Below are 144,179 nucleotides of genomic sequence, written 5' to 3' on the forward strand. Positions count from 1 at the left end.
TGTATCTAGCAGATAGCAATTAGGCTGCTTTAGCTTAGCTTTATATAATCCAACATAACAGAGACTATATTAGGATAAAGAACTTTATGATTTTGTCATGACCACTGCAGTCATTATCCACACCTCATTGTCTTTCTATTTCAGTTCATCATTATAGCAAAGGAGAACAGAGGAAACACAGTTTGAGGTTTCTCATGACAATCTGAAAACGTGGAGTCATGAGTTTAGCATAATGGTGGTGTGATGAGCGACCGGGGGCTTAGTGTTGTGGTGATTCGGCTGTGACTCACTCTGTGGTAAAAAACAGGTTGTTTGTGAGAGAAACCAGCAGAGACTGATGTGAGTACAGGATACAGTCAGTCAAGCAACTTCTAGTCATGGTTTCAGTGTAGATGTATTGCATCTGTTTGTGGCCTCTTAGGCACAATATAGCGAAATGAACATTATATTGCATCTAACAGGCCACAATTGTATTTTGTTTATTACCTTATACTACTGTTATTTATAATCACTACCATCTTTTCCCACATTCTAATCCATTTGAAGAGATGGTTTAGGTCAAGTGAGTACATCTATGGAATTTAAAGCAGAAATGCATTTTACACGTTTCTGTGGTTTCTCTTACATTATAAATAAATGTACTCTGCTGAAAGTATTCTCTAGCTTCTATGCTATAGTTTCTAACATTATGCTACTTATAGTCTTTTCTTGTATATAAGGTTGCATAATCAATGTCTTGTACTTAATGCGGTTTACAGCACTTTTTTGAACATTTATTTGATTCACTACGCTTTGTTACACTGCTACTGTAAATATGTATGAATTCAACTAAATGTATGTATAATGGCAAACTGTGATTGATCTGAACTTAGTCTCTCAGCCCAGCAAATTCCCAAATTCACCCCACATAAAGCCAGATTTATTACATGTAACTTTCTGACAATCAGAAAGTCAGTCTCTGGAAGCCCTGAGCTCAGCACTTGATGGAAAGGTCTTTGGGGTGCTGAGTGCAGATTTCTAGCACGTTCGCAGCTGCAGCTGAGGAAAAGAAACAGAGAAGAGATCACCAGTCCCACATGGGGTTCCGGTATGCGGAGTGGTACTCGGTCACATATTAGAGAGAGAGAGAGAGAGAAAGAGAGAGAGAGAGAGAGAGAGAGAGAGAGAGAGAGAGAGAGAGAGAGAGAGAGAGAGTGAGAGACAGTGAGTGAAAGTGCTAGAAAGAGCTAGAGAGTGAGAATGGAGAGTGAGTGAGAAACAGAGACAGAGAGAGAGAAAGAGAAAGTTTTGTGAGTAAAAGAGAAAGAGGGAGTGTTTTGTGTGTGTGTGTGTGGGAGAGAGAAAGAGAGAGAGAGATAGTGAGTGGGGGACAGAGAGAGAGTGAGTGGGGGACAGAGAGAGAGTGAGTGGGGGAGAGAGACACTGTGGTGCAGAAGAGAAAGAGAGAAACAGAGAAGGAGAGAAGGAGAGACAGAGAAACAGAGAGAGAATGAAAGGGAGAGAAAGTAAGAAAGAGAGGGAGTATTGTATGAGAAAGAGAGAGATAGAAGAAGAGAGAGGCAGTGTTGTGTAAGCCAGAAGAGGAATGGGGAAGGAAAGAGAGAGAGGCAGAGTAAGTGGGTAAAAGAGAACGAGAGACGAGGGGCAGACAAGAAAATCTCATCACCTACATGTGAAATTCTATGAGCAGTAAATGAAAGGCTTCCGTGTGGAGTAGTACTTGGCACAGAACTACATATATGGTAGGTATGTTGGGTAGTACATATCCAGAAGGTGTAGAACGTTGAGGCAACGTTGCCCAGAGACTGTATAAGTGCCCTCTTAGTTGGTGTGTATAATAACCCTTTTTAAATTGCCTCTGTCATTGTTAAGATCTGTTTCAGTATAGGTAGTATAGGTTAGGCTCAGCATTGCCCCGGAAATAGAGTTTGTGGGTCTGCTTTGGTTCTACAAGATTCATTGTTTTGTGCAGAACCGACCACCCCTGGTGATTTTACCTCTAATCTGTCGTAGACATGCCACTCATGAAACACTGATCATTTCTAAGAGTGTGTAATGTTTCATAAAGTGGTTATTCTGAATAATAACCAAACACACAGCAGTAAGGAGTTTTAATTGCTACACCAAAAAACGCAGATGTATACAAGGATCCTTTGAGCTCTTAAATAGAGTTATAATCAAACATATGTAGTGATCAAATAGCATAGTGAGTAACACTGTGGCTTCACATGCTGGCAACCAGGGTTCAAATCTACTCACAGACTGTAACATTAGTATTTTTGTCGGCCTTTGGAAAAACTCTTCACACTATGTTTGGTTTGAAACATGATCACACTGTGTCTTGATAAGAGTGATTGCCATATGCGGTAAATTAAATTAAGACCATGTTTTCTTTTTCCTTTAGAGCCCCTTCCTCAAAAATGTCTACGCATGGGCGTGGAGTTACGAGTATTTCCCAAAATGGCCTAAAGCATTGGCGCTTCTGGTAAAGTGGGCAACTGAACCCTGGTCTGCTGTGTATATAGCTATGGCATTAATCAACCAGCAACCAACAAACACTACCCAACTATTTGACATATTGGTTTTATTAGCGTTCTTTTCTGTCAACATTGCTTGGCTGTTGTTCAAAACCACATTATGCAATGTGATGCCTTCTTAAAGATACATTATTGGGTATTTTTGGCAGGATTTCCAACACTGTGGTTATCCGTGCGAGTGTGACAAGTCAGAGTTGACTGAAAATCTAGACAGCTCCAAGAGCAATGAAACCCACTAGCTCTAGTCCCAGGGCAAAGCTGAGTTCACTATGCCTCACAGCAATGGATCTTGAACAATAGCAGAGGCAACATAAAATACACACTGACCAATAGAGCACTTCTACAGTCTGACGGGAAAAGCCCCCTTGGGTCTATCTGTGCATGGACACAGATACACAGCAAACGGCCATAGTGCCACATTCAAACCTACAGTATTAACACTCATAGTGTTGTATGAACATCTACAGTTAAAGTAAAGCATCTAGAGTTTTACATTAACACCAACAGTGTTAAATTAGCACCTGCAGTGATCATTTAAACCCAGCTGGAAGTCAACACTGAAGAAGTTAAAATATGACACACAAAAGCTAAGGGTAGGAAGATGGTTTTAAGGCTAAAAACAAAAAAATCTCACAGAAAATTGTGATCCAATGAAAAACACATTAATTAACCCTTTAAACTACAAGAACGTTGGGGGGGGCATAGATATCTATTGTATATAGTTTATAGTACAACTAGTACTACAGTTATTTAGTTGCTTATAGTATCTTCAAATATGAACAGTATTTATTAAGCTTAAAGCTACACCATATAAAATTTGGGGATTTGGAGACCACTCTGGTGGAAATAGCACATTTTGTAACAAAACTTGAGCTTCAGACCCCTTCCCCGATCAAATGAATGTGACGATTGCAAGCACTACTTTTATATCTTCATCAGTGTAATGTTGATTTTACATTTGAGATGTAAATGGATGCGTACAGGCGCATGACGAGATATGATAAACTCCCACGGAATCTGATCCAACACCTCTGGCTTTCAAAAATACTATTTCAGGCTTTACATTGTGACCTGCAACAGCACTCACATTCCATATTTTAGTTTGTTTTTTTACTCTGACTACTTCTTTCAATTCTACCAAAAAAACTTACATAGCGAAGTTTTGAACTGAATAATGTGCCCAGTGTTTAATGGGGTAAATGCTACAGCAGTAGATCCAAGACTGATTCAGGTGCTGCTGAAAATGAAGCCTATATCTTCATCCACTTACCTTCTACAGAGCGGCCTATGCTGTGCAGATGCGTGAAGCTGGAGTAGTTCCTGCTGACCTCTCTCAGGTACTGCTCCACCTCAGCTGAGTTGTGATAACGAAACTCTAAACCAAAGCCAGCCGGTGTGAGCCAGAAACAGCAAAGCACAAGAAACAGCATGGTGTCTGCTGGGGTACGAACTTGCTCAAGGCCTGTGTCTCTTTCTGTGAAACAGAGTAGAAGAACATACATGGACATACAGGAACCTTAAAAGAAACAAGCCTAACTGTGGACAAAAAACCTTCATAACTTCAGGATCTATCTATCTATCTATCTATCTATCTATCTATCTATCTAAACTGAAACCAAACTCTAGCATGTAACTTTCATACATAATCTTCAACTGTCAATCTCAATAAGCTAACATTTTCTTCCAGAGCTCCCAGAGTTCACCTAGTTCACAGAGGGTAAGAGGAAAAAAAATTAGCCACCCCCCTTGTGGTCACAGCTGGCATGATATCTGTCTGGCACAAATCAGTGGTTGAAAAAAAATAGTGAGATTTTTTTTTACGTTTTTGATGGCAGAAATTGCAGAAATAGTTTTTGGCAGTTTTTGGTGTGTTATACAGGCAGAAAAAATAAATAAAATGGAACATACTCAGGAACACACTTCAAATTTTTTTTCACATTTTACCCTTTAGGGCTTTAATAGGTATAACAATTTTTAGCCCCTTAAGATCAATCATAGTGATGCAATTTGGGTTCTATAATGGAGGCAACTTACAAAATGTCTGAAAAGCTTAGCACGAGGGAAAAATTTGCATATCTTATCATGTAAACTTTTGACAGACAACACGTTCTTATTTACATAGTGACAAGTTACATAGTTCCTGTACAACTTCAGTTATATCAGTTTAATACAGTGCAATATAAGCCCTAAGTGGATAATTTAAGACTTGTGTTTTGATATAACTGAGAAACTGGAAAGAAATCAAGGTTTTAATATGGTGCAGTGAAGCTGAACTTTGTATTGGAAAAACAAGTTGTTTGTCTTCTGATATGTATCGTGCAAAAGTTTTGGCACATGTGAAAATTAGATTAAAAAAACTTTATTTAACTGCTTACTTGCTTAGAAAAACACTAATAATAGAACAAATATAAATAACTTTAATAAATTAAGTAATGATTTTAGATATGTCAGTGTGTTTAACCATTTCCAGATGTCTCCTCGAGGCAGCAGTATTTTTTATAGTAACATACTTGGTTTGGCTAATCCATACTTCTTTCAGTTAAATTAAGTGTGCTAATAACTTAAGAATTTAACAAACCCATGTCATTCCTGGGGGAGAAATCTCAACAAGATATCAACTACTTTTTTCAAAGCGAGCAATTCTTTTTACTTTTCACTATATTTATGTTCATTGTATCAATTCAGATATATGGTGGTTTTACATGCAAAACCACTCTTATTGCCCTGATCAATGTGCTTAGGTGCCTAAGACTTTTGCACAGTCAGTATTTCACAGTTGTGACCTTCACTGTAGCAGTTTATTTACATTTTCTGTTATCATCACTTTGCTCCACTTAGATTTGCCAGTGTTCTTCATGTACTGTGGCAAACTGGGAAGATGTTGCTGCTCACTTCCTATTGAAGTTTCAGTGAAACCACTGAACATATCTTAAGGCAACATTTCAAGCTTCTAGGTAGAACAGCTAAATCAATTGTTTACAGGGTAAATGTAGATAGTCATGATGATGTCACTGGAGTCAAGCCCAAACATGCAGGCCAATGGCGTAAACCATGAATAAATTACAACTGCCCAGACCACAGCTCTGGGAAAATTACTAGGTTAAGCTCCTCTGACAACAGTGTGTCATAAAGTCATCTGATCATCCACAATGCTGAGCTATAGCTATCTAAAACATCTAAGATAAAATGTTGCATAACACATTTAACATGTTGACCACCTGTCTACCTGCCCAACTTGTTTCATGGCAAATAAAATGTTACTGCTCTTATAACCAGGACTACTGCTAAAGCAACAAACAATGTTATTAAGACTTTTAATCCTATCCATGCTAGTAATATTACTGCTACTATCACAGACACTGCTTTAAATACTACTAATACTGCTATTACTATTATTGTTACTACTAATAATGTTAATACAACTATTATTACTACTAATACTAATGCTGTTGCTACTTCTGTTATTGCTACATCAGTTGTTACTTCTGCTAGTAATACTATATACTAATATGTGATCACTTATTACTACACTGTAAAACTGATTTGGAGTGTTAACTTCAAATAATGAATGAACAGAATAAAATATACACAATTATTGTTCTGTTTAGATACTTTTTGGTATTCAATTAGCTTGAAATGTTACAACAGCCAGTTTAATTACATTTGTAAGTTAAACTGATTAGCATTTTTAAAGTCACTTATATCTGTTGATATGAAGACTATGACTACTACAACTGTCACTTAATCTCTCTTATACTACTACGCTTACAATTTATTCTCCTATTTACTAGCACTACTACAAGTAATACTGTTAGTACTATTGCTACTACCGTTTTTACTATTACTATCAATGTTATTACTACTGTTACTAATAATACCACAAGCATTACAATTGATATTGATGAAACTGATACTATTTGAATAATACTACCATAACTAACACTACTAAAACTATTACTACTACAAAATACACAGTTAAAAATACTAATAATATTACATGGTAAAAATGGTTCAATGCTTTAACTTTTAAAAAGTTAGTAAACTGGTTGTCTTAAGTCTTTAAGTTCATTGAACATCTTATAGTAACAAAACAATGATCTGTAATAAATCATTTAAAGTTCAAAACAAATTTTAATTCAGCCAGTTTGTGTACTATTTACTAAGTTGAAACACTGAATCATTTTTTACAGTGTACTAATGCTCTACTCTTACTATTACTACTTCTACTAACTCTATTTGAGGTGATATTGATATATAAATACTAGGAATACTAGTACAGTGTCTAATATCACTACTGCTATTACTCCCACCTTTACAGCTGATACTATTACTAACGCTCCTAGTGCAACTAGTGTTATCAGTGCTACTCCAGCTATTGCTACTCACTTTCTTTTCCCAGCTAAACTCCAGCTGTCTCCTGTGTTATCTTTCCTCTCTCTTGTCTTGTCTCTGGTTCTGTAGAAGTCTGTGGACGTGCTGTTTCCCTGCGGTGTGAGCTGCTCTCTGCTCCACGTGTGTGTGACTGAGTGCGAGTCTGTGTGTGTTTCTGCCAGTCTCTCTTTGCAGCTCGTCCTGCTCAGCTGAGGCGGAGCTTCAGAGCTAGTGCACTCATATAAAGGCACAGAGATGCACTTTAAACAGCCAGCGGAAAAAGCCTGCTGTGTGTATATAAACAGACACTGGCCGCTTTATTAGAAACACCTACCTTCTACATCCACTCACTGGCCATTTTATTAGAAATTCCTACCTTGTACATACACTCACTGGCCACTTTATTAGAAACACCTATCTTCTACATCCACTAACTGGCCACTTTAGTGGAAACACCAACTTTCTACATCCATCCACTGGCCACTTCGTTAGAAACACCTACCTCGTAGTTCCACTCACTGGCCACTTTATTGGAAACATGTATCTACTATTTCCACTCACTGGTCACTTTACTGAAAACACCTGCCTTATACTTCCACTGACTGGCCACTTTATTAGAAACATCTACCTTATAGGTCCATTATGTAGGTGTACAAGTACAGAGAGTTGCCCATCTGTTGCGACACAATTAATCAGCCTCTCTACCCCATTTATCATTGATAAGTTTCTGACCACAGAAGAAATTATCTACTGTGTAATATCATTATGAAGATATTAAATTTCAAGGCAAGAGTCAAAACAGTCTGAAACCAGGAAAGTGGCAAAATAGAAATCCAAGGCTTGTTACACACTAAGGCGTATTATTCAGTAACTACAGGGACTTCAATGCAAACTGGCTGAGCTATTAATAGGTTATAGAAATGTGTAATAAAACTTTGGGTCTGCTAGTGAGCCCTGGCTATTTCTTTACAGTGGTGGTGATAGGAACCAGGAGTCTTGACATGTACAACAGAAGCAGAACCATTTTACATACCATTTTCTATAGTATCCAAAACCACCAGTGAACCTACATGTGTCTTTTTGGAATTAATGTTGATGAGGGTAAAATAGTGATAAATCTAAAAAAAAGTTTTGGGGGGACTATTTTGCCTTACAGCGCCTTACAATGAATGAATAAAAAATAGAAACTATCGTAAAACAGTGTCTCAGGCATCAGGCAGTGTTTTCATAACTATTTAATGTAATAACTTTCTGTGAGAAAGCTTTTAGAGGAATTAAACTTCAGACATCTGGTGCCTATCACCACCACTGTGAACAATTATGACTTGGTAAGTTTCTCTAGAACAGAGCATTTCACACCAAACCACTCTGAATGACTTTGTTTATATCTTCACCATTTAGTTATGCAGACATTTAGAAAACTGAGCGGTGTGTTCATTATATATTTCCATGCCATTATTTACACCACCTATTCTCTCTTGTCTTTCCTGAAATTATTATCCCTCTTAATCTTTCCTCCTTGGTCCTTGTCTGTACCATCTGCATTATTTTTCCTTCTTCTTTTTCCTGACAAAGCACAACAGAGGTGTTGTAGTTGCTGAAATATGAGTGTAAGGCTCCTCCAAGACCCTGAGGGAGACACACACACACACACACACACACACGCACACAGGCCTGTCCATGCAGGCTCATGCATGTGCACAGTGTGTCCTTCAAGTCTTCATTATGAGTCTTTACCACACTGCTTTATGTTCAAGTACCTACGTGCAGTAGCCTGTTAGCTAAGCTACTTGTGATGGATGCTTGTGAAAGAAGAAGGAAAGAAGGAAAGAACAAATTCTCATGAGATTTCTATCAGCGGTGAGCAGAGATATAAATCTTCGCAGATGCAGAAATTCACGTTGTTTACACAAGTGTGCATTCAAAGCGTGACTCTGAGAGAGTAAACTACTGCACAATGATAGAGAATGTGTATTTTTAAAACAGGCACAAGAAATATACAATGAAATAAAATAAAAAATACAGTCAATTTCACTTTGTTGTTCCTCTTTCATTTCATCACTTTTGGAACACGAGCCTTGCATCTCTAATTTTATCATTTTTGATTTTTCTTTACAGAATTTGAAAATGCCAGTCTTTTACATCATGTTAACGTTCTTTGACAAATGACTAATAGAAATGGTTCAAAATAACTTGTATATAAAATATTATTCCATTAACCTCGATTCAAATATAAGAAAGTTTTTCCTTTATATTAATATTAATGGGCCTCGTTCACCAACTGAAATTTCTTCCTAAAACCCATTTCATGAAGATTCTGATATTCATCAATGTTTTCTTATTTGGGATTTGTTTCAAGGACAGAATTTATGCACGCTCAGTCAAAAGCATAAAGGAGTGATTTAAGGATGCTGTGGTGTAAGAGTGTTATTGAAATTGAATACTTGTACTTTTACTCAGTTACATTTCCAAGAGAACAGTTTTTTATTCCTTACATTTTCATTCAGACCTCCAAAACTCTCGTTACAAATCTCAAAGACTGGGAGATTTTTCTCTGTTTCTCTCACCGATCAGTCAACTTCCTTTAAATTTGAATTCATTGTTTTTAATAAATCATCCAACCAACTGCCCACCATTCTGCTAATTCATCTATGTGTGAGGACTGGGACCACCCATTAGTTTCCACATGACACTTGTTGATACCATGTATGCATGCTAAGTTTGAATTTTTTATGTCAATTTTATGACTTTGTTGAAAAGGTTAAGACAAGGGTGAATGACCAGCCTGTGCCCAGCCAAGTTGCTGTAATTTTAAAAAAGCATCTTTATTTTATCTGTTCAAATATTTACTTTTTTACTTTTACATACTTGAGTATATTTAAATGTAGAGTTTTTACTTTCTCTCAAGTTTATCTTTGGCTCCACTTCCACTTTTAATTGAGATTTTGACACAACTTTTCATTTAAGTTCCATTTCTCTGTACCATTTCCACCCCTGCAGTAGAGTAGAAACAAAAATTACAGTGTTATTTATTTATTTGCTCACTCACTCTCCTCTCCTTCAGGAGTCCTTTCTTTTTTTGTCTTACTGAAGAAATCACAGAGATGAATGAGTCTGTACTCATGTATGTGGACTTCAGAGCCCTAACCTTACACCGCCTGCAATTTCAGACAGAAACTCTAATTACAGCAGTGTAAGCACAGCAGAGGCTTCTTGAATTGTGGTTTTACTCACTATAGTTTTATTTGCTTTTCTAGCTTGTAAAGTTCTGTCTGAGTCAGTTAATGTACACCAAAATGAAAGTTTAACCTTCAGACCATTAAATGAGTAACGTAGGTCTTGAAGTGGTTTTGCTGTGCAGCTGGCTCGACAGAAACACTGAAAAAAACAGACTGATTCAGGAGGGGCTTTTTCGTGTGTAAGCCAGTCTTTGAACAGGAATGAGGACTGATGTGTTTGTGCTGACACATTACTTTACACACTCTACAGAGTGATCATAGCATTTCTTAGCTTAGCATTATGCTAGTTCTTGGCTTCTGTTCATTCTTTTAAGCACTTGACCTTTGACCTTTGCTCCATGTTTCTGTCATTATGTTAAAGTTTAAGTCCCCCTTGGTCGAACTACATGTTTTGTTGGTGTTCTAAATGTAAATAATTAAACACGTTCTTCACAGGAAACAAACTTAAATATGGTATTTTTCTCCAAATTTTACTCTATTTCTGTTTGTTTACTGAGTTTAATCATATTGGGAAACAAATAAAATGTAAACTATAAAATGTGCCACAACTTTTGCACAGGCCACATTGTTATTCTTCCCAGTATGTTAAATTCAGGCTGTAAACAGCAACTGTGTGTTAAAATGTGTGTTTGTTCTCTATACAGGATGTGTTAACTTATTTTCACTTTGCATACAACGGTATGCGTGTGTGTTTTGAAAGCTTGTGAGATTAATTTGATGTTTGGCATGCGACTGTGTGCATTAGCATGGCTTAGAGGTTTGTGTGTGTGTGTGTGTGTGTGTGTGTGTAAACGAGTGGTTTATTACTGTTTTATTTATTCATTCATTAATTTATTCAGTTGCAATTGCAGCAAAAATGCACCAAAAAAGGCACCAGCCTCCCACTATTCAGAAAGAACAGCTGAGAAATTCCTACGTCACATGTTTGCATTTTCTCTACTTTTAAGGCCCAGTCACATTAGCAGTATTTCACTGTAATTCGCTGCATTGATTGATTTTGCATCCCAAACCTCTGTGGCGAATACATGTCTTTGATGAGTGAATCTTCAACCATTAGTGCTGCTTCTTTGGCTGTGTAGATCTTTGAGTGGTTGGCCTTCATATATCAGCACTGAACCTCCAAAATGCAATGAATGCTAGTTTTAGAAGTGCTTAAGCACAAACCTTTAAACATTTCTTCTCCACTGGCTATAAATAAACCTATGAAAAGGAGACTGCAGGGTACACAGTTAGTCAGGAGACTGCATTATTATTTTTACTTTTGTGGTTTTATTTGTTTGTGGTAAACAAGTTGGCCAGCTTGCTAACTACAATGTTAGCTCATTGGCTAACCACAGCTGCAAAGAAGTCACGCTACCACCACCAACCCTGCCAGTTATCTCTACTTTTTTGATACAGATCAATGTGCGGCACAATACTTCCATGAGTACAATTACCTGATATAATTATGTTCACCTTTGTGTTTTTCCTGTTTAAGGTAGGTGACTAAGCCCACTTGCTGACTGCATTGTTAGCTCGTTGGTTAACCACAACTGCACAATCACCCCACTGCTGCCAGTTATCTATTTTTTGCTACAGATCAGTGGGCAGCACTTTACTCCCACAAGTATAAGTATCTGATTAATTACTTTTCATTTTGTGTTTTTCAGGGTTGGAATGTAGCTAAATACAAATATTGGGAACATGTATTCAGAATACAGACATGAAGTATCTGTATTTAGTCCAAGTTACATTTTGAAAAAGTAGTTACCTTTTATATTTTAAGAGAATAGTTTTAGAATACTTACAGAGTAAGTAAAAAAAAAAAAACTACGATCTTCAAAAGAAAAACCATCAATGCTTGTTTATTACCTATTTTAAAATCAGTGCATGGCATGTTTCAAACATGCTCATTAGATGAACTCTAAAGAGGACCTTGATTAATCTCAGTGTTACTGAGCTCTGTTAAAGCCTGAGTAGACTGATAAATCAGTGTGATGATCAGTTATTAATCTCAGTGTTACTGAGCTCTGCTAAAGCCTAAGTAGACTGATAAATCAGTGTGATGATCAGTTATTAATCTCAGCATTACCGAGCTCTGCTAAAGCCTGAGTAGACTGATAAATCAATGTGATCAGTTATTAATCTCAGTGTTACTGAGCTCTGCTAAAGCCTGAGTAGACTGATAAATCAATGTGATGATCAGTTATTAATCTCAGTGTTACTGAGCTCTGCTAAAGCCTGAGTAGACTGATAAATCAATGTGATCAGTTATTAATCTCAGTGTTACTGAGCTCTGCTAAAGCCTGAGTAGACTGATAAATCAATGTGTTGATCAGTTATTAATCTCAGTGTTACTGAGCTCTGCTAAAGCCTGAGTAGACTGATAAATCAATGTGATGATCAGTTATTAATCTCAGTGTTACTGAGCTCTGCTAAAGCCTGAGTAGACTGATAAATCAATGTGTTGATCAGTTATTAATCTCAGTGTTACTGAGCTCTGCTAAAGCCTGAGTGGACTGATAAATCAATGTGATGATCAGTTATTAATCTCAGTGTTACTGAGCTCTGCTAAAGCCTGAGTAGACTGATAAATCACTGAGCTCTTTTGAGGGATGATCAAACTAATAATCTCCTCAGTAGTGGATATGTTTGCAAGCGATACGCTTAGCATCGGTGTGCTACTGGACTGCCAAACTGCCAATCAGTAACAGTGAGGAACAGTATAAAGAAAAAAAAGGTTTTCCAATATGTCTTCCCAAAATAAATTAAAAATGTATTCTGCATGTATTCTGAATATGTAATTTTTATGTAACAGAGTATGTTACTGAATACATGTAGGAAAGTGTACTCAGTATTCAGCCCTCACTACTTTTCCAAAGCATTCTGTCAAATCTTGGTGGTTTTACTGTTTATGGTAGGTGACTTAGCTTGCTAAGCTTGTTAGCTTGTTGGCTAACAGCAGCTGCACACAAGACACCTCACTGTTGCCAACCACAGCAGTTATCTTTTTTCTACAGATCAATGTTCAACATAATACTCCCATTGTAATTATGTTCATTTTTATGTTGTTACTGTTTATAGTTAGCAAGTTAGCAAGGTTGCTAACTGAACCATCATGAGCATAAAGCCCATTTCACTATGTGACAGAACTGCATAAATCTCAACTGACTGCTGCTAAACACACTTCATTCAACTCAACAGGTCATTAGCAATCCTTTCTTGAGCCACGTCTGTTTTGGTACAGCAGCAAAAACACCGAACACATGGTGATAGAAGCTAAACTGTAGACTACACTGAGACACGGCACTCATGGACTCTGATCAGAGACTCTGTCCCAATTAGCACACTTGCAGTGTAGCGGTGTGTGGATTGTTCATGTGCTAATATAAAACTTTTTGTCATGATAATTGCCTAATCTTTTATAAAGGTTTCCAACATTTTCACAATATTTATTTATTTAAAAAAAAAACCCAAACAAACTACAAATTGGAACATGAAACATACTACTGATACCTGCAATGTACAGCCATAAATAACAACACATCCTGAGCTTTATCATGTAATCATGTCACATCTACAGTTATGTGCAAATGTTTAAACACCCCAGTCAAATTTCATTTTGTTACACATTCTCTGCAGCGAACAAACATAAATATGGCAATTTTCTGTAAATGTTAGTGCATCATTTCTATTTATTTGCTGAGTTTAACACAACGGAAACAACATAAAATATAAAATATGACTTTTGCACAGGGCCACATTTTATTGTTTATTATTTATTTCAATGTGTTAAAATCAGCAAATAAACAGTAATTGTGCATTAAGGTGTGCCAAAGCTTTGTTCTCCGTAGAGGATGTTAACCTATTTTCACTTAGAAAATCAACAAACATGTAATTCGACCAGGGGTGCTGGCTTCACAGTCAGTGAGAGCATCATGTGTCAAACTAACAGTGGTGAGTTTTTGTCCACGTAGTCATCAATACTTTATGGCTCAAGCCTACATGTGGACATTTGACAAAGAAAGCTTGTTACAAACATTCAGGTAACATTTTTACTTTGTATGTTGCTACTTTACAGTGAATATATCAATAAATATTTCAACTTAACCCTCTGTGGTCTAAAGGCATTTTCTAGATTTTTGCACATCTTCTTAAATTCACCTTTAAAGACACTTGCATTTAAGATAAAACCCAAATGTTCCATATCAAAATGCTCCATTATCTTTGTCGCTACTTTCCAAAACTGCTGCAGCAACTTCGACATCAGTAAACTCTTTTTCACGCCGTTTCACGTCTCCGATGTCAACTGAATGAAGAATGAAGGATTTTCAACGTAATGGGTAAATCCTTAGTGATTTCCCGAGTGTCCATTGGTCAGTTTCTCACAAAATGTAGGTGGGCACATGAATCCACCAATTACACACTGTGAGAGGCAGATGATGTGTTTCTCAACCCCTCTTCACAGCCTCATAATTCCAGATCTGAGTCACGTATGATCTTGCGATAGGATGAAATTGAAGTGTTTGCTTAATTTCTATCCTACTTCCATACTACCTAGCTAGTGTGGTAGTTGGTAGGGCCAGCTTGCATGCACTGCATGTTTAAGATCCACCCACAGAGGTTAAGGGATTGTGAGGGCCATCCCAAAAAGTTCAGTTTGTTTTTCCTGAAGTGGTTCATGGTGGATTTTAAGGTATGTTTTGGATTATTGTCCTTTTGTATAAGCCAGCCTCCTTTCAGCTTCTGCTTCTAGACTGTGTTACATTCATTTACAACATTTGCTGAAATCTATTCTTTTATCTTTCAGTGGAATATGTTTCCTATGCCACTGGCTGCAGCACACACAACCCCAAAGCAAAACAAATCCAACTCCATACTTAACAGTTAGCAAGGTGCTCTTTTCATTAAAAGCTGCTACTATTTTTTTTCTCCAAACATACCTTTAGTGATTGTGGCCAAAGAGTTCTGTTTTACATAACTCCACAGCACTTGCTTCCAAAAAAGCTCTTATCTGGTTTTGCATATTTCAGGTGTTGACCTTTGTGATGAGCTCACAGGTAGTTTCCTTCTGATGACTCTTACATGCAGATCACGATTGTGCAAGCAACATCATACAAAGCAATTTGTGTTTACATTTTCAGACATTATTTTTTAAAATAGTTTGTTGCAAAGGTCGTGTTCGCTATATGTAATTTGGCCAGGGGTGCCCAAACATTTGCATTCAATCATAACTGATAGGGCTTATAAAAACCTGCACTAGAAACTGGACTTTAGGTCCGGATTTGAAGACTTTTAAAGACTTCTCATTTCGGAATTTCTCAATTATTTTAGAAACATCTACAGCTCTGTTTATCACTGTTCATATGTTTTGGTGTATCATTATTAAGGTAATCCAGACTTGAATGGCAGTGTATGTACATTATTATAAAGTCCGCTTCTGCTCCCAGGTCGGTGTCTGGCCAATGTTTTCATTGCAAATGAGCTGGATGACGAAATGTACAAACTCAGGCTCTTATTTTCCACTGCGCCGGCCCACTCCGAACAGAAATAGAGAGGAGAATGAAACAATGGCCTGTTTCATCTCAATCCAGTTCTTTATTTTTCAAATGCTAAACTAGGACCACACCACATCTTCACAGTGGATGGGGTAGGTTATGTGTAAACTCAGAGACCACCCTTCACCTTTAATTTCCAGTCACAAGAGCCATTAAGTACAAGATATTTATTTATCAGAAGGTATTTCTGAGGAGATTAGATATAAAACTGTCCACCTACATAAGGAAGGAGGAAATAAGTGTGAAAACAGCAATCTCCAAAACTGGAGCTCATAAATGCAAAAAGTCTTCTCCCCATTATTTTTATTTTATTGTTACTGTTTATGAGGTAATGAACAGGTACACATACATACCTTTTTCCTAAGAAAAACCTATTTCTGGTACACAGTTGGACCTCAAAACCATTGTTATACCTTTGAAGGTACACTAACATGGAATCCACAGGTGTTTCTGTCCATCCAAGTCAACGCAATGAGTCTGAAAGGATGTGTAGCTGAGAAAATGAAAAAAAGAAGATCAGAAAAAAAGAAATTTTGCAAATTAAACAAAAAGCTGCTGGTATTATCAGAATAATGGACTGACCAGCCCAGAGTCCAGATCTCAACATCACTGTGTCAAGGACTACTTGGCTTGTGAGAAGTAGAAAACGCAACCCACTTCTAAGACTGAACTTTGGAGGTGTGGAAAAATATACCTGCAGATTTCTTTGAAAGCTGAAATCCTCCCAAAAAGACTGGAAGCTGTACTTAACTGAAAGGAACAGAAGCAGTCACTAATATCAGTACATAATAGGTGTTCTATGCTGCCATCTTGTGGCTGAAACACGACATTGGCAGCAGCTTCACACTACTACACACATCCTTTAGTTTATTATATTAAAAGAACACAAAACTGACACAAACGCAAACACGACACACACAAAAATTACCATTTTTATTCATCACCACCCGGGGGTTTCATTTTATTAGAGAAAGTCATTTTTGATCGTCAAGTTTGCATTTAGTAGTTTAACTAAAATTAAAGAAACAAAAAATCCTCCTGTTAAAATAATCACAACTGAAACTCTGTATCAAAATGCACTATTCTTTAACAATATATACAGATACAGGCCTGTAGTAGCTCTCTTCAACTCATGATCATTGTGATTATAAATACGCAGAGGGTGGGGATATAATAACTCAGCCTGAGAGTTGTGCGTGTGCTTAGGAGAATGCACATGAAGAGTGCATAAGAAATGAGGAATATTATGTATTTTCATGTGTTTACGTTTGTGTGGAACTCAAAAATGTCATATGCAATGGAAAAGTGATATATATTATACAAAATGCAAAAAGAAAACGTTATAGTAGTCTTTTTTATGAATGACAGTCCTGAAATACTGGGAGTGCACAGCGGATATGATAAATTAAGATTACATAACCGAGCCATACACACAGAGCAAAGATACTGAGGAATGATGGATAGGCAATACAGCACCAGCATGGGCTCTGTCCCAATCCAAAGCAAAGTACAGCCTTTCATACTTCAGCTTAGTGAATCCACGTTTCAAAAAGGTCCACTTTCTAACTGAATGTTGTTATTTGATCTAATCAATCTCACACTTTTTCTTAGTCATTTATGTAGTGCATTAAAACAATAACACAGGCTTTACAAGCAAACAGCAGCCTGTCAGCAGTTCCAGACTATAGGGCAGCATCCAGGCAGACTCCTACCTGGAATTGTAATGTTGAGCTGTAGCGCGTATGGAAGGAATATATTCCCTAGTACTTTTTAGTACTTAAATGATTAGAGTACTTGAGTACTGATTTGAATAGTGTTGGCTGGTACAGCTGTATATGTGGGCATGTATATGTATATGAATATGTATACATATATACACATACATACAGGGCACACAATGAACACAATAAGCTATTAACAAATTCTTAACGTTAACACATTTTCCTACCGCTCCAACCATCCATAGTAAAGGGAAAAAAAAATCTTTCTTTACAGAGTGTGTGTGTGTGTATATGTGTATATATATATATATATATATATATATATAAAATTTATTTAGTTGTATGCAAAAGTTTGGCCATCTTATGAGTTGTGTTGGTTTTCTAATTGAAAATAAGTGAACACTTATGCACATTTTGATGCACAATTACTGTTTATTTGCTTATTTACTTTTAACATCTTGGGAAAAAATATTAAATGTGGCCTGTGCAAAAGTTAGGACACATTTTATTCTGTATGTTTGATTTTTTTCCCCAATATGCTAAGCAAATAAATAGAAATTGTGCATTCAAATTTTCAGAAAAATGCAGAAATCAATATTTAAGCATGTTGTAACAAAACATTTTCCAGTTACTTTTCAGTTAAATGAGAGCAAAGCAGTTCTGTGCTAAGGCTTTGTGCATATTTATCTTCAACACTCAGCTTCATGTTCATCGATATGAAGAGCAGTTTTGCTTAAATACTGATTTGACTGTTTCTTCTGACTGCTTTCTTTTCCAAACCACATACTGAAACTCTTTTGGTTTGAGTGCTGACATCACAACAAGGGAATTTAATTTATTCATATTTAATATTATATTATATAATTATATAATATTAATATTATTAATATTATACAATATATTTATTCTTATTTAAATAAATAATTTATTTATTCCCAAGCTGGGACTTTTGTCATCTGTTTATAAAGTTTTGCAGTTTTTGCAAAGAAAAATGGTCAAATCTCTCTATTCAGCATGCTAAGTTATTTTAAACCAACAAAACTCATTTGTAGTACAATTCTGCAAGGCTAGATGTTCCCAAACTTTTGATGGACAGTGTGTTTGTATGAAAAGAACAGAACAATATGCTTTGACAATCGCAAAAACATGAAATACACAAATACTGCATTATGAGCAGGCAATAATAGTGTAATAGTGCTATGAATCTGTTCTTATAGACGGCTTCTTTATGTAAGCAGCTTTCATCACAAAAACAAGCTCTAACCTGAGTGTGCTGTGTGATTGTATCAGCGCTCACCAACCGTGGACACCATAACTCAGTCCACGCGTGAGCCAATTAACCAATCAGAAGACTGGGATCAGTGCGTTTTGGGACTGGAATGGGTGTAATTTGGGCTGGAGCCTGTGTGATTGTAACGTCAGTGAGATTAAAGGGTAATTCTACTGTTTTTTCAAAATGTATGCATAATTACAGGGTTAAGATGTAAGCAAAGTCATTCAGAGCGGCTTGCTCTGTTTTACAGAAACTTGCCGAGTCAGACTTGTTCACAGTGGTGGTGATAGGAACCAGACAGCTGAAGATTTTAATGCCTCTAAAAGCTCCCTCAAAGAAAGTTATTGCATGAAATGAACACACTGCTTGATGCCTGAGACATTGTTTTACAATAGTTTTTAGTAGTAATTCATGGTGGAGATATACATGCAGGAGGTTGTAAGGCAAAATAGTATCCAAAGAAAACAATGTTTTAGATTTAGAACTATTTTATCATCATTAACATTACATATAAAACCTCAGAAGAAACGTATGGTTCACCAGTGTCATTGAATAGTAAATAAAATAGCTGTATTTGTGTTGTAGACAATGCAACCGCTGGCTCCCATCACCACCACTTGAAAAGAAATTCAAATCTGTACAATGAAACATTGCATGTCAAATCACGCTGAATGACAGTTTACATCTTAATAGTTGATTTATGCAGAACTTTTTGTAAAATTGGGTGAATTACCCTTTAAATAAGGAATGAAGTTGGAAACCTGCTACCAGAACAGAGATCAAGCTTTGAGTACAAATGCACCTTCTGATCACATTTATCTCTTTAACTGCATATGCCCTGGAGAGAAAAAAAATCCCCTATTGGGTGTAGGGGGGGGCTAAACTTAATTTTGGTGACGCATTATTAACAAAATGCTTTTAACAGGGATATTTTCCACTGTTACCATTTTTTGTTCCTAACTGTAGATACATTAATTAATTCTCATTGAAAAATATGATATTCACAAGCATATCGAATAACCTGAAATCTAAAGTAATCTAAAGCATGTATACAGTATATACACATATAGTATATCTTGTGTATAGAAAACTAAATCATTTAAAAAAAAAACAAAAAAAAAAGATGAAAAAAAATTAATTGGACGCTCTCCCCCCCCCAGTTCATGCTATCGATAAGGACATTTAAAGTCACTTAAATAAGTGGAAAACAACAATCTCTCTGTACATGTCTAAACTCTAAAAGGGTCTGTTGTTAAGACTTGCTGTTAAGGATTAGGCTATTCCACCATCCAAACAAATAAAAAATAAAAATCTTTAGTAAGTCCTTGAAGGTTGATCAGTACAAATGTCTCAAGTTGGTGGGTCCCGCCGCATTGGTTTAGTAAGAATTCGGGGGCAGGAAGTCTGCCAAAAACACAACAAACAAATACAAACAAAACAAAGTAAACAAGCAAACAATCGTGTTTATTTCACAAAAGACGGATTTCTCAGTCAGTCAGATAACTTAAGCCAAAAGTCTAGAGCTAATGGACATTTCTGTTGGACGAAATGATGCAACTAACTGAGAAATTCTGTTTTGTGAAGTAACACCCAACACACACTCTTCTAAACATGGTAACTCTTCTAGATAACCTTCAGATGTACATTACACACCTCATCTTCTCTCCTCTCTCTCTTTCTTTTTCACTTCTTCTACCTTTCTGTCTGCCTCACTCTCTTGCTGTGTCCCAATTGTATGATAAACTCTAATTCACTTAACACTAAAACTATTTTTTTGAGTATGCACTTGTAAGCAAAAGTTTCAACACCCCCATATTACGTTTAGTTCTTTTGCTAAGTGGAAGTTAACATATCCTCTATAAGCAAACAAGCTTATATATGAAAATTTTCTGCAAAGTTTTTGTGCACATTTTCTATTTTTTTGCTGAGTTGAACATATTTGGAAAAAAATTAAAATAGAAAATGTGTCATAACTTGTTTTATTTTTTTCCCCAATATGTTAAATTCAGGAAGTAAACAGTAATTGTACATTATAAAGATGTGTATTTAGTTCACTTAGAAAATCAACAAAAAGTAATTCAACAAGGGGTGCCCAAACTTTTGCACATGGCTGTATATTATGCAGTATATTCACAAGTGACAAAAATTCAACAATCAGGCTACTACCACATTCTGGCAGTAAACAAACGACAGCAAACTGGACACAACTGTTTCAACTGAGCTGAGACGGCAGCGCACCGCAGTGGTCAGCAGAACGTTCTGTCAAGATCAATATTCCCGACTTCTTCCATCAGCTGCAGCAGTGAAATACATGGAATGTTGAAATTTTGGGAAACACAGATGCTCATAGTTGAAGTCCTGGAGCCGTATTACAGAAACTTCCTATCTTAGTCTTAAGCTAAGATCTAACAAGATCAAGATAAGATTTTTTTTGCAAATTCATATTACAGAAGGAAATCCTTAATTTAGGAGTAATATCTTACCTCCAATTATCTTATCTCAAGCTAAGCAAGCTAATCCACTCAACAAAGGTCGATAATCGATTGTTATGTCTGTTACCAAGCAACCCATAATATAAACAAAAATCATTAAACTAACATAAACAAAAATGAATGTTTAGTATAGACAGCTACTACTGTGTCTAATCAATGGGAAAACAAAACTAAAGTGCACTGAACTGGATGTTTTAGTAGTCTTGATCGAAAAAGTTAAAAGAAAAGAATATTGTGATTGCACCCCCTGCTGTTCAACAATGGCAATGTTTCAGTTTCAGTTTCTATATAAGGCTTTCATCACCCTGCGCGCTCTGCTATTTTTGAAAGAAACAAACAAACAAACAAACAAAAGACACTGTACACTGTGTTTTGAAAATATTATCTAGTAAGGATGCTTCTGTTATACTGTTTACTTATCTAAAGTTAGGATAAGATTATGAATTTAGGAACCATTAATCTGTAAAAGCTACTGTCTTAGATTCAGTCCTAACTGAAGTTGTCATGATGACTGAAGTCGATTTCAGAGGTAGGATGTTTCTGTAATACGGCCTCACCTGATATCATTTATGTACAACAAACTCAAACGTCAATGAAAGCACACCAGTAGAAACAAAACACTTTTTTGGATAAAATAGTGGCTAACACCATTACCCCATACATGAGCAGGAATGCCACTGTTATTCCAGTAATGCTATCACCATGACAATGTTTGCATGGCTGCATGATGCTACTGGCCACATACTGTTGCTGATTACACCAATTCTGTTCTAAGGAACTGAACAAAGTTTTTTTCAATGCCAAACGTAAGTGCAACATCAGAGTATGTCAAGTTCTGAGTACTGTGGTTTAAAAATTTGAAAACCTTTATGAAAGCTATCTAGCTAATAGGCTCAGGCTGAAACTTGAGATAAAAGAGGTCAGTAAATAAAGCTGCACTTTTTTTCCTCTGGCTTCTCAGAAAAGTACAAAAAAAGAGCATAACTGTCGACGAATTTGGTGACAAGGTTGTAGCTTGATATAATATATGTTTGTATAGCGACATCACTCCATCACTTTCCGTTTGCACAGCCACATCAAGTCATCTCCATTAATACAAAACAGTACAGTATGTTTAGGTCCTGTGTACTAACCCTAGTCTTAGAACACAATATATATCTTACAGTATTAATGCTTAGAATACAATTGGGACACAGCATCTGTCTCACTTTCTCTCAGAGCAGCATGGACTCCTGCATGGCAAAGGCTTCTTGCGCGTGTCTGTAGTGAGATCCTCCAAACAGCGTGGGCCGCGGGACGGCCGCAGGCGGGAAGGCGAACTCCTGGACTGGGTGGACGGGTGACAGCTGGGCTTTCTGGAAACTGGGTGAACGAGGTAACCCACCTGAAGTGCGCAGGGGCGGCACCATCACTCCCTCCATCTTTTCTCCATACCACCCTTCACCTCGCCGCTGCCTTTCGTAGCGCTGTTCTGTTGGCGTAAAAGCGGGCGACCCTAAAAGGCGCGTTGGCTGTCTTGGGTAGTGTCCGATATCGCTGGTACTGTCCATTCTGGCTCCAATATTGTCCATTCGGGGTTCAAAGTTGTCCACCCGGGGTCCAACACTGTCCATACGGCCTCCGAAATTGTCCATTCTGGCCCCACTATTTTCCAGCTGGGCTCTAAAATCAGCAGGTGCCACCTGGAGAGGGGTGCGTCTGTAGGTAGTGTAGCTGTTGTTCATGGGCACTTTTTCGGGTGAGCGGTTCATAAACTCAGGTGAAATGCGCAAATTTGGACCATACGCCCTCCCGTCATTCCATATTCCATAACCTCTGTCCTCCTGTGGCCGAATTTTGGACGTATATGGGGTGTAGACTGGTGTCAAGCTGGGTGTGTATACTGGTGGGCGGATTTCAGAGCTAGATGGGATCGGGGTGTGTTTAGGGACTCTGAAAGGTGGGGCAGAAATTCCCATCCCACCACTGGGGGGCCTGGTGGGACTTCCCTGTCTTGCCCCGTATGGGCGAGAAGGTGGACGTTCAAGCTCCACCTCCGGAATTTCTGTGAAATCTCCATCAGGTCCAGGGACATTGTCGTATTGTGATGCATTGGAGGCTCGGTTGGAGCCTGGGACGAAGCCCCTGGACCTGGGACGGCGCTGTTGTTGTTGCTGCTGCTGTTGTTGTTCTTCAGATATTTGAATGCTGGGTGATGGAGGGACTCCAACACTCAGATTCTGCTGGCTTTCCCTCAAGGCTGCAGCTTTGGCCTCCTCTAACTTGCTCTCAGAAGGTTTGACCCAACGAGGTGTGATGTCTTTACGCCCGCTTGAGCCTGCGTTTGAGTTTTGATTGGCTCCGGCATGGTTCGGCCCATGCTTCTCAGGAGTTCGGGCCGTTCCCGGGGTTCCCGGGGTAACCAAAGTTGCTTTCCGCCCATCTCGTCTGTCCCCCTTTCCTTGGCGGTTTATTTTGTCCACCGTGTCTTTCTCTTTCCCAGCACGGCTCGCTGGTCGACTCTGTCTGTGCTGATCCGGTGAGCCATTTGCAGTGTCATCTGTTTCTGTGGTGACGTTCAAACCAGGAGGACCGTCCATCATCTGCCCGGCTAGCATCTGCCCATTAGCAACATGATTGGCTGCTTCGGCCGGATCCGGCGGTAACTGACCCAATGGCTTACTGGGAAACTCCTCGTCTTTACCTGCACAGGTAAGAGCAGTACAGTTCATCAGAGTGCAAAACATTAGCGGATATCACACATAGGTTGATTGACTTATTCGTGCTCTGTACATAAATGAGTTCTTTTGTAGCTTTTGGTGCAAGACTGGACAAGCTTACATAATGAGAAATTGCAGCGTGCAAGTTTTTATTAAAATATATATTTTACAGACCGTTATTGTTTATTTTAAATGTGACCAAGTGTGTTTTTTTGAGAAATCTTAGGGATAAATTCTGCAGGTTAAACATTTTTTCTCACTCATGGAGTATCTGGACATTACTGATATAGCTTAGTCAATGTTCTGTAAAATTAATTCAGAATACTTTACTTTGGACCTGCTACATAACACTGACATAACCATGCCATAAACATGTCATGGAAGATGTCTTATACCATACACCATACACATATCCCACAACGTTTGATGTCATGACAGCTAATAAGAGCACACTTACCAAAAATTAGCATGTGACATAGGCTGTAATAACTTCAAACATTATCTGTCATGACAATTACCGGTAATGGTAACAAGAGACTGATAAAATTACTGAACAAAATCTGTCATAAAACTCATGAGAGCATATGACATCCCCCATGACATGTTTACTGCATGGTTATATCAGTGTTATGCTGCAGGGTTCAAGTTACCATTTATCCAACCTGTCAACATTAGCTATGAAAGAAGGCACTGGGTTGAGCATGGATATGTCAATCAGGCACTGATACATTAAAAAAGAAACACTAAAACTGTACCACTGCGAGAGAACAAATAAAGTGTAAGCAATCATGCGGCTGGATATCCTTCAGTGGGAAGAAATACAAACAGCTGCTGTCCATATTCAACGTGTGAAAATACGGTTGGTGCCAAATAAAACACGTGACTAGATACGGTGAACACGCAAATAATTTTAAAATATGGTCAAAAAATCATTACACACAGCACTTGCAGTTCACGTCCACTTAAAACACAAAACATCGTGTTAAGAAAGTGCTTCTTGTGAGCACAGATGTGACGCAGAACAGATAGGGGGGGTTTTACAGTGTGTGCACGGTGGAGGAAAGTGAACAGAACAATGAAAGGAGATTGGTAATACGGCATACACTCACTTACAAACACACACGTTCACAGATGGTCATGTTAAAAGAAACCTCATACAAATCATAGTACATGATCAGGACTTTTTTCAAAGATACATACATTCTCATTTATGCTACACTATATCTAAGCTATATACTGTATATAATATAATAGTGCTGTGAAAAAGTCAGAGACCACCCTTCTTTCATATCAACAGACATTAAGTACACATTATTTATTTTTGAGGAGATATTTCTGAGGAGATTAGTGGAAAGTCAAAGAAACATGAGCGGAGAAACAGGAGTTTCCAGAACCACAGGAACCAGAGGCCATAAAAATGACTGAAAGGTATAGAGAAAATGGGACTCCTAACAACTGTGTAAGACATGGTAGACCACCAAAACCATCACCATCAGATAAACAGCACTTAAAGCTTTCATCTTTGAGAGAGAGGAGAACATCAAGCTCCAATTAAGCTTCAGATCTGAAAAATCCACAGATATTTCTATCCATCCTTCCACTGTGAGAAGACAACTGAACACTATGAGGGTGAGGGGGCGGGTCTTTGGGAAAGGATGAAAGCTGTGATAAAGTATGGACACAATAAATACTAAAACATTTTGAATTATATTTAATTGTTGAGGCTTCTGTGTAATTCCAATTTGTATTTACTGCTTTTTGTCATCACACTGAAAAATGAATAACTAGTATTTATTAACCATTTTGACTGGAAATCGAACAATGGAAAGGTGGTGTCTGACTTTTGCACCGTACTGTACATTACATACACTCTTCATTCAGAGAATAAAAAGATATCTCTTTAAAAATTAGAGTACATTAGAAATGCTTATATATATACATGTTACAGCAATTCTTTAAACAGTTTAATTTTTATAACACTAAAGATTGAATAACTCTCTACAGAGCAGCAGAGAGACCATTATATCAGCCCAAAATGTAGACTAAAATAGTGCATACACGCATACATGCGCGCACACACACACACACACACACACACACATACACACACATACACACACATACACACACATACACACACACACACACACACTCATTTCCTGTCCTCATCTTGTTATACTGATAGAATACTAATTGCTGTGAGAATTTCTGCTTCATAATTAGCAGACAAACACTCTCCCAACACTAGCATTCAGGAAACATTTCCAGGGTGTTAAGGTGGACACAAATGTCATGGAAAATAATAAGATATATTGCGCACAACAGGCCAGGCTTGTGAAAGACAGCAGACAAAAAAGATAGAGGCAAGACGTGTGTGTGTGTGTGTGTGTGTGTGTGTGTGTGTAGGGCTGCAACGATTAGTTTAGTCGTCAACTACATTGGTTTTATGAAAAAAGTCACCATTTGCTTAAAAACAAAAGTGTTTTGTAATCCTCCTTAATGTTCATATGATCCTTGAGGTCATTCTGACAGATTGTAATACGCTACAGCAGGGGTGTCCAATCTTATCTGCAAAGGGCTGGTGTGGCTGCAGGTTTTAACTCCAAACAAGCTGAAGCACACCTGATTCAAACATTTCATCAGGTGACCTCCTGCTTTGCTGGAGTGAAAACCTGCAGCCACGCCAGCCCTCTCGGATAAGACTGGACACCCCTGAGCTACAGGAAGTCTAAGTGACAACATAGTTCAGTTTAGATGATTTGTAGCATCACGTTTTGTCATACAGACAGAACTGGGCGATGGTAGCACTATGATGGGTCAAAAGGAAGGGGCAACGACACAAGACACTGTGGTTCGATAAATTGAATAAGAGATAACAGATTAAATGATGACGGAAGTAAAAACATTTTTCAAAGTTAATGCGATAGATTAATAAATGATAGACAACTGTAAGACACAGCTCTAAAGATGAGAGATTAATCAATAATGTGCAACAATTAGATGCACTCCTACAGTATACAGATTTATCAAAAAAAAATCATTAGTTGCATTGCCATAGTTGGTAGATTAATAAAGTGTGGAAATATTTGCTAGATGCATTTCCATTGTCAATAGGTTAACTGATGAGAGAAATAATTGTTAGCTGCTTTCCTGTGCTTGATAGATTAATTATTAACAGAAATAACTGTTAGCCGTATTCTTATAGCTTATAGATTCATTATAAAATCATTGGGCCTCATTCACTAATATCTTCCTGTTTTTTCTTTTTTAATTTGTTCTTGAGAAAGGTCATAAGAAAAAGTCTACGTCAGATTCATGATGTGTTCTTAAATTGCAGAACTCTTCACATCTCAGCGCTCTTGACGTTGCGTAGATTCTGTTCTTACCTAAGAACAAATACCACGTAAGAAAACACTGGTAAATGTCAGAATCTTCATTAAAAACGGCGTAAAGTGGGTTTTAAGAAAAAAAGTTGGTGAATGAGGCCCAATGTTAGCTGTATTCCTATAGTTAATACCTGATTAAAAAAATCATTGTTAGTTGCACTCAAATACTTGATAGATTGTGTAGAGAAATAACAGTTGCATTCCAATTGTTGAAAGGTTAACTGATTACAACTACAACTGAAAGACTAATCTATTGTGGAGATAATCATTTACAGTATTTCTCTGATGCATAGATTAATCGATTATAAAATAATCATTACTTGCATGGCTGATGATACTACAGTAATTGTTACTTGCTTTGCATGCAGGTGGTGGATTAATAAACTGTAGACGTAGTCATTATTCCGCTGGGAATAGATTAACAGTCGTTAGACGAATCCTTAAAATCGATTAATGTATTGTGGAAATAACTGTTGGCTGAAAGATGAAATGATTATAAAAACAACCATTACTGGCATTCCTGTAGTTGATCAATTCATTTCAAAACTAACTGCTAGTTGCAGCCCTTGTGTGTTTATGTTCTTCAAGGTGGGGTGTGGGGTACACGGACAGATGATGGACAGATAGATAGATATGTGGTAGCCAGTTGTCGTTGCCCACCGGTTGTGTTTGAAGGAAGGGGGGTTGTCCCCTTTAACTCCCCCACTAGAGGAGGCTGGAGCCAAGATCAGCCGAAAGGGAGAGAACGCACAGTCAGCAAAAAAGATTACACACAAACAAAGCAGAGTAGCAGCCATCAGCAGTCTGTGAGGTGTGTGTGTGGTATATATGTGCGTGTATGTGTGTGTGAACCTGCAAGTGAAAATGTCAGAGGCTTTGAGTGTGCAATTAAAACTGAGCACACTGGGCCTGATATACTAAGCTTTTTGCAGCAGTTTCAGGTGCAAATCGGACGTGTTCTGTACAGTTTATGGGCCGTGTGCATGGAAAAACACGAAATGGGCTTCTGTCTCACGCATATTTGCATTGATTTTCTTTTAAAACTAAACTTAAATTAGCTCGTTGTCTCTAAAGCATGTTTCTTTTATGGGGAGGGACTTATTTTTCAAAATGTCTGCATAATTCATTCATTGAGAAACCTACCAGTTTGGATTTCTTTACAGTTGTGTTAAAAGGAACAAAGGGTCTTGATGTCCACAATGCAAATACAGGCACTTTATTTACTAATCAAAACCACCAGTGATGTGTCTTCTGAGTTTTATATGTAATATGGATCATGCTAAAGTAGTTATGAATCAGAAAAAAAATAGGTTTTCAGATTTATAACTATGGGGACAGCACTGCCTTACACCCTTGAATGTACCTCTCCACTATGAACTATGAGTTTTAGGCCAAAACTTTCTGTCAAATCTACTGTAAAACAACGTCTCAGGCAACAGGAAATATATTCATAACCACTTCATATAATAACTTTCCATGAGGGAGCTTTTAAAGGCACTAACTTCTTCAGATATCTGGTTCCTATCACCACCACTGTGAACAATTCTGACTGGTAAGTTTCTGGAGAACGGTATTTCACATCAAACCACTCTGAATTGCATTGATGATTTATATCTTAGCCATTTAATTATAGAGAAAATTGGTGGAACTCCCCTTTAAAGCTGCTAGTCTGATGTTCAAGCCTTGAACATGAATATTTATGAAAATAATAACAGTATTTTAACTCTCGGGATCAGATGTATGTGTCTGAGAAGACGCAGTGAAAAATGTGCCTTGACTGTAACCTGTGTTATTGATTCTCAAGTATGGGAAAAAAAAAAAATAATTTCCTTCAGAAGAATTCCACCCCTGTAGATTGTTTCGGTTGGAAACTTCATCACTGAACTTTCAATTTTCTCTTTTGTCCCAGACTTGCTGACTTTTCCACTATTTCACTGTGCCTTTTAAACCCTGCTTCTGATGAATGTGCAGTTAGTAGGTAATCGGTGTGCAGGCTGCGTGATTAGCAGCAACCTTAGTAAATCGAATCGTTAATTTCAGACCCATTGTAAGCGCATCATGGCACATTTTGCCTGAACCTGTGTGTATATCTGGCCCAGAGCAAGTTACGGAAATGAATGTAAGTATGTCTGTCCACTCCTATTAGTAAAGGTATGTACAGCAGGGGACATCAATTCCAGTTCTAGTGCTGCAGCCCAGCTCAATTAGTGACTTCCCTGGTCAAACACATCTACTAAATCTGTTAAGCAATTGCAAAGTTGAATCCATTGTGTTTGAGCAGGGAAATCACCAAACTGTGCTCAACTCACGCCAATCCAACCCTCAAGGACCAATACTGATGCTACTGAGTGTAGAGAGTGGCAGTGTGTGAGATGCTTCAGAAATGTGAAGCACCTACATTTTGGCAAATGAAAGTTTCACTTAGTCACGCATCATTGCCTGACTAGGCTAAGGGTCTGTCTCACAAAGTGGGATTTCTTGCTTAGCCAGCTAACTGCAAGCCTACTTTGATCTAGTAGTGGGCGGAATAGCGGCATATCCTGGATACTGGTTTAAATTCTTCTTCAAGTGAGAGTTTTAATATAACCGGTATGCCACAAATAGGATACTGCAAGATACAAACAATGCAAACCATGCAAGCATTAGCCTGTTTAGATGCATGATTGAGCCAGGGATGTTTCAGTCACATTTCATGTGAAAATGAAAATGCAACAGTCCCTCAATTCTGATGTAGCCCATTTTGGAAGACCCACAGCTTTCGGGACAGGTTCTATATCTCGAAACAAATGAAATGACCACAATTAACCTTGTGGTGGTACTACGGTGCATAAATCTTAATCTTAAATTAAATCTTAAAATTGAGTCTTACTACGTTTTGCATATAAAAGTGAAACTTGAGATTTGCCAAAAGGTAGGAGACCTTAATGTTAAATAACACTTTATTTGAAGACTACCAAAACAGGGTCTTCATGACACATGCATAAGCATTGAATAACATATCTAATAAGCAATACATGCATTTTCATGAACAGCTCATGCCGATATTTGCTAAATGATATGATATGTTCTGTGAAGTAAATGACACTGTACTGACTCAAGTGACAGACACAATTGACTGTTATGAAGAACTTACACCACAGGTTCCACCATAACACCATATTCTGTACTGGTTCTATGAAACATGCCCTCAGACTAAAGAGATACATACAATTTTACAGGTAAAACACATATGAAAATTATTTTGAGGACAACAATATTTTCCATAGAAATTATACATGGTGTTCTTAACTAGGCGTCTGCCTTACAAGTTAAATTACAAGGGAATGATTCATTAACACTTCATACCAGTGTCATAAATTGAACAAATGTCCAACACTTATAAAGGCCTGTATGTATATCATTTATTTCATAAAAACATCTTATTTCATCTTGAGTCCCATTACGAAGCATCATTCCCAAGAAATGGGACACAAGTAGAAATACACAGAACTGATACATGCTTTGTAAGTTAAATTATATGGGAATGATGCTTCATAGCAGTGTTATTAATGGAACAAATGTCTGTCACTGTAGTGAAACTTTGGTAAGACTGATAAATTAACAAATTAATACATTAATAATAAAAAAAACAATGTTTGTTGATAGATTAACTGTTTAAAGCAACTAAGGTTAGAAGTAGTCCTGTGATAATCACTAAATCTATAAGTTACAGGAGTATAATTAAATAACTAAGACTGATATAAGCTGTTTATATAAACACTCAAATATTCCTTTTGAAATAAGATATTTAATGCTTATGCATTGTTATAATGTCCCTATGTAGACAACCTTCAAATAAAGTATTACTGTTAATTTGTGTGTGTGTGTGTGTGTTACATAAATGTGCATATATGCACTGTATACATGTACATTACCTGCTGGAGGAAGTTCTAGTTTGGAGCGTCTGAGTTCAGCCATGTTGTTCTGGAGCTGCTCGATTACAAAGTCGTCATCAAAAAAGAAATCCTTCGAAAGAGTCACCTGCAGGAACTCCACCAGATCCTCCATGGACAGCTTCATCAGGCTTTCTGGACACACACACACAGCATTATGATTAATACAGTCCGAGCTCAGGGTCTTTTGAAGGTGAAAATATAATTTCTCTCTCTTTCTCACACATACAGTGCTGTGCAAAAGTCTTACACCTCTGAGAAAATGATATGTGAAGCCATTTATCTAGGTAGCAAGAATTAACAAGAATTAACATTAGAATAAATACAAGTAAATAAACAATACATCATGATTTGATGTGTGTCTTAGCTTAAACGTTTCCAAAGCTCATCTTGAGAAAGTCCAGTATTTACAGTTACCATCTAATACCTAGTTTATCTAATCAATCCTTCACTAAATTAAATCAGGTGCTGCTGGTGGAATGTAACAATGCATAGTGTTGCACTGGCAAAAACACAATTACCAAAATAGTTTTTAACATTTTATGGCTGCTTAAGACTTTTGCACAGTACTGCACATACTTTGATTCCACGTATGGAAAAAATGTAAGCATGAAACTGAATATGATCGGTTTTGGATAGTATCTAAAAATAATTAACATAATATTTTCATTATGTTCTTTTCAACGGACATGCAAATATGTGTTTTAAACTTTTCTTTAAATTTGAGGAGAAACCTCAGATAGCCACACGGGCGCAAATAAATGATGGAGCTCCAAAGTCACATTGACGAGCATTGCGTATTAAAAAACAAGGTGTCTTCCATTGTTATAGTAAAGGAGCTCTGGAATTCAGCTGTAGATGCTTGTGGGAAACGATAAAGTATTATATATTTTTGTTTAATATTATTTAGCAAGCTGTTCAGTTAAATTAGTCCTCTTTAGATCAGTTTTCTAACACAACAACTATTGCCTTTGCATTTCTTATTTGGTGGTCAATCATCAACAATATCTTATTACATCTTACTTATCATATTTATTTTACAGTAAAATACTGGTACACTATTTTACAGGATCATACTGTAAAAGATTGAGCATTTAGAGCGGTGCATTGGTTTACAGTAACCAGACAAATGCAATTTACAGTAATTTACTGGCAGCAGATCTGCCAGCAAAGTACTGTTCTTTACAGTAAATTATTGTAAATGGAACACACAGTAAAATGCAGAAAAATATTTACAGTGAATACACATTACTGTGAATTTTACAATTTTTTTTTTATAGCATCACACAGGGTGCCATTACTTTTGTGCAGTTTGAGGATAGTGTAGGACATGGCAGGCAGAACTCTCTCTCCCTCCAGGATGTAAATGTCCCATATCCTCAGGGTTAATGTGAACGGGGTCTGCCAGACAGAACACACACACACCCACACACCCACACACACCACACACACACGCCGCACACACACGCGCACACACACGCGCACACACACACACACACGCACACACACACACACACACACACACACACACACACACACCCAGAGAGAGATGATTGAGGAATGCAGTTAGCACCATGTTAATTGCTGGAGTATAAACTTCTATTACTTTTTAGCTACATTAGCCTTGTAACTCCAGTGCTACATGAAAGAAGCAAACTTCAGATACTGAACAGGTCCTGGCTGGCTACATGAGTAAGGAGGAAAAATGTGTAAATCTGAATTTTTGTGAAACGGTCATTTCCATGACACATATGCTACTCTTAGCTAGAAAATCCACCCACTAATTTTAACAAAATATCATTTGCAAAATTATCTGCGAATGGGTTTAAAAAACAAAGAATAATAATGAAGAAGTGCAAATGAAAAAGTGTAAGTAAACAGGGTTTCTTACACGGTCCAGAAAGCACTGGAAGAACCACTTCATGGTGTACAGGCTGGTGAAAACCTCCTGACCGTCCTGCAGAGGGCAGCAAGAAAACACATTTCAAAACACATTTCAACTTGTGGTCTGTCTCAGAACTGTGGACTCCACAGCACTGATGGAGCTGGATTAGTGTTCCTACAGCATGTCTGGAATGTAATTTGTTGAGATTTGATTGGTTGACTGGGTCAGAATGAAGTATGTGTGTAACTGTAAAAACTCCACATTTACCGCAGATTTATATTAGATTAAAATCGGTCCACAATTATTACTTTTAGACTGTAAAAACTACACACGGTGCAGCTGCATACCGAACTAAAGTAACTGATCTTGTGATTTAATCACAAATTATACAACCTCCCCAGGTAAAACTAATCCAGGTCCAAAAAAGTCTTATGAATTGCATATTCCTAAACTCGTAAAGGGGTTGATGATATTGATGATGAACTGCATCAGATGTGTTAGAGGTTTTTCAAACAAAACCATAAGTGCACAAACACACACATGAATGAGTTTGTCTCACTGACAACAGTGCTCACTCTTTCAGTCCCTTTAACTCACCCACACGAAACACACGCACTAAGGTGCTCTGAAACTGCTGATCTCTGATTTACTAATTAATATGGCCTTTCATCTGCTTAGTAATTAATCATTTAGTGGCCTTAATTGGTATTAACTGACATTTCATCTGCTCTTGTTTAACTGAAAAGTGTTTCTCAGATATATACAGGTATCTGTTCTGCTTGTGAGAGGAAATCATAGAGGTGGCTAGAAAAGAAAATAATAAATGAAAATCATTTCTGATTTTCCCATGGACAAGTGTTGAAATGAACACAAACAGAAACTTCATATGAATGCTGATCATGCCAGAAAACTGAGGAAGTGAAAAATCCATATTCTGAAAGCAAGGAGAGGTTTTACCATCTCACTACACACTACAGAGTCTGTCTTTGTTAAAAACAAAACAGTAAAATGCAGCGGCCCTCCGGGGTTTGGGCTTGAAAAACTGCCTCGTGGGCAGTTAACAGTAAAATAAAATAACCAGCGGCTTCAGAAATAGCCCTGTTTTCAGGTTCTGACGGATGATGAATAATTCATTTTTATATAGTTCAAGGATCTACACTAATGCTAGCCACAAACAGCGCAGCTTACAATATTACTAAACAACTTTTTATATGAGCAAGTGCTTCATAAACTTTGTAATAGCCTTCTATACACTGCAAATTACATTTTAATAATAAAGGTTACATTTAACATCAGATGGACTTCAATGACATTATGTGTATCTTACTAGATGTTGTTTAAGTTTGGGCATCATCTTCTTCAGGATGCGATCATGGTGTTCCTGGAAGCGCATCAACTTTGGAAAACCCGGCACAAAGAATCCTGAACACACACACACACACACACACACACACACACACACACATTTTTAGTGCATTCCATTTTATATGGACTTCATATGTAAGTGAAAAATCCTACAGCTGTGATTTGGTTGCAGCCATGTGCCAAAAGATGTGATGTTATTCATGACAGCAGCACCAGTCTAAGCATTTGATACAACAGCTTTGCAAAGTAATGAAGTTCAAACATTGTTTCAATTATATGCTTTTAACATATAAAGCAGCTGCTTTTTCCAAAAAAACAAAAAAAACAAAAAAAAGTTCCAGCAGCATAGAGTAAAGTAACCACTGCGTGTGTAGCGGTGTGTGTTTACCGTGCATTGCATGTTTCTGTCCAGACAGTAGTTTGACCAGTGCCCAGAAGGCGTCCTCTTCATTCATATAAATCAGGAGGAGAGCAGTGATCTGACTCATTCCTTGACAATATCCCACCTCCTACACAGACACACACAACACAAACACACACACACTTCATTTCAAGGGAAACCTCCTGAAGCATGCATTTAGCTTGATGCTAACCAGTGGTGTCTATCTGTTAGCAGTAGAAAACAATGACTACTAGAGCTAGGCAGTGTGCAAAATACCCCCTGGTATTCTGGGGTCCCATGTTTGCTGGCTACTCTAGTGTTGGCTGGCTGCTAACCCATTCACCATAGCGGTGCTTTAATGGCATCAAAATGTTTGGTCCAACAATTCTTCTTCTGGAAATGCTCTTTCCTAGTTTGGTAATGCACTCCTTCTCACATTCATTAATCTTACATATCTCCTCTTTTGTCTTTGGTTTGAGAAATGAGTAACAGTTCACTCTTTCCACCAGTCTCTTGGGAAACTGGGCAAGCTTTCAGATTTACAAATATGCTATGGCACATTGTAAAGTTTTTCAGTTACAGTTGCTTGGCTGTGAAGGACCAACTGGGTGAAGCAACCAGCCACAGTCCACCCTGAGGCAGACCTGTGATGCAGCTCTAGTTGGTTAAGAGTACCAAAGACAGAAGCTTGCCGTTTGCGGATGAAGCAGCTCAACAAAGACCTTTCCCAGAATTTGTATTTGAGCGTCTGTTTTTATCCTAATTTGACAGCATAGCATCATAAGTTCATTTTCATTGATTTTGAGACATTCAGGGAGTCCAAGAGGTTATTTTGGAAGTCCCAACCCCCCCAGAGCCCCCTGCTTTTCGCATCTTGCAGCTAGGCCTTCATTTCAAGCCATAAATGGTGGGGAGAGAGAGAGAGAGAGAGAGAGAGAGAGAGAGAGAGAGAGAGAGAGAGAAACATTTTCTGCCATTATAGATTAAACACAGACATTTTAAGTTTGTAAAAGGAATTCTATGTATTATTTAAAGCTTGTAACCAGCATTATCATTTTAGCAGTTTTACAGTGATTTTTTTCTCTGGCATAGAGCTGCCGTCACTGTTTTTCATTTGTAAAACTGACTGAAACCCACTGGTTCGGCAAGCGCTCCTATTCTCAGTGACATATCTAGGACTTCCAGAAGTGACTTAATTCTCACAAAATTGGTCCCACCCTTTGGAAATCAAAACACAATTGGGTTGATGATTGCATGATTACACTGTTATTTCTGATTATATTAGTGGTTAAACTGACATGTCTTTGCTGGGCATAGAAGGCCCTGGGAGCTCAATACTGCCTGCTAGCTACATTAGCCTCTTAGCTCCAGTGTAAAAATAAGGAATTAGACTTCAGACACTAAACATGCCTTTGCTGATCGACTACATTTGCGGTATGGAGGGAAACTGTAAATTTGACTGTTCACCAAATTATCCTTAATAATAGTGTCTGCATGCCATATTTATAGTAATGCTCATATTTTTTTTTGCACCTGGCACAGCTCCATCACAGACACTGATTGCTTCCTAGCACTTAGGTCTGCATTCTTATTCATACAATGTGCCATTTAATTAATTCTTTTTTATGAAAAACACAAACCCTGACAAAGAGCTTGGTCTGGAATATTGCACCAGTGAGTGTACCACATATTGCAACAAACAGCCAGATGCAGGATTTTTTTTCCACTTGCTAAAAACAAGCTAATGAACGAGCTTCATTTGGGATGTGCTCTTCACTAAGCATGGGAAACACATTTTCAGTAGAACATTTACAAACCCGCCAAGGATCAAGATCAACTATAAACCTTTTTTTCCTCACAGACTATGCTTAACTGGTTTTACTGTCATATTGAAGAGCTGGGACTCACCTTTAAAATCAACTTGCAACTGCCTTTTTTATTTGGTTTTATGACTAAGAATGTATAAAACAGCAATCAACAAACCTCTAACTCTGAAATTTGATCAGCAGCATTGATTGACATGTCTCTCAGCCAAACACAATCATCTCTAAATGTTCTTTCCTCCAAGTGAAAAAAAAACTTTGACAGAACTTCTCAACACAAACCTGCAGTGAGAATGGCGGTAGCAGTAAATCATTAGAATTATTAGACTAAGAAATGGTGGAAACGCGTTGCTAAGTAGCATATGACGCTATCCTGCTCATCTGGAGGGCGGTGCGGTTTTTATTTCATTCCTGAAGTTGTAAAGTTTTGTACAAAACTAAGTGGAAGACCACACTAACCACACCATGTAAAAATGAACAGGTATACTTCTGCTGGCTCTAAAGTAAGCTTAATTTTTTTTCTGGGTTACTGTATTTGCTATCTGTATTTGTTAACAATAAATAACATCACAGAAGAATGTTTACCTTAGCTAGATCTGTTAGCTGTTCTTAACTTAGCTTGATAGATCAGTCACATTAAACAGGACTGTACAACGCTCACATTTGTGGTTAAAACACTGTGCGTAAAGCCAAGTATTAATGCAGTCATAGACATGCTATTCTTTGAAGTGTTTCATTAAAGTTTGTTGAAAGACCTCATATATAAATCCTCCTCAGCATCTGCTGTTGCTCTGACTAGTTCTAGTGTTAGCTTTAGCAGCAGCTCATTCAAAGGGTCAGCTTCTGTCATCAAAACCTCCTTTCTACCAGACATGAAAACCTACTGCTTATTTTCATGATCATTTATCATTTTATTTGTCACCATAAGTTTTTAGCTTTAGTTTCAGTAAGTTAATTTCATTTTATTGATGCAGGCAGAGTTGAGCTTAGTCATATCAGAGATACAGAGAATAGAGCAGTAGATTGAGTAGCTTCTGGAGCTGCAGGCTCGTCTCAACGTGAAGAGGACGACCCTTGAAACAGCTTGGCAGGTTCCCCGCTCATCTGGCGCAGCCGGTTCTCCTGGATCACGGAACGAGCTCAGAAGACACAGGCTGCAAGGTAGTGGGACAGCCGAACCCATGATCACTTTCACCCTGTGGAACACAGCCTACAGGGTCTACGGCCACAGTGACTACAGACTCCTGTGCCAGGGAGCAACCACAAACGTTCTCCTCCTCATACAGTGCCAGAACTCACCACAACAAAAAAGGTTGCCCTCAAAAGAGCCTAGCAGTACTTGGATAAGTATCACTATACTTACTTATATATTTGATATGATTCATCAAACTTGTGCCTCCTTGGTAAACCAACCTCATCACAAATTACGCACTGAGCATTTTGGTGTATCGCACACTGAGGTGAGGTGAAGTGGACGCCTGGCATGCACTGGCATGAAGCAGCTGTAACTGATATCTGTAACTGATATACTGTTTTTTTTCCTTCCATTATTTACCACATCCATCTTAGCTTATTAAAACTGTTGTCATTTGGGCTACAATAAAGATGGAGCTTCTGAATACTAAACAAAGAATTAAATACCAACATAATGAACAGTTTCCAAATTTAGGCCAGCCCCGGACGACACCTGTCTGTGTTTGAACTTTTACACTTAGACTGTTTAGGGGATGAGTTTTGTTTCATTAGTAAAATGCAATTTTTAGACAAATGATGACAATTTTTGGAACATGACACTATACTAATTGAGAGTATTTTTAAACGTAAATTTGTTGCAACTTATTAAAACTTTAAAAGTAAATATCATGGTCTGTATTGTAAGAATGTCTTCAAGTATCATGACGTAATTTATTTGCCATAACGCCCACTCCTTCGCCAGATGAGAATGATACTAATACAATCAGAGATGTTGCAGTGACTCACCCTGTTGTACATGGAGTAGGCTGTGAGGACGTGGAACAGGTCCTGCTGCCTGAAAACACACACACACACACACACACACACACACACACACACACACACACACACACACATACACATACACATACACATACTTCAGTATTTGACTATAAACCACAACCTCAATTTTTCCTTTCTACAATGAAATGACGACAGCAGGACAGTACACTTGGCTCCTTCGGTAAAGATGAGTAAAAAAGACCATGAAAAAAAAGTGTGTTCGACTAGCCTAAAGACTAACCTTCATTTGAGGTTAATTTAGTCTAAATTACCTTATGTCCTTATGGTTATCCTTATCCTTATGAAAACACATTTTTAACAAAACCATATCCCACGGTTATTGACATCCCTAGAAATGCTGAGGAACAAAACATGCTCCCATTCTTATTTCACTTTTTTCCCCATCTGTGTGTACAGGAACTTTTAAGTACTCATCCCTGACTTCCTCTTTCACTGAGGTATAAACATGAAGTGACAAAAAGGCCAAATTCCCTTCATACATCAACATGGGGAAGATTATAGAAAAGAAAAATGAAATGAGACAAAAGTGTGTTGACCTTTAGAAATCAGGCAATCGTCATAAAAAAAAAACAAAAAAAAACAGTTACACAACTGAAAATGCCCATCTCCAGTGTTAGGCTAATAATTAAGAAGTTTAAAATAACCGGATCTGTAGCGAACCTGCCTGGAAGAAGATGCAGGCATATTCTGCCCCCACACATAACGAGAAGGATGTTTTTGTTTTGTTTTTTTTTTGTGTAAGACAGTAGCCACCAAGGCTTGGGTCGATCGGTCTCCAAAACTACAACATTATCTCCATTCCAACAAACTATTTGGATGGTATGCCAAAATAAAGCTTCTCCTTTTATCTAACCACTAAAATAAGCACTTGTAGCATGCTAGACGCTACAGGAACTTAAACTGGAACCGGGTCCGTTGGTCAGATAGAAAAAAGAGCTCAAGGTGGGTTATAAGATGGCCACCAAAGACTACCTCAAAGACTTTTACACAGACAATAACACCACCCCCACTGTTAACTTTGCTGGAGGATCTTTGATGTTTTTGGAGCTGTTGTTCTTCCAAGCCCCCTGTTAGGATACATGACATCATGAATTCCATGCAGAACCAGGACATTTTAAATCTTGCTGCCAAGAAGCTAAACCCAGGTCTTGGTTGGATCTTCCATCAGAAAAATTATCTAAAAATGTGCCCAGATCCACACAAAAATGTTTATTCACCACATATTTAAGCTTTTGGCATGGTCATCCCAGTTCCCTGACCTAAACCCCACTGAAAACCCATGAGCTGAACTGAAGGAGAGAGTCTGAAAGAGAAGACCTATGATCCTGGAGGATTTGAAGAGGTTCTGTATTAAGGAGTGGTCTCAAATTCCTTGCTCTGTAGTTACTGTCAAGCATAATAAGAGACTCATTGCTGTTTTATTGGCAAAAGAAGGTTGCAGAAAGTACTGCAGGAGTGCCAATAATTGTGACCCACGGTTTTGTTAAAGGCTTTTTGATAATGTTTTTATTTCCTCAGACTAAATTTACTAACAGGTTAGATTTTTATCATATGTTCAAAGTGAAGCTGAGCTAATTAACCACAAATCTTCTCATGACTGTTTATTTACACATCTTTACAAAGGGTACCAACAATTATGGAACTGACAATAAATAAACTACCTATTTTGTTTTCCTGTGCAAAAGAAGCATGTAGAAAAAGAAGCATTTATATTCACCTTTCTACATTAGATACACAAATGAAACTATATCTGACCCATCTCCTGCCTCATCTCTCACAGTCATTCTCTGTAGTGCCCACCTAAATACAAACTGTCAAGACCAGGCGAAATTTTGCACTTCTGCATTTACTACATGTCAAATTAATCACACAGAGAGGCTTTGGACATTTCACTGTTCTTCAAAGCATGAGGACCTGACACTGGGATTAAAATGTGGAGCAGAAAAGCAGGAGGGCACGTTCTTCACTGACAGAGCACAAGAACAATGTGTGTGCTGTACAAGACTGCTTTTGATCTCAAGTGTTCTGTTTGGATCCAAAGATCAGTGTACAAGTGTGTGTGTGTGTGTGTGTGTGTGTGTGTGTGTGTTCAGGACTGAGTGTCAGTGTGCTTTGGGAGGATTAGGGTGTGTCTGTGTGTTAAAGCTTCACTATATATCATTTATTAAAAAATATTGCGATGTTAGCTTTTCCAATACTAATCTCAAAGATATACAAATGAGCCCTCTAACCAATCACTAATTTTTTTTACTGTGTGCTGTGAACATCCTGACAAATCACACTTCCAGATGAGATTCTGTGGGTGTTTTAACAACTGAATCACATTCACAAAAAACTATTTGTAGTTCGCAAGTATGTGCATGTGGACATTCAGCAAAGAAAAGCTTGCAGAAGCTGGTGAAAGAACACATTTATTATTGATTTGATTCTATTTAGTTGATCGAAATGATCAAACATTCAGTTAATACCAAGAGAAAGCTTTGGCTATAAGAACTATGGAATAACATGTTAACACATGTTGGTGTGCATTAACATTTTCTGACTGTTCTAGATTAAACAAGGATATTAGAGGCTTGTAAGTGACATTCCATATGTTTTATCTGAATCTTGTAACATACACTGAGACACATTTTACCTTGTATGTATCAGTTTTACAGTGACTCTTGCAGTAAAGAGCCCTGGCATAGAGCCACTGCCACATTGGTAACATCTGACTAAAAACTGGTGAGACTACATCTTGTATTCACAGACAGTGACATATCTAGAACTTCCAGAAGGCCAAGAGTGACATTTTTTTCCTCACAAAATTGGTCCCGCCTTTTGTAAGTCAAAACATGATTGGCTGATTCCATCATACATCTTAATTATACTCTGTAAGGCCTTCGGTCCAGCTCCTGAAGTCCTGCCCAAAGAGAAAGCTACCTAGATATTACAGAAAAAAAAATCCTGCTTGGACAATGTGTGTGTGTGTGTGTGTGTGTGTGTGTGTGTGTGTGTGTGTGTGTGTGTGTGTGTGTGTAATACCCACTTTACGTCATAGCGCCGCATGAACATGATGTGGTCTCTGTAGGTTCGGTTCACATCCAGATCTATCTGACGGACATCAGGAGATAATGCTTTAGCCCTATCCTTCAGTTTCTGCAGAGAGAGAGACAGAGAGAGAGAGAGAGAGAGAGACAGAGACATAAACAGAGACATAGACATAGACATAGACAGAGAAAGAGAAAGAGAGAGAAAGAGGAGAGATAGGAAAGAAGGAGGAAAAAAGAGAGACAGACAGAAAATGAGAGAGAGAGAGAGAAAAGAGCAAGAGAGTAACAGAGAGAGGGGGAGGGAGCAGAGGAGAGAGAGAGAGAGAGGAGAGAGAGAGAGGGCTTTCTGTAATAATGAACTTCAGCCAAATTAAATCAACACTGCAGCATATGAATCTTACAGCCAGTCTGCAGTGCAGATTTAGTGCAGCACACACACACACACACACACACACACACACACACACTACATGGTATGAGCAAAATACCAATAAATATTCTGCCTACAATACACCTTACAATATATTTAAAACACATTTATTTAAATTATTTATTGTATTTAAATATAGAAAATCCTTTATATCCTTTATATGATGGCCTAAATTATCATGACCAAAATAGTATGTTTTATTACATGAATGATTTAATTCATCAAAACACCCACAGAAACATTTATTTTTAATTAAAAAAACATTTTCTTTTACTTTATTCTATTAAAAAGCTACAATAAGCACATTTTGCTTAACCTTTTCCAAACTTCTTCTTGTGCCAACCCAGCGTTACTTTGTCTAATTAATACTTTATTAATTTAAATCAGGAATGCTGGATATGAATTTGTTTTTATTTATTCTAACATTATTATGTGGCAAAACTCTCTTACTGCCTACATAAATGGGTTTAAAAAGTTTACTTATATATGTAGCAAGCACTGAAAGTCAGGATGGCAGGATGATGAAGTGAAATGTTGGCAGCGATTCATGACCAACTGCACTGTGTATTTTTTGGAAAGTGCTTGTTGCTCTGCTGGAGAGAAAGTTCTCTCTGTGGCAGCACAGAACCACATAACTACTGCATACTAAACCACCGGAGAAAAGAATGAGGAGGCTATTTCTGAACGCGGTATTTGTGCAATATGTGTGTGTGTGTTCTGCACATACTAAAGGCCATGAGATCTGCTATCTGAGGGAGATCATAGTTTGATATCAGAAATACTGTCTTTACTAGTGATGCACTGAAATTAAAATTTATGAAGACAGATAGCGAAAGAAGGGCACAGTTCCCTAAAAACTGGAAGAAATAATAATATAATAATAATTTGTTTTTGTTTTTATTTATGCTTTTGAATTAATGGAATAATGCTGACGATTATAGTGCACAAACATGCCCAAATAATAAATAAAGTAATTAATTAATTTGCAACTTAAAACTGTACATAAAGAATTTTTCATTTATTCATGCATCTACGTAATTCTATGATAATTTACTTATTTCCAGATTTGATTTATTTCTATATTTCTTCCTCCAGTATGCTGATAAGACTACAAGAGCTAAGAGCTACATGCTATTGGTTCATCGTAGTTTTTGAAACACTGCTAATACTTCAGTGAGAGTGGAACAGTCGAATTTCTATGCACTTGTAGGTCGTTTGTTAATTAAAAGTAAATTATACGATTAGGCTGTATAAGTGTGTTACCTGACATTTAACAGAAACAAATGAACACAAGAAGCCAACGTTTGTAGAGTTGGTCTGCAATATCTCACAGAACCTGACACAGTCTTCATTCACTGTACTGGAAATTTCTTTGATTTCATAATTATTCTATCAATCTGCCGTTTAGTAACACTTGGTCTATTATGTAAGCAAACCTTGTTAGAACTACAGTAGTGTTGCCCATGTCATTAGCATACAGGAAGAAAAAATACAGAAATAAAAAAATGGAGAAATAAAAGCAAAAACAAATGTTGATTCATTTATTGCAGTATTTCTTCCCATGTGTATATACCTGTTCATTTACTTATGCATAACCTAATTTTATATATTAATACATTTATTTACAGATGATGTGTCTCAGGTATATTTATTTATTTACTTACTTACTAACATTTGTTTGATTTATTAATTTATTATTCAGTTAGTTTGATTGATTTCCTTCCTTCTTTCCTTATTTATTTATACCTTATTTATTTATTATACTTTTTTTTTATATATTATATCTTTTCTCACTCAAACTCAAATAGTAGAACCACTATATATATATATATATATATATATATATATATATATATACACACACATACACACACACACACACACACAGCACGTTACACATTAACAAACTTAACAAACAGTTCGATCCAAGTTCAAAACCTAACATAACACAAATGTGTGTGTGTGTGTGTGTGTGCATGTGTCTACCTGATAGAAGTCCTTCTTCTCCTCCCTGATTTTCGGAATGTCGAGGAGTAGACACCACGCCTGGCCCCGGAGCTGTAGCGGAATTCCCTTGTAGATCCTCCTTACCAGCTATACGAACACACACACACACACACACACACACAAATATCTTTTATTCATAATGGATAAGCATGGCTCACATTGTGTTTTTCTGGATGCTAAAAAAAAATGCAAGGTGTGTTGTCCCGTAAGCTACTTGCTATCTGAGCATGCTGTGCAGAAAGAATGCTGCCCCTAGGTCGCATAAAAACGGAGACACCATGTGCGCAAAATAAGTTCTCACTGAAAACAAATCTTAATATATTTCTGCTGGACAGATACCATTTGTGATTTTTACATCTCTTGTTACTGCCAACCATCCTGCTGCCTCTCACCGTGTTTTCTGTTTCCTTATCATCTGAGCTGTCCTCGTCCTCCCATACAGCCTCCCATCCAGTTTTTCAATTTATTTTCCGTCACTGTCTCATCTGTCGAACTCTCTTTCCCTACTTTTGACAATTACTTTCCTTCTGGTCATTGGAGTTTGAAGCAGAATTACTGGCTAACTCAAAGAGGAAAACTGTGACTGAGTGAAAGGAAAGCTGAGTTAAAATGAGCTCTGTCCTGTAATTTTCTCTATAGCGATTTCTTGTGTATATCCTTTCTTTCTAACCTCTCATGTGTAGCTCCACCTTGCTAGTGTACAGTTAGAGACTGCAGCTCATCTGTTGATGCACGGTTTGCATTAGCCGTCACATAGCCCTTCATCAGTGGCAATTTTCTGACCATACTCAATCTGTTCTTGGGTGGATATGTTTGGGTGGCGGACCACTCTGACTTGTGTAAAAACATAAGCAGTCAACAATAGCAGTCGCCAATGATGGTAGGGGTAGAGCAGTTGATGAACTGTGCAGCAACAAATGGGTTTCAATCTGTAACAGTACACCTACACAGTGGACCTAATGTAGGCATATCTCATAAATATACCATAATTTTGTGTGTGTGTGAGAATTCAAAATAAGATTAGAACTTAAAGTGAAATTGCTGAAAGTACTAAGTTAATCACTGCCAGAAATTCTCTCTCCTGTGTCATTAAGATCATCTGGCGGGAACAAGGGATGATGGAGAGATACAGGGACGTGACAGAAATCGGGACATGCATTCCTCCTTTTTCTGTCCTCATTCATCTACATTACTAGCACTTTAGTGATTTCCTGCGTGTCTTTCTGCAAGGGTAGGTGTGTCTGTGTGTGTGTGTGTGTGTTATTGATGACTACCGATGTGCTCGTTCCTCTGGATGATGATAATGATACTGATTACGCTGACAGAATCTATCATAGTTCCAGATCAGCTGTATCACCAAGCTGAGAGTTATGGATTATAAGCCACATACAGAGAGGCTCTGCATGTGTGTGTGTGTGTGTGTGTGTGTGTGTGTGTGTGTGTGTCTCTTTGACAAAGATCACAAGATCACTCCACAGATGTACAGTCATGCAAAATTTTAAGACCGCTGGTCAAATTTCATGTCTTCTTGCTTTTATAAGTGAAAGTAAGTTAACACATTTTTGTCTGCAAATTTTAGTGCACAATTTTCAAGTATTTGCTGTGTTTAACATATTGAAAAAAGTGAAAAAGAAAAGCAAAAAATGCTAAGAAAAACTAAAATAAAAGCTAAAAAAAATAGTTTTTCCTCATGGAGCGGTCATTGTTAAACAAAATACACACTTTGTCACTGTTCTTGTACTTGTCCCAGCTTTTCAGCATCTTCAACCACTTTTCTGTCCTCTCCAATTCCAGATGCTTTTGCTAAACAAAGAAAGCACACACACCAAAATACATCATTAAAACACACACCATTAAACACTGTCACAAAAATAACAGGTAATAAAAATGACTTTTATGTCTAATTCAACTAAATAATATTTTCAGTAATGAGAACATTAAGTCCTTAAAGCATTTATATAAATAGGCTTTCATGTGTATAGATTTTTCTTTTATGTTCTATGTCTTTCATGTTTTATGTCTTTTTCTGGATCTTTTAAAAACTATAAAAGAAAACATGTACAGTTTCACTAGCAGTGCAACTATGAATATGACATACTGCTTAAAAATGAGTATGATAGATTTATTAGCCAGGTAGGACAGGTCATGCTGGTTACAAACCACAGCCGTTTAGACCTGCATATACTTGCATCACTTGTCACCCTTATTAAATTAATAGGAAAACAGCAGTTTGGATGTTTGCTGGCTTTCCAGTTATAAACGTGTGCTTCTTTGTCCAGATTCAGAAGGGATAAAACAACTAAAACTGCGATAAACTGGGACATGTAAGGACATCTTAGCTAGCTAAGTTAAGCCTTGGAGATTTATGAGTTCATTAATAATATTTTTGATAGGCTATTATGATGTATGAGAAATGACACGCTGCACAATATTTTCAGTTACTTTACTATTTAAAAGAACAGTTTACAGGTTTGTACCAGTCCGTTATCATATTATTTTTCTACAGTATTTAATCTGTTGATGGTCATACCATCTTCACTTGGCAATGTAAGAAAATGGGTTTTCCAAGATGCTGGTGCAGTGCTGTAAATGAAGTCAAACCGACGCATCTGCTGTTACTCGTCTCACAAAACCTTTGTTTTTTTTTATTTTACACATTGCGACTTTTTTAAAAAATGGGCAAGTGATAGAACACGTTAAAGATAAGCGACAGGACCGTGTTATATTAAGTTCTCAAAACAGCAGTTTGTTTAGGGCAATTAGGTATTTCCTCCATTAACTCCTGCTCAGTGAGTTGAGCTGCTGGTCTCCCTGCTCTCACTCTGTTATGTTTTTAGACCAAGGATTGCCTTCTGGGGGAGGGTCTCTGCTTTTAGTCAAAAATCTGGCATTTTTGACCATGACTACAACTATGACTATGTTACTTCTAGTTGAAAATTTGGCTTTATTGACTACAGCTACTTTACTTTTAGGGCCTTTTGGCTTTGGTTTACTTTGAAGACCAAGCTCTTTGACTATGACTACTTTGCTTTTGGTTTAAAAATAAACTCTTTTCGGCTGCAACTACTTTACTCTTAGGCGATAATCAATCCTTTCTCCTCAAGAATCAGATTAAATCACAGCTCAGGTTTGGCAGGATTACAATGATCTTCTGCTCACCTTTTCCTCCACGGAGTTATAGGCCGGAAGTTCATTCTCACTGCAAAAAAAAACAAAAAAACACAAACACGCACACACACAGATGTAAATCCAGTGAAATTGCAGCATCTCAGTGTCTCATTATTTCATCATTTTCCCAACAGGAAAAAAAACAACCTCAGACGAATTGTTTTTTCCTTCTTTTCTCACACAGATATCACTAAGTTTAAAAAAAAATCACAACTAGTAGCTGAAATGTTTGGAAATATGTTTTTGTTTGAAGGTTTTATGTAACATATGAGAACAAAGACCTTATACTGGAATGGAAGTGCTGAAGAGGAACTAGAACAAACCCATAAGCCATAAAATCTCCCTGATGCTGATGTCAAATGCGAACTCCCTCGGCACTTGAGGACTGAAAAAAAGGGAATTTATCTGTTCCACAGGAAGTGGACGCACTAGATAAATAAACATCGCTATGGCAACTCGCCCATGACGCCACCCCTGCCGACGGGGTTAAAGTGAGAAATCATCGTCAATGACACAAACAGGAAACGCTTTGGATCAGAGAAGGACGACTTTCAGTCTCGCACATGAAGCTGGATGCTACGGCATACAGATACACACAAAGCCCAAATGTTTAGAGAAGGGCTGCAATGATTTTTCAAAGTCAATCAATAATTCATTAATTATGAAAAAAGCTGACATGTCATTTACTTAAAAACAAAAGTGCTCTAAAATGCACTACATGGTTAATTGATATCATAATACTGGCTCTTCCAATACTGACACGTAGACGCAGGAGCATCGCCTGGCTGGGCTTCTGGGACTGAATATTTTTTAACCAGCCCCGAACACTCTTACATTACATAAGGACAAGTTCACTCACTCCTCAAACTCAGAGACAGAGAGAGCACGGAGCAACAGAGAGAGAAAAAGACAGAGAGCACGCATGTGAGAGAGATAGGGAGAGCGCAACGAGTTAGAGAGAGAGAAATACAGAGAGAGAAATACAGAGAGAAAGAGAGAAAGAAAGAGACTGAGAGAGAAAGCACATGATAAGAGTGCAAGAGAGAAAAAGTGTGCATGCCTGACATTTCTGTAAAACTGGCAAAGCTACTACACTGCAAAAAAAAATAAAATACTAATAAAAGTGAGTAAACTGACTGTTTTAAATATTCAGGTTCATTAAACATTGAATAGTAAGTTAAGAGAACAGTATGTCTTACATTCTGTTAACTCACTATGTGAAGTACAATGAAATTTGAGGCAGCTAAATTTTGAAATCACTCATTTGAAAACAACCCCGACCTGAGCTGGTTTTCAAATGAGTGATTTTAAATGTACACTGCAAAAACTAATTTGGACTTTCAAAGTCAGAAACCTAAAACTTCATGCCACAGCTCAAACAACATCGTGCCACTTTACCTGAAACTATGAACATACATCATCTAGAAGATGAAGAGCATTTAAATCCTTCATTTAGTCAAGAATGTATTTGATTTGAGCATTGCTCCAAAAGTGATTTGCTGCAATGCTGCTTGCTTATTCCAGTACAACAGTCTGTTCCACACATGCGCAGACTGAGAAATCTGAAAGAAATACGGGTAAGAGTATACATGCCCTGAGAAATCTGATTACTGAGCTCTGATTACTCCAGCTCTCTTTATCAGATTTCTTAATCGGAGTATGTGTTTACATGAATAATCTGATAACTGCAGAAATACAATTATGATTGGATTAAGCGCATGTAAACGCACTCAATATTTATCAGACCACAAATTTTTTTGTTAATGTTCATGTTTTGTTTTAGCATACTTTTTCTAAACAAATGATAGTTTTTTGTTTGGCTTTAGGGAAGACGAGTTGAACTACTATTTAAAAAATACTACAAACAAAAAAACAAAAAACCAAACCTACAGATATAATTTACTCCATTATATTTCTCTGTACAGAACAGTACAGAGAAATATAATGGAGTAAAAAGCAATATAGAGAAGCACAGTGCAGTAAATTGTAAGAGGAAACAAAAAAACATTGGTGAGATTAGTGGAGAGACTGATTGATTGTAGTAATAATTGTTAGTTGCTGCTCTGGCCTAAAACAAATAGGCACAGATAATGCAACAACGGGACACTGCTCACTAACTAGATTCTAGCATAGAGGCGTATAAAAGATATAGAGCAGTATAGATGTGCACAGAGCAGTACAGAGGAGTACAGGGCAACCAGATACAGTAGGAGCTCTGAAAGTGTTCAAGAATTTTTCTCTCTCTCTCTCTCTCTCCATATGTTGTTATCTCACTTCCTGTATCCAGTGCAACAAATGGTTGGCACTGTGAGGTCACTTCCTGTCTTGTTCTGTTGTTTAGTCAGATGATAATCTCTCACGTCCCTCCTACGTCCCTCATCCCTCATTCCCTCTCACTGCTGGGACCTTTGAAACTACCCCCCTCAGACTTCTCCCTCTCTCCCTCTCCATCAGATTTTCTCCTTCCTTTTCTCTTATGTTCAATGTCAAATCTTTGCTCTTTCTGACCATTTAAAATCAGTTTCTCTCTCTCTTCTGGCCAGAACACACTACGTGTCTGTCTCTGTCTCTCTCTCTGTCTCTCTCTGTCTCTCTCTCTCTCTCTCACACACACCCTATGATTGTGGCTTCCTCCTCTGCCAGCCACACGTAGCACCCTCTAAGTATCCCAGAATGCACTGCTGTTTAAGAGGCCTGGGAAAACCACAGACCTCCCCGCCAGGAGAAAGAGTGGACAAGATAGGAGGGAAGGAGGGCGAGGGAGGTAAGGGAAGAGCACAGGCTATACAGGGGTAGAGAGGAGAAGAGTTAAGAGCAGACATACAATAATACAGAGGAACACAGAGGTCTATGGGGAAGTATAGAAGAGTACCGATGAGTGCAAAGGAGTTTAAAGAAGAACAGAGGAGTATGGATGAGAAAAAAGAAATGCAAAGGAGTACGAAGAGTATAGATGGAAGGATTGATCGGCTATGTTCTCTAACTTAGTTGATCCTAAGAGCTCAGAACTGAAGTATACTACATATTTGGCTCCTATTTCGCCGTAAACTCGCTGTATGGATGTGTATAACTGTGACTAACGCAGTTTGTTGTCAAAGCTTTAAGCATTTGTTTCTGTTAGCATGTTAGCATCCGAGCGCTAACCTTTGCTTAACTTAGACTGCACTAGCTTCATGACCTACGGCTTTGGCAAGGATTGAAAATAAAAAAAAGATGCAGAACTACAAAAGCGATCACATATCAGCCCTTCAAGCCTTTTCAGTACATTTAAAAACCCATCTGTAAAGCAGGAAGATGTTTTGTCCTGTTAGCTGCGCCTGTTGTGTAGGCTCCGGTTATTTCAATGGTTATGCCAGCCTGAGGTACCAGAAGGTAACAGATGCACAATTTAAGACTGAATGGGACAATTCCAAAAAGAAGCTGACTTTAGCTTTATCGAGAGTTGAAAGGCATGAAAAGGATGAGGACGTTTCTCTGTTTCTTCTTGATATGGGGTTAGCATTAACTTTTTCACTGTTTCACAGAATCAATAGGTCGGTATTATTTTGTCTCGTTTACTAATGCTTATGGTAAGCTTAGTAGTAGCAACTGTAGCGACAGTTTGCTAACCAACAACCTAGTTAACGTTAGCTACATTACTTGCTGTGTTGCTGTTCGTTTTAACATTATATCATTACATTTTTCTGTACAATTTTTGTGAAGAGTTTTATGGCGAAAAAGATCTAAAAAAGCCTCATTTGCCTCGGCAATGTGCTTCCATAAATTTGGAGGAAGAGTTTCTGAAGGAGTACTGAAGGGAGGGATGTATTTGTTTTGTTGTTGAGAATCACTTTTGTACTTTTGAACATGGCATCCAGCCCAGTCCCAGATCTGTGCTGGCTACTGGCAGATCGTACTGAAAGTTGAACAGTGATTTGGCCGCAAAAACATGGTCCATATCTAGTGGACAGACATCTATACATGAGTACAGAGTATTATAAAGGAATACAGGGGGGTGTATAAAGGAAGAACAGAGGAATACACAGAGGTAAAAAATATTAGTATAGAAGAGTACATTATTACAGGATTAAAAATGAGTAGAGAGGAGCGCAGAGGAGTACAGATCAGTAAAAAAGAGTACAGAGTATAGAGAGGGTATAAAGGATATACCGCAGTATAGAGAAGTACAGGGTAGTTTAGTAATTATGAGTACAGAAGAGTATAGATGAGTACAAAGCAGTACAGATGAGCATAGAGGAGCATAGATGAGAAGAGAACAGTACAGGGAAGCACAGAGAAGCATAGAAGAGTATAGAGCACTGTAGAGATGCCCAGAGCAGTATAAAGGAATGTAGAGCAGTATACAGCTTTATACAGGATATACAGGAGTACACAGGAGTGTAAACGAACTTAGACGAGAAGAGAACAGTACAAAGAAGCACAGAGAAGCATAGAACAGTATAGAGTACTACAGAGAAGTACAGGGCAGAATAAAGGAATATAGAGCAGTATTCAGCACTACAGAGGATATACAGTGGTACAGATGAGTATAGAGAAGTACAGAAGATTACAGATGAGTATAAAAGAGTATAGATGAGTAGTAAGCAGTACAGAGGAGCACAGAGAAGCAGAGAAGCACAGAAGAGTACAGAGTATGTCATTTTGTAACACCTCATCCTGTTATTTCAACAAATAAAGAAAAAGATCAGTTTGCTTACACTGTCCAAATAAGTGAATACACTGCACGATATTCAATAGACTATTCAATAAATGTCAAACAATCTAGCTAACAACAATTGCTAAATATTACACACGCTGCTAACTATGATAAAGGAGCTAGTTAGCCTTAGCTTAGCAAGCATGATAATAGCTCTGCTCCCCATTGAACAGGTTTGAGTCTGGCTAACCAAAATTATGTCTGAGAGAGCCAAGTGAAGCGACTGGTGTGTGACTGACAGAAAGCTAAAACTGAACCTATTCTGTGGTGTTCAGAGCTGTACCGTATTAGCTAAGCTAACAATAGTTTAATTAGCAGCCCAAAGGTGCCACACAAAACAGAACAGGCTTAGTTCCTGCTAGGTGACATTCAAATTACACATGCTACAGACTCACAACCGAAACTACAATGTCGAGTGACTGGTGTTACAATGACAGCCGGAATCAAACGTGTTCTGTGGTATGTGTGTAGTTTCTCTTAGATATTTCCTGGTCATGATTTAGCATCACATCAATTGGAAAACGAAACTATATCCAGCAGAATACAGCTGTAGGTCGCATTAAGCTCTACAGTGAAGGTCCACAGCATGTGTGAGGTGTTTCTAGGGTGCCTAATTTTTGGATAGGAATGCATGTTAGGTGTGTTTTCATCTCTGGCTTTGACTGTTTTCAAGCAAATCTGGCAGACTTGTTGATTCTCTGCCCTCAATAGAAAATGTGAAGGGGGGGGGTGGTGTTTAGTAGGCCACTCAATTGATGAATATGGAAGAGAAATTAGATATGATGATAATTTTGAAATATCGTCATAATACTTATACTAATAATGTGCTCAGTTAAGCCATGAGTTGAGCATCTTACTGCAGGAAGCCGAAGCGGTCCACCACTTTGTAGAGGTCATAGTTCGCCTCCTCCCATGGCTCCACGGGACCACCTTCTACACCCTGATGGAAAATGAAGCAAAATACTTAATGCTTAGTCTATTAATAAGACAAAGTAGAGTTAGAAAAGACGAGGAGAGAGGACAGGAGAACAGGAGAAAAAGAAAAGAGAGTAAGACAGACAGAGAAAGAGGAAAACGAGAAAGAGCTGATTGAGAGAGAGAGAGAGAGAGAGAGAGAGAGAGAGAGAGAGAGAGAGAGAGAGAGAGAATATGTTTATTTATAAAAGCTATGTGTTGAACACATATACAGTCCCAGCAGTGCTGGCTGTTTGTAAAAGCTGCTGTTGTGTAGAGGGACTGCAACAGCAGCTGAATCTATTCCAACATAAATCTTGTTTCTTCCACCGCAAGCTTTCCCCTGGCCACACACACACACACACACACACACACACACACACACACACACACACACACACACACAGCACAGTATAGTACAGTAGACCCCTTATAAATAAATCTTTCTCAGACACACACACACCACACAAACTGCTGCATATTCCGCAACATGGTAGGAGAGATGAGGATGGACTACGAAAACCAGAGACGGTTTAATAACACACACTGTCTCTCTCCACTTCTCTCCCACAATCTAATGCCAGTAATCAATGTATCCTTAAATCACCAATCAGGAACTCCTTTAACCACCAGGATGATCGTTGACCAAGCTGCAGGGCAGGGCAGGACAGTAGCATTTATCAGGCTGCATTTCTGTTTTTCCCCATGTATAATAAGCAAATGTCTCTACTATCGGATTAGTATAAACCTAAGAATCTGCACTGAGGATGATTTGCCTCTCAATTGCATCTTCTGGGTTTTATCAGGCGCTACGGGGCGCTCCTGAGCAAGTGAAAAATGAATGGGCTCGTATGGAGCTTTTGTGTACAATCAGTTTGTAAAAGCTTAACTGCAAGTTGTATAGAAAAATGCACGTTTTCCCTGCACAGCATACCACATTTCAACACTGCTCTCACATTTTTAAGCGTTTCTGAAGTCATAGCAGTGTCTCATACGTTCGTGCTGTCAGTGAGCACGCAACACTTCACTCAGCCAATGAGTTGATCAGCTCGCCAACCAATCAGCACTCAATAGCAGTAATGCTAACCAATCAGCAATCAGTAGCAGTAATACTAGCATCCTACTGCCCTAGACCTGTTTTCTGTAGAAAAACGGAAACATACCGGTAAGTTTTCTTTAACTTTTCAACAGAATATATCCTTCTACTTTCCAAATTTAAAAGAGGTTCCCACACAAATGTGTTTAATTTTTTGGTTTTAGCCATTTAGTCCCATTCAGTCCCACTCATTGATGGGATTAATGAGAGAAATGGGAAGTGATCAGGCTTCCCTTAAACCATCTCTGGATAAATATGCTTCACCACTCGTAAATGATCAAATAAAGCTTATGTAGCCAACATTCGAGCATAGCTATTAACCATTTCAATAAGCAAATATAAGCTGAATTGCCCTGGCTATTGCTATAGCCCAGTCTAATTACAACATGATTTCCTTTAGCATACAGTCCTACATTCATTTTCAACAGAATTTGACAGAACTCATGGAAATGTACTGCAGCATTAGCAATGCATGAGGAGGAGATGTGAAAAATTATGGATCTTTGTATGTCTTGGTGAGCAGTGAGCTACTGAAGTTGCAGTATTGAACCGCAGCTCAGCAGCTGTTACAGTTTCTTCTCCACATAAAGAAGAGCAGGAGGAAGCATCGCCACTGTTTTTAACACTATAATTTGGGTGAAAAGGTTAAACAAGCATTGTATAATCTATCATCAAGCATCAAATATCAACCTTTACTAGCTAACAGAAACCCTGCTGCAGTGTGCATACTGTATCAATCTAAGATTACAGGAAGTCAATAAATACACTTTAGTTTGAGGTAAGGGTGGGCGATATGGCAATATGTTATCACAATATTTAATTATTTTGAGTTTTGTGAACAACTTTCAAAGCACAAAATGCACCAGTAAAGAGTAATGCTACATTTTAAAAAGGCTATGAACAACTATGAGTGCAGTGATTGTTTATCATTGTTCACAAAATACACTACAAACCCAATTCTAAAAAGATTTAGACAGTGGAAAAGTAAATATAAATAAAATGTAAATAAACATAGACTCTAATGATTTGCAAATGTTTTTGACCTATATTCAAACGAAAACAACATCAGCAACATGTTCAAAAAAGTTGGGACAGGGGTGAGTTCACTACTCTCATACATCACCTTTCCTTTTAACCACGTTCAGTAATCGTTTTGCAACTGAGGACAACAATTGTTGTACTTGTAAAAAAAATGATTTTTTCCCATCTTTACTTGATATAACACCTCAGCTGCTCAACAGCCCAGAGTTACTGTTGTTGGATATTGCACTTCATAATGCACCACTCTTTTTCAAAGGGAGACAGGTCTGGGCTACAGGAAGGCCAGTCTAGCACCTGCACTCTCTTACAACGAAGCCACACTGTTGTAACGTGCAGAATGTGGCTTTGCGTTGTCTTGCTGAGTTGCTGAGTCCCTAAAAAATGATGTTGTCTAGATGGCAACATATGTTGCTCCAAAATGCGTATGTTCCCCTCAGCATTTATGCTGCCTTGACAGAGGTACTGACAAGACTTCTCAGAAGTATTCCTGAGCCCATTTGGTTAAATTTATTAAAGAAACATATCTGTGATTAATTCAGTGCTGTCTTAGGGATTGAAGGTCACTGGCACTTTGCACTTTCTTGCAATTGTGTGATGATGCACATTGTTCTTGTACTGTTGCTTACACACTTATTCTCGGAGTGACAAATGAGCATTGGTGAATACTCCTGGTAAACATTCAATTTATAAACAATCATGATAGCATCACCTGATACGTATTCACCTGTTTACGTTCCCAGACTTACACTGCCACAGTGCCAACTTTTTGGAATATTTTGCCAGCATTAAATTTGGAATTAGCAAACATTTACAAAGATCAAACTTGATAAGGTAAAATATGAAATACCTCTTCTTTGTGCAGTTTCAATTACAAACCTGTTCACTATTCAATGATATCTGTTTTTCTTTGCCTTTCAACTATTGTCTCAGCCTTCTGGAACTGAGTTTGTATTTAAAAAGAAACAATCAACGAAAAATCAAACATTTAGTAAAAATTAAAGAACAAAATAGGATAACGCCAAAATGGGGTGATATCCAATCAGCTGCTTGTTATAGTTCATTCAGTTACTACACACTGATTGTTGCTGGTTACAGGTTGTTGTTAATCCAGTTGTTCAGTGGCAGTGCAGATGATACCCATAATATACTTGGAAAAGCAAATTGTGACAATATATAATGGTTATCGTTATAAATGTGGCCTCTCTCTAACAGAATTTCACATAACCTCTAAAAATGGTTAAAAGTGCAGATAAGAAAACTCCAGCTTTCAATATATCCACAACCTGGCTATGCTACCTGGCTATCAGTTTTTAACCAACTGCCCAATATGAAGCTAATATTCATGTTGAGGAAAGGCAATATGGCCTGTGGACTGTTTGTTTAAACTTGTTTTTCCGGGAAAAAAGTCAGGCAGCTATTACTATGGCCAGAAACAATGTGTGTGGGTGTTTGCTTTGTTAGTGCTCTGATATCATACCCACCACTGGCTTCCTTTCTCTCATATTATTTATTATTAACAGCTCAGATCTATAATACACTGCTATAAGACATTATCTGTATTACCCTCCAGCCTACACAAACTGGTGGACAGGCTTAGAGCTGGCAATTTATGTAAGCGCTGCACTAACATCAAAAACATGCTGATAAAACATCAATAAAAATATACGACTCAGTGAGTGTTTTTACACACCTCAGTTTCACTAAAGAAGTTAAAAGCAACAAAATGCACATGCGAGCATATAATTAATACACAGTGGTTAATAAACAAACAGCGGGAGGTAGGTAGCATGGATGTCCAACTAAAGTAAATTCTATGCAACTATGGAAGGACAGAGATCTATCTGGGTGGGTTTGTGGATGGATAGACATCTATCTGGATGGATGATATTTTTCTGGATAGATGGAATCTATATATCTGGGTGGATGGATGGATGTATAGATGGATGGATGGATGGATGGATGGATGGGTATCTACCTGGGTGGACGGATGGACAGATGGACGAATATCAACCTGGATTTACGGATATCTATCTAGATGGATGGAAAAACTCCTCTTTATAGAAAAGGAATAAGCCAGTAGCATAGGTCTGATGATTGTTTATAACAGATAACTTTAGCATATAAATTGAGGAGAGATGTGTTTGTGTGGTTTTATGGGAGATGGAAATGTAATCAGAAAGACAGCATTAAAAACTATAATAGAATAATTCTACCCAAGAAGAAATAAGGGACAGATATTACTCTGATGCTTCATCTAGACATCCTAGGGGTGCAGTAATCCACTCAGTCCATAATTTGATTTTATTCACAATACTGGATTCACAATTGACTGATGAATAAAACTAGAGCTGGGACAGAGGACATTCAGAGCTACTGTCTACTTATAGATGGTAATTACTGAATGAATCTACAGCACAAAAATACCACATGCATGCCCTATAAAACTACTAAAATGATAAAGTGAATGAAATCATGTGCAACGTGAAATTGATCCAAAAACATTCAGACGTCTTATGGTAAGATACAACTAACGAGCTAGTTGGCTTCATAGAAGGTACTAACCACTAGAGGATACTGAAAATTAACATTTCAGTTTCAGAACCGTTAAGGAAAATTAAGTTTTTGGTTATATTTAGCAAACTACTGTTCATTTTTCATGTTCGTGCCTTCAATCAGTTTGGAGACAACAACACTGAAACTGGTGTAGTGTGAATAGAAATGCTAACATGGACAACATTGACCATTAGCATGCTAATAAAGCAAACATCTGGTTTTCACTTTCAGTCACAGCAGCTTTGTTAGCCAAGCTATCATTTTAAAGACATCTACACACTGAACACAATGCAAATAAACATCACGAAAATACATAATAGTTTTTTGTGCTGTGAAAAATACAAAACAAACGAGCAGACTGTGTAAGTGCAAAGAGATATTCTTTACTCCTCAGAAACTGGGCAAATGGTGATGCCGGGTGGTTATGTTCCATTTTAGAAAAGTAAAAGAAAGACAGAAAGTTGTCCCACCTCATTAAGGAGCCAAAACTTTACAAGCTCTTTCACGCACAGCTTGGATGTCTGGGTGTCTAGAATTCAGTTTAAGCTGCCTTTGGAGCTCCACACATATGGAGCACAAAGAAAAAAATTCTGATGATGGTTAAAAAAATGTACAGATTGCTAGGAGACAACCATTCAATTATCTTGGTTGTCACAGTGCCAATGCTAGAGACAACACTGATTAATCAAATGAGCTCATGTTGTTTATAAACAGAGGGAAAATAAAATATTGCTTATTGGCATGAAAATAAACTGCAGGAAAAACCATGTTTGGCGAGTATAGACATTAAGACAAAGTATAAATAAACGAATAAACAAACTCAAGCACAGTGCCAACTTCACTGTTTATATTTGTCTTTAAGTATAGGCCTTTAAATCTAAAAGGTTTTATGTACAGTACTGTGTAAAAGTCAGAGACCAGGAGATATGTCTGAGGACATTAAATATAACATAACCGGTCCACTAGCACGAGAGAGAAAAATAAGTGAAAAAACAGGAGTTCCCAAAGCTGCAGTTAAAAGAAAACTATTAAAAGATACAGAGAAAATGGGACTCCTAACACCTGGTCAAGACCTGGTAGCCCACCAGAACTGACACCATCAGATAAAATGTATTTAAAGCCTTCATCTTCGAGAGAGAGGAGAAATTCAACCTCCACTCTTACTTCAGATCTGAAAAAATTCACAAGCGTTTCTGTCCATGTAGTTGTCAAGAAGCTGTTACAAAGAACACAGACAATAAGGAAGAAAATCTGCAAATCAAACAAAGAAGCTGCTGGTGTTCTCAGAACAATGGACTGACCTCCCCAGTGGCCAGACCTCAACATCACTAAATGTGTTTGGTATTACTTGGACTGTAGGAAGCCGGAAGTGAAACCAACTTTTAAGACTGAACTTTGGAGGTGTGGAAAAATATCCTTGCAGATTTCTTTGAAAAGCTGAAATTAAGTCTCCTGAAAAGAATGGATGCTGTAATAAAGGCAAAAAATGGACACATTTAATACTGAAAAAATTTATACTGTATTTCGTTGTTCAGGCTTCTGTGTAATTTTCTTCCTACCTGTTCTCTGTTTTTTTTTCCTGACACTGAAAAATGGACAACTTGTACTTAATGGCAGTTTTGACTGGAAATTACATCACTGAAGGGCCTCTGACTTTTGCACAGTATTGTATGTGTGTGTGAAGATGAGTGTGGCAGTGTGGGTATCAGAATCTAATTAACCAACACAGTCACACAGTCAGCTCCCCTAACACACTGCCAATTACGCTGGCCAATTACAATGGCCAATGTCCAAACTGGACACGACCAGAGAGAGACCATTAAACACACACACACACACACACACACACACAGAGGGCACAGCTAGAAAGGCACTGAAAGCAGAGTCATATTACTACAGGAAAATCAGCCTTCTGGTGGTCTATGAGAGGAAAGTAAATGCTGAATTCAGCGAAAGAGGAGGCTGCATGAGTCTAATGACAAAACATACTGCACACATACTTTCCAATCAAAAAAACTCATGCTGAGACAATCACGGCTGCACTGAGAAAGGATGGCTGCATTTTGGCTTTAAACTAATGAACTTCCAGCAATGCTTTATTACTGTAATATAGACCAAAAGGCATTATGTAACAGCAATAACAAAAATAGCAATAATAGCATGTTTGCACTGAACAATATATTTCCCAGTACAATTGTTTGGTCAAGTATGTTTTGTTTTGTTGATTTTCGAAGTGGAAATAGGTTAACACATCCTTTAAGGGAAACAAACCTTTTCTGCAAAATTTTAAGGGGACAACTTCTATTTTTTCCTGAGTTTATAAAGGCAAAACGTGCTGTAACTTTTGCACTGACCACATTTAATCTTATTTTCCCCAATATGATAAATTCAGCAAATAAACATTAATTGTGCATTAAAACATGCAGTGCTTGTAGAGAAATGGTTAACTTATTTTCACTTAGAAAACCAACACAACATGTAAGTTGGCCAGGGACGCCCAAACTTTTAGATACAACTGTATCTTACTGAATAAAAGGGAACCGTTAGCCACTCCTAATTTTTGTTATGTCATGAAGTGTCAGAAACCACATAATCAAGTCTATTTAGGATTATTGAACAACTCAATATGGATTGAGAAACGTGTGATGATGATGCAGATCACTAGAAACATTTTCAGTAGAAACATCTCGATGCTACCAGTCCTATCAATAAATACACTGACGTAGAAGTAAACTGGACCGTGATGGGATTTAATTTATAACTGCAGCACTTATAAAACTCAAAAGAACCCACACATCTGGTTGGGATGAAACATCTGCTTGGGATGAAACATCTGCTTGTAATAGGTTCAAGTGGAAATATCTGGCCTTTATTCGGTATGAAAGCAATGCGAGATGGAAGAGGAGTGCAGGTTTTTTCTATATTTTTTCAGTCTCACCTTCTCATATCTGGCTACGATCTCAGCCCGCTCCTGATCCAACTTCACTGCAGCATCCTGCTCTGCATCAGACGCTGGACACAGAGAGAGAGAGACAGATGGTAAGCTGTTACTGTTGTTGAATATGTTCACCTTAAATATGATACAGTACTGTCAGAAGTCTTAGGCAGCAATGAAAACTGTTTAAAATGTTTTAAAGAAACTGGCTGCCATGATTTTTTTTTTTGTATTTCTACATAATTCAATCAAGGTGTAAACAAAGTCATTCAGAGTGCTTTGATGTGAAGAGGTTTATTGAAGAGAAACTTACTGATTCTGATTTCTTTATAGTGGTGATGATAGGAACCAGAGGTTATGATGTCTACAACACATACATACATACATACATCATCTAAACCGCTTATCCTTCTGGGTCGCGGTGGGGTGCTGGAGCCTATCCCAGCTGTCATTGGGCGGAAGGCAGGATACACCCTGGACAGGTCGCCAGTCCATCGCAGGGCAGACAGACAGACAGACATACACAATCACACACTCACTCACACCTAGGGGCAATTTTAGCACGTCCAATCAGCCTGACTGCATGTTTTTGGACTGTGGGAGGAAACCGGAGTACCCGGAGGAAACCCACGCAGACACGGGGAGAACAGGCAAACTCCACACAGAAAGGACCCTGGTCGCCCAGCTGGGAATCGAACCCAGGCCATTCTTGCTGTGAGGCAACAGCGCTACCCACTGCGCCACCGTGCTGCCCGTCTACAACACAAATGTAGCCATTTTATTTACTATCCAAAATGACCAGTGAACCTACATGTGTTTTCTGAATGTTTATATGTAATGTTGATAATGGTAAAATAGTGGTATCTGAAAATATGTTTCTTTTGGGGACTATTTTTGATTTTACCATACCCTGCATATACTTCAAAAATAAGCTTCAGGCCAAGTTCCATGAAACAACGTCTCAGGCATCAGGCAACATATTTGTAACTGTTCCAAGTAACAGCTTTCTGTGAGAGAGCATTTAGATGCAACTCTTCAGCCGTCTGGTTCCTATCACCACCACTGTGAACAATTCAGTAAGTTTCTTTAGAATGGAGCCAAACCATCAAACAATCTTAGTAATTTATTTAAGCAAAAATCTTGAAAAGCTGGTGGAATTTCCCTTTAGTGTTGCCTAGCAATGGCCACTCAATTGGTCAAGAGTGTCTCCTCTATCACCTTGAGCCAGTATTATTTATAAGAACAGTGCATTCATAAACTGGCATTCATTTTTTCAACCCTCCAGCTAGTTTCACAGACATATAGCAAACAAAAACATAAGTAATAGAAGAAAATTCTATATACATTTTAACATGATTATTTCTTCTTATTTTGCTTGTCACCCCAGCGCCCATAATGGACGAAACAACCCTGTAAAGCATTCACTGTCTATGCTTTGACAATGTTGTACTTTACATAGCCATGAAATTAAAGCTGGCATAAGCCTGGAACTGAACTGAGAAACAGAAGTAATGCTCAGTAACAGACATTTAAGCTGTTTTCACTTGTTAACTCATTCACTATTCACAATCCAGAGTTTGCTAAAGAGTAAACTGACTGGAGAACGACCCTGGAACGGCAAAAGATATATCACTGAACTACAGTTGTACGCAAATAATTGGGCACCACCGGCCAAATTACATATCACGTTGTTGTAAACACAAATTCCACAGCAAACAATTTAAAAAAAAAGTCACTTTATTTCAAATGGTATTCATAGTTACTTTAGATTTTAATAGCTTATAAAACAGAAAAAATTAAATAGTAATTGTGGCATGTACAAAAGTTTGGACACCCTTCAAACTGTAAAGTCTCAGAACTTATCTGACTCATTAGGTCTGGTTAGGCAGGTCAAGAATTGTTATTAGGAATTATCAGCTGTTGACATTTCCAGAGTGTTATAAATTCTCTCACTCTTCAAACCGTGTGCTAACACTCAACATCCATGGGCTCCTCTCAGCAGCTGGCTGACAATCCAAAAATGAAACTAACTGATGCCTACAGAGCAGGAGAAGGCTATAAAAATGATCAAAGAGCTTCCAGCTTGCAGTTTCCACTGTCGAAAATATCATTACGAAATAGCTTTAAAGGAAAGCTGTGGAAATCAAGGCATCTGGAAGACCAAGACAACTCTCAAAAAGAACTGCTTATATGCCGTATCTGCATGGAAGAGTCATCAGAAAAAAAAACGACCTGCAACCTCATCACAAAAGTCTGTCCAACAGCAGAATCTAGATACACTAGAAGCATTTACTAACAGAAGCATTAATAACTAGTGCTGGGGACTTATAAATGAAATTCTTTGGACACAATCAGCAAAAGTATGTTTGCAGAAAAAGGAGTAGCATTTGATGAAAAGAACACCTTGCCAACTGTTAATTATGGGGGTGGATCTATTATGATTTGGGGTTGCGTGGCAGCCAGTAGCAAAGGAAACATTGTATGGGATTTACGAATTCCACTAAATATCAGCAAACACTAGAAGCAAATGTGACATAGTCAAGTCAAGAAACTGAAAAGAGGCAGGACATGAACCAAAACACCTCAAAATCCACCATGAACTACTTCAAGAACAGTAAGCTGAAGTTTCTGGAATGGTCCTTGACTTGAATATCACTGAAAATCTGTGGGTAGGTCTTAAATGTACTGTACAAGCAAGATGGCCCAACAATATCATACAATTTAGAAGCGTTTCACAAGGAAGTGATTGTAAGTGCAGTTTCAGTTACATTCTCAGAGTTATTTATTACAGCCATGTTTACTGTTTGTTTATTTTCCAGGCAGGTTAGGTTGCTACCTTATTTAGTGAGTCACTGTCATACACTAGCCGACAACAAATAGGTTCACGCTCTCGCGCACGCACACACACACACACACACACACACACACACACTCTCTTTAATCTAATTACTGCAACCACAGCCACTGTATACAGGAAACCTCTCACCTAACAAGTCAGTCTCTAATGGACACATAGAACAGCTGGCTGTGTGTGTGCGTGCACGCGTGTGTGTGCGTGCACGCGTGTGTGTGTGTGTGTGTGTGTGTGTATTGATCCAATTCTGTTGGCTAAGCAAAGGGTAGCTTCATTAATGAGAGAGAGAGAGAAAGAGAGATAGAGAGAGAGAGAGAGAGAGAGAGAGACAGAGAGACAGAGAGAGAGAACGAGAGCAATTCTCACATCTGCACCTGCATGAAGACTGAACGAGCTGATAAAGAGAACAAGGGATGAGGAGATGGAGGAAAGCATGGGGGGGATGGAGTTTAGTTTCATTTCCTTCGTGTAGGTGGGCATCGGTCCAAGTCCCTGGATTTCACTCAGGCACCGATGTGGTCGATGTGGACAGAGGTTTGTGCCCATGAAAAGTTAACACAACTCTGAACAGGACACATCTGAGACTGATCACTGCGCACACAGCACTCTTAAAGAAGAACAGCGCTGCTCATAGTCTTGTATTCACTATATGGCAAGATGGTGCCAACTATCATACAACTCTTCTCAGTTACAGTCTGACGGCCATTCTGCAGTCTCAATTTTTGTACCTTTAATGTTGAATGCCTAAAAACGAGAATGTTAACATTACTTTCAGGCACTCATTGTGCTGGCTGTATCTTATCGAACTGAATTATGATTTTTTTTTTATTTAACTTAATTTTCTGAATTATGAATTTTATTACAACTCTAGATAACTAGTTGTCAGGCTGAAGAACAACAAACTCTGCTTACCAACTACTGTTAGCTAGTCAAGCGACATGCTAGATATTTACCTGTTCTGCACACTGTGATAACAATGAGCTGTTTGGAGCAAACATTTTTTTTTTCCTGGCAATAAAGTCTACAAATACTTCCAAAACTTTCTTTAACAATACAGACACAGCACTGCCTAGTTCTATACAGGTATTATTATTGGAGCACTGTTTTGACAATCATCTGCCACTTGATGTCAAAAACAGAGCTTTGTGATTTGCATGTCAGTCAAACTGTCCCCCTTCTTGTCAAAGTAAACAGTTCTTTGCCATGCTGAGAGATGAAACTCACCAGAATCTCTGACGATAGCCGAAAGTTCTTTCCTTGTTCAAGTTCTTTATACACACACTCTCTCTCTCTCTCTCTCTCTCTCTCTCTCTCTCTCTCTCAAACACACACAGAGTAGTAATTTGGATTTTTATGGGTGAGAAGTACTCAAAAAACAAAGAGAAAAGAAAAGAAAAAAACAAGATGAGAGAAAAGGAGAGGAGAGGAGACAATAGAACAAAAATGAAAAGACGATAGAAAAGAAAAAAGAAAGAAGAGAAGAGAATGGTTTCTATGGAGAAGGCTGGAGAAGCTGGTTTTAGCCTGTTAATGCTCTTGCTGGCATTTTAGTATTCAATCAGCACTCTCCCTCTTTCTCGCTCCCAGCATTGGGCTGACGGCTAACACTGTGTCTGTGTGTGTGTGTGTGTTAGTTTGGCAGGGTGAAGTTCTGAGAATTCCATCAGCTCTTGTGACTGGGGCTAAAAACATAATTGTTCATTAATATTCTTTGCTAAAACTACTGAATCATAACTTGTCACTGTGAGCAAAATAAAAAAAAATGACAGGAAGGAACAGCAGGTCTTTAACTGAGACAAAAAGCAGCTACTTCTGCCTTACAATTCACTATTCTACTTTAATAACATGCTGCTGTTGCATTTATTTTGATAAGTAAAGAATGTGACATAATAAAGCTGAAAATTCATACATTTTTAGTGTCACAAACGACCATTTTAATCAAGCAAACAGATGCACAGAGTATACAAAACTCATTTTTGGAAAAATCGGGACACTTCATAAAATGCAGTACGAACAAGAATCTGCGATTTGTTGATTCTCTTTAACCTTAACTGACACAAGTACAAAAAGGATTTCAATGTTTTCACTGACCAACTTCATTGTATTTTGTAAATATAAACAAGTTTAGAATTTGATTCCTGCAACACATTCAGAAAACTGGGACAGAAGCATGTTTGCCACTGTGTAACATCAACTTTCCTTTTAATTACATTTTTAATTGCCTGGGAACTGAGGATACTAATTGTTGCAGTTTTGCAAGTGGAATTTTTGCCCATTCTTGCTTGATACAAGACTTTAGCTGCTCAACAGTCTGTGGTCATCGTTGTCTGATTATCCTCTTCACGAATGGCCATACATTTTCAACAGGAGACCGATCTGGACTGCAGGCAGGCCAGTCAAGCGCAAGCACTCTGCATCTATGAAGCCACTGTTGCAGCATGTGCGGAATAAGGTCTGGCATTATCTTGCTGAAATAACCATGGACTTTCAGGGAAAAAGAACATCATCAGGATGGTCCCTTTGTTTTTGGCACAGAGAACTTGACGTTCGTTTTTTTTCCAGAAACACGCTGGAATGTGGACTAATCTGACAACAGCACAACTCTACTGTCTTTTGTACTATCTGATCTGAGCTTGGGCCCAGAGAACTCGGCGGCATTTCTCTTCATTTAACAGTTTCAATATGCATTTCTTGACGCACACTGTGTGAAGTGACAACGGTTTCCTGAAGCATTCCTGAGCCCATCTGGCTATATTTAACACAGTAGCATGAAGTTTCACGTGCAATGCTGTCTGAAGACTCAAACATTCACACACATTCAACAGTGGTTTTCAGCAATGTCAACTGCAAATGCTCACTCAGAAACTACCACAGTACATCTAACAATAAAGGGAGCACAAAGCTTTTTTTTATCCACTGAAAAACAAGGTAGCAGAAAGCAAAATTTTACATGCTGGTCCATTTTACTGACCATGCATACCAAGCACGCACACCAACTACTGTAAGGACAGATTTTAATCAGTTAAAATAGACAAACGAGATACCACAATGAGTGGATCACCAACAAGATGTTTAGTTTGATAGGATTAATCTACGACTGCATTTCGGTCACCCTCGATCATTTTCCTCAGGATTTCTCAGAAATTATCACAGTGCAACAGGTCAACAACACAGCAGTACACAGAATGCTCATATTCCACATGCTGATCCATTTTATTATGACCAACGTGGACTTGCATGCACAGGAGCTCTGGGAGCAGATCTGAATCAGTTAAATGAGGAAAAATGGATCACTGAACGTAATGAACATTAGGCAAACTGAGGTGAACATGCAGTTATAAGGCCTCTGTTGGCTTTAATGATCTGATGAAATCTCAGTCAGAGTCAACTCAGTTCAGAGGAAGTTAGTTCAAAACTTCACGAAGCTTCTTGAATGAGAACTGTTTTTGCTGTTTGGTTTCAGTACCAGTACATCCACATCCACCCACATGTAACGCACAGAAACACACACAAACGCTGAGTGGGAGATCTGCGCAAAAGGTTTAAAGAAGCAGGCTAGCTGTGCAGAGGAGTGTGTGTGTGTGTGGTGTCTTGGCCAAAGCCAGAAGCACATAACGAACTCCGTATCCTTCCTGGCTGTGTATTGCACCTTTTCTGTCGGGTCTCCAGGGTAATAGAGTTATACACCCTGCTGCTGCTCTAATGAGTGAGATACATCCATCACCAACAGTTCAGGTACACAGTGAACTACTGGCAACAAGTTTCATAGTCTTTACTATGAGATAAAAGGGAATCTGAAGCCAGAAGCACCAGCCATACACAAGCTGAAATCTAAGCTAAGTGTTTACTAAATTCAGATTTATTATAACTGTTAAGTGCCATCAAGTCAATTCCGACTTCTGCTGATCATATGGATAATGTTTCTCCAGAATATCCTGTCTTCCGTTTGGGTCGTTAGGTTTCTGAATGGCTGGTTCATGATTCCTTTGATTGCATCCATGCATCTTGTGGCTGGCCATTCCTCTTCCTTCCGCATAATGGTCTTTTCCAACAAACTTGTTCTTCTCAGAATATGTCCAAAATGAGATCTGGGCTTCGAGTGAGAGGTGAGGCTTGATTTGGTTGAGGATCCATCTGTTTGTTCTCTTTGCCAACACAAGAGTTCAAAAGCATCAATATTTTTGATGCCTGTCTCGCTTGTTTATTGTCCAGCTTTTACATCCATAAAAAAGCACAGAGAAGACCACAGCCTGGACAACTTTGATCTCTGTTCGTAGAAACAAACCGTTGCACTGGAAGATCTTTTCAAGGTCATTCATCCTCGCTCTGCCAAGTGCCGACGTGTGTCGTATTTCTTGAGTACTGGATCTTTTGTTGTTAATAATTGATCCAAGTACGCAAAAGCCGTCCACCATTTCCACATCTTCTCCATCAATTGTAAAGTTAGCAGTCTTTCTTATTGTCATAACCTTAGTCTTCTTTACTAACTCAACCAAACCAAGTTGCACCACACAAGACCTTTTTTTGGCTAAGATATCTTGGTTACTGAGGGAATGCCCTCAGTCTTTAGTAACCAAGATATCTTAGCCAAAAAAGGTTATGTGATTGGCCTAGTCAGGTCATGTTTTTGGTGCAGACCAATCAAACTTTTTCTTTAGTTTGGTCAATTTTGATAGGTGTGAACACACCACTTGTACTTGGACGCATACTAAACAGTTGAAAAAGGCAAGAATTGTGGGTTTCGGTCCGCTTCCAAGTGAACCCTGGCTCAGTTCGCTCCTGGTGGGAATGTGTTTTTACGATGCTTCCCACCAAACAAAGGAATTTAATATCAGAGCATGCTTTTCTCTTCTTCTAGCAGCATATTCTTGCTGTACTGTCTTTATAATCTGCCTGTTTAAACGTTCGACTCTTGATAGACCCTCATACCATTTTTGCAACTGCTGCTAACAACGTCAGATGAGCAATAAACTAATTAACTAGCAAAGCAATGCATTTGATTTTGGCACATTTTGGCCAAGCAACAGCAACCTGATTGGTTAAATTCAAACTGACAAACCATTAAAACATAAAGACACAGATTTATTTTTATTGCTTTGACTGTGATTTATGTATGTTAAGCGTCTCATTTTAATAAGGGTATGATAACACATTTACACCAAGTGAGGGACAGATCAGGACCTTATACAGTGGTTGTCTAATAAAAGCTAAAAACGGCTGTGAAAGTAACAGCGTAATTGTACCCAACTTTCTGACCAACCAGTGAACACCTATGTGTGTAATTTTGTGTGCTTTTGCCAGTGTGAAACCAAAAAAAAAACGCATAAAAAAGATACAACAAAAGCACTTCTATACAGCAGTAAGTAAAGAATGTTTCATAGTTTTGATCCCAGATCCTCATCTGTCTCTTTCAACAACAGTCTCTGTAACACAGTGACAGCAGGAATCACATCCAAGGCTAACGCTCTCTAAAGCCTATTTTACAAAAATAATTTTTTAAAAAATCATCGTATTAACATTTATACCTCACAATTCCATTTAGTCAAATAACGTCAGCATATACAGAAGTCAGCATACATGCACTTTGCTAGCCTACATGTCTCCAGTGGCTGCGATTGTGTTTGCGTGTGTTTAAAAAGAGCACGGTGTATGCCTAGTGGGAACACGCCGAGGCAGAATGTTTAAAGTGACCATCAACGTTGTGTCCCACTGCTAGGCATCAGCAACACCTCCCTGTGCAAGCACACCCATGTCTACTGCCAACCTCAGTTGTTTGCTCATTAGCGGGGCAGCGTACACTCGGCTTACGTCACATGGAATCAGGTGATATCTGATGTTGGTACTGGTGCATTTTTTACGAGTACAAGTAAATACACATGGTATCAGACAGACACCTGACATGCATCCTTATTCACGATACACAATATGTACCACAATATTTAGTGTGTCTAAGGTTTGTTAAGTAGGAACAAAGAGAATGCACCACTACTGCCAAAGAAACCTGCCAGTGGTCAAGTACTGATATCCATGATATGCTTAGATGTGTTTAGAACAGCTTACTGTGGCGTATCATGACGATTTATCACAAAACGATAAAACATTATTACATTACCACCCCTAGTTAGTCCCATTAACTTCATTCAGGAACAGACAGGGCTCCAATTCAGCACAGACAGCCACAGAAACTCATATGGACTGTAACAGACAACTAGAAAAGTAGAATAGTGAATAATATTAGACCGAATGACAGAGAGAAAGACCCACAGAGACGTGAATAAGTGGAGAAAACTGTTCTTCTGTTCCTCGGTTCAGGCTGACATCCAGCCTCAAACGTGGTCTGGCTTTCACTGTGCGTGCACACACACACACACACACGCACACGCTGACACTGTCTGACACTAGCTAACAAAAGAATCATACAGACGACACTCAGACTGTGCGCTGCTCTCAAGCTATTTTAATCAGCACATTCAGATCGGAGAGTACTTCTGATTTCCCTCATGCTCACACAGACAAGCACGTATATATATACACACACAGACCCCGGCTCCAAGGACACACTTCAGTTAGCTGTATTGAAAGTTAATAGATCTATGTCCTCTTTTTTATATAAAAGAGTATTTGATAAAGCTGCTGAGAAACGATAAATTATTGTGTCTCTGACTGGATCTGCCACAGCTGCTTTTTATGGCTCTTAAAACAGGAATTGAACTAACTTATCATTTAAGTAAAAAGCACAATAAATAAATACATAAATAAATAAACGTTCCAAAAAAACGTAATAGTAGAAGTAACTACCTGCGTCACAACTGCGAGCACGATACAGCAGATGCGGCATTTAAGGTGGAATAGAAAATTTGGACAAACAGCTGATTAGACTGCTGTTTGTATTCAGTCAATGATGTACCTGAAACTTCCAGAAAGCTTAGACTGATGTTTTTCCCCCCTCACGGAATTAGGCCTGCCTATTGGAAATCAAAATGTGGTTGGTTGATTCCTCTGTCACTTCCTAATTATGTTGATTATTGATCTCACGTGTTAGAAGCTTCTCTTCAGCTCTTAAAGTCCTAACCAACAGGAGAGCTTGCTTAGCTACATCGACCTAGATACTACAGAGAAAAGCAATTCATAATTGGCTAATTTGCCTCTTGGTGTTTTGGGTATTTAACCCTTTTGTTTTCATCCTATAATTAACAATGAAACAAGAGTGGTACAGAGTTTGAATAGAAGCATGATTCTGTTGAATAAAAATTAACTAAAAATTACAGACATTCAATTTTTTAGTTACTAGAAATCATTAGGCCTTCTTTAAAGGTCTAGAAGAGTTCTCCTCTGCCGCTGATGACGATGATTTGTTGTGAGAGTAGCCATTACTGCTTCATACATTTTAAAATACAGTCTATGCATTTTACACATAACACTGCTACAACAAATGATGTTTCAAGCACTTTTACAGGTTAGCAGGTCAGGATAAAGTACTTTTTGAGCTAAGTTTGTCAATTTGGCGAGCTAACTTTCACTATAGCCTTGGCCATCCCACTTGAAAGCCAGATCCTCCCCACATATTCCTGATTGTTAAAAAATGCCCTCTGATGCAAAAAGATCATCATGCCCAAAGAGGCTGAGCTGCTGCATTCTCTTGGCTTAAATAAATAAAAGGAACTGTCAAAGCTCTTCTTAGATCATATATTTTTGGCGGACGCCATCACCATGGCAACGTTTACATGGCCGCATGCCAACCTCTGTCGTGCAAAATGCACAGACAGATGTGTAAACAGACAGTATTACCCTGCTCCACTGTGTCTCCTCAGCTATGCTGTGCATGCTCCCTTAGGCTACTTACCAAGTTAGTGGGTAGCAGGGCTGGGCAGTATGACAATATTTATCGTTATTGTGATAAATTACTTCACAATATATCACAATGTGTTTCTTTGAGCATATTGTGGATAACATCAGTACTCAAAAAAGAAACAGTGATCAGCTGCATATTTCATTACAAATAAATCATAATTAGTGCTGTTTAATTTTTATTTTAGTTTAATTATTAAAGCACAGGATGTGAAACTACAAATCACTGTGTTAATTGTTTTTTAAAAAGTTTTTTTTTTATACATGTGGCACTTCTGGTTCTTTGTGGTCTGGTCCAACTTACTAGATGTCAGAAAAAATATTGTGGCATATTGTGTATTGTGAAAAGTTCTGGAAGTATTGTGATATATTTACTATATCGCTCAGCTCTAGTGGGTAGTTGTACTGAACTGCAGTAAAGAAAACAAACGACAAAAACACTGCTCACCCCAAACATCGGAACTTAGTGCTGTAAAAGATGGCACTCTGGTTAATTAGACTTTGCTGAAATTTTGCTACGCTGTTAGCTGTTATAGCTTCTAAAGTTAGCCAGTTACATGTGAGGTCAGCAATCATGTATTGTGTTTAATATTCAGAAACGTTTTTTTTCCCTCTGATTTTGGAGATCTAACGATTTACCTAATGTCTCTTGGCTTTAATGCTTGCTAGCTGCCCCACCAACCTGTGACCAGACAACTGGTCCATGCAGTCCATATATGGAATCTGAGCTACAAATACAACCCATTTTGAAATCATTGTTTTTGTAATATCATGAAAACCAAAACTAGCCACTGCTAATGTGGCTAACAAAGAACGAAAGCAAACAGGGTTAATCAGTATCATACTACAGGCTGGCCTTCAAACACTGCTAGCATATATTCACTAGTGGCTAAATCCCTTTAATTAATCAAGATTAATCTGAGATTAAGTGCTGAGCTCAGATTAGCTCCTCCTTTCCCAATCACCAGCCTTACAGAGAACAGTTCCAGATTACACTTCACCCACTGAATCAACTTGTTATTGTAATAGTTTTGAAAAAGATAATAATTTATACAGTTTACTCCAAATGTAGTTAATCAGCCAAGATGGTGTCTGAAGTTTGCTTCCTTAGTTTTACACTGGAGCCACAAGGCTAAAGTAGCTAACAAGAAATGATTGTGTACACAAATTAGCATCATGCTAACTGCATGTCTAAGTCACCATGCACTTTCCTCAAACTTTATTTAGCTGGTAAGTAATCTCAAATAGATTTGCTTATGTTGTTTCTGACACTGTGTAACGTACTGTTAGTGTCTAAATGGCTGCTACTGCTGTTTTCAGATATATAGTTCAAAGGAAGTGTGTGATGATTTTCGGCTTGCTAACTGGTGTACATATGTTTCCATTACTTGTTAGCAACATTAGCCTTGTTGCTTAGGGGAAAATAAAAGAAGCAAACTTTAGACTACCAAATATATGTTTTGACTGATGGACTGAATTTAGAGTTAAATGTGGGGGGATTTTTTTTTTGCCAAACTATCACTTTAAATTGAAGACTTTCATGCCTCTCATTGGCCATATGGTGCTTTTCCAATGCAAAAAAGTTTCTAGCCTCCAAACTTTTGAAATCACACCTGGAAGAAATAATTTTCTCCACTCAATTTCCAACCTCTAATCTTTCTGGCTGAACTAAATAGAGTCATAATGCATGCAGTCACTGAAAATCATGCCGGGTTTGATCCACAAACTCAGGTAGCAAAATTATCTCATTTTGTAATTTGCAGCTAAAGGGTAGTTTGTGCAAATCTTCGCAGTTGGAGGCTCATTTTTCCGGATAATTCAAGCCCTGTATGAAGGCGGTGTAATAGTCTCCAAGGGAACAGTGACAGAACGTTTTTCTCTTGATCCTGTCAGACGATCATTTCCAGCCAGCAGCCTGATGAGACGTAGCGGGAAAAATATCGAGCGGATTTCTGCTGTTGACAGAATGTAATTCAGTCCAGAGGGAGTTTGATAGTGATTGGAGTGTGAAAGTAGATGCAGCAAAGAGATACACACGTGCACACACAAGCGCGCACACACAAGTGATAGGCTATTTTAAAACGTAAAAACCCCAAAACATACTGGTTCACTGATTTTACTGCCTATATTCCACAACTGCGCAAATTAGAGAGGACACAATAACAACCTTTTTATGTCCAATACTGATACTGATATTGAAACCTTCAGTATTGGACAAAAGACTTTCTTTTGACAACTACAGAACTTCAAAATGAGCTATTTTTAAATGAAACGTTTCACTTAAAAGCAGAATTCCATTTTTAATATGTAAATAAAGTTATCTGGAGTGGTTTGATGCGAAATGCTTCATTATAAACCAACTTTAATGCAAAGTTCAATGCACAGTTAAAAGCTAGCTCACAGAAAGTTATTATATGAGATGATAATGAACAACATGACTGAAGTCTAAGACAATGTTTTATGATAGTTTTCAGACAACATTTTGGGATGAAACATCCAGCAAGATGCATAAGTGTCAGTGTGCAACACACCCCCCCTGGTATTAGGGAGGTCCCATTTCGGCTGGCTTCTCCAGTGTTGGCACACTGCTAACTCACTCGCCATAGCGGTGCTGATTGGTTTAGCAATTCTTCCTCTGAAAAACTGTAAAACCTTTCTGTAGAATCCTGAGCATAGTTACAGTTGGTAGGCTATAAAGGACCATAGCCAAGAACTTGGTGAACGAATCTGTTACAGTGCCACCCTAAAGCAGACCAGTGCTGCATCTAGTTAAGAGTACCAAAGACAGAAGCCTGCTGATTGTGGGTGAAGCAGCTAAACAATAACCATTTCATGAAAATTGAGCTTCTATTATCCCATAATGGACAGCATAATGTCATTATTTTCAGGGATCCCGAGAATTTTCTCTCTAATTACCTCTCTATTTCCTTTTCTATCACTTTTTTATCTATCTCTCCCTCATTTCCACCCTCGATCAGTAGGGCTGAACAATATATAATTTACTTGGTCATTATAACAATACTGATCCTTGAAATATTGATACTGCGGGAAATGTGCAAATGAGACTTGCAAATACGATTACATAATGAAAACAGGACAATCATGAAAAATTTTGGGCTAAAGGTGAGTGGGAATAAAATGAGTGTGATGTTTCTAAACAAACTGACCTTGGCATTGCACCATGAAGGTCACTTGGGGTCTTCTTTATGATACAACACTCTGGCCCCTCTTTCATAAAAGTATGTCAAAATAAAAGTCCTTTGTTGTGCCGCCTGAAATTTGGGGATGTAAGAACTTGCAGATAAAAGTTATTTTAGTGAGTTGGGTACTTTTAAAATTGCTTTATTTTGCAACATGGTTTTTATTTTAAAGTTTCAAACATAAAATCATGCCAAACTAATCATTTAGGATTTAAATAACTAAATTACCTTTTTTGATACATTTACTTAATTAACATATAAGGTTGGATGGTTGCCTCACCTGACAATTTTGGAGGCAAAAAGAAACTAAAACAAATTTTATATGGATGCACTGAAGATCGTTTGACATAAAAGAGGTATTGTTGAGTAATTTGATAATAATGGACTTGATAATAATGGACTTGACATGTCAATGACATCACCATATGTACCTTGCTTAGTGGTGGACTTTGCCACAATCCACCAGCAAAACTTTAACAAGTTGTGCCCAGAGTCTCCAACCAATCACAGTGGTTTTCTGGGTGCTGTGAGCCTCCTGCCCAATCACAGTTTCAGATAAGTTTCTGTGGGTGTTCTGATAAATCAAGGTAATCATGTCATCCAACAATAATCAATTATTTTACTCACTGTAATGCAGTATGCACAATGACGCACTGACACATTACTAATTTACTAGTTCATTTTTAACTTATTGCAAGGCAAATCATAACTGCAGTACTAAGCCATTTAACAACAATGCTATAGTATTCTGTCCACATCATGCAGTCCTACTCTCCAGTACGTAATTGTGAGTTGTATTAACATTAAGCCTGATTAGATGATTGGACACACTTGTTTTCTGCCCTTTGTTCTCCACTCACGCTCGGTCTTTCATTTCATACGTGATGAAGGAAAGAAGTGACAGAGCAATAGAAAAAAAGAGAACAGACAGCTCAAGGCCACACAGCTGACCTCACATACTCTTCTATCAGACATGAGTCTATAAATCTACATTGCCTTCATAAACAAGAGACAGACAGGATCACACACAAACACACACACACACACACACAAACAATACAGTTATAAAACGATTCTCAAACAATCCTCAATTCAAAAAACTGAATATACAGTACTATGCAAAAGTCAGAGACCACTATTTATTTAATTTCTAGTCAAAAGGTTCATTGTCATTGTCTTATTTTCCAGGGGATATTTCTGAGGAGATTAGATATAAGATAATCTACTGGCATAAAGAACAGAAAAGTCAAAGGACAATAAGTGGAAAAAGGAGTTTAAAAAAATCAGTTTAAAATATATTGAAAGATCAAGGTAAATGGGACTCTGTGCAAGACCTGGAAGACCATTTAAGAAGACAACTCAACACAATGAGTCTGAAAGGGTGTGTGGCTGTCAAGAATTTGTAAATCAAACAAAGAAGCTGCTGGCGTTCTGACTGACTGACCACCCCACAGTCCAGACTTCAACATCACTGAATGTATTTGGGATTATTTGGACTGCCAGAAGCAGAAAATGTAACCAACTTCCAAGACTAAACTTTGGAAATTTGGAAAAATATCCCTGCTGACCTCAGAAAGCAAGGAAGCTGTAATGAAGGTAAAAGGTGGACACACTAAATACTGAAACATTAATTCATTCATCATCATTAACCGCTTAGTCCAGATAGGGTCGCAGTATATTGAAACATCTGATATTATATTTAGTTACTAAGGCTTTTGTGTAATTTTGCTTTTTTACAGATACTAAAACATGAATAACTTGTTTTAATCACTGTTTTTGCTGGAAATTAAATAAATCAAGGGTGGTCTCTGACTTTTGCATGGTGCTGACATCTGAGTGTTGCTCTTTAAATATGTTAGACTCAGTGATGACATCATCTCTTACCTCTTTCACACCCTTGCAGTCCATCCTCAGTAAAACTCTGCATGAGTGTATGAGCGTGTGTCTCTCTCTCTCACACTCCGGTCAACTTGCTGTTCATACTGTACTAAAGTTTTCCTAAAGAATGTTTCCAAGCATAAAACACTAAACACTGCTCTGAAACACACAATCTAACATTTTCTCCAAAAGAACACAAAAATAAAGGAACAGTGGAGAAGGATAGAGAAGAAGGAAGAACGAGGAGAACGAGAAGAGGGTGAGGTAGAGAGAGAAAGACAGAGAGAGAGAGAGAACAGAATGACCCCAACAATACAGCTGTTTGTTGACTTCAGAGAGACGTCAGTGTACAGACCCACACACTACATACCAGCCTGCTGAACACACACACAAATACCACCCTGTCTAGCAAACAAAAACTGCTACCTTCACTCACACACACACACACACACACACACACACACACACACACACACACACACAGTATTACAGCTCATACAGCAAGACACAACCAGACAGCTAAATATTATATCAAATTTTACAATTTTTACTGTGTCCATCTCTTCGCCTTTTTTACAAGAAATCTGTAGAGACACTTTTCCCCACTTCCAAAGTTCAGTCTTAGAAGTTGGTTGCATTTTCTGCTTCTCATGACCCAAATGATCCCAAACACATTCAGTGATGCTGAGGTCTAGAGTGTTAAGGGTAGCGTACAGGTTCATTTCTGTTCATCAAGACACAAACAATGTAAATGTAGCCTTACACTGTGGCCTAACAGCAAGCAAGCACTCAAATGTAGTTTCGCATCACTGTTGTAAAGCATTCAGGATGCCTACACCAGAAGCGTCAAGTGAAAACGTAAACAAACCATGGACTTCTCAGAAAACAGCTGCTTTACTGATGGAGCTGTCCAGCTGTGGTGTTCCAAAACCACAGCTGGACAGCTCCATCAGTAAAGCAGCAATTTTTTCTGGTAAGTCTATGGTTTGTTCATGGATTTGACTTGACACATGCACTTGATATTGTTGAATATGATTTGTTTTGTGTCATTGGCTGATACTTAGCTAGTGACAACATAGGGGTGAGCACAGTGCTATTTTAACTGTTATTTATATTCTGTAAAATCATCTGCCCTGACGTTGTAAACAGCTAAGTATCGGTCAATGACACAAAAAAAATCATATTCACCACTAACTATTTACTGGAAGGTTCGTAGAGATTCCTCTTTTTCCTGACTTTGTGTGTGAGTTTCTCCTCTTCCATTTTAAGGTGTAATGGATGAAACACAATACAACAAAAAATTGAAATGGTGTCGCATGGCACTGCACTTTGCCGCTCGCTCAAAGCTGGTGTAGACAGCTTCACTGATAATACTGAGAGCATTCTGGTTTTGTCATTTTCGCTCACTTGCTGTTAGGTGTAAAGTGTGAGGTAAACAGGTTCACGCCCAGCTTGCCTAAGATCATAGCTCCACCACTGCATCCAAGCAAACAACCATTTAGGTACCCTTATTTTAAGGGTGTTTTAATATATACTTCTTTTAAATTGAACTGAACTTATGTCTTTTAAAGTGGACCTGAAAGATAACCACCACGTTCAAACTCATGGTATGCATCACGGTAAAAACACATAGTCTCTTGTGTCTTCTTGCTTTAATATGCCAGTGATACTGTATCATTATGAGATCACACAATCCCACATGCAGTCTTTATCCTCCGTCGTTTGTCTTTACCCGCTGACTGTGGCCATGTACATTTGGTAAGCCTCAATGTTCTTTAACCATAAAGCAAAATACAAAGTGGACTGGGGTCATTTTGGTATCACAATGCACAAATCAATCAGACCACAAAACAAACCACAAGGGAACTGCACTGAGACCACCCTGACCATTTAGATGGGTCTAAGTTTGTTTGATGAGTTCACATATGCACAGTAAACCACGACTCAACTGTCTGAGTCCACTTCAAATGCTAGAACAGTCCATGTGTCAAAATGCCCTATGAGTGTAGCTGCTTCATCAGGTGTCTGAAGTGGCTTCTTTGTGTCCTGAGACAGGGGTCAAGACGGTGTTACAGAAATCAGCACAGAAGCTGGATCGGGAGGAAAAGTGGTAACTTTTGTATGTAGCTAGGAAAACATGCTATGGACAATTTAATGCCCTGTTCTTTGCATTTTTACTCTACAGAAGCAGTGTAGCATTTGACTCAATAGAAGAAGACACGTTGGCTTTCAGAACTAACTCATTTTGCCAGTGGGCCTATTTAATTTATCACATGAACACTTCCTTTTAAACCCTCCTTGGATGGCTTTCTTTAAAAGAGTATTATTTCCTTGTTTCAAATGTTGTTGTCTGTTCCTCTGGCTATGCTGTGTCCTTGTAGGCTGCCAACACAACACAAGCTCACATACACAACTGTTTCAAATGTGGCACCAGAAGACTTCCCTGCCCTTGGCTTTAGTGGCTTAATTTTTGAATAACTGAGCAATTTCCCTTTTTACTCTCTAACTCTCTGAGGCAAGAGAAAGAGAGAACAACAGCCAGACAGTCATATTTTATAGACTCAAAATAGTTTTTTTTTATTATAATTTAATATTACTGAACATTGTAACTCATGCTTTCCAGAGCTTATATGTCATGTTTATATAGCACCCTAAATTCAATTTGAACTGACAGAATGCCAGTGAGATAAAAAAGAGATGAAGAGCAAGTGACATAAAGAGAATAGCTGATGAATAATTCACCTTTACTCTGTCATATTACCATATTGACCAAAGAATGTCAAACTGCTTCAGCAACTCAACATAAAACAGTAGCTCCTTTACTATTAAACATGGTTTATTCACTAAAGAACCAGCAACTCTTTCACTACAGAATCTGCAGTTCAGTTTTTCTTTTGTGGAAATCACTGCATGGGCTCAGGAACACTGTCTGTGAACACAGTTCTGGGCTGCATTCACAAATGCAAATTAAAACTCTACCATGTAAAGAAGAAACCATATATAAAGAGGATCAAGAAACACCACTGCCTTCTCTGGGCCCAAGCTCATTAAAGATGGACTGAGGCAAAGTGTCCTGTGGTCTGACGAATCAAAATTAAAAATTCTTTTTGGAAATTATGGACGCCACATCCTCTGAGTTAAAGAGAAGAGGGACCGTCTGGCTTATTATCAGCGCACAGTTCAAAAGCCAGCATCCATGATGGTAAGGGGGGTGCAACAGTGCACATGGCATGGGTGACTTGCACATCTGTGAAGGCACAATTTATGCTGAACAATATATACAGGTTTCAGAGCAACATATGCTGCCATACAGACAACGTGTTTTTCAGGGAAGGCCTTGCTTTTTTCAGCAAGATGATGCCAAACCATGTTCTGAACATATTACAACAGCATGGCTCCATATTAACACAGTCCGGGTGCTAAACTGGCCTGCCTGCAGTCCAGACCTGTCACCACTGAAAACATTAGCCCCGATATGAAATGAAAAATACAACAAAGGAGACACTGAACTGTGGAGCAGCTGCAATCCTATACATACTCTGAGTTCCCAAATGCTTATAGAGTGTTGTTAAAAGAGGAGGGGATCGCAACACAGGGGTAAACATGCCCCTGTCCCAACTTTTTTGAAATGTGTCGTCAACATCAAATTCAAAATGGGCATTTACTTTTAAAAAAACAATGACATTTCTCAGTTTCAACACTTGACATGTTGTCTTTGTACAATTTTCAATTAAATATAGGATTTAAATAATCAGCGTATCATTACATTGTTTTTATTTACATTTTGCATAGCGTCATGACTTTTTTGGGGTTGTAGCTTATAGCTTAGGGCTACACTCAACAGAAGCAGCATGTGAAAAGTCAGTTGTAGCGTACCTAAGCACTGTGTCATGTGGCTAAACATTCTAATATTTTTTTTTTAGATATACCAACATATTCACATGAGCAGGGGTCAGTCTTTGACTCCAACACATCTGGGTGTTGGGGTGAACTCTGGGACAATCACACAGAATCGAAAACCATGGATTTTGATCATATCTCCATAATTTGCAGCTACTCAAAGAATTGTGTAAACTGCATTTTGGATGGTTTAATCTCTGCTATTTCCCTTTATCATCAGCTCTGGCGCTGCCAGTTATAATTAAGTGGGGTCGTTGCGCATATGTAAGTAGAGCTACCAGAACAAGTTGTGCTCTTGTGTCCTCATGCATACAATTCAAAAGCAGTCCTCAAGTTAAAAGAAACACCTACCTATTCAAATATCATTTGCTTACTGCAAAAATAAATGAACTTTTGAATCAAAAGCACTGATTGAACATCTATGAATTTGTCGGTTAACGGTTCATGGGTTAATCATTAACATCCCTATATGACATGAACCACTTTATTTCAAAAAGCGAGGGAAATTCAGTTTTCCATGTGATGGGATCTTTAAAACTGAGCTCAACTGATACCTGCTCATACAAAAATTAAGCTAATTAAAGTAACATTAATAAGCACTAATTATCAGTCAAATATAATGCTTTAAATATCTGAATATAATATGATGCTTATTAAGGGTGTAATGATATGTCAACTTCACAATGCGATTTGTATTGTTGTTTTTGCATCACGATACAATAGATTTTTTTGATACAGAATTAGAAAAGAAACGCTAAAGTAACTTCAGCATTTATTTTTGTATATATTTTTTCATAATTCCCAAAACATTTTATTTTGTAAGTTTCACCGTCTGTCGTTTTCTTAGAATTTATAAAATAACTAAAAAAACTGTAAACAAAAGTGTAATATTTACATAAAAGTAAACCAAAATGCAAACTATTAGGCCACATCTCAATAGTAAATAAACTCAACATTACAAGCACTTACAGTCTGATCTTCTGTTTGTATATAAAATGTGTCTCTTTCCTTCTGGCTGAAATGAGTGAGTGGGGATTTTCTAATGTGGCTCTATCATTCCCAGCAAACTGTGGAATCCACAACCAAATAGAGGTGGATTCTACAAGAGAACAGAGGTGGACTCCACAACCGAATAGAAGTGCAGATCAGTAGCTATCAAAATTTCTAAGGAGCAAGTTATTTGTTTCCCCTGTCCAGAATTGGCATGTAGAGGCTGCCTGATTCCTGAAGGAAAAAGTAGCTGCTGAGACTCATGCTTTCTCTGAAAGTTGGCTTCCTGTTCGGCAGCTTCCTACTCAAATTTTTAATTCCACCTTAAATAGAGCAGTGGTAACATGTAACTACCGCTTCATTTAAGGTGGAACAGGCAATTTGAATATGAAGCTGGCAAACTCTACCTTTGCATTTGGCTTCTCAAATGTGTTGGCACATCTGAGGCATCTGCACAGGTATCCAATCCTCACGTTAAGCAATGTCGGCACATGGTGAACATTTGATCCCATCACTGTTGCACTTGACTGAGAAACCTCGCCATTTCAAACAGCTCGGCTGATTAACCATTTAAGGCAAGCTAACCAAACCAGTTTTTTCCAGTTCCAAAAGCTGCTCAGTGGAGATTTCTTTTTGTGGTTATCACTTTTGGGGATGTTATGAATTGTTTTAAACAGAACTATGGAAACCATTCCCGTTACCATTCATTTTACAGACTGAAGTCTGTGTTTGAATAACAGCATGTATAATCTTGTGATCCCATTAAAATGCATATTGTGTGACACCCCTAATGCTTATTATGGCTTTTATTTGGCTTTTATTCTAACACTGTAGCCCCGATAATATCTACATATTCTGGATTATTGCTGATGCTGTTGACCTTCACACAGTAAATTCCCTGCATGTGCCACACTAATTACATTACACCCAAAACATTCATTTGGTTAATGTGGTAAAATCTACATCCTCAAGCAAAGCAGTCTGCTGTAAGTCTAGATGATGGTAAAATGACATGGCCAGGAGGAGAAAACAGAAGAAAAAACAGAAAGGGTAAAAGGGAGAAATGAGCAGCAGAGGACCAGGCAAAGGCCTTTGTGAGGACACACACACACACACACACACACACACACACACACACACACACACACACACATACACGTACATCCTCTCATTCCACATCAACTCTGAGCAGCAGGGAAATGTCAGTTCACACTCTCTTAATAAAAAGCCCTGCAGCAAACATATTAGCCTTTGAGTGTGTGTGTGTGTGTGTGTGTGTGTGTGTGTGTGTGTCATCTTGAGGGTCTCTTTCAAACTGTATTGATTTCCAATAGCAGGGGGCTTTTAAGGAAGCAGAAAATGACATGGCAGATTGATCAATACAGATTAAAATCAGTTTTAAATTTGAAAGCTGAGGGACCAACTCCAACAGAGCTCTTCATTAAGCTTCTCTAAGCTCAATACACTTCACAAAAACATCAACACACATGCTGGGCCTGTACAATACCATTTGTTAATCGTTATTGTGATATTGTTTTGCAATACTGGCATCAGCGAAGGTTGTAATATGCAAACAAACTTCTACCCAATCACAATATTTTTCACTGAGTTCTGTGAGCATCCTGATCAGTCCCAGCTCCAGATGAGTTTCTGTGGGTGTTTTGATGATCCAATGTATTCACGTAATCCGAGAGACAAGTACATGATTGTGGTTAAAATAATGCAGGCTGGTCCATAATCATGTCACATGACTGATTCACCAATGCATTTTTAATATACCACATATTTAATGTATTGCAATCACAACAGTGGGGAAGTCTCAGGGCCTTCTAGGTCTTTAGAACGCCTAATGATTTCTGGGAAGTAAAAATTTAATGCCTGTAATGTTTAGTTCATTTTTATTTAACATAATCGTCAAGCTTGTTGTATTTCAACTCTCATATACTCTTATTTATACTCAGTTTACTCTTTTTAATACACTTATTGTTTGGTTTTGGTTGACTATGAATAGGAGCTCTACTCCATCAGCTGTTAGAAAAGGAAAACAGTGGCAGCAGTCCTATGCCAGGGCTCTTTACTGAAAGTATCATGGTAAAACTGCTACACATAGGGTAAAATATATGTTAATGTCCACTGAAAGCGTCCCATTAACCCTTTAAAAGGCCAGGGCCCACTAGTGGGCGCAAAGTTTTATTACACACTCCTATAGCCTAAGAACAGCTCAGACAGTTTGCATTAAGGTCCCTGTAGTTCAGAGTGATAAGCTTTAGTATGTAATAAGCCCGAGATTTTAAGGGGTTAAAGGTATGCAAGATTAAAATGTCGATGTTTAATGTAGAACGGCCAAAAAAGCACAAATTAGCATTATCATAGGAGTTTTGACATTTATGGCTGAAATGAAGGCCTAGCGCTAACAAGTCATGGTTCACCACCACATTACAATATGTAGCTGCAATACTAGTATTCTGTCCGTATTGTGCAGTTCTAGTGCTTACACACACACACACACACACACACACACACACACTCAGTCAGCCCAAGAGTTAAGTTCTGCAGCTGTATAGGCTCATGCTTTGCTAAGCATGCAAATTATCTCTGTCTCTCCTTTTCACTCTCTCTTAGAAACACACACACAAACACACACACACACTCACACAGAGGTATGAAGTATGGAGCTGCTTCACCCGTTGGGTGTTAACAAGCGCGAAATCACTGAAATAACTGCGCAGCTTGTCGCTAACTCAGCCTTCAGAGGAAAAACAGTTCTGCTAAGACTTGATCTCTCCGTCTCTCTTTCACACTCACTCACTCTGGTGCTTTGCCTTATAAGCATTACTAACAAGACAATAACACACCTACACACATAAAGGTATTCTTTCATAGCAACTGTTGCTATGAATGAAGCTTCGGTCGGACAAGCTTCACAGAAGCTTTACGAGTTTTACAGAAACTGCGCTGCTAAAATAGATTAGACATAGTTTGAGCTAGCATTAGCATGGTGGCGAATTCTTTGTTCTCGTTTCTAACCTGCTTCAATTATCTACAACATAGAACATTAAGCCTTTTAACCTGGAAACCCATTGTTATGTAGCAATCACTGCAGTCTGATGTGAATAATGTACAAATTTTCAGAGTTCATAACAGCTGTTAGACAATGGAGCCTGGGTAGGCTAACTTGCTCCTTCCGTCAACTAGGTGGGGTGGCGATGGGCGCCTTTTAAAAAATTTAGATGAACTTGCTGGGACAAGCTAACACATTTGCCACAAAAAGCTAAACAGCCCTTGTGAGCTCTGAAACAGAAGCTTTAACATTAGCTAGCTAGAAGTCACTAAGTACGTGGTTACTGATGTCTTCACAGTAAGCTAGACTGCTATTACAACCATAAAGTCTGGGTACTCACGCTACAGCTATGGTAGTAGTTTAGTTTTTATCTGTATCAGATTAAACAACTTTGTAGCCTTGCAAACATTAGTTATGGAGGTTTATGAAAATGCAAGAATGTTGGAAAACACCATTGATACTTGCGGTACATCACTACAAACATTCAAAATCAAATATATTACAACAAATACAATCAATTAAAGTCAATCAGAATCAAAATAAACCTTTTTACTATGTTAATTCATGTGCTTGGTCAGATTAAGCATCATATATTGCTTAAAAGATAAAATCTTCTCATAATGCTTCGTACAAAACGTAACGACCCGCCTCTAAAATGTCTTCTGATTTTTGATTAAGTCACCATGCACCAGTATGTGGGGAAATATTATATTAACCAGTTATTTCATGTTTTATTTCCCTCTTCCTCCATCCCATAAATATGCATTTGGCCATAGAGAATGGTCACAAAAAGTAACTGGACATTTGTGCCATACTTAACAATGTACTTAATGTACAATATTTCCTTGCAAACTTCTGCAAGTTTGCATCCGAAATGCATTCTGACTACACCACTGTAAAAAAAAAACTCAGATATTTCCACCTCTGTGCTTTACAGTACTCTTAATGTGGTCTGGTTAGATGTCTTCTCCACACAAAGAGTTTACTATTAGTTTGAAGTTGCACTGAAGTGTTTTTCTTTGAAATAAATATCATTTTCTTAAACATTTTATAAAGTAACCTGACCTTAAATTCATTAACTTTAACTTTTAATAAAGTTTACCAATGGTTAAATAGGCTTTAAGTGTCCAGATACTTTTGGGGCCACACACACCTTCAAACGCACCTGCAAACCTGGCGCTGGCTCTTCGCCGTGAGGGAGATACCAGCTCTTTGACAATCTGGAGAACCTGCATGGTCAACTGAAGGCAGAGTTGTGGGTGGGGTTGTGGGCGGAGCCAAGGGTCGCCCACAGTGTCCCAGGTACCTCATGACAACCAAACATATAGCTGGACAGCACACACACACACACACACACACACACACACGTACACACGTCCCAGGAGTCTAATCCTTGGTTCAGACGTTTGTCCTTCACATTTTCCAAAAACAATTTCCGCTCCGTCTTCAGGTGCAAGTCAGCGACAGTTTCAACTCTGAGCAGCATCCACTCTCGACGTCTGCCAGTCTTTTCCGAACATAAACAAACAAATGGCGATGAAGAAAACACTTCCAACACATGCTCGAGCTTTCCATTCCAATTAGCGTTCGTCAATAATAAATGAGTTCGTCCCCAAAATTCAGCTGCAGCTTCAATAATTCAACACAGAGCAGCTCCACTGCTCACAGTGAAGGAATCACACCACTGTGTCTGATATAAAGCCGTACACTCCTCACACTGCAGACCAATCAACCGCACAGCACTCATCCACTCCTATATCTTTCCATCCCTCCTGCCTCTCGTCCTCTCGTCTCTCTGTCCCCTGATCTCTCCTGCTCCTTCCTTCCCGCCGCTAACGGCACACTGCTGCTCAAAGCCGAGATCCTTCTCTTTTTCTCTCTCTCTCACTCCCTCCCTCTCCCCATCTCTCTCTCCCCATTTGTTTCCCTTATCTCACTCGCTCACACTCTCACAGGCTACATTTCTTTCCCTCTCTCACCTTTTCCATCATCTGTTTGTCTCTTATGTCACTTGATCACTCTCTCTCTCCATATTTTTCCTTCTTTCCTCCTTTCTCATCTTTATCTCTGACTCTTTTTGTTCACTTCATACCCTTCTTTCTCTCTCTCTCTCCATTTGTTTCTCTTATCTCACTTTCTCAAGCTTTCTATTGCCTTTTTTGTTTTCTCCTCTGATTCTACCTCCTTACACTCTATCCATCTATCTATCTATCTATCTATCCTCATTCTACCCATCTGTCTCCTCTCCTATCTATCTATCTATCTATCTATCTATCTATCTATCTATCTAACTAACTAACTAATATCTAGGTGTCTTGTCCAGTTCCATGTGTGTTAAACAACTGTATGTCTACACACACACACACACACACACACACACACACACACACACGCACACACACACACACACACGTGCTATTATGTTGCGCTGCATGCCTTTATAAGCATGAAGGTCTATCTCTCTACTTCTTATTTCACACACACACACAGATGGCTGGTGTTGTACGGTGGCTGTGGTGTGTTTGCTACAACAGCAGACTGCTGCACAGTCCAGCAGAGGATGAATGATACTCGAGAGCAGCAAGGTCCAATCTCATCTTCTAATCTCCCCTCTTCTCTCATCCTTTCCCTCTCTCCACATCTCTCTCCCTCTCTCTCTATGCTTCACACTCCTGCTTCGTCATCTTTCTCTCCTTCTCTATTCTCATCCTCTACTTCTCTCCTCTTCTCTCATTCCTCTCTCTCATCTTTTTCTCTTCCCTGCAGGTTTTTCATCCTCTTCTCTCCTTTACTGTCCCCTCTCTCTCTTTCTCCTCTATTTTCATTTTCCCTCCTCTCCACTTATTCTCTGCTTTTTCCTCCTCCCTTCGTCATCTCTCCTCTCTGCTTCTCTCCTTTTCTTTCCTTTTTTCTTTTCTCTTATCTCCTCTCTTTTCATCTTCATTCTCACTTACTTTCGCATTTCTTCGTTCATCCTCTCTTCCACATTGCTTCTCTCCTCTTCTCCCTTTCTCCTCTTTTCTGTCACCTCTCCTCTGCTTCTCTCTTCACCTTCTTGCTGCTCCTCTGCTCTCATCTCTTCACTCATCTTCTCTCTAGCTTTACTAATCCTCTTCTTTTTTCTCCCAGACACCTCTTTCATTCTTTTCTCATTTCTGCCTTCATCTCCTTCTCTGATCTGCTGTTCTCCTCTTCTTTCATTCTCATTTCTTCTCCTTTCCCCTCCTTTCGCCTCTCCTTTCACATTCTCTCCCCTTTTCTCTTCTCTTTCCTCTCTCCTCTCCTCTTCACATCTCTTTCATCTTCTTGCCTTTTTTTATCCTCTTCCTTTCTTCTTCTTCTTCTTCTCCCATTTCTTCATCTCTTTACTCCTCTTCTCTCTCTCCCTTTTCCTCTCAGTTCTTTATCCCAACTGCACCTCTCTGATCCTTATCTCTCCTTTTCTGTCCTGTCCACTCTCTCTTTCTCTACTCTCCTGTCCTCTTCTTCTCTCTTCTTATTTGCTCGTTTCATCTAATTTTCTCATCTCTGCTTCTCTTCACTCACCCTCCTCTCCTCCCTTCTGTCATCCTCCTCTTTTCTCTTACAAAAGCAGCCAGACGATGGTGTGTGTGTGTGTGTGTGTGTGGGGGGGGGGCTGATGCTTCCTCTTAATGATGTTTCTCACTGAGATCATTCTTGCGTAGCAGCACACTTTCAGAATGCATATGCATGTGTGTGTGAGGGAGAAGAGTAAGAGAGAGATCAGTGCACTATAATTAGACTAAATTCATCATGTTCTAAAATATTTACTAATAACACAGATATAGTAACACACAATATGACGATGGTACTGCACACTACACATGACATCACAAGTCTACCGGGGAACACACTTGGCTGAATGGGCTGTAAGCTGGACTTAATATAGTTCATGCACATGTAAGACAACTACATGCAGTTTTTGAAATCTGTACCGGAACATCGTTCCGTCCTCGTTTTACTCCCAGAACTGTATGTAGGCGTTCTATACAGTTTCTAAAGCATCTGCATGAACACATTAAGTCCAGTCTACAGCCCGTTCAGCCAATGGAAAATTGCGGTGCAGCATGGTCCACCCACTCGGTTCCCATGATAACGCCTTCTGCAGCCGTGTACACGTGAAAAATATCAGATATCGGCATCAGCCCAGAATTCTCATATTGGTACATCCATACTTTTGGCTCTTTTTTATGTCGCAAATCTGGTGAAAACGGCATGTTTTCTTGAGATGATCAGCAAAATGTCCTCATTTCTACTGATTGGTTATGCTTTCCTTTTACTATAACGACATGCAGTACTAGTAATAACCTCAGGACGTTTAACACAAACGCTCATACACACACCTTATGCACACTATCTTTACCTTTCAGTGTAGCCAATCTTTCTCAAGGTCAACGTGCACTCTATATGTATGTGTGTGTGTGTGTGTGTGTGTGTGTGTGTCATCCATGTGCTATAATAAATCTCACTGTAATGGCCTTTATTCTCAGCCTCACTGGAGCTGCTGTTCACCACCTGCACACACATGCACACACACTGATTCTGCAGCTGTTACACACCTAAAAACCTTGATAGAAAAGAAGCCAATAAGCCTTTATTCAATAGGAGTGTTACTACACACATATTAATATTCAATTAGAGTTGCAAAACAATACATACTGTGAATCAACTATTTGTGATCTCAGACACAATAACATGAACTGTAATGTTTTCCACTCTTCAGTCCATGTCATTGCAAAACGAGACCACCACAAAAGACAATGTGCTTTTATACTTTCCCAGACCCCAAGATCATGCTGGACCTGTTCACACCCTGCATTAACTTGCGTTGCAAGTGATCTTTTCTCATTCCTTGTTTTTTGCTTGTGCATTGGAAATATATTGTATTATGTTGCAAAAACTACAAAACTACAGATCAATATCAGCAAAATATCAGAATTTAAATAGCAGAATACTGAATCAGATATTGGAGGAAATAACAATAAATCTAAAATAGGTCAAAATCTAGCCAGAAATATCCACACTCAGATTGTATGATGTTGCTAGCTGTGTATTGCTGTTTTAGATGCTCATCTTAAGTGGAGAGCTTCAACCAAAAATGGCTCATTTTAAAGCTTAGCAGTTCTTAATGAAAAACATTGGACACTGATGACCTAACAAACCAACCAACCAACCAACCAACTAAATAAATAAATAAATAAAGTTACCATTCCTTCTTTCCACTTCTCCATCAGAAATGTAGCATACTGTGTTGCAAAACCATAGCAAATATTGTATCCTGATACTGCATACTGTTACACTCCTATTACACAGTAGCTTAACTAAAACTCTGTTTTCAAGCCCTGCACTGTAAACACTGCTGCAGTAATACTGCACTGCTGGAGTCTGGAGGGGTCTTCCTCACTGTAAGACAGAACTGCAATGCTTCTGCAGCTGTTTTGCTGCAACCATAAAAACAGAAAAGTCCTAGAGGGCTGCAGCAATGCATAGATCCACCCTTGGCTGGAGACTGGAAATCAGCATGAAAGAAATGTTTTATTATTTTTATTTTTCTTGTAGGTTCACCTTCCTACGAGGGCCCAACTGGTATATCTGATACAATAATAATTAAAAATAATAAAATCAGCAAATACTAAGATTTGATTGACTTGTCTTTATCTGGGATAATAGGTGATCTGATGCACAGATAGACAACAAATTAAAGGAAAAACATGAGTGAGGCTATACTTTCAGGCAGGCATACTGTATAATTCAATATCTTTTGATGGATCGTTTCTATGCTGGTGGGTGTGGTCCTTTCCAGGACGACAGGACTCCAGGGGTCTCTGAATGGTTTAATAAGTATGTAAACTATGTTATGGTCTTTGCAGTCAAAAGATCTCAACCCATTTGAACACGTATAAGAGAGAGGTTTTCGACAGTGTCCTCCAAAGCCATCAAAACATCTTGAAACATCACAACAACTTAAGGGACATCTTTTAGAGTAGCTTGTTTTATATTATGACTGTGTTGAATTGTACTGTATTTCAGTCCTCCCTCAACAGATGGCTATGGTGACAAAGAATTACACAGTTCACTTTGAATACATAACTGAAATGTCCTTTTGAGGCCTGACTGATACAGATTGGCTGGCAGAAGAAATCGCCAATATTCAAGTTTGACAGATTTATTGATATCAGTGAAAATCCTGCGATTAAAGTACTAATAATTATAAGTGCTGACTTTTAGATTATAACTAACAGATGCACGTAATTTGAGAAGAGTCTTTCATTACAGTGAAGTTATATTATATACAAAATTATATTGATCAATATTTCTGGAATTTCCTTGAAACTGTTGTCAGTGTTGAAATTTTCATTTCAGTCAGTTTCTTCTGAGCAGGAATCTGAAATTCAAGTCGAATAAGGAGAACTCTAACTTGTACAGCATGGCAAGCCCATGGGACTGAATTCTGCATAAATTAATTTAATCAGAGCTCACTAGGCTTATTCTTGGAGATCTACTGTACCAGCCAAAAGTTTGCACACACCAAAATGAAAGGAGAAGTAAACTCAATGGAACCAGAATTTTTTGGGCCATTTCTTTTGGTCCATTCATTGTGAAATTTACACAGTCCTGAAAGTCCTTTTCTGATCTAACCCACTTCATTAAACTGCATAATTAACTGTAGGTGAGCTTAGAGCACTCAAAAAAAAAAAGAGAGTTGGAAATCTTGCTATAAAATGCCAGAGATCATTGTTTTACTACCTTTAACATAATAAACCTTATGTTCTTCTTTAGACATAAAAGCAGAACTACATTTATAAGCATAAATAAGAAATTTGTATTTAAAAAAAAGCTATGTGAACACTCCACACTTGTAATGTACCAGCCGCTACATCCAACACAGGCTCACTACTTGAGTGTTCTTTGTAGCGGATTAGAGAAGATGAAGAAAAAAGAAACAAACAGATGGAGTGGAAGAGAGGAGAAAATGAAGAGAAACCAGTCAATGTTAGTTCACCTTAACAAGTGCAGGTGTAAACAAGCTTAATTGTGACAACGATTTCCGTTCCCTGCGATGTGCTGTGGCCGTATTGACACGCAGGTCAAACGTACACAGGAAAAGATCAATGTGTGGCTGTCTGCTGGTGGGAGTCGAGAGAGAAAATCGAGGACTAATTCTGTCTCATCAAAGCACATTATAACCTCTTCATTACAGTTAAAACAAGAAAAACCGGGTAGTCTGGTAAACCCACAATCTTTGGCAACCTATGTGCCAAAGAATATAAATGATCTTGTGGGTTACATGCACAGAGGAAATTTAAAAGTAAAATATGTCACTGGTTCACCCCGTTTCCTCAAATGTAGTCGATCAGTTAAGACATGTTTTACGTCTGAAGTTTCTCCCCCTCTTTTTGAAATTACTCGAGATTTTTTACGTCGTAACAGGACGGCTGTCAAAAAAGCACATAAATTTAATTATTGATGAAATTTTTCGTTAAATTTCCCACAACAGTCAATCTGCATTGCCATTACAAGCTAAAACAACAACCTACAGTATTTACACCACAAAGCATCCACATACATAATTCCTGTTAATAATATTTTTCATTGTTGTGTTTTAATACTGGAACATAAAGCACTACATATCATGAGATATGGTAACTCTTGTTACGCATGCTTATTTATGTTTACATAGTTTTATGTATGAAACCTTGCTAATGTGATTTCTGACACTGCACAACATACTGTTATCTATAAAATGGATGAAAGCACATCGCATAACTAAAAACTGTGAGTGCGCATACATGCACTTCATAATCCGAGAAAATCATGTAGGGTCTACATGAGTCAGACAATAATCAGATTTCTGCTTTGCAACCAGCCAATAAACTCACAAAAGAAGACGTGAAGTAAACTAACGTACACTCAAACTTCATGCAGCGGCCTTTTTAAAAAAGTGTCGCTTTAACTAAAAACATGAACATAAATTGTCTAGAAGATGAAGAATATTTAAATTCTTCATTTCGTCACAAATGTAGTTGGTTTCAGCGCCGCTCCAAAGGTGTGTTGCTGCCACCTCGCGGCAAGGCTGACTGCATATTTCCTGTCTGTTTTCGCACATGCACAGACTGAGAAATCTGAAAGAAATCCGAATAAGAGGTTACCTGCACTGAGAAATCTGATAATTGAGCTAAAATCCAGCTCTCTTTATCGGATTTCTTAATCATATTTCAAGATCGGAGTATGTTTACATGACCATTTGAATTATCAGATAACTGCAGAAATCCGATTATGTTGGGATTACTGAGTGCATGTAAACGCACTCAGGAGCAAACAACTTCATAGCAAAATTTTGTCCATACCTTTGTACATTCGCATAGATTAGGCCTGGACAATGTCTAAAAATAAAGGGCACAATATTTTCTAGTTCAAAATTTGCAATTATTGCTTATATATAAGTTTACTCAGAGAGGAAATCACAAGCAACAAAGACAGTGAGGAATTTACTCAACTGTAGCCTAAAGGCTTCTAAAGTCCCTATTATAAGTCAATGTTTGAACAGTAAGTGAAGTGAAAAAAACATTGCGTGGACAAATTACTTAATATTACTTACTTTTTTCTGATCCTGTTTCCTGGCCATAAACAGGAACTTTCCCTCCAAGTTAGAGCTAGCTGCTGTATGAGTAAAAACTAGTTCACTTTAGCTTGGTTACTGTACTGCAGCGAGCCGGACTGAAGTTCCAAAGCATGTCGACGTTATTTTCGGTTCCATGCACTCAAACCAAACTTAACGTAAATTAAAATAAGTGCAAGGTTAAAAGCCACGTGGTGGGTATAGTTAGCATTACAGTGCACAGCAGAGAGATCTAACAGCTTCTTAACAACTTTCTCTCTCTCTTGAGTGAAACAGAAACAAGCTGACTACTGGACCGTGGGCCTTCAGGCTGCTTAAAGGAATGTGAACTCAATTTCCCAACATATTTATAAGCTGTTTAATGGTACATTAGTCCTCTCTAGTTCTCTGTCAGTTCTTTTCCCAAAAACTGTGATTATCTGTGATTACATCGTACTAGCCAGGCCTATCTTTTGGGGTAAAATTGTGTAAATTATATTTAATGAGGGCATTCTGGTCTAAACATAGAATTTAATATGTTATGTGTCATGTTATGTGGTATTGCATCGTATCCCCCGCTTAATCTGTTTAGCAGAACTCACAATTTTATATCCTTTTTGTGTTTTCTTCCAGCAGAGTTGTCTCACTACAATGCCCAGCATGCATTACACTAATACGTCACACAGCCACTGGAAATCCCCCACAGTTATAAAGCGATCCACTGACGCGCCACTTTTATAGAGCCTAATAAATGCAGGTGGCATCCTAGCAATAACATTAGCTATCTGGCTTCTTTCTGCACTAGTCAGCTAGTGGAACAAAGAACACTTTTCAAACAGCCCACTCCCAAAAATCCTCCCCAAAGCCACTGTAGTGTTATTAAAAGTTCCTTACGCCTTCAAAATACATCATTGGAAGGGGTTTTTCCAGTCTTAAAGCAGAAAATCACACTCTATAGAGATAACTGCAGCACCACATAGCATGCAACAGATATAGCGATGGTTATATTTATTCTTTTGGCCAGAGTGTCCTTTTAAGGTTTCACCTTCCATTTCGGACTGAAGCTTTAAAGGTGAATATTCAAACAGTCTGTTTGGAGACAAGATGGGCAGAAGGAAAGAAGATACTGTGATAAAGACAAAGAAGAAGAAGAAATTGAGAGAAATGACAGAATCACTCAACTCCAGCAGTACAGAACACTTCACTTCTATTTAACAGCGTTTGGAGCCGAGGCTAATTTTAGCCGAGGCTGCATGAATAGAGGCCTTTGAGTCTTCTCTTTCACGGCAAGGACTGTCTCTCCCTTCCTTTCACTATCTCCTTTCCCTCCCTCTCTCAGAGACGCTGACTCGCCTTCTGTTTCCGACGGCTGCTCACCACTCTCTCTCTCTTTTGTTGCCGATCTTCTTTCCTCTATTACAGCTATCACTGTGAGGCCTGGGGCTACAAATGAAAAGCAGTCCAGAGTGCTGTTGCAGGATCGATTTCTTTATTTTAAAATGAATTTAAAATTCATTTTAAGTGACCGTATTTTAATGTCTCTTCATCCCTTAGAATTAAACAGGCTGTTTTTGTCACTGGACATTAAAGACTGATACATGCAAATGAGCTTGTTCTGATTGGCTGCCCTATAGTGTGCCTTATTCAAAAAGTAAAACAGGCTAAAAGACTCCTTACAACTTCAGTGTGAATGGCCGAGGCTAAACTACAGCAGGCTAAGTAGGCAAATAAAGGTAAATGTGATGGTTTTTGTGACATTACAAAAACAGTGAATTCAAAATGGGCTGATTTTGAGCGCTTAAATATGGACTTTGGAGTAAATGGGGGGAAATAAAAAAAAAAACAAAAAAAACTCAGTATCCCATGATATGTACAAATACATTCTTTCATTGCGCCTGTTGCTAGATTAGACAAGCATTACAGAATATTCAACATTCAGCCTCAGCCACACAACTTAGCTTTAGTTAATCTATTAATTTCAAATAATATTTATTTTGTTCATGTGTGAAAGCTAGGATGGATCTAGTATAGGTTTTGTGTGCAACAGAAGTTTTTAAGGACAAACATCAGATTAATGGGCAAAGCAGAGAGCTCAGAGGTTTCAGAAGGCCTGCTAGCAAGTTAACTGGCATACCACTAGCTACATACACTGATGTATATATTTATATGTAAACACTTGAAGATACAGTGTTTACATCACTGTACTATTATATATATATATATATATATATATATATATATATATATATATATATATATATATTTTGTCGGAACAAAACCTCACATAATTTTGTCGGAACAAAACCTCACATAATTTGAAAATGCCTGTTCCCCTATGCATTGTGAGTAAATTTCATGATGAATGAACCAAAAGAAATAGCCAAAAAATACATGGAAAAGTAAAGTAGGTTTTTTCCTTCTCCTGTAAAGTTACCATTTTGGAGACATGAGGTTTTGTTCCGACAACAGCGATGTACAAGTTTATATTATACAATTATATATACACATATTAGTATCATTTTGATTTTTCATTTAGTGCTCTTGGGTATGTAAAGTTAATCAACAATCCATCTTTGCAGATGTTTAAAAAAATACTAAAAAGGTCCATTATTAATATTGATATCGGCTCAAAAAAATCAGATTAATTCATCTCTAATTTCTCCCAGCTTTCTGTAAAGCCTGTCCAACCTAGCAACAGCAGTGCCTAAATAACCCATTTGTGGGCAAAGCATGGACGGGTCAGTTCTCCCAGTGTGAACAGAAGAAACCTGATCTCAGATTCTTAGCACCTATGTGTATGTCAGCTATAACAAGCTGCAGTGTGTGTTAATAAAATGAGAGTGATAACTGCATCAGATCACAGCCGACTTCATCTGGGCAGCTCGAGCTGTCTTTAATAATGCATGATGGAGTGTGTGCTGCGTTCTCATTCAGTGGTAGTGCAGAAACAGCAAGGCATGCTGAGTTATAGATATGGGTGTGTGTATTTATCTCTTTGTGGAGACTAAAGTCCACCAGCCTGATGCAAACATTAATACTGTGTGGTTGTGGGGACATCAGTCTGTTCTTTAAGTGGAAATGTATTTATTTTTTTCCCTCAAAATTTGCTGCTTTCATCAGAGAGAATAAAAGAAGCCAAAGCTGTGTTTTGATTACTGAAGTTAAGGTTAAAGACATGCACACACAGCAATATATGTGTATGTGTGTGCGTGTGTGTGTGTGATGTGCATAAATCTGGTCTGGAATTAACACTGAAAAGCGCAGCATGATATTCCCCTCTATTGAGTGAGTGAGTGAGAGAGAGAGAGAGAGAGAGAGAAAGACAGAGAGAGAGAGAGAGAGAAAGACAGAGAGAGAGAGAGGAAGACAGAAAGGGCTAGAGAGAGATGGGGACCAAGGGGGAAAGAGATAATATAACAGTCTCTGTGGGAACAGAGCGGTTCCCTGCGTCACTTCCTGTTTGCTACTCATATTTCCTGTCCGAATATTCCATCTAGGCAATCTGATGTCAATGTTCATTGTCAGTGATATTTCTGTGTAAAGTCTGATGTGTAGATTTGTATTGGCAATATTAACCCTCTTAAGTCTCTCGTCATGTTCACAGTCACAAAACTTTACATTTACATTTATGTTCATAATTTTTTGCACCAAAATAAACAGAAAAATGTGCAGATTCGAACCTGTCAAAACAATATGTAAAGTGAACACATATGCAGATTAATTATGTAACAGTGTTATTTAAATTTAAAGGGGAATTCAGTTTTTTTTTCCAAAATTTCTGCAAAATTCAGTAGTTGAGATGTAAACAAAGTAATTCAGAACAGTATGTTGTGAAATGGCTCCTTGTACAGAAACTTACAAACTCAGATTTCTTTACAATGGTAGTGATAGGAACCAGGGATCATGATGTACACAAATATAGGCATTTTATTTACTATCCAAAACAACCAGTGAACCTACACGTGTCTTCTGAGTTATACGTATTGCTTATTACAGTAAAACGTGGTAAATGAAAAAAAAAGTTTTCAATGGGGCCTTAGAACGCATGAATGCAGTTCTTCATCATGATCAGCTTCAAAAAGATAAGGTTTAGGCCAAAATACCAAAACTATTATGATGTCTCAGACAGCACATTCAAAACCATTCAGTTTCACACAGTCTTCCTGTCATCACCTCTGCGAACAATTCTGACTCAGTAAGTTTCTCTAGAATGAACCATTTCACACCAAACCTCTCTGAATGACTCTGTCCACATTTAATTACACAGAAAAAAATTAGTGGATTTCCACTTCAGATACTAAAGCAAAATAACAACAACTGAAAGCATTAGGTCATGATATAACTGAGGAGGCAGGTCTAGGTTGCCCTAGCAACACCACAGGCAGCACTTATTGGTCAGTGCAGCAGCTGTATGGGGCGTAGATGTATGCAATGACCAATGAAAATCCCCTGCCACACGGGGGTCACTCTATATCTCTGTATGACCATAAAACATGTCAGTTTTCCCAACATACTGCTGGACGTTTATGGACTCAGGGGTGCAGGGGAAATTTATGAAACCATTTATTCTTCTGTCCTGAGGTTACCAAGCAGAGTGTGTGTGTGTGTGTGTGTGTGTGTGTGTGTGTGTGTTGGTCTCCTTATGAGGACTAAGTGTTCCCATGGTTAAAGCTGAAGAAAAATATATAAGTATTGCAATAAATATTTAATCAAAACACCCTAATAATGATAAATATGACAATATTTAGCAGAAAAAGGAAACACCATTAATTATTGATGCTGCTTTCATACAGTTAACAAATGATCCGCATGCAGCCTATCCAAGTTAACCGTTTGCACTACAGACATGCTTTCTGACTAGCTTTGATATTCGATCGAGGTACAAGTTTGGTCTGAATAGCGAAGGGGACCAACGTTAGGAGGCTGTAGCTTACATACAGCAATTCAAACATAAAACTACTAACATATAAAAAAAACAAATATATATAAAACTACATATTAATAACAAAATGTCCCACTGTGCTTTGCTGAGTGTGGCTTGGAGAAACTCATAACGTATGGCTAAAACACATCTAAGACCACCTCCTGCAGAGGTTCAAGCACCTGGATTTAACTCTTGTATCTTTAACGCATTTACGCCTGCATTTTTATGAGGCCTTAATCAGACACAATCCTGATACTCAAGATGCATAAAACGACCACGTGTAAACAGGGTCTAATTATGTGCTCACAACCAAGATTTTCCCATATCGATGTGAATAAGTCACAAAAAAGCCATTTCCATCTGTGCAGTTCAGCAGCTTTTTATCACAGCTTTAAAGCAGCTGACAAAACTAAACTCTGTTTAAAGAGCGCTAATAAAATCTGTATATAAAAAACACAGCGCTAATATGTAACCTGCATGCAGTTAAACAGAGTCAAAGGGATTCTGCTTTAATAGAAAAACAAAGAGACAGAGTGGAGAAACTGAAAAAGCAAGAGAAAACGGAGATGCATAAGATTTGATTGCTTCATCATACAGTATTTCTATTCAGAGACAACTACACCATCTGTACCTACAGGACACTGAGCAGAGAGAGAGAGAGAGAGAGAGAGAGAGAGAGAGAGAGAGAGAAGGGAAAAGCTATAGAATAGAGAGAGAGAGAGACAGAGAGAGAGAGAGAGAGAGAGAGAAGGGAAAAGCTACAGAATAGAGAGAGAGAGAGAGAGAGGAGAGAGAGAAACTGAAAAGCTATAGAATACAGCGGGAGAGAGAGAGAATTTGGGTAAGAAATGAGACAGAAAGACAGAGACAAGGGGGGGAGGAGAGAAAGAAAGAGAGGAGAGAGAAAAGAGAGAACAGAGGAGAAAGAGGAGAGAAAAAGCCTAAGAATTTAGAGAGAGAGTGAGAGAGAGAAAATGTGCGAGAGAGAGAGAGAGAGAGAGAGAGTTAGTTTCCTCTGGTTTCCACTGTTTACTGTGAAATGTAATCATTCTCGAGTGACTTCCTTCCTGCTTCCATCCATCCATCCATCCATCCATTTCTTTCTCTCTTTTCTCTCTCCCCTTCTGACTCTTAATCTCTCTCTCTTTTCACTCGCTCCTCTCTCTCCTTTCCTTTTCTCTCTTTCTCTTCTCTGCACAGATTGCCTTCACTATTCACAGCCTTTTTTCTAACTGTCATTCTCTCTGTGTCCAGACACACACACACACACCATCTACACATGGCTTCCTTTCTTCTAAACGTGTAATGACCAGTGTCCAGTTCTGAGCTGTACTGTCAAATGTGCATTTTCTTTAACTTCATCGAAACAGAGGGTAAGAAAGAGTAATAGAGAGAGAGAAAGGGGGGGAGAGAGAGAGAGAGAGAGAGAGAGAGAGAGAGAGAGAGAGAGAGAGAGAGAGAGAATGAATCTGGGTTAAATGATGTCACATTTCTAACTCTGTATAACATACTGTTATATGGTACAGACAAAACTGCGGCTTCAAAATGACTGCTACTATGTGTGTAACGTTGTACTGTGATGTACTGTTGTCCATGTTTATAGATAACAGTGTGTCATGAAGTGTCAGAAACCACATAAGTATGTCTATTTGAGATCACCTAACAACTAAAACACGGGTTTAAGACGAGTGTCAGATGATTTAGGCATGTACACACACACACACACACACACACACACACACACACACACACACACACACACACAGAGGACAACTCCTTCACTTCATATACGTAACATTCTATAATTTTACAATAAATCTTCTGTATCCTCCTCTACAACCCAACCAATACACTGGATGGCTGATTATATCAGCCATTATTGACAACCTGAAGACTTAGGGGTGTCCACAAAAATTTTACTGATGATGTAACAAAAATTTGTGACCTTTTTGGGGCTTCAGCATCACCAGGATTCAAACATATGATATCCTGACAACAGAGCATATTCACACTAGGTGGTCTATTAAGGTCCCAGGTTGCAACCGCCCAGCTTAAACTCCTGTTTACTTTTATCACAGCAAGAAAAGCTGTACTGGTAAAGCTGAACATAAAACACGATCACAGTGAACAAAATAACACCATATTAAATGTATCTAATCTTATGTTTCTGCATGTGGACAGGATGTTAGAACACACACAAAAAAAACATTTTCCACTGGTGAAAAATAAGAAAATAAAAGGGCAATTAGTAAAAACTAAAATCTCAAAGAATTCTGGGTAACCCCACCCTCAGTGGTACAATAAAACAGATTACATGAAGTAAAGGTAAAACTTTGCAATCATTCATTACAATAAACTGTAAATTAAAATTAGCTAGCTTAGCTAGCTGGCTTTCACACACTTGAACTAATTTTTATCTAGTTTAAAAACATCACCATTTCGGGGAAACTGTAGCACATACTGACACTGTTTAAGGCAGTTAACGTTGCTGTAAAAGGACACAAAAAACATCTAAAAAAAATACATACAATAAGTTAATACTATACCTAACATTCTCATACAGTTACAGTGCTATTAACTGGCTTAAAGCCACTGCTATGCTATCCCCAGTGGTTGCTAAGGTGTCGCTCAGCCATTGCGATGCTATCCCAAGGGGATGCTAAGGTCTTGCTTGACCACTGCTCAGCAGTTGCCATAGGTCTTGCTTGACCACTGCTCAGCTGTTGCTATAGCATCACGGGTGCTTGCTACGCTGTTGCTAGGATGTTCGTTATGGCATCCCAGGTGGTTGTTAAAGTGCTGGCTGTTGCTACGGTATCTACACTGGTTGTCAAGGTGTTGTTAGGGAGTTGCTGTGGCATCCTAGATGGTTGCTAAGGTGTTGCTAGATAGTTGTTATGGTATCCCAGGTGGTTGCTAGGGTGTTGCTGTGGTATCCCAGGAAGTTTCAGTTTGTCCAGCCAATAATACCTTTGAATTTATCACCTTGGTAAAACAGTACCTAGGTACACTCTCAGTTTTCTCTGTGGCACGTCCTCTGCTGCAGCTGTAAGCAGTGGAGTGACAGGTGAACTATCGAGCATGCAAAGCTGCTTGGAAATACGGAAAAGTTACAGTGAATTCGGTTCAAATGATATGGAGGCATAACCATAAAAAGACAGAAATTTATTCACAGTGTTCAGAGCATCAGGGGGAGACTGTGTAAATTAGATTTTTTTTAACAAACAATTCCTTTAATATTTTGTTTAATTAGACAATCTGAATGAGTTTTTAAAGCCTCTTCATCTATTTAACTAGTCGCTCCACTCATTTAGTGCTCCTGTTCAACAGTGTTTTTACAATATTATATAAGAGTAACATGATCTTTATGTGTATATATGAGTGTATGTATATGTGTGTGTTTGTTTGTATGGCTCAGTACCTGCCTTACATGCCTGTGTGTACTGTTATTTTGCCTACTGTGTGTGTGTGTGTGTGTGTGTGTGTGTGTGTGTGTGTGGAGTTAATTACCATAATTACCCCCTGCTCTGAGCAGAAAAATAGCATAGAGCTAATGAGTGTGCACTAATTACCCTGCAATGACTCATCATGCTCTCCTGATGGACAGATTTCCAAGGCATATAAACAGAAGGAGAAAAGGATGGAGTGGACGAAAGGGAGGAAGATGCTGCTTTTTCCTTTGGAATGTCAATGATTTAAGATTTTGCTGATTAGACATACAGTCTACAGAGACCACACTGAAAATCTGAGTTAGATTTTTTTCCCCTTTAAACCTGGAAATAAATAACAGAGATTTAAAAAAAAATACACAAAGAAAAACAGTAGAAGTAAAATGAAGAGGAAATATTTAACATTCTGCACTATTTCTAGGTCATTATTCAAATTGAAGCAAATCTGTGACACTGACCATGTTAAGGCTTTTGAACAAAAAGATCAGATTTTTTTTTTTGTCTTATCTCTTCCACTGAAATACATTCAAACAACTCTCAGGTGGATTTGATTTACTGATAAGAGGTTTTTTGCACAAACCTGTGGGGCCCATGCCAGTCGGGCATATGCTGTCATCAAAGCAAAAGAGCGAAACAGCTAAGAATACTAAGAAATACTAATATTCATGTTCAAATTTCAAAAAATGAAAAAGAAAGAAAGTTAGAAAACAACACAAAATAGAAGCATTTTCAGTAGTGGTCTGATTTTTGGACCCTACAGTCCCTGAAGAACTGCTGGTTCACACAGAAGAGACCTGATGAAGTGTTGGAGATGGACAGAAAGGATAAATATTCTCCTCTCATTAGATTAATCACCACTCTTATGGGATAGATATTCTAAATCTGCTGTCCTTCATCACAGAAAACAATGCGAAGAAAGAGAAAGCCCAACTCACACACCTGGCATTAATATTTATCTTGGGTGATCTGATAAAACAATCATAAGGAACAGTTTGGGCACCCCGGTAAAATGGCATGTTTTGTTGATTTTCTAAGTGAAAATAAGTTGACATTCACTACAACTGGGGTCACCAGGATTCAGCTCTAACTCTGATAGACCTCATCTGAAACCTGCTGGAAGGGAATGGAGACCACTGCAGTTCAGAACTTACTTTTACACATTTTAATGTACAGTTACTGTCACTTGCTCAATTTAACATATTGAGGCAAAAAAATAAAATGTAAAATTTGGCCTGTGCGACAGTTAGGCACATTTTTATATTTTACATTTTAGTTTTTTCCAATATGGTAAACTCAGCAAATAAATAGAAACTGTGCACTTACATTCACAGAAAAATACAATATTTAAATGTGTTCCTTTTAGAGGATGTGTTCACTTAGAAAATCAATGTAATGTAATGTAATGAACCGGAGTTGTTTGCAGTACAGATGTGAACAGGGTCTAGGGTTTCTTGGCATTTAACATTGGTCTGTCTAGCTCCAGTGTCATCTTTAGCATTAGCTTGTCTGAAGAAGCAGCTTCTGTCACTAAAACCTCCTCATTAAAGCCTCAGCATACTTCTTGTGAAACAAAATTCTCGAGGGTTGTGTGAAGCCAAAAGCGCCTTGGCGAGCTTACAACCTTGCATACTTTCTGCGGTTTAGTGTTGCCTGTCACAGATTCTTCATGTGATGCTATGACATTTTATGATAAGTTTATGACTGCTGGAAAACGATTCTTTCACTTCCTAATTATGGCGACATTTGAGTTCAGAATATTGCCACCATTTAAGGTGGAGCGGTGAAAATATTAGTGTGTCTGAGAAAGCCCAAGCTTCTCAAAGCTGTCCATCTTTGTTTCATAGCACACCTCTTTTTGATCGACCAATCAGAGGCTTTGTCATGTAGCATCTTCGTCCAGAGAGTTCGCTCAGCTGCCATGTGCACAACAAGGCGAATGAAGCCTCCACGCGACGTCTGCGGTTGTTCGTTTTCTCCTCAATTACGTCATATTGTTTGCTGAAGTCAGGTCGAACGTTGTCTCCGTAAGAAGTATGCTGAGGCCTTTAGACATGAAAACCTGCTGCTTTAATGTCCAGTGACTAAACGATTTCCCTGGTTTACTTAATGTAAACATAGTAAGTGTTTTACTAGAGTTTGCATAAAATAAACTAATACATTTTTAAACCTGCAGTAAATTATTTTTTACTGTCAATGGGGGCTGTTACTGCGGCAACAAGGTTAACTGTCAGAGAACAGGCCTAATCAGATTACTCAAGACGGATGTTTATATCAGGTCTGAGAGAGAAAGAGAGAGAGAGAGTGAGAGAGAGAGGGGAAACAAACAAGGAGAGAGAGAAAGAGAGAGGGAAGGTGCATGTTTAGGTGTGTGTGTGTGTGTGTGTGTGTGTTAATTCACTTAGATGTGCAGCTGCATATTCTGGTATAAAGAAAGCTACAAGAAAGTATCACACACACAAACAGGCAAAAACAACGCAACAGGTCACACACACACACACACACACACACACACACACACACACACACACTCAGAAGAATTAGTAAACAAAGTGCAACACTCTTGTCCCTGAATCTAACACACACACACGTTCCCCCCTGTGTGTGAGCAGCTATTTGAGTTAGGGGAGGTATTTTGGGTTGAGCTCCTGTTGTTTATGGTGTGTGTGTGGGGCTATTTCTGTTCTGCTTGATGTTGGAGATCAAAGAAGCAAGACCTTTACTGAGAAAGCTACGTTATTTGAATGCAGGGGGCAGAAAGAAGCAGAGAGACAGAAAGAGAGGGAGATAGAGAAAAGATTGAGACAGACAAAAAGAAAGCAGAGAGACAGGCAGAGAAAAGGTAGAGAAAGAAAAAGAGTAAAACAGGCGAAAAGGAGAAGACAGCGAAGGAACACACACAGACAGACAGACAGACAGAGAGAGAGAGAGAGAGAGAGAGAGAGAGAGAGAGAGAGAGAGACAGACACTCTCTAGGACTAGGAACATACACATAGACCCCAATATTGCTGGGGCCCCAGCTAATGTCCAAATTGTTGATTCAGTTCCTCCTAGCAGAGCTGAACAGTATGAATATACTGTGAAGCCCTACCTCAGAAATGTACTAAATGCATTATTTACAAGGGTGGGTAGTAACACGCTTTACTTACTCAACTCCCTATGCTCAGTATGCTAAGTAACCTTTTAATGGATTCATACTTCCCTTATTGTTTTCAGATGCTAATACTTTTACTTCTACTCAATTATATTTGTGAGGAAAGGAATGCATTTCTACTCAGATCCATTTTAGTCACTAACATTTAGTTCCTGATTACTCTGTGGGGTTTAATTTCATTCTGCTGTGTCGGTTCAGGATCTGTGCTGCTTTGTGATTGATAACACCTCTCACTTTGAAGCTTTATGATTTTATTTAAAACCCACAGGATCCCAAAAAGAGAAGGACAGAGTTACTCAGTAGTTAAGTAGAGCTGCTACTTCTGTTGTTCTACTCAAGTTGTTTTTTGAAAAGAACTTTAACTGCAGTCATTATTTTACTGCAGTACCAATACTTTAAGAGGACTATGGATTTAGGACACTCTACACACCTCTATATATGTAAAATATGTATGTAAAAGGGGTCAATGTCCTGTTGCTTTCCACACGTCCAAGCATGCATCTCTGTCATTGCTGGGCTGTTTTTATTCTTCTTGCTGGCTCTGTGTGTGTGTGTGTGTGTGTGCATTTAACTCGGCTAGAAGGTAAATGGTGTAATCCCTTTAAATCTCTCAGCTTGGCTCTAGCTGACCTATCCCATTGCCTCACACTAAACGCTTCACAGTGTCCTTAGACCATGCACGTGCACACGAGCACACACACATGCATACATGCACATGCATGCACACACGCTCACACACACACAATTATGGGACACACATATTAACGGAACTTAGAAACACTCAGTTTGTCCTCACAAGGAACTAACCCACATCCTCCTGCATTAAACTTCATTTGGTTCTTTGTACTGTAGGGCTGTAAGGATTTACCAGGCTGATACAATTTTTGATTCTGAAGTCAAGATTTTAACTGCTTTTTGACATTTTAATGTGTTAAACAGAAGTTCTCAACCTGTTTAGAAAAAAAAGCTCAATCATTTGAGTGTTACCATGTCCACTTTACTCTGATAGGATGGATCCTGATGCCTACTTTCGATCATGATAGTGGTTTCCGTAAAAGACAGTAAATGGGAGGTGCTCAGAAGAGAGTGAGGGGCATACTGGTCATACAGTTTTACATTTCAGTACAGTTTTTTGAAAACCACTCTGCTTTGTTTGGTGTACCATAATGATTTCTAGGTAAATCTAGCAAGAATTAAAGAGACCTTTAATTGATTCTCATTGTGTATAGCCTATAAGCAGCATGAGCAAGGTGGTCTGACTGCATTGCTGCTAGTTATCATGTAGCATTTATTTATCTAGTGCTTTTTACTGTGTGAACCTTTTATGGTTAGATTCACCGCAATGCAAAATCAACATTTTATTTACTAAACCAAAGACTATTTTGCCTTGCAATGTCCTGCATGGACCTCTTCACCATGAATGGATATTAAAAAAAATTACTGGAACCAAGTCGTAAAACAATTTCTCAGGCATCCAGCGGTGTATTCGTAACTACTTTAAGTAACAGCTTTTTTTAAGGTAGATTTTAGAGACATCCAAAGGCACATTTTCTATATTTTTCTTGCATTTTATGTTTTGTTCCTTGTGGTTCACTTACAACAAATGGGTGGCTGTGTTTACCAAAAACAGTCATAATTCATTTTTACATAACCATTTTCCAATCTCTTTTATTTTGGAATTAACCAGGCTGTTTTTGTCACTGTGCCTTTAAGACTGATGTATGTAAATATGTTTGCTCTGTTCTGACTGGCTGAACTTTATTGTGCCTTGTTCAAAAAGCAGTCTGAATGACTTACATTTTAACAATCTTTACAACTTAATGATTTAATTATGCAGAAATTACAGAATTCCTCTTTAATTAGAAAATAGAGTAAGATTTCAGTGATCATTTTAAGCCACAGAGTCGGCTGTTAATGGTGAGCTAAGCTGTTAAATCTGACTCACTGAAACGAGCCGGAATTCACATCTGTAGTGTACACACTCCTGTCACAGTTTACACACTTGAGCCTGGTTACAACATGCACAGCCACACCTGCTGACGTTTGAAGTCACTGACTGACTGATCCTGATTCAGAACAGGAAAAAGAAATCATCATAGAGCATCTGCCAGAAGGCATGTGATACTACACATATAGTACTGTCTGAGCAAACAATATGTAAAGCTATTTATGTGGCAGGCATTTGTTTGTTTATAAAAACAATACAATTAGAACAAATACAAATAAACACATATGCAACACATTGAGATTTGATGTGCGCGAGAGTGTCTGCTTCACTATTTCTAAAGCTCTCCTCGAGGAAGTCCAGTATTTACAGTTACCGTCCAAAACCTAGTTTATCTAATCAGGCCTTCATTAAATTAAATAGGCTGCTGCTGATGGAATTTAAAATCATGCAATGGCTGGAGCCACTGGAGCTGGAGCCATAATGACAGCTTCCGCCCTTACCTCAAATACAGTAGATCTGTCAAGACGTGCTTGTACAGTATGTCAAGACATACCTATGTACATCACTTAGCAGGATGCTATTTAATGGTCTATAATCTATAATGTGTTAGCAACATTAGAAGTAAACTTCATACTAACGTTTGAAGGCTGACTGACTATATTTGGGGTAAGGAGTGAAACTTCAAATTTGATTTCTTGCAAAACTATTCTTTTGATGGAGTTGGGATGAAATAAAGGCTAGAATAAGCTTATGAGGGAAGAACCGTGGAGCACATTTCCACCACACCTCAGTTAAGAATATGTCATTGTCAGGTTGGTCTCTCCATTATGTGGCTGAATAACAGACCGGCAAACTGACTGAATCAGCCATGCTACACACAGGAAGACGCTGGCATTTCCCTAAGATGACTCATTTCACTTCATTTCCAATCATCACACTGCCACACCTGAAATACTACCTCAGCTTGAAGTGCTGATGTAATCACACCTTGTAAACCCTGCCTGAGCAACGACAGAGGAAGGATACTGATCTAAAGAGATTAATTAAAATGAAATAATATCAAGGTATCCTACAGGATCGTGTCAGGGCGGCTGTCCACCAGCTGAAGCTGGGTAGTGCAGGGGGACAATGACCTTAAATCATTGCAGTAAATCTACTATACAATAGCTTCAAAAAATTAAATCTGCCTTTTGGAGTGGACCTGTCAGAGCCCAGATCACAACCAAACAGAGATGCTGATTCATACCACATATATCCGAAGAACATGGCTGAGCTAAAGCAGTTCTGTAAGGAATAATATGGTCCAATATTCCTCTCTGGTATTGTGCATGCACATCAGATCAGCAGCTACCTGAAGTGCTTGCGTGAGGTTATTGTAGAATATATATAGCTTCTGGGAAGCTTTCCACAAGATTTTGGAGTGTATCTGTGAGAATTTGTGGCCATTCGGTTAAAAGAACAATTGAGGTGTCAGACACTGATTTGGGACAACTTGGCCTGTTTCACAATTGACATCCCATTTCATCCCAAAGGATTTTAGTGGGGTTAAGGTCAGGGCTCTGTGCAATCAACAGGAGCTCCTCTATATCAAATTCATCAAATCATGTTATTATGAACTTTGCTTTGTGCACAGGGGCACAGCCATCCTGAAACAGGAAAAGGTCTACCTGTTAGCAAAAAGTTAAAAGTATAAAACTGTCTAAAATGTCTTTGTATGCTGTAGCATTAATGTTACCCTTCACTGGAACCAAGGGGCCGAGACCAAACCCTGAAAAAAAGCCCCAGACCATGATTCCTCCTCCACCAAACTTTATTGCTGGGACTAGATTGTAGATGGTAGCATTATCCTGGCATCCGCCAAACGCAGATTTTAAGTGTGACTCATCACTCAAGAGGACGTTTCCAGCACTCCAGAGTCTAGAGGCGGCATGTTTTACACCACTTGAGCTGAATGCCTGCCATTGTGCATAGTGATCTTGGACTTGTGTGCAGCTGCTCGACCACGGAAACCCATTTCATGAAGCTCCCAACTTAAGTGAAAAGGGAAATGTTTTTATTGTTTTTAAACTACTTAATTTTAATTTTTCACTGAACTATCGCTATCACCTCAACCCCAAGTACCACTAATTATAGATGCATCAATGCAGGTAGGTTTCCGTATCATTACATCAGCACTAATTATCAATCAGACTTTGGCATTACTGCAACGATACAGCTTCAAGGACTTATGACACTAATGATACCTGATATTATATATATTGTTGTAGCATAGTGGGTAACACCACTGCCTTCCAAACAGCAGAACGGCATTTGATTCCCCCTGCAACCCCTGCAGCCACCCCCCCCACCACACACACTAATGTAGTAGGTTACCTATATATCTGTCTTGTAATATAGTTTCCATCATTGCAGAGATTGTGCAAGTAGACTGGTAACTCAGCAAGATACTGAGAAAACAGATCACACACACACACACACTCCACAAACCCAAACATGTTTACACTTTGCTGGTCGCTAGTCATTTAAGATTACTGACCACTTTCTTTTGAACCATATGGCCAGGCCAGCAGGAGGTCAAAGACACAGAGCCGCTTAACGCCAGTGTATGTGTGTGTGTGTGCAAGTACTCACTCATACTGCGATGCTGGCTTTTGGTTGACAGCTGAGGTCCAGGTGAGGCTGTTCTCCGCAGGCGTTCTCCTCAAGGCACTCATGTCCTGTAGAACACAGAACAGGCATACTGAGAAAATGATGAACAAGACAATGCAATACTTTTTGCACTCGACTCCTTTTCTGCTTATTTCTGCTTTGCTTCTTTCTTTGCTCACTTCACAAACTCCAAGATATGCATTTACCATCCACTTTATTAGAAACCCCCACCTTATAGGTGTACAGTTAGAGACTAGAATGTTTGGATGCACAGAAATTCCACTATTTTTTTAAATGTCAGCATAATTTAATGGTTAAGAAGTACGCAAAGTAATTCAGAAAGGTTCTATGTGAAGTGTTCCATTCTAGTGAAACTCTGAATTGCTCACAGCACTGATGATAGGAACTAGACATGTAAAGAGTTTAACTGCGCAAAAAGCTACCTCAAAGATAGTTATTATACAAAATTGTGATGAATACAATGTGTAATGCCTGAAACACTACTTATAGTGACTGTTAAGTAGCTGCAGGCGAAAAATCAGAAGGGTGGAGAAAAATTAGGCAGCATAGGTTGTCTTGAAGTGAGGTGGTTTTGGAAGAAACATTGTAAAACAAACTAGTTAACTAGCTAATGTTAGCTGTTCACCAAACAATGTCACAAATGACATTGTGTTGACTGAGACTCTTCTACTTAGTTTGAAGTTTATAAATTTGTAGGCGGGGTTTATAAATCATCTAGGCTGGGTTCACCAAGATGAAGTCAGCATGAACAGAAGCGAATCCCTACATGCTCCTGCATCCTTTCACATTGCAGTAAATTAGTTTTTTCACCAGACAAATTTTACAGCATACCATGCACCCACAGCTTTAGCCATTCCAGTGCTTCCCTGTTATCGCATGGTACAAACAAAGTTAACTGGACCAGACATGTGCATGCTTTTATGCACAGCGATAACGCAAACTGAGAATGAATATGTCGTTGAAAAACACAGATAACACAGTGAGAGCTGGAGAGTAGTTCACCTCGAACTGGCAGCTGACTTGAAATTGTAGAAAGAGTTTGTGATGCCTAGACCCATACATTATAAACATGATACAGGCTCTTACTTGCTTTGTTCAACAAGCAGCTACTCTGTCTTGAGGTCTTTGAGTCTACAGATAACAAGTAATACAGTTGAATCAGTGACGAGATAAACAACCAAGCAATGATGACTTGGTGCAGAAAACAACACGTTGAAACAGCAAAAAAGCAGAATTCCACACATAACTAATGAGTGAAAGATTGAGATGAGTCAGAGGACAGCTCAGATAGAGAGCAGGGCCTAAAGAGGAGGTCATCATGAACACAGCACTAACTAAAAAGGAATAATGATTCACAGGGCTGGAGTATAATAAGGAGATTTTTCTTTTCGTACTGTGCGTCGTTTGTAGGGGGAGTGGATGGGGTCAGTGGGTCCAGATTCTGACTTTATTCCAAATGCAAAATTCCTGGTCTATATTTAGCGAATCTGTACCTGTTGATAATAACACCATGAACAACTTTGGACAATAGTACAACAAATTAAACAGGCCAATTATGGAACATCAACAATGACAACAGGAACAACAATAATAATCATAATAATACTACTACTACTACTAATAATAATAATAATAATAATAATAATAATAATAACATTGATACATTGATGACAAAGAAAAAATATCTTTTCATATGTTTTAAGTGGTAAATATAAATGTCAAAATTTCAAGAGGTTTAATAAGTTCACACACACATACACACACACATTATCCAAGCCGCTTATCCTTCTGGGTCGTGGAGTTCACAAGTATCAAAAATGATCATGTTTAATTATGGAATAAGCTGAATATTGTGATCATACTTAAAATATATCACATTTTTTGAGCCCTACTTGATTTCACACCAATAACTAAACTACAGCTGCTGTGATTTATCTGCATCGTTGACACTTTAAATATGCCAATTTGCATTTTCATGGGCAATCAGTTTTCTTGTGTGTACAGTCTGTATAGTGTCGTGTGGATTTTTCTAACTGGCTGCTCCAACCTCCAGGTTGAGGAGCACCTCAATCAATATTCATGGCACCTTTCTTCAATAGCCTATTTTAGCACAGCCAATAATGTGCTAATACCACAGAGAAGCTGCATAAACCAGAGAGGGCAGAAACAGTCAGCCATCATCAATCTACAACTAATTCTACATCAAGGCTAATTTCTGCTAGGATTCTAGTTGCATGTTGGCACTAAACTAACAGTGAGTCACAAAATGTTTTGACTGTTCTAGATAAAAAGTAGCTTTCTAAAGCTTGTAAAAGACATTCCATGTTTTATCTGAAGATTGTAACAGACATTTATTTCACAAACAAATATTTTACCTTGTCTGTCGACGTTTTCCAGTGACTCTTTTAGTAAAAGCTCTGACATTGAGCTACTGCCACTGATTTCTATTTCTAACTTTTGACTGAAGTCTGGTTGAACTACAGCTTGTATTCACAGTCAACAATGTATCTAGGACTCCCCAAAAGCCCACAGCAGAGGTGGGGAACTCTGGTTCTGGGACCGTATAACAGAAACATCTTTTTGTCTTAAGATATGACAGGTCAAGATAAGATTTTTCACAAATTTGTATTACAGAAGTAATTCTAACCTTAATTTAGGAATCTTAATGAATCTTATCTCAAGGGGATCTTAACCTCCTTGCGAAAGCTGACAATCAACTGTTATGTCTGTTACCTAGCAGCCGATCATATGTGCACATCAATGTAATGTAAACATAATCAAAATAATCAAGTTAGTTATCCAGACAGCTAGCTACTGTTACTGATGTAAAAAAAGGTCAAACAAAACTAGAGTGCGATAAATTTGAAGTTACGAATACTGTGACAGGGCTTTGTGCTGTTTATCAGAGCACCGCTGCTCTCCAGTTTCAGTTTCTCAGAGCTTTAACTGACTGCACTAATGTTATTCTTCCTTATAAACAGTCACAAGTTGAGCTCTGTCTCCTCATTATTCCCATGCTAAGGTGTTCCCATGGGCATCGCTAGAACTTTTAGAATGGGGTGGCCAGGTAAGGCCCAGAGATTTTACTGGGGTGGCACACTGATAGAGAAAATACAATAAAATAGCATTATTGATTTAAACTGACATATGAATTGATGTGCTAGTTTTTCTTTGTACATAACTAAATCGGTCCATCATGTCCAAATAAAGAAAATATTCCATCAATACAACTACTGCCGAAAGTAAACTGAAAGACAAAACTGCGTTGATGTAACATATTTTAGTGATTTGTAAGTAAATAGTGTATTTGAACTGAGTAAATTAAATGCATCACTTTTTTCAGAGCACAATGTTAACATTGAGAAAAAATTCATAGACAGGCCATAGAAGTTATAAATTTAGGCTCCATTCACTACAGATTACACATGGGTCTAATGATTAGAAAGCCAGACAGACAGTAAGCTAACCTACAATACATGCATGTTGTCAACAGTAAAACTAAATTAGTTAGCTTGATAAATGATTAAATAAATAGCCTACTTCCTACTTCCTTCACACTGTAGCTCACAGAGCAGCACTGCTGAAGAACAAGTTGCACATTCACTCGCATGTTTACTGAGCAAATCACAGCAAAATATGATAATTAATAAATACCATGTCATCAGACTCTCATAACTGACTGGTAACTACCCTGGTGGCAGATCTTTACCATAAAAGTGTAACTGATGCTTTATTTATGTTGGCTGACTGATGATGACTGACTGGCTCATTTTCGATAATTGGGGTGGCCAGAAGGGTGGCCATGCGTCATTCCAGAGAGGCACTGGCCACCCCTGGTCAGCGCTTGGCTACACCTTTGGATGTTCTGTGCATGGAAGACGTTTTAAGAAAACGAATGAATTTAGATTAATCAATGCATCAATAAAACACTTCATCACTGTATCAGTTACACACGTCTCACCATCGGCCCGTCAAGCCGATCTTCCCTCTTTTTTTTACTGCCTCATTCTGGACCCACACACAGGGCTATCATTATAGTAGCGTAATGAGCACTTTCCGTGTGTGTCTGTGTGCTGAATGAGGGTAATCGGAGCAGGGTGTTAGAGGGGGTAGTGGGGGTACAGAGGCTAATAACAGTAATAACTGTAACAATACTGACTCTGCTGATACTGAAGAGGGTTAACAGGACAGATACAACATGTTCATCTCTCCCCTGCTCTCTCTCTCTCACACACACACCTTTACAATGATATCAAGTGACCATTTTTTGTTCTCTACTAAATTAAAAGATGATCATAGAAGAAATGAAATAAAACAGAACTGTAGGAGACAGAGAGAGAAAAACAGGATAAAGGGTGAGAGGAAGCAGAGAGAGAGAAGATATCAATGGGGACGGAGAAAGAGAGAGAACGAGAGAGAGAGAGAAGCAAAAAGAGATACAGAGAAAAAGCGAAAGACAGAGAGGGAAGAAAAAGGAAGGGGGAGAGGGAGAGGGAGAGAGAGAGAGAGAGAGACAGACAGAGAGACTTAAGAGTGGGATTACTGACACCATATGTTCACCTTTGTGCTGACGGGGTCACCTTTGGATACCAAACCACAATGGAAAGAGCAGTGTGTGAGTGAGTGTGTGTGTGTGTGTGTGAGTGTGTGTGTAGGACATTAACCTGGTCTAAACTGCACATTCAATTTTTGTGTGTGTATTTAAGGTTAGGTCTTTATTTTCCTGCCAGCGGGCTTTAACACCAGGGAATATGGACATTCCTTTTAATTTCAAAGGAAAGAAAGTGAAAAGCTGTGATCGTCTCTGTGTGTGTGTGTGTATTTCTATCTTTGTGGGGACAAAACTGCCCACTCTGATGAAAATTTAAACATTTAGTATTCATTGGGACAACTAATCTAACTCAACAAGCTTATAGTGGAGCATTTCAAATTAAACCACTCTTAATCACAGTGTCTTTATGGTTTAAATTCGAACAAATTGGTGAAATTCCCCTTTAACGCGTTTTGCTCCGTATGTGTGACCTGGCCCGAGCCTAAATGAGTTCGACAAAATATCTGGTTTTGGACTGATTTTTCACATGTAACATCAGGTTTAGCTTTCTTTTGCAATGACTGATTTTTTTTTTTTTTATTTTAGCAGACCTCGCCCACTCTTATGCATTATCTCTCTTGTACTCTCTCTCTCTATATATTTCTTGTAACATTAGCTACACACGGAACAGCTCCAGAGTCTGAGGAGTGGGTGAATGTGCTGCTGAATGAAACCATGGATGAAGTTCAACAGAACAACAATCGCAGTCAAAGCGTGGTCGCTGAGAGGGATGTGTTGGGTTGGATCACAGCAGATCTTTCCTCTTGCTTGTCGATCTCGCCCGAAGTGTGTTAAGCAGTAGCAGTGTGTGTTTCTGCAGTAGCAGCAGTAGCAAGAAGGACTTTAGCTAAGTGGGGCTAACAGCTGTTCAGAGGAAGGAGGATGCTGTTCTCTGCCAGGTACAATCAGCAATTCCACAAAAATATACTGATAAACTGTTAATGTATTACATGTGTGTAGAATACTAGTTTATCCCAGCATGTCATTTTCTGTCCATGAACTCAAGCACCCAGTAACAAAGCAAAGCTCTGTAAAACTGTGTCTGTGATAATCCATCTCTGTTAATGTGCGCAAGCGGGCTCGAGTCAGAATCAGGCTTCAAATTTAGCAGTCCAAGTCGACTAGACCTGGTCTGCTCAGGTCTCAAACTTGCAGGTACGAGGTTTGTGCTTCAATTTCATGCCTGTGCAGACCTCTAGCTGCATGTCCTCCACCTGATGTGTCCAGTGTAGAGCAGCATCATTTTGCAGAGGGACAGGTATTGTTGAATATTTATTGAATAATACATTGCAACTTCGGATTTCAAATATAACCGGAATTCCCACTCCTACTGACACACATACACATCAGTACACACTACAGTGTGTGTGTGAGTGTGTGTGTTGGCAGGTCAGGTATGGCTAGCAGCATTCTACACCAGTGCCCCACTACAAAATCATTAACGTGCCAGCTGCTCTTCCTGCTCTGTTGCTATGGCACAAAGCCACACACACACACACATCCTTCCCCCATGCCTCCCTTTTACCCTTTTTCCTCATGCTGACACCAACCATCCATTGAGTCAGTCCATCATGTTTGTGTGGAAAGGTTACGCAAGCCTGTGCCAATGTGCTACTTACACACACACACACACACACACACAGTCACTCCAAACACCAGCACCACTCACGGTAGAGCATGTGTCAGACCCGATTCACTCAAACCTGTATTTTACTCGTGGATGTGTAGATTACTATTCACTTAGCCACACATTAGAATGCTGTTTTGCTCAAGTAGACAAGCACGCAAGCGACCACCCAAAACAACCCCCAAAACACTTCCCCACCAGATTTCTTTGAGTTACAGTCCTACTGTAAACACACCAGCTATTCACCTACACTATCAAACTCTTAAATAATATCTAGGACTGTCACTTTTACTTTAATTATATTGGTAATCAAGTAACTGAACAATTATTTTACAATTAATCAAGTAATTGTTGGTTTGTTTGTAAACTAGGGGTTTATACTAAACCAGAATCCAAGCCAAAAACTATAAACACCTACAAAAACTCTCTCTCTCTCTCTCCCTCTCTCTCTATATATATATATATATATATATATATATATATATATAGTATATATATATATATATACACACACATATATATATATATATATATATATATATATATATACACACACACACACACACACACACACATATATATGTGTGTATATATATATATATATATATATATATATATATATATATATATATATATATATGTATACACACATACACATATATATATATATATATATATATATATATAAGTTACAGTTTTAACTATATCAAAGTTACAGTTTTACATTTATTTATATATATGATGTTTTATCTAAACATTAATGTTTGAAATGTTTCTACAATACAATGTGATAAAATTCCTCTTACTATTATATGATCAATATGTCTGATGCCTAAAAATTCAGCATAAAAATTTACATTTCAGTAAATGTACATGACAGTAAACATGTACTAAGTGTCTTTAAATGAAACTGAACCCCAAGACAATTAGCCTACTACTTTGAACTCAAAACAGATCATTTCTCTGTTCCAAAAATAATGCAAATGTTTAGTTTCAGTATCAAACAAAATATGAAAACTATGAAACCCACTAAACACACTTTATTACTTTACAGGCTGTAAGTGAATCGACCCAAAATACTGACGCCCTGCTGCAGTTTGTCCAAAAACAGGAATAATATTAATTATGTTTATTATCATTAACAATGATAATGCAAGGCTGGGCAATATGACAATATTTATTGTTATTGTGATCAATTACACCACAGTATGCTTTTCTGAGTATATTGTGGATGTCGTCACGTACCTAAAAACACTTCCCGACTGCGTGTTTGATTACAAAGAGAGCATCATTAGTCCGTTTTATTGGATTTAGTGCAGCACAGTGTGAGAAATATTGAATATGAATCAATGTATTCATAGTTTTTGACAATATTTTTTAATGTGGCACTACTTTGTCTTTTTAATTTATATAGTGTATAGATAGTGACATATCGTGCATCGTGGAAAATTCAAGTATTGCGATATTACATTTCTGCTATATCGCCCAACTCTATCATAGAGTCACGTTTATGGTCAAGTTTACCACACGAATAAACACACATATAACGTTTTTCAATTAGAGACAAAATCTTGATTAAGAAAGTACCATATTCAGTATCAGATTTACACTGAGCAGAAATATTTTTACTTTTTTCTGGAATTAAAATAAAAGCTATGTTCACATCGACAGCGCAAGTAAACTACAGCAAAGCCTGACCAGTGAATTCGTGTTAATCTGCGCTGTCTACACGCGCTGCTGTAAAGGCTAATTTTCCAGCAAGAAAGCAAACAAACAAGAAAAATACAAAAGAAATAAACGGTGTAAAGTACAGAAATAATTAATGAAACTTTCCTTTATTCACCGTAACGACACAAAACTTTCCCAGCACTACAACTCAGATAGGATTCAGCTTCACAAAACGGGCTGAGCTGCTGAGTCTGTGTTTGACAGCAGGTTGGACCAATAAGCGCTCTGCGCATTCATCGCTAACCAATGGGGTTGCGCTGTGGGTGTTTACGTCCCGCCCGTTAGCAACGACTAAGCTAAGCTAAGGCCTCGATGAACACAACGGAGAAGAAAGTTTTGAGTAAAAATAAAAGTCTTTCCTCACATTATTTACAAACAAGCACACAGGTAAACAAGTAAACTGGCAAATAAGTGCACACCGTGTCTGTGTTTCAGACGTAAATACACATTTAAGGTCAGAATCGCTGTGTGGCTTTGCTAGTAGCAGTGTTTACAAGCTGGAGTGTGGAGTAGAAAGTGTGTGAGTGAGTGTGTTTTCTAAGTTAATAAATGTGAGTATCCAGAGCAGAAGAGTCGGTAAGGCCGGGTTTACCTGCTGCTGTCCGCTCACAGCTCACCCAGCCCGGCTCTCTTCTCTCCGTCAGCCTGCCGCTGGGGAACGGCCATCGCGCTGCAGCGGGCAGGCAGGAAGTGGAGCTCTGAGCCGGAGACAGAGAGAGAGAGTCTGGAAAAGCGGACAGGTACACACACACACACACACACACACACACACACACAAACATGCACACACAGAGTGGGAGACAGGTACTGACTGACACACATACACACTCACTCGTACACATTCACTGGCCACTTTATTAGGTACACCTACCTTGTACAACTGAGCAGATGTTATCAGGGTGGTGGATCATTCTCAGCACTCCAGTGACACAGACAAGGTGGCATGTTAAGCAGGGTTGGTCGGATTTTGTTACAATCCATAAAAAAGTAACTTATTCAGAATACATTTATAATACTTTTAGAACATACATTGGGAAGTCATATTGGAAAATCTTTATTATAATTTATTTATTGTTATTATTTTTTTTTTCACTGTTATCGGTTGCTTCAGTCCACTGCTGCTACCAGAGTCCAGTACAATATTGATGCCATAGGGTTAGGCTTAGGATACACCATATCGCTGTTGTCGGAAGAAAACCTTGTATCTCCAGAATGTTAACTTTACTGGAGAAGGGAAAAAACATTCTTAGTTTTGAATGAAAATTAAGAGAACTATATATTTTTTTTCCAAGCACTTTTGGAGCATTTCTGGTGGTCTGTTCATCGTGAAATTTTGGCACAATGTAAAGGAGAGCTAGCATTTTCAAATTCTGTAAAAAAGTACGAAATGACAAAAACGGAGATACAAAGTTTTCTTCCGACAGCAGTAATATGCTAAGCTTATCACTCACAAACATGAATATGAGAAGATTATTTTGATCATCCCTCAAAATAGCTCAGTAACACTGAGATTAATAACTGACTCGTCACTTTGATTTATCAGTCAACTTCTGTGTTTGTAATGAAGCTGTTAACTGAAGTCTTCTTTTGGGTTGATGTAACAAGCATGTTTGCTACATGCTGTGCGCTGATTTTCAAATAGTTAATAAACAAGCATTGGTGTTTCTTTTGAAGATTATAGTTTTTTATATAGTTGCTAAGTATTCTAAAAGTCTTCTAAAAAGCCAAAAGGTAACTGTATTCTGAACACTATCTTTTCAAAGTATAACCTGGACTAAATACAGATACTTATTTCTGTATTTTGAATGTGTGTTCCCAATACTTGTATTCCGTTACATCCCAGCCCTGCATGTTAGTGTGTGTTGTGCTGGTACAAGTGTTGCAGGAGTTGTTGAGCACTGTGTCCACTAACTGTTCACTCGATTACACACGCTTATCTGGTCCTCCTTGTTGTTGTACAGAGACAATAGGTCATCTGTTGCTGCACAGTTTGTGTTAGTCATCCTCTATCTCCTTATTAGTGATAAGTTCATGACTGCAGGACATTGTTGGTTGGTATTTTAGGTTTGTAGACTATCCTCAGTCTAGTCAAGTTGTTTAAAATTTCCAGCAACAGTGCTGTATTTGATCCACTCTGTGCAGCACACACAAATACACACTTACATATCACTACCATTGCAGTGTCACTGCAGGGTTGGCAGTGATCTGCAATTCAAATAATGCATTGATGAACAGGGTAATAGGAGGGCTAACAATATATGCAGAGAAACACAATCTGTAATTGTAGAACTACAAAATGAACTACAAAATGAACCTATATGGAAAGTGGACCTGAAAAATGGATGTGTAGATGCAAGATAAGTGTACCTAATAAAGTGGCCAGTGAATGTACCTACAGATAAATACATACACATTTACATTGTAGGAATGAAAATGTTAACATGCAGCCTGGACAGTGGGCCTATAGTGAGCTGTGACTTTCCTCAGCTGTGAATCTTAAAGCAGTTTGGTGAAAAATAAAATTTACAGTCCCCTCCTCCTCACCCCAAATGTAGTTGATCAGCCACATTTTACTTGTGGTTGCTGACAATATATGAAACGCTGTTATCTATGCTGTTATCCCCTGGCATCCCTCAGCAAATCATATGACCATGTATTGTGCAGCCGTAGTACACTTCTGTGGACAGATGGAGCTATGTCCAGCTATGGTGTTATATTACCAGCAGCAAAGGCATAATATGTGAAGGAAAACCAACATATTTAAATGTGAATTATCTTGTTGTTAATAGTAAGAAGTCATGTTAAAGATGTTGATGAAATAAGTTTAGCATTTTACATATATGCTCATTCATTTGGTGTTACGGAAATTGTTGCACCTGTGAAAGCAAAATGAATTAAATAGACTTTTAAAGCAGTCAACTGACCCCCAGCTCAGTCCAGTAAAATATTAATTCTCTAGCTCCACCTTGTGTCCACAATTCATAAGTGCATTAGTGGATTTTTTTCTCTCAACAGGATGAAACAATCCAACAGATTAGTACTGCTTGGCATGTCTGGATCAGAAAGAAAGGTCACATTTCAGAGTTACAGTTAAGGAGAGAGAGAGAGAGAGAGAGAGAGAGAGAGAGAGAGAGAGAGAGAGATAATAGTAAGCTATATTATTACTATGTAGATTAATATTAATGAATACTACATTATTGATGATGTAAGTATTTGTATGATAGCATTGGTAGGCTACAATTTAAAATGTAGACTCATAATGCATTACAGATAATGAAATACTACATTATTGAATTGGACAGCCATCATTGTGAGTTTGGCTGTTTGGAAGAGACGATGCTGACTTTACACTGAATCAGCAGTGATGGACTAATGATTTGTGTTTCTGTGTTGAACTTTTTTATATGATTTTGACTATGGTATGATTTCTTAAATGTAATCCTTATAGATATATATAGTCTGTATGCAGGTCCACAATTTTCCTGTTATATACTTTTATAACTTCAGAGCACAATTAGTAAATAGTGAATTATTCAGTAACAGCTATTAGTAGTTGCTGAATAGTTTGTGGTAGTCATAATTCATAGTAGGTACAGAATAATTCATGGCAGGTACTGAGTCGTTTATAGTGGTTACTGAATAATTCATAGTAGTTACTGAAGCATACATAGTAGTTACTGAACGATTTATTGTAGTTACTGATCAGTTTATAGCAGTTACTGAATAATTAATACTAGGTACTGAATAATTTATAATGAGTGTGCAATTTATAGCGGCTACTGAATAATTAATGTTAGGTGCTGAATAATTCATAGCTTGCAGTTTAAAGGGTTCCAGTTGTTTTCAATGTGGTGTTTTACTGTTTACTGTTGATCAGAACGTCTCTACACGCAACATTTAACCAGATTACATTAGAATAGAATCAAGCAATGCAGGTAAATGTTGACATAACGCCTCTTTATAATTATGTTAACTGTTAACTGTCACTGTTAACTTTCTTAAAATAAATGGATATTAATGTGGAATTTAAACTATGCACATAGTTTAAATTTTCAAAGCTTCCACCAAAATATGCCCCTTCAGGCTGTAATTATCATTGAGATCTGTGAGGTAATTCGCGATAATAAAGGACCTCGCTCCGTTTTATACCTCAGGTTTTCGAGGTAAAGAATCCCCGCATTTCATTTTAAATATAGTAGCTGCGGTCCAAGTACTTTAATATCGGCGATTTCTTCCGCCAAAAATATAGTTCTGCCACAAACGTCAAATAAATCGACCATTGCTGTTACTTAGCAACCGTTGGTAAGCGGAATGATACAGCTGTTGTAAAAAAACGTGTCCAACACGGGTAGAACTAGCATTTTTCAACCAGTCAGATTGTGCGGTCTGAGCCAACCGCTGGTCAAAGCTCGAGACATTTTTGAATTCTAACGGTTTTAACCGCCCTTGGAGTTATTCCAGTTTCATTTACTCCGGGACTGGACGCTGCGCTGAAATGAAAGATAAAAAACAAACATAAAAAAAAATAGTAACTATTGAAGTCAGTTAATAGAAATTATTAGATGCTGTGGAGAAGAAAATCCTTCATGAGATGTATATGTAGAGTTCACATCTGGCAGCGCGAACTCTGAAGTTGCTGAAGCAGGTAAGCTAGTTAGGCTAGCTAGGTTAGCTAGCTAGCTAGTGAAGTATTTATTTTCTCAGACTCTTAAAACTTATTTTTGTCATCTACTGATTTATATTTACTATAATTATAATAATTATACTTCTATATTTATATAGTATTATTAGATTCTTAGTAATACTGGAAACAGTCAATACAGTGTGCTCAATAATTTGAACGGACTGTATGTCAGCCCAGGCCTTATTTCTATAACTCATTGAACTTTAAAAATAAAGTAAGTCTATATCAATTATTATTTTTAACTTACAGTTACAACAGGTGCTTATCATGCTGGCCTTGTATATAAAGAGACTACACTTCATATAGTGCTCATTATTTTTTAATGAATATGTCAGAGTAGCAGTAGACTAACCACACTCTACAGTTAATTTGAAATTTGATTAAGTAGGTTAACTAAGGTCTATTTTAACTTTTCATTTTCACCCTAAGAAGATACAGTTTTACAAGCTTAGCTTGTCAACTCTTGCAGTCTAAAAAATGTTTATTATAAGGGCATATATTGGTCAAGAAAAGCACTTGTTCATAGCATTGTTTTAATTAAAAAGGTATAAAAGTACAGAGGCTCAGCATCTTCTGGATGGTGACCACTGGATGGCAGCAGTGACTGAAGCAGTGACTGCACATTCTCATATTGCCTTCAACAGATTAACTCCTTTAATGCAGACATTTTGCTTTCTTTACATTGCCATTTGAAAATGAAATATGTTGTTATATTATAATCGTTATTGTTATTATTGCTTTCTTAGGTATAAACAGAATATATTCTACACTACTTGTTTAAATGTATCCAGATACTTCTAAATAGAGGATTCAGGTATATTAATGATATATTATATTAAACTGCATTCTCTAGAGTGATGAAGCTCCATCCAGTACCTTTGAGATGAGTTGGAGTGGCGTTTCTGATCCAGGACTACTAATCTAACATCAGTACCTGACCTCACTAATACTCTTGTAGCTGAATGCAATCAAATCCTCACAGCAAAGTTCCAACATCTAGTGTAAGCCTTCCCAGAAGAGTAGAGGCTGTTGCTGCAGCAAAGAGGCACAAATGTTGGATAAACAGGTGTTTACAAACTTTTGAACAGAAAGTGTATTATGTTGTTGTATGGGATATGCCTCATGATATATCACACCTCAAAGTTTTTGTCAGTTGCTTAGACACAAGTGTCAAACATTTATATAAACCCCCTATCAGTAGCACCTGCTGCAGGCCACTATAGTCACTAATATTTTTATTTATAGACCATATTTATACTTGAAATATAAATATTGCTACAGGTAAGCTAATGCTACTGCGCACTGAATTGACGTTATTAGACTGGCAGCCTCCTTAAGTAAGCTTTGGCAGTATGGTAGCGTATTTCCATGTACAGAAATGACTGAGGGCAGAACAAAAGATCCAGGTTTCGCTGCAGTAATGTTTTCTTCATCTGATGCTCACTGAAACACGACAGATCTTTTTCGTTCTGTACATGATTTAAAAAGCTCTGCAAACTTACCTGCACTCAGGCTAATTCAGTACAGCTCAACAGGGGGTTAGCAGTAATATTAGGCTATTAAAATATCCTAAATATTATTTTGATGCTGGTAACATTTTCTGAGGACAATTTCTGAGGACATTCACCAGATTGTTGTTTGAATTTTCCTGTTCCACCTCAAATGGTACAGCAGTTACATTCTGAACTGCTGCGGTATTTAAGGCAGAATAGGAAAACACGAACAAGAAGCTGATGAAAAAGAAGCAAAATTCAGCCTCGTAGTTTTAACACTGGTAGTATTTTTTGATAAGGAGTTTTAGGCTATCGAAATGTCCTACCTAGAGGTTTTATTTATGGGCATACCTATGAAAATGTGCTACTGTGGAACATTTTGATAAGGTAGCACAACTCACAAGAACACCACTGTAGCCCACCTTACTTTTGTGTAGTTTAGTGACATCAGATTGATGTGCGGAAGCTTTTGCTTGCGTGTAGCAATATTAGTATTAAGGCTTCTTAACGACCACTTAATTCAGAGGATCCAGTGATGTTCGAGAGAAATGTGCACAAGACAAAACGTATTGGGTCCTGGACATTTTTATTTATCACTGGGTGTGATAGATGTGATTTTTTGTAAACCCCATTCATTCTGTATTAACTGCACTGTATCAGATGGCAGATGTAAGGGGTTTGCTTTCACTTTTAACATAAATGATGCATTAAGCTACAGAAAGGTTTGCTTACTGAAACATATATATTTATGTGTACACAGATATGTACATGTGTGTGTGTACACAAAAATACAGAGATGCTGCCTATAGACCCCATGTGTCAAACACAAGGCCTGCAGGCCAGATCAGGCCTGCCACACAATCCTATCCAGCCAAAAGTGTTTTAATTTTCTATTAATATTAGGCTGTTTCATGATGTGCTGCACTACAGTCCCCGGCATGCACTGCAACATAATGTGCTCCAAATCTCCTACCCCAACAACAGTGGGGTTACACCTCAATTCTACACAATTCTGTGCAATTCCACATCAGTCATATCACCAAAATGCATTTCAGCCGCAGTTCAACCAATATAAACACTTAACATCAGCTCAGTAGCTCGGTAATTGAGCCCAAGGTAATTGAGTCCCAAGCAAAGAAAGGTTGTTAGGTGTCTAGTTAGGTTTAAAAGACAGAGCACCTGGAGACATTTAAATTTTGAATATTTCAAGTGTTCATGTAATATTTCAAAGTCTACTACAAGTGTCTGTGTTTTACTGTTGAAATTTTTGCATATTTTAAATAAATACTGGCCAGTTTGGGTTATAGCACAACATTAATTAATAAAATAAAAACTGTCTTCTCTGGCCCACATTTGATGAAATTTTTTAATATGGCCCTTTTACTGGTTGAGTTTGACACCCCTGACCAAACTGTAACTCTCAAATCACCTTTTACAACTACAGGGTCTTAGTTTCAGATTAGCTATGTGTAAATGTATTTTTTTTATTCGTAGTACAAAGTGTAAATTCAATTACTAAACAGTGTTGTGCTAAATAATGTATTACACAGGTGATTATTGATTCATGTGATGCATTAATTACTATATACATACTGGAAATGTGTATTGAACATTGACATTCTGAATACTGAATATTGTTTTATTCCATTTTGATGATTCATAGTTGATCCAAACTTACCTTTGTTTTTTCCCCACAGGTGTTGAGGCCAGATATGAAGACTTACTTGTTCTGTGGTCCTGCGTCTCTCATCTCCCTCTGCTGGCTTTTGAACAATTCAGTCACGCAAATGCTGGGGTAAGTTTTCTCATGTCTCAATGTACTTCATTATTACATGTGCAAACTACAGAAGTAAATCTCATTTCTAGTCACGGGGATGCCTTGCATATGTTTGTGTTTTCCATGCCCTTATGCTCCTGATTCACCTGAAAGATCTGATGGTTAACTGCTTATTTTGTTTAATATGGCAGGAAAATACAAAAACATGTTAATAGCTTGGGCTCACCAGGACTAGCACTCAAAACTGCCACATATTCGTATTTATACAGTACTAGTATGAGTTGTAACTTTTTTCTCCCAAATATGTACATGTCAAAAGCTTCACACAGGAATTGGACTTCTGTGATTGGCATGTGGCAGTTGCGGATCTTCTCTTAGTTTCTTTTGTTTTCTTACAGTACCCTTTGTCATACTTTGGTGTCACTGTAGCACTTTAATGTGATAAGAATCATTCTTTTGTGTAATAATTACAGTATTAATCAAATTACTTTAACCATAAACTCTTTGGGTCTGTATGTGGTTCCACACTTCAATTTCTCACTTTCATAAGATTTATGAGATTTAACTTAGTTCTCAAATACATAAGTTAATTATCTAAACTTTGCTGTTCATTTTACTTTATTTTCATAATGATGATACTGCATACCCTCTGTAGATATGTGGCACTGAACTACAGTTAACTCTGTTGGTTTTGAACATCTTTGTTTAGTATATGAAATAACACAGTTGAACACTGAGGAAATACTGAGGAAAATTAAAGTTACTGGTGTCCTTTTCAAATGCTAGAATGAATCTGATCACTTGATAAATTGTTCAAGTGAATGTAAACTCCGGTATTGTTTGTGAAATACTCCAGTGAATTTAATCTCTGGTATCCTTCATAACCAATCTGCATGATTTTGAACTCTGTAAACTCCATATTCTTCATAAAATGCTTGAGTGAATCAGAACTCAGCAGTGTACTCTGTACCACTCTCAAGTAAATTTGAACTCTCTGGAATACTTTGTAAAACTCTTGAGTAGATTAAATCTCCAATGCCCTTTGTAAAACACTCAAGTGAATTTGGACTCTCTGGTACAGATTATAAAACACTTCAAAAGGGCTGGGTATCATTCAAGATTTTTTCAACATCGATGTCATTATTGATACCTTGACTCTGATATTCCCAGTACTTTTTTCGATACCTTATTTTAAATTACAGATGGGTGTGGCTTAAACCATAAAGGAGCGTGAGATGCTGGAACTGGGTAAATTCAATGGATTGCAGGGGTATCAAGAAGTACTTTTGTTAATTACATGCACAGGGAATGTAATTTAGACAGCTGGTCACTAGGCTAGATTTTGGAACAAGCAGGCTTGTCTTACAGATGCTGATACAACCAACTACTTGTTTACTATACGACCTGTATGGATAGTTAGTACTGAAGGACATAGCATATTTCATTACTCAAATGGTATTGAATTAATTTGTTTGGTAATATAAAAGTAGTGAATTTCGATACCCAGTCATATTCTTGAGTGAATTTAATTACTGGTATCCCTTTTTTAAATTGAACTGTGGTATACTGTGTGAAAAGTCTTGAGAATTTGGACTCTACAATATACTTTGTAAAACACTCAAGTGAATTTGAACACTCATATCCTTTGTCAAATGATCAAGAGCATTGCTATCCTATGTACAATTCTCAAGTGAATTTAGTCATTAGTATGCTTTGTAAAATATCCACTGGATGTTTTGTAAAATACTTGAATGAATTTAAACTTTGGAACCTTTGTTAAATGCTCAAGTGAATGAATTTGGACTTTCTGGTATACTTTGCAAAATCTTCAAGTTAATTTAATCTCTGGTAGTCTTTTTTAAATGCTCATGTAAATTTGGTAAATTTTACAGAATACCTGAATGAATTTATTCTCTTATAAAATACTTAAGTGAATTTGGACTCTCTGGTATCTCTGTAGGGATGCAGTAGAGACAAGGACAGAACAGAGTGGAGAGGGACAAGGACAGAGAGACAAGGGGAGCCACGCCCAGAGGAGCCGACAGTACAGAACAGCGTGGGACTAGGGCCAGAAAACTCAGTCCGCTCACACTGATGACTTTCAGCTCACCATTTGGTGCAAGGTTAGGACATGGTACGTTAGCTTTTTTTTCTTTAAGAAAACATTTTATTTTTTTTTTTTTGATTCCCATTTCATCCATAAGGTATATGCTTTGGGTAGTGAATTCTGAAACTTGCCATATTGGTGGTTGGTGCTGAATTTTTGTTGTATTTGTTTATTCTGTGGTGAATTTATTTTGACTCAAAAAGGTTAACTACATTGCCTGGTCTGGTTTTAAGATTTGTGATAGTTAGGATGGGACTTGAAGTGTTTTTGAGTTTGTGGAGTTACATTAAAATTGAAAGTGGCTGTCCATCTACTGTCACAGCAAATTGGGCTGCACAGAAATATACATATAAAACATCTTTATGTATATTTACCATGTTTGGTGATGGGACTTCAGTGACAACTGGATGAAATCAACTGCACTAATGCATCAAACAGAACGAAAAACGTCAAACAATAAAAAATACAAAGAGAGAAAGGACAGGGGAGAGAGAGAGAGAGAGAGAGAGAGAGAGAGAGAAAGAGAAAGAGAGAGGTGGAAGACTGGAGGGTTGTGTGAACGTTGTTACAACATTGGACAGATACTGGAACACCACAGCACAGAGAGAGAGACAAGTATTAGGAAAAATGATTTAATATCGGAGACAGAAGCAAAAAACTGCATCACACAAGAACGTACATTTACAAAAATAAGTCCGACTGCTTCAGCTACACAGTTAGGTTAACAGCGAAGGACAGAGAAACCAGAAAAATCTAAACAGCTAAAAGCAAAAAAGTCCTCAAATTACTGTTTTATCTCTTTGTCAAACTAATACATTTATCCACTGAAGGTGACTAAATACTTCTAAGTCTTCTAATCGTCTTATCATGGAGACTGCACAATACTGAACGAAATGAAACTTACCGCTGTTGTAAAGACTTTTTGAAAAGACAGACTGCTTTAAGTATATTTATAAGCCAAAAGGAAAACTCCCGACCCTCTTTCCAAAAAGCAAAACAAAATAGAGAAAGAAAATCAAAATGCTGCAGTGAAGAAGAACAAGAAGAAGAAGAGGTCCAAGGTCAAAGATACCAAGCCAAAGTTCTCCTAGAAAATCTTTATATTAAAACCTAACCATTCTGGATGCCAACTAGAAATCAAACTCGGGAACCAGCCGCTGGCTGACCCCTGGTTTGGGTCAGACAGACTCTCAAATAGTTTTTTTTTTCTTTTTTTTTCTTTAATTGCCAGTATAAAAAGTTGCACTGGTACAAAAGGCATAAGTACAATCAGTTTTAGAAATAGGAAAGCCTGCTTTTTTTGTACTTTTTAAATCCCATCCAATGACAGATTTCAAAGTGTTGTCAAACAAACATGTACCACGCTTACAGAATCCACTGAAATGCATTGACTTTGGCTTTTCTCAAGACAATACTTAAAACTATTTAAACCCTTTTAGAATCAAACAAAATGATATTAATCTACAGACGACAAGCTTTTTTTTATACGGCACATCAGATCAACACACATACATTTTTTTTTCCAAAAAACTTGACATAATAAGCCAAAATGCAAATAAACTACACTTTTTTCTTTAAAATACACTGTTGTTAAATAGCACTTAAGAGAAAGAAAAAAAAGAAAAACAGAAAGAACAAACAGATTTAAGAGAAGATGTGTGTGGTGAAGAAAACCCCTGAGTAAAGAGCCTCAGCAAGCACTTCTGCAAAGACCCCTGCGAGTTTGTGCTTTACTAAACATCTAACAGATGTGTGTGTATATGTGTGTAGGAGTGTGTGTAATGAAATCTTACCCTGTTAGTTTGATACAAGTGAAGCAGACTAGTTAATGAAGTATGTTGAAAACACACACTACAAAGAGAGCAAACATTAGCTCTTTCAGCTCCTTTTGGAGCTCTAACACTGAGACAACTTGGAGTTAAACCCTGCCATTTGACACTATAGAACATAGTGACCCAATATTTTCTATTAATTCTCTATCTGTTGTTATGACTATCATTTCATTTGACATCACATCTCATGGATTGGAAGAGCTGTCAGGAGAGTCAGATGTAATACTGCATACGATCATTGTGCTAGCATATTGTGTGTGTGTGTGTGTGTGTGTGCGTGCACCTCCATGGCTGTGCAAGTGGTCATAGAGTTTGGCAAAGCTAACAGTAAAGCCATACAAACCTCTCTGCCTGAACTCGTACTGGGACGTGCCCCACTTCGCGTTCTTGAAACTTCAGAGTGTTTGGCAAGTCCAGTTTTGGCGTTGTTTACTCGAACGTGCATTGGGACAAAACATGCATTCACAACACACGTGCACACGAAAACTTGGAACTCTTTTGTATACAGGCAGCAGCCCATTCCACCCCACTAATACTGAGTGTCAGTGTTAAGGCAACGGCAGAATTTGGGTAGAAAATAGTGCTTCAGAGTGAAGTAAACAGGGTTTTCTAGGGGGGCTGGCTGTAAACTACACTTGTAAACAAGCTCGGGCCATTTACAACACGTGTAAACGTTTCGACAAAAGTGCTATTGGAAATGTTACTGTGGATAGTCCTGTTCTCCTTTGGCGTCAGGGTGTTTTTCTAAGACCTTGGAGTAGTTAGTCCTGAAGAGGCGGAGAGAGGCAGCGAAAAGCAGAGAAACAGAGCTGAGGCGAATTTCTATCTAGAGTCCAGCAACAAACATTCCTTACCACATACCTTGAGTTCACCATGTATATGTGTGTGTATGTGCGTGTGAAGAAAGCTAATGTTGTGAATAGTCATAATAGTCACTTTTCTCTGTATTTGAGATGTTATTGTGCCATTGGATGATACAGGATGCCAATCCAGATGTGTGCAGTTGCTAATGGATTACTGCGAGTTTATATGTAACCCATGCTTTGAATAGAGTGGTACGTGAGAACCTGTGTGTGTGTGTGTGTGTGTGTGTGTGTGTGTGTGTGTGTGTGTGAGGAATGTGCACTGCTGAGACTCATGCCCAGGGGCTCACATACACACACCGTCAAAGAAAAGAGGGCTGCGAGGTCAACCTTTAGCACAGGTGTGTGTATGCGTGCATGTGGGTGTGGATGTGCGCGTGCATGTGGATTTGTATGTTTGTGTGTGCATGTGTGAGAGAGAGAGAGTGTGTGCTTGTGAAAGAGAGAGAGAGAGAGAGAGATAGAGAGAGAGAGAGAGCGAGAGCATGACACATGGGCACTTTTTACATCTTTACAAAAAAAGCAAAAAACATGAACAGTTCAGGCAACAAGACCACAGAAGAGCAAGTTAACAACCTTTTTAAATCTATATCTTTAAATATGAGGGATCCATACAAAACACTTACGTAATAAAATACCCATGTTATCAAATAATTTCACAAGTAATACACTGAAGCTGTAGGCAGGATGTACCGTCAGAATTTGGCACTAAATTCCACTCATCTTGTTTTTTTCTTTATAAGAAAAAAAAATCACATTTTGCTGAACAACATAACACATCTAAATATTGTTTCCCACAATAGAAATAAAAATAATAATAATAATGACATTGATGCTTCACAAGCTGACATTGTAACTCGTTAAATGTTTATATAGCTAATTACCCAACAAGAAATTTAGCAAATAGGGACTCTAAAAAAAAAAAAAAAAAAACAAAAAAACAAAAAAAGAAAGAAAAAAAGAAAAAAACAATTATACTGTAGTAGCAATAGTACTATGATAGGCTTTGTCTATGTTCAAGTAAACTGATTTTTAGTCTTCTCTTTAAAAACATGAGACAAATAAGACTATTAGACTTGTGATGAAACCACGACTTAATCCACGAAAAGCACCGACGGAAACGCGGGTCACACAAACTCTGTTTTTTTTTTTCCTCTATACATTTAAACAGTATAAAATATAGGTCATTTCATGTGCATTTATACCACGGATTGTCTAACTGTAGGTCAGTTCAGCAAAAGGTGTGACATGTAGGTAGCATTTCCCCCAAACAGGGCACTCTTTTTTATTGTTTTTTTTTTATACCTTTACTACTCTAGAAAAAAGTGGTTTTATATAGACTTTAATGAGAAACCAAGCCACTTAAAATGGCCTTATCAAAAAACTTTACACTGCCTGAAAAATGTAAAAACCACAAGCGAGCTCTGAGAGACTCTAATATCAATCGGACAGTTTTTTTTTATTAAAACTGCGTGGAAGTAGTCTATTTCTCATAGAAACCGGCATGGTGCTCTTACTGTTGGCCTCATATTGCGAGATGTGCCAACAGTAAGTCCCAAAGCCAATCCCTGTATTGTACTTTCAAGTTTACTTTAAATGAATAAAAGAAAAAAAAAAGAAAGAAAATCTAAACATAAAGAGAGGAAAAGTATTGAGCTAACAAACAGAGGTCAAATGCAAATTATTTTAATTCTTTTGCCACAGGTTTTTTATGCATTTATTTGTTTGTTTTTTGTTTTGTTTTTTTTAATTTCTTAAAATGATGCTTCTGGTTATGGTATTAAATATACTCTACCTATTTGTGAGTGAATGCAGCTTTTTCACATTTATTATTTTTTTCTTCCTTCTGTCCCCCATCCCTCCCTCACCCGTTATTCCAAGAACATTAAAAAAAACAAAAAAACTAATAATAAAAAACAACAAAAACTAACAAAAAATAAGCTCAAAATGAGGTCACATGCAGATCAAGCTAAGATCAAAAGTTGAGAGATCAGTAGGAGGAGACCAGGTTATGATCAGGAGAACTCAGAAAGACATCGGAAACAATGACGAGACGATGAGACTTTTTTTTTTTTTTGAACGCCACGTAGACATGCTAGGCAAACGATGAGCAAAGAGTCATGGAGATGAGTTCTAGGGAAGAAAACGGGAGAGGAGAGTTACACACACAGCTCTGGCACACAACTACAGCATTAAAACCATGAGAACAACAAATGACAAACAACAATAACATCAACAACAACAACACCAACAACAACGACGACAACAACAACAGCGCTACTGACCAGCTGTGCACCAACAGAACCATTCTTAATAGAGGTATTTTTTTTTACTATTCACTTTTTTATTTATTTTTTAACACATATTTCAAATGGGTAAACATATATGTAAATGACACACTCACTCACACACACACACACACACACACACACACACACACACATCAAACACCTTATGCGCGTGCACACGCACACACACGCAAACACATTCACACACACACACACACACACACACACACACACACACACACACACATAGCACCCAAAAGTATCCATCAGTGACTAGTCCCCAGTTTGAGACAGCTAGATGGATCTTGATTTGGGGGGGGGGTAAATAAATACGCCGAATTTATTGTAACAAACGAAACAAAACACCAGACGAAGCTAAATGAAACATAAGGAAAAGGAGCAAGAAAGAGATTGCACATATGAAGTGCCACTACTCATGAGGAGAGGCAAAGTGTAGGAGGGAACGAGAGAGAAAGAGAGAGAGAAGGAGAGAGCTAGGAAATAGGGCTTCACAATTCACAATTGAGTGTTAATCAAAATTGCAATTTTGGCCTCTGTAATTGACTAAGGCTGTTTGTGGCATTTCTGCTGCATGATAATGAAGCATTTTTAGTTTTTAACCAGGATTAGCCTCCTCACTGCACTGTGTATTGCGACCGCTGATCAGTCTCTGCTGTTCCCATTGAGGACTAATGACAGAAAGTCCATCAACCTTACAAACATAAGGCATTTCTGCAGGCTATGATGTAACTACGTGTTAAACTGTTATATACATACCATTTTTAATTCCAATTAATAACTGCAACAAACAGGATCACTTTTTGTGACAATCATGCAGCCCCATGATACAGAAATGTGATTTGGGACATGACGGATGGAAGAAAGGGAGTTGAACAATGGAGAGAGAGTTGGAGAGGGAGAGAGGAAGGGAAATGAGAAAAGTGAGAAATGAGATAGAGAAGGGGAGAGAGAGAGAGAGAGAGAGAGAGAGAGAGGGAGAGAGAGAGAGAGAGAGAGAGAGAGAGAGTGAAAGAGAGAGAGAGAGAGAGAGAGAGTGAGAAAGAGAGAGAGAGAGAGAGAGAGAGGGAAAGAGGAGGGTGATTCTGTGTTCTCTTCACACAACAGGTTGTGTGGCTTCAGAAGACTGAACAAGGCTCCAAATAAGTGAGAGCACGTCTTTAGGAACCCAATAACTTAACCATAATAAATAAAGTCTTTTACTTCAGAGGCAGTAGAAATTCTGTATAAAAATAGAACTGCTTTTTTTACAAATAAAATTTACAGGCCTGTGGCTTTCTGTACTTTGATTTTTTTTCTTTCGATAAACATCAAGTATTTTCAGTTTTACCCCCCCACCCCGAAACTTAGAACGCTTTATTAGTTTCTTTTTTTTAGCCATCAACAGATCAAAATCTCTTTTTTTAAATGCTCTACACAAAAATGCTCTGTGTGACAAAAACCACAATGCTCTGACCCATAAAAGTTTGAACTGAGGAACTAATTTTTACTAAACTAAAAATCCCGTCTGACAGAAAAAAAAACAAAAAAAAAACAACAACAAAAAAGTTTTAACGTTTAATGGCAGGTGTTTGTGGAGAGTCTGTTTTGGCAGTTGTTGCCGTTCGACTACAGAGAGGCCACAGCGGGTTTAACCCTTTTCTCTCTGGTGCCAGTGGGCAAAGGGGTCAAAGAAGCAGCGGAGCCCGCAGCCGACACCAGAAGTCAAAGGGCGAAAAAAGGTTTAACGTGCATATTGGTGCTTTTGCTCAGGTCTGACCCATTCCTACGCGTTCTCACAAGCCTCAAGTTCACAAAGAGAAACTAATCGTAGTTTAGAGATCTTTCCTTTCTGCTGTTGTTGTCGTCATCATGAAACGAAATAGGCATCGTATAAATATTTACTTAAAAATACAAAACAAATTAAATAGTGTACACAACTCAAAAATAATAATAATAATAATAAAAAAAAACTAGCAATAGTAGCTATTCATTCATCGCAAGTCATACAAAATAATGGCAAAAATGGAAGCGTTCATGTGAAAAATATAAACCAAATAATAATAATAATAATAATAATAATACTGCCATCAAAAAAAAAAAAGCTTAAAAAGAACGTTTGGGGAAAGTAGCTCCCTCTAGCGGTGTAAGGGTGAAACTCCCTCCCATGTTCCCCCCTTCCCTCCCGGGGTCCCAGTGTGGTTGCCGTGGCAGCGGTGGGGACTTACCCTAGCAGTGTAAAGAGAGAGAGGACTGGCCCTAGCGCTAAGATCAGTAGGGCTTGCTGTCGTTCTTGGAGCGCTTCAACTGCACCTTCAGACGCTTCATTCCAATTTGAAAACCGTTCATCGCTTGGATGGCGGCCTGCGCGGACACAGGATTGTCATAACTGACGAAACCTGAGAGGTGGAGAGAGAAAAATGTCATTTTTGCATACAAGATACAAAAAAGAGAATTCTCAACAACGCTTGACAGAATAAATAACCATTATTTGCTTGCAATTGCTTTGGCAATGTTACAGTTAAAGTATCCATGCTAGCTAGCTAGCTTGGTAAATAGATAGATAGACAGATAGATAGATAGATAGATAGATAGATAGATAGATACTACTACAAAAACAACATATCAAATGTTGAAATTGAGAAATTTTATTGGTTTTTGAAAAATACATGCCCATTTTGAATTTGATGCTGACAACACGTTCCAAAAAAAGTTGGGACAGGGGCATGTTTACCACTGTATTTGATCATCTCTTCTTTTAACAACAGTCTGTAAGCGTTTGGGAACTGAGGAGACCAATTGCTGCAGTTTTGAAAGTTAAATGTTTTCCCATTCTTATTTGATACAGGATTACAGCTGCCTATCAGTTCAGGGTCTTCTTTGTCATATTTTTCTTTTCATAATGCGCCAAAAGGTATCAGTGGGTGACAGTCTGGACTGCAGACAGGTCAGTTTAGCACCTGGACTCTAATGTGGAGCAATGCTGTTGCAATACATGCAGAATGTGGTTTGCCATTGTCTTTCTGAAATAAGCAAGGCCTTCCCTGAAAAAGACGTCATCTGGATGGCAGCACGTTGCCAAAACATGTATGTATTGTTCAGCATTAATGGTGCCTTCACAGATGTGCATGTCACCCATACCATGTGCACTAATGTTGCCCTGTACCATCATGAATACTGGCTTTTGAACTGTGCACTGATAACAAGCTGAGTGGTCTTTAGCTCAGAGGACACAGTGTCCATGATTTCCAAAAAGAATTTCAAATTTTGAAAACAGGACACTTCTTCACTTCCCCTCAGTCCATTTTAAATGAGCTCAGGCCCAGAGAAGGTGGCAGTGTTTCTGGATCCTGTTTATATATGGTTTCTTCTTTGCGTTTTAGAGTTTTAACTTGGATTTGTGGATGCAGCGACAAACTGTGTTCACAGACAGTGTTTTTCAAAAGTGTTTCTGAGCCCATGCAATGATTTCCTCTACAGAATCATGTCTGTTTTTATTGCAGTGCCACCTGAAGGTTTTTAGCCTTGTCCCTTACATGCAGAGATTTCTCCAGATTTTCTGAATCTTTTAATGATATTATGTACCATATATGATGAAAAGCAAATGTTTTCTGTTTTACATTGAGAAATGTTATTCTTAGATTGTTGCACTATTTGATCGTGCTGTCTTTCACCCCTCCTTATCTTTAATTCTGAAAGACTCAGCCTCTCAGACTCTGGGATGCTCTTTTTTAAACCCCATCATGTTACTGACCTGCCAATTAACCACCAGGTGTTTTTTTAGCATTACACAACTTTACCAGCCTTTTGTTGCCCCCGTCAAGGCAAAAGAGCAGAAGACTGGGAGAAATTAGGATAGAGTGTAAACACCATTTAACTAATTTTTTTTTTCTGTAGTCTTTTACAGTTCACCACTTTACTCTGAACTGCTAAGAGCTTTAATACACATCTAATGTGTGCGGAAATAAAAGAGTATGTGTGTTGGTGTGTGTATGTGTGTTTTCGGAAGACGTACTTTTCCTGTGTAAATGCTAATAATAATGAAATGAGTGAAGATGTTAATGAATCCTGTGTGTGTGTGTGAGAGTCTGTGTGTGTGTTTGTGTGTATGTGTCAGCCATACCGAAGCACTTGCTCAGATTGGTTTGTTTGTCAATGAAGACTTTGGCCGACACTACATTTCCAAAAGGCATGAACATCTGCAGAATGTCCTGGTCCCCGAACTCCTGCGGCAGGTGGTAGATGAAAAGGTTTGCCCCTTCTGGTCCTGCAGATACAAATACACATACACACACACACACTTATTTTTAAGCTTTCGCTGCTCCTTTTGCCCTGAGCTGTGAAAAAAGATTAAAAATCCAACCACTTCATTTGTAACTCAGTAACCCCTGGACACATGACCAACTGTGTGTGTGTGTGTGTGTTTTTTAGCTATGTTGTTTCACTTTCTTTACAGTGAACAAATGTCCCAAGAATCAAAGTCAGGGTATAACTTATTGGTCCTGGTTCTGCATATGGTATATTGTGAAAATGCCTTTGTGATACTCAGATTAACTGATATATTAGTTGACTAGTTTATGCAATCCCTACTGCAGAGGTCTTCAGTTTAAGACTTTTTTTCAAATTTCCTTTTTAACCATTGATAGTTAACCCATTCATGTCCAACTGTTAAATTTAATGGTCTAAGGAAAAATGCCAAAAATTGGTTTAAATGCTGACATTTCAGTTATACTTATTCACGGGTGAATAACTAACAGTACCCTTTTTTGGATAACATAATTTTCATATATTTTCATATATCATATAAACTGGATTTTAATTCTATCATTCTATAATTTTGTGAAAAACTATTAATTCTGTGAACAAAAGACTAAATTTCTATTATAAATTATATATTTTAAATGTTTTTCTTTTATTTTAAATTATACATATGGACTGTTTATTAATTGAACTGTTGGTGCAACTGACTGGCCATCTAGTGTCAGACATACAACCCCATTTCCAAAAAAGATGGGACGCTGTGCACAATGTAAATAAAAAGTACAAAGACAACATATCAAATGTTGAAACATTTTTGAAAAATGAATTCCCTTTTTGAATTTGATGCCAGCAACACATTTCAAAACATTGTGACAGGGTGTTACAACACCGCTTCTTTTAACAACACTCTGTAAGCGTTTGGGAACTGAGAAGACTGATTGCTGTGGTTTTAAAAGTGAATTGTTTTCCCATTCTTGCTTGACAGTTTGCGGTCTCATTTGTCATATTTTTCAAAATGCCTTTTGCTAAAATAAGCAAGGATTTCTCTGAAAAAGACTTTATCAGCCCCATATGTTGCTCCAAAACTTATATAAGTCATTCAGTATTAATGGTGCCTTCATAGATATGCAAGTTACCCATGCCATGTGCACTAATGCACACCCATACCATCATGCATGCTGGCTTTTGAACTGTGAGCTGATAACAAGCCAGGCGGTCCCTCTCCTCTTTAGCCCGAAGGACGCAGTGTCAGTGATTTCCAAAAAGATTTTCACATTTTGATTCGTCGGTCCACAGGACACTTTTCCACTTTGCCTCATTCAATCTCAAAAGAGCACGGGCCCAGAGAAGGCAACAGAGTTTCTGGATCCTGTTTATATATTGTCGCTGTCCAAAGAAGCACAAGTATCTCCAAAATAATAACTTCACAGGAGAGGGCAAAGGGCAAAAACATTCTTTACATTTAATGTAAGGTAATGGAAAGAGATTTTATTCTATGCAAATTTGGTGCATTTCTATTGGTCTAATCATCATGAAATTTTCACTCAATGTAAATGACAGCTGTTGAGCTCAAATGGTGCAGAAAAGTAAAAATCACAAAAAAATAGAGATCTTTGTTTTTCATTGGACATCAACAATATGGTTTCTTCTTTGTATGTTTTTACTTGGATTTGTGAATGGAGGCACCACCAGGGACAATGACGTAAAAACTTAGCACTAGCTATGGTGATGGGGAGACAGAGCTGTTTCCTGGGTATGGGTATGGGGGTGGGGAGACAGGGCTGGTTCATTGTTAGGGGTTGGGGATGGGGAGACAGCTGGTTCATTGGTATGGGTATTGGGTTCATATTAAGTAACTTACGTTAGGAGAGCAGAAGTAGCCTATTTCACTATGGACTAAGCTAACAGGTTCATTTGCACCATGCACAGACTACACCTACCTTTCTTTGTGAAAAACTGGGAGACATACTTTTTCTCTTTCCTGTCTTTCTTTCTTTTCATTTCTGAAAGCCAGATTTCTCTTTAGGAAGCTGAGACATGATTCTAACCTCCTCACTAGCAATTCACTGTTAGCAAGTACTATTTGCAAGTTAGCAAGTTGCCTGCATAGTCTTTCACACAGTGGTGAACTCCTCCCCATCTTTGCTTCTGAAAGACTCAGCCTCCCTGGGATACTCTTCTTATACTTAGTCATGTTACTGACCTGTTGCCAAATAACCTAATTAGTTGGGAGATGTTCCACTAGGTTTTTTTTAGCTTTACAAACTTTACCAGTCTTTTGTTCCCCAGTCCCAACTTTTTTGAAATGTGTTGCTAGCATCAAATTCAAAATGGGTATATCTTTTTCAAAAAACAATAAAGTTTCTCAGTTGTCTTTGTACTTCTCTTTTCAATTAAATATAAAGTTTAAATTATTTGCACATCATTGCATTCTGTTTTTATTTACATTTTGCACAGTTTTTGGAAACAGGGTTGTACCAATGGTTACAAAATCCAGGAATCAAAACTAGATTTATGGTCTGGAATGGAGAACCTGTGTTCTAGTGTATAGGTGTATGTGCACACATGCTCCTGCTTTACCCTCTTTCTGACTGCCGGCGGCACTCTGCTGCTGCAGTAGAGACTGGCTGTATAGGGTTGGCAGGGCTGCTGCTGCATACTGCTGGATCCCTGAGTAAGCCTGGGTGAGAGCGTCCATGGGCCCAGCCGAGCCGTTACTGAGCGCAGTGCTGCCCAAACCTCCGTTCAGGGCAGCCATACCTGAGAGCATGTGAGCAACTTTACATAAAACCCAACAATAAAGAAAAAAGAAGTGCACTTACTCGTTAGCGCTTGGGACTGGGGGAGTGTGTTTTTTCTACATCACAGCACAACACGCATACAAAAACAGGGAAATACAGACACTGAAACAATATACACGCTGTAGACATACAAGACAAAATTGTGACACAGTTTAACAAGGAAAATACAAGATATTCAGACACAAAACTTAACCGATAATTATTAGAAGACATATTTCGTAGACACACATTAACATGTCACAGTCACTAACGATAAAGACCACTGTTAACACAACGTTCCCACATCACACGCACACGCACACACACACAAACACACACACACACACACACACACACACACACAGACGAAAGATAAATACCATTTATTGCACATAACGGTGTAAGCGAGTGGAAAGCGTGGCCAACACATGCAAACTACGTCACAGCAGCAGCATGTCACACTCACAACAACAAGAAGCCCAAACAACAAACTCTGCTTCTTTACAAGCTCCATATATTCATCATTAAAAAATGTCTTCAAGACATGCTCAAAGTATCACGCCTTATTCTCGCTATAACTAAGGTCTATGCATTCCAGTACTTCTCAAGAATATTGACCAAACAAATATTCAGTTTTCTAGCATGTTTCTTCCATTTTACAAAAAGACCACTTTAGCTTTACACGTTACTTTGTTGTTCTTGCTTAATAATTAATGTTAAATAAACACAAGCCATCACTACTGTTTAAGATTCACTCTCACAACAATGAAATTGTAATTTGGTTCTTTAAGAATACAAAACTGCAGGATGAATTGATCTTTCCCAGTTGACTATACAAATGAATCTGTTTGCATAAGCAAATAAAGATCTCACACATAAACTCTGGAAGCTAATGGGGTCCAATCGGTTTGCTTTCTTATTTCATGTGTGTTTATGATTACAACTAAACATCTTTAGCTCTTTCAAGCCTACCTTAAGGCTTGTTTTATTGTGATTTGTGTAGTCTTGTTGTCATTTTTGGAAGAAACAGCAAGAATTATATCTACATTCACAGTTTCCCAAGATAACCAACCTACGAAATCATAGACAAACTATCTCTGTTTCTTCAAATATACGTGACAGCTTGGTGAACAAAGAAAATGGTCTGGTTAGACAAACTGGAGCTTGCTAAGTAGCTCAAAATCTTTACCTCTATGGGTAAAAAATGCATCTTATTCACTCAAAGAAGTGTGAAGCATGGGTGCTTTAAAGACACAGAGTTTTGCCCTTCCAAAATGTACCTATGATACATGAGCAAATTAACCTATTGTCTATCTTTCCCACATAATATACATTGAAAAACAATGACAAAATGTGACTTTCCAATGATGACAAGGACTTTGCAAGGATAGGACATTATGGAGATACTCAGTGGACTGCTTGGATTTATGGGTGGCAGATTTTATTAACTAAGGAACTGGCAAACCCATCAAATACACATTCCAAAAGTCAAAGACAAGATAGGCAATAAATCCAGAATATCCAACGTCATATTAGAGACACACAAAGGCCCCAAGCTGTAATTGTAATTCTGGTTAACTTGAGTTGTTTTATAATAGCAGGTGATGGGTTTCAGGTGTTTTCCATGAGGAGTGCTGGGTGGTGTTAGTAGGAGGAGATGCGACTGAGAATGTGACCATTTTACTGGATCCCATGAGAAAAAATGCTTTTTTTTACACACACTGCAGTATGTAAGTGATTTTTACCCTTAGACCCTTAGAACTTTAAAGTTATTTTTGCTGCATATCCCATAACTCCATAATTAATTCCATATGTACCCATATAATTAATTACATTTACACTAAATTTCCAGATCAACTGCATGTCTGGCTTTTTACAATTATAACAATGTCAAATGATAAAAATATGACTGTCTGCACAGAGTTAGCTTTTCAGATTTAATTTTACACTGAATTCAGATCATAATAAAATATTTTCTCTTCTACTTACAAACACAAATGCAGTATCGATTGAAAGTTTTGAATCTGCAAGTTGCATAGACTTTATTCGCTTGTTTCTATGAGTTAAGACAGAGAAATAATACAAAATTACAACATATTTCTTTATCAACAGCGATAACTAGAGCTTATTAAGGATCACTGCTTCAAAATTAATGACCTGTTAGACTCAAATTATGCTTGACCTAACTCAGATTTTACATACAGTACAACACCTGCCAGTAAAGAAATGTGGTAGTAGAAATCGCTGTCTACAACCATTTAAAGAAAATGCTTTCTCTTTGATCCATTCAGATCCAATGTGTAAAACAATTTGTTCCGTCTACTGAGTGCAAGATCCAAGTGTTTGTGTGTGTGTGTAAGTGTGTGCGCAGAACCACTGATTCATGCATATTTACTGACTGGCCTTTTGGCTTGACGGCCTGCAAACAATAAATGATGAGCGGGGTGCTTAGACTGCAGCTTCCTCATTTATTCTGCAATAATTACAATACTGACCTTTAGTATTCAATTAAACTATACAGCCTCTTAAATGAGCAATGTGTGTGTGTGTGTGTGTGTGTGTGTGTGTGTGTGTGTGTAAGAAAGTTATTTGAATGAATGTAAAATGGATGATGTTCTATTTGAGAGAGGTTGATTTATAAAACCAGAAACCTAGCCCAAAGGTCATTTTGGAAAGATGGAGACATCAGGATCAGGTCACTCACACTCACACACACACACACACACACACACACACACACAAAAGCAAAATTTAAATGAGTGTCACAGCATCCACACTCTTTCCCCTATAGTGTTAATGGTTAATTGGATTTCAAATACTACACACACCTCATTCTACCAATTCAGAAAGGCCTTTCTCCCTCCTGCAGCAAAGTAACATATCAGCCCCATAACATCCTGAATTACAAACACTAATCACTGTCTCATCTTAACAACAAACCCACAACCTAGCGAAATCAACCCTAATAGAGAATGGTTTCCAGTCCTTCTAGAGAGCACACAAGCACTACAGTACAAAAGCAAATCATTCTTTATATTATGTAAACCATGAAATACAAGGCCGGACACCCATACGCTCACATAAGCCAACAACCTCACAACAGCGACACAATTAGCAATACAATAGATGTGTACAAAAAGACAGAGAGCAATGGATTAGCAGAGTGTCAGGTGCGTGAATGTGTGTGTGGAGACAGGGCAAAGAGGAGTTTGCTGCACATTCACATACACAGATGCCAGAGAGTAACAGAACTATAACGATATTCAGGAAATGAATGCAGATCCAGTTCAGGAGTCGATTACTGATTTTAGTCAAACCAGTCTTTCATGAATTGATAATCATTTCCTGAATTGGACAAACTGTAAAACATAAAATACCAATAACATAGATACATAGACACAGATACACAGACAGACAACCAAAGGTGGAAAGGAATAAATTGCAACTTATTTTGTTATAGTACTTGAGTATGTTTTTCCCCTGAAACATTATTTTTTTGTGTATAAGTAAATCATATAAAAATTATGCTATTTATACTTTTGACTTTAACAAAATATAAAAATGAGCTGTTTTATTTAATTGTTTAAAAAAAGGTGTTAAACATGAAGCAATTAGCAAATCTTAAAATGATTGAAAGCTGTTATTTGCACATTCTTTTGCAAGTGTGTGTTACCTACCTAATGTAGCTGATAGAAGCTAATTGTTAAGGAAAGCTAATGGGCATGTTAGGTATCCAGTAAACCCAAGTCCTTTGCACCCCCCAGAACCTGGTACATTTTTGCTTTCTTCAGTCTTGCAGGCAGTGTAAACAGTATTTTCCTGACCTGAATTTATATTTGCTTTAAAAATCATATTAAACAGGATGTGATACCTTTTATTTCTGAATCATGCAAACAGTCACACAATATTTTTCTCACACAAAAACTGAAAACTGCAAAACTGTAAAAACAAAAATGTCATAAAAATCATTCTACTTTGTGTCAGTGTTGTGTAGCTTTTGCCTAGTAGCAGCCAGGTACACATGAAGGACAGTTTTTACCATTTCTCTCAAGGGGATTGAACTACAGTCATACAAAATGTGACAGTGACACTTTGTACTCGCAACAACTAAATGCTAATGTAAAAACAATTAGCCATCCACAGAAATTGTACTTGGTCTAGTACAGGTACATTGCCATGCCAGTCTTACTAGGATTTTGACTCAGTCTTGGATTCACCACACTTTTACTGAGTAGTTTTTTTCTTTTTAAATGTTTACTTGTAGTTAAGTGAATTTTTACTATAGTAGCAGTGCTCTTCATTAAGCAGGTACTCTTTCCACCCTTGCAGAGAACAGACACACACACACGCACACACACACATAGATGACAACACAAACAGCAAACTCCCATCAGACCCAGAGAGATGCCCTTCTTAACTCTGATCATTTGTTAAGTTCATGGCTGTATGTGTGTGCTAATGTGTAGCTGCATTCTTGTGTTGATCGTCAGTACAACTACCTAACCCAAAAGTGATGAACATTCCTTCAAGATTTCAGAGTCAATGGTTGTTAATCCTTTATTTTCTTATTACTCATTATATTTGCTTGTAAAACATCTGTAACCAGTGGTTGCATTTTGTGTATAATGAGCATTATGTATAGTTACAGTAGAGAGGCAGTGAAATAAGTCAAAATAAGTTTGTGGATGCTTGCTGTAGCCTTGCATAGGCTACAAGATCATACAACAAAAAACAGCAGTGATCTATTCTAACAGTGTATCCTTTCACAGGCATACTAAATAAATGCCATTTACAACTACAACAACTAACACTCTAAATTTAGTGAGTTGTGCACTACAGTTTCTCATTAGGCTGAATGTGATTTTTCCCTGCATTCTGTGCCAATCCTGCAACAGTAGCTATGACCGCATTTATGGGCACAACACAAAAAGGTCAATTATGGCTTCACAAGTAGGAAAGCATCTGATGAGCACATGCATATGTGTGTACACTGAGTGGGTGTCTCTCTGGGCAAACACAGCGGGCATATGTGGGCGTACTGGAGTGAAATGGGTGAGGCGGATGCAGG

General features: G+C 38.1%; 3 protein-coding genes across 19 annotated transcripts in view; all 3 read right to left on the reverse strand.

Moving 5' to 3' along the window:
* The window catches only part of cpm (carboxypeptidase M), a 55,617-nt gene extending 48,511 nt beyond the window's left edge, over nt 1-7,106 (reverse strand). Inside the window, exons 1-2 of the mRNA XM_036577233.1 lie at nt 6,924-7,106; nt 3,808-4,011 (exon numbers count right to left, since the gene is read on the reverse strand). Of these exons, the coding sequence (XP_036433126.1) occupies nt 3,808-3,967 (160 nt within the window). The 5' untranslated portion in view covers nt 3,968-4,011; nt 6,924-7,106. The remainder of the gene's footprint in view (nt 1-3,807; nt 4,012-6,923) is intronic.
* A 10,788-nt stretch (nt 7,107-17,894) lies between these two features.
* usp6nl (USP6 N-terminal like) lies at nt 17,895-117,769 on the reverse strand. 2 transcript variants are annotated; one of them, XM_036577235.1, is made up of 15 exons: nt 117,623-117,769; nt 109,046-109,131; nt 60,595-60,668; nt 52,870-52,952; nt 47,308-47,347; nt 45,871-45,951; nt 44,128-44,235; nt 41,708-41,817; nt 38,623-38,671; nt 34,826-34,946; nt 34,400-34,494; nt 33,079-33,144; nt 32,489-32,588; nt 31,170-31,322; nt 17,896-23,853 (listed from the first exon to the last, which is right to left on the reverse strand). In XM_036577235.1, the coding sequence occupies exons 2-15, from the start codon at nt 109,047-109,049 to the stop codon at nt 22,385-22,387; spliced, it is 2,553 nt and encodes an 850-aa protein (XP_036433128.1). In that variant the 5' UTR covers nt 109,050-109,131; nt 117,623-117,769; the 3' UTR covers nt 17,896-22,384. The 2 variants fall into 2 exon arrangements, with proteins under 2 accessions (XP_036433127.1, XP_036433128.1); XM_036577234.1 differs by lacking the exons at nt 109,046-109,131; nt 117,623-117,769 and adding an exon at nt 85,488-87,061 and having other exon boundaries at nt 17,895-23,853.
* A 14,092-nt stretch (nt 117,770-131,861) lies between these two features.
* The window catches only part of celf2 (cugbp, Elav-like family member 2), a 189,487-nt gene continuing 177,169 nt past the window's right edge, over nt 131,862-144,179 (reverse strand). For 8 of the 16 annotated variants that reach the window (XM_036577238.1, XM_036577237.1, XM_036577252.1 and 5 more), the window contains 4 exons: nt 138,912-139,091; nt 136,195-136,338; nt 134,300-134,470; nt 131,862-131,919 (listed from right to left, as the gene is read on the reverse strand). In XM_036577238.1, the coding sequence (XP_036433131.1) occupies nt 134,343-134,470; nt 136,195-136,338; nt 138,912-139,091 (452 nt within the window). In that variant the 3' untranslated portion in view covers nt 131,862-131,919; nt 134,300-134,342. Of the gene's footprint in view, nt 131,920-134,299; nt 134,471-136,194; nt 136,339-138,911; nt 139,110-144,179 lie in introns of all 16 variants that reach the window. The other 8 variants (XM_036577236.1, XM_036577239.1, XM_036577241.1 and 5 more) reach the window with 1 other exon arrangement.

The sequence above is a fragment of the Colossoma macropomum genome, unplaced genomic scaffold (assembly GCF_904425465.1).
Source record: "Colossoma macropomum unplaced genomic scaffold, Colossoma_macropomum, whole genome shotgun sequence".
In the NCBI taxonomy this organism is placed as follows: domain Eukaryota; kingdom Metazoa; phylum Chordata; class Actinopteri; order Characiformes; family Serrasalmidae; genus Colossoma; species Colossoma macropomum.

Bases quoted from the DNA above. Each gene is read 5' to 3' on its own strand.
- usp6nl (XM_036577234.1), bottom strand. From the start codon at position 85,557: ATGCAGGTTCTCCAGATTGTCAAAGAGCTGGTATCTCCCTCACGGCGA. The intron at 41,818-44,127 runs GTAGACACATGC...CTCTCTCTGCAG, and splicing joins AGAAGAAGGACTTCTATCAG to AAACTGAAGGATAGGGCTAA. The intron at 38,672-41,707 runs GTGGGTATTACA...GTGTGTTTTCAG, and splicing joins ATGCGGCGCTATGACGTAAA to GCAGCAGGACCTGTTCCACG.